The 121,896-nt window shown below is 37.0% G+C and overlaps 3 protein-coding genes and 1 pseudogene across 15 annotated transcripts in view; 2 read left to right on the forward strand and 2 right to left on the reverse strand.

The window, feature by feature from the left end:
* LOC138333469 (uncharacterized) overlaps window positions 1–31,957 on the reverse strand; it is a 57,486-nt gene extending 25,529 nt beyond the window's left edge. For 6 of the 13 annotated variants that reach the window (XM_069281860.1, XM_069281855.1, XM_069281856.1 and 3 more), the window contains exons 1-8: window positions 31,798–31,957; window positions 29,469–29,792; window positions 29,074–29,205; window positions 28,269–28,373; window positions 15,437–15,541; window positions 4,614–4,718; window positions 1,421–1,620; window positions 483–750 (exon numbers count right to left, since the gene is read on the reverse strand). In XM_069281860.1, coding sequence (XP_069137961.1) covers window positions 483–750; window positions 1,421–1,620; window positions 4,614–4,718; window positions 15,437–15,541; window positions 28,269–28,373; window positions 29,074–29,205; window positions 29,469–29,792; window positions 31,798–31,852 — 1,294 coding nt within the window. In that variant the 5' untranslated portion in view covers window positions 31,853–31,957. Of the gene's footprint in view, window positions 1–482; window positions 751–1,420; window positions 1,621–4,613; window positions 4,719–6,742; window positions 7,195–8,276; window positions 8,545–12,194; window positions 12,395–15,436; window positions 15,542–28,268; window positions 28,374–29,073; window positions 29,206–29,468; window positions 29,793–31,797 lie in introns of those variants that run through there. The other 7 variants (XM_069281861.1, XM_069281863.1, XM_069281862.1 and 4 more) reach the window with 5 other exon arrangements.
* On the forward strand, window positions 2,401–4,055 carry LOC138333999 (uncharacterized protein KIAA1958-like; annotated as a pseudogene).
* Window positions 13,163–15,176, forward strand: LOC138332773 (uncharacterized protein KIAA1958-like). Its single transcript, XM_069280738.1, has 2 exons — window positions 13,163–13,869; window positions 14,103–15,176. Exons 1-2 carry the CDS (start codon window positions 13,179–13,181, stop codon window positions 14,726–14,728), a joined length of 1,317 nt encoding a protein of 438 aa, XP_069136839.1. The 5' UTR covers window positions 13,163–13,178; the 3' UTR covers window positions 14,729–15,176.
* An 18,049-nt stretch (window positions 31,958–50,006) lies between the features above and the next one.
* LOC138333471 (zinc finger protein basonuclin-2-like) lies at window positions 50,007–121,562 on the reverse strand. The gene is made up of 5 exons (XM_069281870.1): window positions 121,417–121,562; window positions 118,889–119,112; window positions 105,502–105,604; window positions 69,284–69,522; window positions 50,007–57,657 (listed from the first exon to the last, which is right to left on the reverse strand). Exons 2-5 carry the CDS (start codon window positions 118,901–118,903, stop codon window positions 54,988–54,990), a joined length of 3,027 nt encoding a protein of 1,008 aa, XP_069137971.1. The 5' UTR covers window positions 118,904–119,112; window positions 121,417–121,562; the 3' UTR covers window positions 50,007–54,987.
* Window positions 121,563–121,896: the final 334 nt, after the last annotated feature.

Consider the following 121,896-nt stretch of genomic DNA (forward strand, 5'->3'; position numbering starts at 1 on the left):
GATTAAAAAGGATAGGTTATTGTATGTTCCACGTGATTAATGTGTAGTAGGCATTAGTCATATGATCGATAGGGTTAAATGTTAATAACTATACTTCATTGTTGATATATTCAATAAAAACAAGTTAGTAGTTCGATAAATGTTAGAACCAGATAATCAAAACTTATGTGGAAATCGCCGTCGCATTTATCGATTTTAAGTGTATTATGTGTAGCTATAAACATTTTATTTAATTATTAACGTATTTTCATTACAGTAGATAGTGATAATAGAGTACATGGTACTAACGAACAATAAATAGTTTATTATGTGTTTACAATATGTAACAATCAAGAATGAATAATACACAAATTATTATTATCAATCATTTTCAATATTACACCTATTGATTTTCAGAAAATGAAAACAGTATCAAAGAAGTTTATTCCATAATTCACTAGCATTTCCTGTTAACTGTAAACTATTATAAGATTAACGCTTACCGTCACGAGTGTAGTTCCAGAACCTGATCACTAAATCACAGGAAGTCGATGCCTGTTGATTTATACTTCCTCCCCAAGCACTGTCGATCAGGACGAGAAAGTTTTGGTGGAAACTACCCACGGCAGACAGATGAGGATGCCAGAATCTGACGCCATTGGTCGAGTACGAGTATACCACTCCCCCATAGGAATCATCAGGTTGTGCATTCTGGACCGCGCCTGTTCCTGGGAAGCTAAACCCGGAGTTGCTACCATCGTTGACTTTAACCTTCAGTAAAATGGAACAACGAGAAAAGTAGTTTGATTTTAATTTTTAGCTTTTTGCAATTTGTGTTTGAAACTTAAAGTGAACAGTCGGGCAAGGATGGCTAAAGTCGGTAAAAATGGTGTGAATGTATCCAGTATAATTTCTTATGGAATAGAAAAATAAAATTTCTCGTCAAAATCTGTCTGCGTACGTTGAAATTAATTTAAAGTATAGGGATCCTAAAACGTCCTCCCGACTGACTATGTCCGTGGTTAGATTTCCACACAGCCTCGCTTTCAATGCTTTCGACTTTTCTTTATTTCAATAGTCAGAACTGGGAAACGTAAGCAGAACTTGACCGTCGTATTAATATGTGAGAACTTTTGGAAGGTCAATGAACACATTTAGACTGGTTTTCTTTGCCCGACTATTCACTTTAAAAGCACTAAGTATGGTTTGGGCCCTTTTTGGCCCCCCCAAATCCGACAAATTTTCAAACTTGTTACTTAGTGATTAAATTGTTCATTATCAAATATCGATCTATGGTAGAATAGGTATGATACTTATTTATCATTGCGTCCTCGGTGACATTTTTATCATTTTTCTTGTAAATGAAACATTTCCAAATGCTTGCGAATGTTATTGTATATATCATTAGCTGGGTAGATGAGCGTTTAAATTGCTTTCTGACCTTGACATCTATCATCCCCGACGATATATCTAAGAAAGGTGTAGATATCTGATGGTCATCGACGCTTAGTCCACTATTGACAAATGTCGTTGAGTTAAACACCAGACTGCCTTCAAACGTCTTCCAGACCCTGACCTTGACCCAACCAGATATCCAGCTTTCTGCTAATCCCCAGCCATCTGCTGCACTAAAAATCGTACCTGAAATTGTTAATTACAACTCTTCATTTTTCCTCATTATATTCATGGCAATTTATTTTAGAAGGAATTAAAGGTCAATATCAACTATTTGTACAAAGAAATGACTCGTAATGATATGCACAGGAGTAATTGCACAAAAAAATTTAAGGTTGATAATAGACTAATATACATATTTATATGGCGGCTGATATCGTATATGTTGCACTGCCAAGCGAAGAGCAACAGTGCGACAATTTGCCAAGCGATGGAGGACAATGCGAAGCGAAGAGTGACAGTGCGCCATGCGAAAAAATGCATCCGCTATGCGATAATTTTACGCGAGAGTGCGACAGAAAATTCTGTCGCATTGACAGTGTAATTTTGTCGCATGGCGGGTTCATTTTGTTGCACTGTGGCGCTGTCGCATTGCACGGTGAAGGGCCCGATACTTTTTTTATCAACAAAATAAGAAATTGTTAGATTTGCTAAAAGCCTATTAGTGTCACTTTGAAAAATAAAATGAAATGCTTTTCTCGGAGAAAGCAACAGTGCGACAACACGACAAAATTATCCTGTCACTGCGACAGAAATTGTTGTTATACCCCTATAAGATAGTTCCTATATAAACTCTATTGCCAAAAATGCCAATAAATGAACTATTCCGTCGTGCGGTCCAAAGAACTGTTAGAATCGACTGTTAAAATGTGCTGTTGGACCAGAGTGACGTCACACCTACAATTCATGACGTCAATGGTATGTCAATGCGACGTCAATCCTCTTATCGTTTGGTAAACAAACATAATGGCAGAAGGCAGCACTCGATTTGCGGAAGCAACAGAGGATGAAATTCAGAAGATTCTGAACGACCGTGATAGCAAAAAACACTAAAAACGTTATCAGAACTGCTGAAAATCTTCTTCATGAATACTGTGAAGCGGTTGGATGTACAGTTGGATCGTCCCTTACCAATGTTACAGTGGACGAATTGTGTGAAATCCTACGGAAGTTCTACTGCGCCGCAAGGAAAAAAGACGGCAGTATGTATGCTAAAAAATCCATGATATCTATAAGATATGGGCTGCAAAAGTCCTTTGAGAAGTCCCATGGCATCGACATAATCAACGACGTCGGATTTAAGACCGCCAATGACGTATTTCATGCCAGTATGGTAAAAATCAAGAAAGAGGGAGCCGGCGAAGTGAAACACAAAGAAATCATAAATGAAGCAGATATGAAAGTTCTGTATGACAGCGGAGTGTTCAGCACGGAAACACCCAAAACTCTACAACAGAAAGTATTCTTCGAGTTGATGTTATACTTTTGTAACAGAGGTAGAGAAAATTTACGTAACATGACCAGAAATGATTACACAGTGCAGTCTGACGCTGACGGCAAACATTATGTTACCTGTAGTGTGTCGAGGCTGACAAAGAACCACAGGGGAGATACTGCTGATGATGATCAAGATGGGGGCAGAATGTATGAGCAACCAGGTATGTAATGTATTTCTTATTCCAATCAAGAATGTCCATAAGTGCCGAGATAAGCTCTACAACAGGCAATCTAAATTTCCTCGTGTCACCTTTTACTACTGTAATTTGTCTCAACCCAATCGCCCCACGATTATCCAAAAGATACATTTAAACAACAAGGTCTAGGTTAGATCCATATTTCGTATTTGAATCATTCGGTTAGTAACAGTTAATTTTTACATTATTTTTTTCAGGAAACCCAAATTGTCCTGTTGCAAGTTTTGAGAAGTATTCAGTAAAACTGAATCCACTATGCGATGCGCTTTGGCAGCGACCCCGTCAGTCAATTAAGGAAGAAAATCATGTTTGGTACGACAACATGGTACTTGGTAAAAATAAACTAGGGTACATGATGCAGTCCATAAGTAGTGAGGCTGGGCTCGGAACTACATATTCCAACCACTGTATTAGGGCAACATGTATATCTATGTTGGATGAATGTGGATATGAATCTCGACACATCATCGGCATATCAAAACACAAGTCAGAAACAAGTTTGAAGCATTATTCATCAAAATTAAGTAACACGAAGAAACGAGAAATGTCATATGCCTTAGCAAGGAAAGTTGTTCCACAACCTTCAAGCTCTGCGCAACCACCAATGAAGGAGATTGCTCCAGTAAATGTAGTTATACCCAACTCACATACACCTCACGAAACTACATGTTGTGATGTGCTGGATATAGATGACAAGGAACTAGCCGCTTTGCTTGAAAATCCGGATGTGCTTGGAAGTATAGAAAATATTCCACAGCAAAGTCATGCAAAATCAGTTTTTTCGTTCCACGGATGCAACATCAACATTTATAATAGTTGAATGTGATTTTTTTCACAATGTTGTGATGATACTGTCAGTGTTAATTAATAACTTTGAAATCTATACCGGTATCTTATAATGTTACATGTATGCTATACATGTATCAAGCTTCAGCTTGACAAAAACTATGGACTATAGCATTCCATGGACACGATGAACATTAACACTCACAATGATTTAATTTGAATAAATTCAGACTGGTTTATTCATTTTAAGAAGATGCATCTAATAGGAAAAAACAACACAAAATTCCTTGTTTCGTGATGTGGTATTATGTTGTTTTGTTATTTGATATATTTGTTAAAGTGGTTTAAAATAATTAATTAATTACTCTTTAGAAATATTTTGAGTCATTGGGGTATAACAAAACAGTTATCGACTGGGTTTTCGGGCAACAGATGATTTGTTGGACCCTCACACAAACTGTTGCCCTCGGCCTTCGGCCTCGGGCAACAGTTTGTCTTCGGGTCCAACAAATCATCTGTTGCCTTCAACCCCAGTCAACAACTGTATATTGTCTTACTGTCGTAATATATCGGATGGCGCACTGTCGCTTGGCGCTTTGTCGCACTGTCGCTCTTCGCTTGATGAGGTCGCCAATGCGACAGTGCGACAACCTCATCCAAAACGGACATTTGTCATCAGAAATAACAAAGTAACAATACCAGACAGATGGGGTGCCCAGGTTCGGATATGGGTGTCGTTCGATCCGAAAATCAGACCTCCCCAGATTCCACTCGAGGCCAAATTTGTCCTCCTGCTTGACGAGCCTACCAATCAAAGGAAAACATGATTATAAACAATAACATACAGACGGATGTGTCTGAAAGGCGAATCTTAATATTTTTCATCGCTTTTAGACAGACTAAGACATGAGCAGATTATATATACTATACTAATAATTTAAGTTTGAAAATTATTCTATATTCACATACCAAAATTAAATATCTGTTTCTGGATAAGTCGTTGTTACAATAAATTGACCGTGCATAGCGAATTTCCACTAACCTGCTCATTTGAACATTGAATATATTCCTTACTGTGATATTCACTAGATTAGCTATTTGTTGTACTTGAACCAAAGCAGTTGTTATAGATAACGGTAGGGATGGTGATAAACAGTTAGGATGGTGATAACGGTTGGGATGGTGATAACAGTTAGGATGGTGATAACGGTAGGGATGGTGATAACGGTTAGGATGGTGATAACGGTAGGGATGGTGATAACGGTAGGGATGGTGATAACGGTAGGGATGGTGATAACGGTAGGGATGGTGATAACGGTAGGGATGGTGATAACGGTAGGGATGGTGATAACGGTAGGGATGGTGATAACGGTAGGGATGGTGATAACGGTTAGGATGGTGATAACGGTTAGGATGGTGATAACGGTAGGGATGGTGATAACGGTAGGGATGGTGATAACGGTTAGGATGGTGATAACGGTAGGGATGGTGATAACGGTAGGGATGGTGATAACGGTTAGGATGGTGATAACGGTAGGGATGGTGATAACGGTAGGGATGGTGATAACGATAGGGATGGAGATAACGGTTAGGCTACTAAAGACCATCCCCATTTACCAGCGTTACTATAACAACATTTCCATTCTTTGTCGCAAGAATAACACTACACTGCAAATGTTGTATTTTGTTCTGGTATGCAAAATTTGACTTCAAGTCATGGTACCTTAATAAGGGCATAAGAAACAAACTAAATATCAAAAGCCACACGCAAGATGTTCACCGAAAGCTATATTGACGATATTGATGTCAAAATGAGCGTTACCAGGCACAAGAAGTCTAATTTAAGGATGTATTCTTCTTAGGTTTCAGTCCCGTTGAAGTCTCGTTTCAACATAGATCAAAGAAGTTTTGAGATTTTCGAATACAATTTATCAGTATCTGTAGCAAGTTGCCAGATGCAAATTTTGTCAAAAAATTACATTTCTATTTTTAGGAGAATTTTTTATACAGGGGTTTTATGAAATGGCTTATTTGGCGGCCATTTTGAAATTGTGTCTTTTCGCTTCAAGTAGAGCCACAGTTTTGTACTGAAATTGCTTTTACTTAAATCATCACTGCGCCAGCATTTTTAGCTGTATTGAGCTACTTTTTGCTGCAAATTGTTACTAGGTTCGTAGTAATTAAAATATTGAGCATTAATATGTGTATTGATACACTTTTGTGACTTTATTTTTACATTTAATGGTAATTTGGGCACTTTTATTTTTTACTCTAAAATACTGAAAAATAACAAAAATTCAAATGGAGCAAAAAAGTAGGCACACGGACCCCCAATTTTTCTTCCTGATTTAGAAAGAACAGCCGTTTTCCTATTGATATGCAAAATAATAAAAAAAGTTTAATACCAGAACTTTTTCTATAAAGGGTTAAATTTGGCAAAAATGGCTGAAAATGGTGCATTTTAAATTAAGGGGTAGGGGTAGCATATGTTGTTATTCTGAGAAAAAATATTAGTCTAATTGATAAAATCTGGTATATTTTTAAAAAAGACTACCAGAAAATGAATTCTACAAACATTCATACATATCAAACACCAAAACTTTCGAAAAATTAGTCATTAGAACTTTTTTCTATGAAGCGTTGAATCTGTCAAAAATTGTCCAAAAAAAACCCACAAAAAAACCAAGGTATTTTCATCTTCAAAATTTAGGGGCGTATGGGGTATTTATGAGAAAAATAATGGATTGACTGTGTGATATTAGTCTACTAATTTCTAAGTAACATTGACAACATTGGTTTTGGCAATTTTACGAATATTCATACTTAACTGCTTTGAAAAGGTGACCAGGGCTGTGCAGTCTTTGTCATGTATTCGACCAGATGAGGTTGCCTGATTGGTGTCTTTCGCGGTTACGTTTTAGTGATATATCACTTAACATGGATTACAAGATATCCCCCTGTAAGAGACATTGTAAGATAAGGATAAGCAATCCGTTTTAAAACGTTCAAACAAAAAGAATGTATGATGGTAAAATAACGCCTTATAATTAAAGTATTATATTTCAGATACAGGGTAGAAAAAGAAAGTTCTTAGTAATCAAAATAAGATTCCAACTGTTGTTCTTTCTTTGATTTGACGTGATTTAAATCATGTCTGTGTTTAGCCATTGTCTTTCATAAAATAATATTATAAGCTGCAGAAGAGAATGTGAATTTAGTGAAAAATCCAACAACCGTAACAAGATGTCAGGTTAACACACAAACACGGAGACAGATATCCCTGAAATAAAAAAAAACAATATATAAGGACACCGGCTATATCATATAATATATATATAAAGCTATTCATCGACTGTATAGTAAATTCTATTTTAATTTCATAGTTACATATTACAAATTACAATCAATTGACCATATACATTGATCTAAACTAACTGACCACGTGCGGTCCTTTGCAAAATATACACATTATAAAACTGAAAAGTTATTTTTAAAAGTGTTAATAAAAAAAAGTATATCAATTGTAAAATGAATAATAAGTTAAATACTTCATTTCTATAGTTACGTAAATCAGATAGGCTTCCAGCTATAGATGGTATATGTCCGGTGCCTATTTTCCGTGTAATATGCGGACACGCTTCCACCGGGGTGGGCGTGCACACGCAACGACAGGGTCATGCAAGGTCAACTTGACACACTCAACTGGTCTCTCATACGTCATCACAACAACTTACACATATATTTTCATGTACATGACATTACATGACACAGGAACATGTATTTTAAAACATCTAATTCATCACACATAATATATATACTGTGCATTTAAACACCACGACATTGAAACAAATCATAAAGAGTGGTCATAAGATATCATAGAGATTAAAAAGGATAGGTTATTGTATGTTCCACGTGATTAATGTGTAGTAGGCATTAGTCATATGATCGATAGGGTTAAATGTTAATAACTATACTTCATTGTTGATATATTCAATAAAAACAAGTTAGTAGTTCGATAAATGTTAGAACCCGATAATCAAAACTTATGTGGAAATCGCCGTCGCATTTATCGATTTTAAGTGTATTATGTGTAGCTATAAACATTTTATTTAATTATTAACGTATTTTCATTACAGTAGATAGTGATAATAGAGTACATGGTACTAACGAACAATAAATAGTTTATTATGTGTTTACAATATGTAACAATCAAGAATGAATAATACACAAATTATTATTATCAATCATTTTCAATATTACACCTATTGATTTTCAGAAAATGAAAACAGTATCAAAGAAGTTTATTCCATAATTCACTAGCATTTCCTGTTAAATGTAAACTATTATAAGATTAACGCTTACCGTCACGAGTGTAGTTCCAGAACCTGATCACTAAATCACCGGAAGTCGATGCCTGTTGATTTACACCTCCTCCCCAAGCACTGTCGATCAGGACGAGAAAGTTTTGGTGGAAACTACCCACGGCAGACAGATGAGGATGCCAGAATCTGACGCCATTGGTCGAGTACGAGTATACCACTCCCCCGTAGGAATCATCAAGTTGTGCATTCTGGACCGCGCCTGTTCCTGGGAAGCTAAACCCGGAGTTGCTACCATCGTTGACTTTAACCTTCAGTAAAATGGAACAACGAGAAAAGTAGTTTGATTTTAATTTTTAGCTTTTTGCAATTTGTGTTTGAAACTTAAAGTGAACAGTCGGGCAAGGATGGCTAAAGTCGGTAAAAATGGTGTGAATGTATCCAGTATAATTTCTTATGGAATAGAAAAATAAAATTTCTCGTCAAAATCTGTCTGCGTACGTTGAAATTAATTTAAAGTATAGGGATCCTAAAACGTCCTCCCGACTGACTATGTCCGTGGTTACATTTCCACGCAGCCTCGCTTTCAATGCTTTCGACTTTTCTTTATTTCAATAGTCAGAACCACAGGGGGCCAACTCAATGAAAATGGATGTTGTCATACATTTTTTGTATTTGGAGGATGGACTGATGAGTATATATGACAGTCATGTGTTTTTTTTTCAAAAAATACGAGATTTGGAAAATTATTAAAAAATCGGGATATTTAGGCCTGCTATAAAACGAATCCCAGTTAAAACGGCCCCACTGTTAAAACGGCCCCAGTCAGAACGGCCCCGTTACAAAAAATGTTTAAAAAAGGAACACATGTTTATTTCAGCTTATATTCAGCGTTGATTTTGTTTATTTTATTTATAAGAATTTATATATTGTCTTGTACATTATAATGATAGAAAAATACGAAACACGGCACCAAGGACGTATATGAGACATATAAATCCTTGACGGCACTAATTTGTAACTGATCATTTCATTATTCTACAATGCTTGTTACAGTGAAATTGTTTAATATCTTTGATAGGTTTTCTTGCTGTGTTTTGTTCTTTTCTTTTGTACAGCGTATTTTTTTCAAATTGGAAACTATTTATTCTAACAACACTACATTGTAAATTATACACCTCTGTAAAACATTTCTTTGGCAGAATAAATGTTAAATTATGGAATTTTTGTTTTTGATATTTTATTATTAGATCAACGAATGATCAAATTGGACGCAAATAGCCGTGAAATTGGTCACGGTTCTAGCGATGTACATTTAGTCTTTTAATATAGTCAATGAAATATACGTGTTTATCACGGAGACTAAGAACGGACTGTGGGTCATAGACACAATCATATTTTATTCGAAAGCTTTAATTTTATTTTTCCATAGCCTCGGTAAAAAAACAAAAAACATTAATACAGATGGCTTTTGCTGGAAATACTTTCGAATTAACTTCATACAAACATCTTATTATTGCATACATCTCGGTTATCTGCATAAGGTGTAAATATATATAGAAAGGAGAAGAGAAAGGAGAATATTGCATTTTGCAATAACGATAGTGAGGGTGAATTTTATTTCCTTAAAGTGCAAAGTGTATGAAGATTTCATATTAGAAAACCATTTTTTTTGTCCGATATTCCAACATGTTTAAGTTGGTTCAATTACTTAATGCTCAATTACTTAATGCACAAAATATAAAAGAATAAAATAATCTTTGTAACTATATTGCATTAGCTCTAGAAAAGAACATTACTGTAATTAAGATTAAGACCAAGTTTTGTGCTCTCTTTCTCTACTACAATACATTTCAATTTTATCAAGAATGTATGTTTTTATCAAAGTTGTGTGAGTGTGGCGTATATCGTCACTGTAAACCCAAAGCAAATAGAGAATCTGAACCCATAACAAGTTATGATTGACAGTTGTCACCACAAGATGAATTAGCCGTGGTCAGTGTATACCTAATTATATGGTAATTATATAGTGTATACGGTGTAATTGTAAAGGCGCTGATATCCCACAAAATTACGGTATGTCTATATATAAAGGATACAATTCAATTCTGCCTCATACATTCTGTTGGTCTCATGTAAAACTCAAGCCGTTCTCTTCGAAATTTCAGTGCATGTTATCATAATTCACATAATTAAAACTTATTTTAACGTCTTTCATAACTAAGAACAAACATTTGCTCAAATTCACTAAATTTTTGACACATGTACATTTGATTTCTAATAGTTTAACAAAATGTTTCACATACTATCATTTGGACGTTTTCTATTTAATTAATGAGAAAGATAATCTATTTCTTGTAATTTCTTAGATATGTGAGCTACATGTAATTCGTTTTGTAAGATAATGTTACAAGCAAAACTTACCACATATTTTACAGTGAACATTTAGAAGAAAAATGTATATAATCAACACACTGAACATATTGAAAAAATTTGCAATAATTAAAGATTTGAATATATTTATTACTTTAACTGCATTCTCAATATTTTCCGTTTGTCAAAATATCAAAAACTCCTACTAAACAAGTACAAGTAATTTCCCTGTTAAATGCTAGCACTTCCCTTTTTCAACAATATCTTCGTCTCAACCATACATGAATCGATGAGAAATCAATACTAAAAGTATTTTGAAGACATTTCAAATTGATTTCTTACTTGAATATTAGATCTATCAAACGCTGCTAGAGATCGTGAACGTAAAAAAATCATCATTTGAAACATCATTTACTTGTATATGTAGGTATACAGTATTAACCTAACCAACCATCTTTAATAAGATAGACAACAAACATGTTCGTTCATTTAAATTTACTTCAATTAATCTCAATGTGTTCCGTCATAAGCTTTGTCTTATATCTGCCTACATAAAAGTGAGGCCGTTTCGACTGGGGCCGTTTTAACTGGGGCCGTTATTGCAGTGGGGCCGTTTTAACCGTACTCCCTATAAAACAGAGAAAGGGACGACAGTCGCCATATTGGATTTTTTACCCCCACCTCGATTAAAGTTAATTTTTTTAATCAAGAGATATTCCGATACGTTTGTTTTCGCGGAAAATTTGAATATTAAAACGTATCGGAATGCCTCTGACTAAACCCATTGAATGACATTGCAAGGGAAGTTACTCTAATCGCTCTTCACTAGAACGTTGCTTTCGATGTCACAAGTCAGAAAGCGCCGGTAATTTTGGATTAAAATATTGCGTTTGACTGTATAGACATCGTTTATATGCTTTTGCATGGTTTGTGTGTGATCATGGATTATCGGAGGACTGATGCTTGACTATGACTCTGGGAAAAAAGGTATACTATTGTGAAAAAAAATAATTTTAATCGAGGTGGGGGTAAAAAAATCCAATATGGCGACTGTCGTCCCTTTCTCTGTTTTATAAATAGTAAATATCCCGATTTTTTAATAATTTTTCAAATCCCATATTTTCCGAAAAAAATTCCACATGACTGTCATATATACTCATCAGTCCATCCACCAAATACAAAAATGTATGACAATATCCATTTTCATTGAGTTGGCCCCCTGTGGTCAGAACTGGGAAACGTAAGCAGAACTTGACCGTCGTATTAATATGGGAGAACTTTTGGAAGGTCAATGAACGCATTTAGACTGGTTTTCTTTGCCCGACTATTCACTTTAAAAGCACTAAGTATGGTTTGGGCCCTTTTTGGCCCCCCCAAATCCGACAAATTTTCAAACTTGTTACTTAGTGATTAAATTGTTCATTATCAAATATCGATCTATGGTAGAATAGGTATGATACTTATTTATCATTGCGTCCTCGGTGACATTTTTATCATTTTTCTTGTAAATGAAACATTTCCAAATGCTTGCGAATGTTATTGTATATATCATTAGCTGGGTAGATGAGCATTTAAATTGCTTTCTGACCTTGACATCTATCATCCCCGACGATATATCTAAGAAAGGTGTAGATATCTGATGGTCATCGACGCTTAGTCCACTATTGACAAATGTCGTTGAGTTAAACACCAGACTGCCTTCAAACGTCTTCCAGACCCTGACCTTGACCCAACCAGATATCCAGCTTTCTGCTAATCCCCAGCCATCTGCTGCACTAAAAATCGTACCTGAAATTGTTAATTACAACTCTTCATTTTTCCTCATTATATTCATGGCAATTTATTTTAGAAGGAATTAAAGGTCAATATCAACTATTTGTACAAAGAAATGACTCGTAATGATATGCACAGGAGTAATTGCACAAAAAAATTTAAGGTTGATAATAGACTAATATACATATTTATATGGCGGCTGATATCGTATATGTTGCACTGCCAAGCGAAGAGCAACAGTGCGACAATTTGCCAAGCGATGGAGGACAATGCGAAGCGAAGAGTGACAGTGCGCCATGCGAAAAAATGCATCCGCTATGCGATAATTTTACGCGAGAGTGCGACAGAAAATTCTGTCGCATTGACAGTGTAATTTTGTCGCATGGCGGGTTCATTTTGTTGCACTGTGGCGCTGTCGCATTGCACGGTGAAGGGCCCGATACTTTTTTTATCAACAAAATAAGAAATTGTTAGATTTGCTAAAAGCCTATTAGTGTCACTTTGAAAAATAAAATGAAATGCTTTTCTCGGAAAAAGCAACAGTGCAACAACACGACAAAATTATCCTGTCACTGCGACAGAAATTGTTGTCTTACTGTCGTAATATAGATAGTTCCTATATAAACTCTATTGCCAAAAATGCCAATAAATGAACTATTCCGTCGTGCGGTCCAAAGAACTGTTAGAATCGACTGTTAAAATGTGCTGTTGGACCAGAGTGACGTCACACCTACAATTCATGACGTCAATGGTATGTCAATGCGACGTCAATCCTCTTATCGTTTGGTAAACAAACATAATGGCGGAAGGCAGCACTCGATTTGCGGAAGCAACAGAGGATGAAATTCAGAAGATTCTGAACGACCGTGATAGCAAAAACACTAAAAACGTTATCAGAACTGCTGAAAATCTTCTTCATGAATACTGTGAAGCGGTTGGATGTACAGTTGGATCGTCCCTTACCAATGTTACAGTGGACGAATTGTGTGAAATCCTACGGAAGTTCTACTGCGCCGCAAGGAAAAAAGACGGCAGTATGTATGCTAAAAAATCCATGATATCTATAAGATATGGGCTGCAAAAGTCCTTTGAGAAGTCCCATGGCATCGACATAATCAACGACGTCGGATTTAAGACCGCCAATGACGTATTTCATGCCAGTATGGTAAAAATCAAGAAAGAGGGAGCCGGCGAAGTGAAACACAAAGAAATCATAAATGAAGCAGATATGAAAGTTCTGTATAACAGCGGAGTGTTCAGCACGGAAACACCCAAAACTCTACAACAGAAAGTATTCTTCGAGTTGATGTTATACTTTTGTAACAGAGGTAGAGAAAATTTACGTAACATGACCAGAAATGATTACACAGTGCAGTCTGACGCTAACGGCAGACGTTATGTTACCTGTAGTGTGTCGAGGCTGACAAAGAACCACAGGGGAGATACTGCTGATGATGATCAAGATGGGGGCAGAATGTATGAGCAACCAGGTATGTAATGTATTTCTTATTCCAATCAAGAATGTCCATAAGTGCCGAGATAAGCTCTACAACAGGCAATCTAAATTTCCTCGTGTCACCTTTTACTACTGTAATTTGTCTCAACCCACTCGCCCCACGATTATCCAAAAGATACATTTAAACAACAAGGTCTAGGTTAGATCCATATTTCGTATTTGAATCATTCGGTTAGTAACAGTTAATTTTTACATTATTTTTTTCAGGAAACCCAAATTGTCCTGTTGCAAGTTTTGAGAAGTATTCAGTAAAACTGAATCCACTATGCGATGCGCTTTGGCAGCGACCCCGTCAGTCAATTAAGGAAGAAAATCATGTTTGGTACGACAACATGGTACTTGGTAAAAATAAACTAGGGTACATGATGCAGTCCATAAGCAGTGAGGCTGGGCTCGGAACTACATATTCCAACCACTGTATTAGGGCAACATGTATATCTATGTTGGATGAATGTGGATATGAATCTCGACACATCATCGGCATATCAAAACACAAGTCAGAAACAAGTTTGAAGCACTATTCATCAAAATTAAGTAACACGAAGAAACGAGAAGAAATGTCATATGCTTTAGCAAGGAAAGTTGTTCCACAACCTTCAAGCTCTGCGCAACCACCAATGAAGGAGATTGCTCCAGTAAATGTAGTTATACCCAATTCACATACACCTCACGAAACTACATGTTGTGATGTGCTGGATATAGATGACAAGGAACTAGCTGCTTTGCTTGAAAATCCGGATGTGCTTGGGAGTATAGAAAATATTCCACAGCAAAGTCATGCAAAATCAGTTTTTTCGTTCCATGGATGCAACATCAACATTTATAATAGTTGAATGTGATTTTTTTCACAATATTGTGATGATACTGTCAGTGTTAATTAATAACTTTGAAATATATACCGGTATCTTATAATGTTACATATATGCTATACATGTATTTTTCATTAATTGTTACAATAAAGCTTCAGCTTGACAAAGACTATGGACTATAGCATTCCATGGACACGATGAACATTAACCCTCACAATGATTTAATTTGAATAAATTCAGATTGGTTTATTCATTTTAAGAAGATGCATCTAATAGGAAAAAACAACACAAAATTCCTTGTTTCGTGATGTGGTATTATGTTGTTTTGTTATTTGATATATTTGTTAAAGTGGTTTAAAATAATAAATTAATTACTCTTTAAAAATGTTTTGAGTCATTGGGGTATAACAAAACAGTTATCGACTGGGTTTTCGGGCAACAGATGATTTGTTGGACCCTCACACAAACTGTTGCCCTCGGCCTTCGGCCTCGGGCAACAGTTTGTCTTCGGGTCCAACAAATTATCTGTTGCCCTTAACCCCAGTCAACAACTGTATATTGTCTTACTGTCGTAATATATCGGATGGCGCACTGTCGCTTGGCGCTTGGTCGCACTGTCGCTTGGCGCTTTGTCGCACTGTCGCTCTTCGCTTGATGAGGTCGCCAATGCGACAGTGCGACAACCTCATCCAAAACGGACATTTGTCATCAGAAATAACAAAGTAACAATACCAGACAGATGGGGTGCCCAGGTTCGGATATGGGTGTCGTTCGATCCGAAAATCAGACCTCCCCACATTCCACTCGAGGCCAAATTTGTCCTCCTGCTTGACGAGCCTACCAATCAAAAGAAAACATGATTATAAACAATAACATACAGACGGATGTGTCTGAAAGGCGAATCTTAATATTTTTCATCGCTTTTAGACAGACTAAGACATGAGCAGATTATATATACTAATAATTTAAGTTTGAAAATTATTCTATATTCACATACCAAAATTAAATATCTGTTTCTGGATAAGTCGTTGTTACAATAAATTGACCGTGCATAGCGAATTTCCACTAACCTGCTCATTTGAACATTGAATATATTCCTTACTGTGATATTCACTAGATTAGCTATTTGTTGTACTTGAACCAAAGCAGTTGTTATAGATAACGGTAGGGATGGTGATAACGGTAGGGATGGTGATAACGGTAGGGATGGTGATAACAGTTAGGATGGTGATAACGGTAGGGATGGTGATAACGGTTGGGATGGTGATAACGGTAGGGATGGTGATAACGGTTGGGATGGTGATAATGGTAGGGATGGAGATAACGGTTGGGATGGTGATAACGGTAGGGATGGTGATAACGGTTGGGATGGTGATAACGGTAGGGATGGTGATAACGGTAGGGATGGTGATAACGGTTAGGATGGTGATAACGGTAGGGATGGTGATAACGGTAGGGATGGTGATAACGGTAGGGATGGTGATAACGGTAGGGATGGTGATAACGGTAGGGATGGTGATAACGGTTAGGATGGTGATAACGGTAGGGATGGTGATAACGGTAGGGATGGTGATAACGGTAGGGATGGTGATAACGGTAGGGATGGTGATAACGGTAGGGATGGTGATAACGGTAGGGATGGTGATAACGGTAGGGATGGTGATAACGGTAGGGATGGTGATAACGGTAGGGATGGTGATAACGGTAGGGATGGTGATAACGGTTAGGATGGTGATAATGGTAGGGATGGTGATAACGGTAGGGATGGTGATAACGGTAGGGATGGTGATAACGGTTAGGATGGTGATAATGGTTAGGATGGTGAAAACGGTAGGGATGGCAATAACAGTAGGGATGGTGATAATGGTAGGGATGGAGATAACGGTTAGGATGGTGATAATGGAAGGGATGGTGATAACGGTAGGGATGGAGATAACGGTTGGGATGGTGATAATGGTAGGGATGGAGATAACGGTTGGGATGGTGATAACGGTTGGGATGGTGATAACGGTTGGGATGGTGATAACGGTAGGGATGGTGATAACAGTTATGGATGGAGATAACGGTTAGGATGGTGATAACGGTAGGGATGGTGATAACGGTAGGGATGGTGATAACGGTAGGGATGGTGATAACGGTAGGGATGGTGATAACGGTTAGGATGGTGATAACGGTTAGGATGGTGATAACGGTAGGGATGGTGATAACGGTAGGGATGGTGATAACGGTTAGGATGGTGATAACGGTAGGGATGGTGATAACGGTAGGGATGGTGATAACGGTAGGGATGGTGATAACGGTTAGGATGGTGATAACGGTAGGGATGGCAATAACGGTAGGGATGGTGATAATGGTAGGGATGGAGATAACGGTAGGGATGGTAATAACGGTAGGGATGGTGATAACGGTTAGGATGGTGATAACGGTAGGGATGGTGATAACGATAGGGATGGAGATAACGGTAGGGATGGTGATAACGGTTAGGATGGTGATAACGGTAGGGATGGTGATAACGGTAGGGATGGTGATAACGATAGGGATGGAGATAACGGTTAGGCTACTAAAGACCATCCCCATTTACCAGCGTTACTATAACAACATTTCTATTCTTTGTCGCAAGAATAACACTACACTGCAAATGTTGTATTTTGTTCTGGTATGCAAAATTTGACTTCAAGTCATGGTACCTTAATAAGGGCATAAGAAACAAACTAAATATCAAAAGCCACACGCAAGATGTTCACCGAAAGCTATATTGACGATATTGATGTCAAAATGAGCGTTACCAGGCACAAGAAGTCCAATTTAAGGATGTATTCTTCTTAGGTTTCAGTCCCGTTGAAGTCTCGTTTCAACATAGATCAAAGAAGTTTTGAGATTTTCGAATACAATTTATCAGTATCTGTAGCAAGTTGCCAGATGCAAATTTTGTCAAAAAATTACATTTCTATTTTTAGGAGAATTTTTTATACAGGGGTTTTATGAAATGGCTTATTTGGCGGCCATTTTGAAATTGTGTCTTTTCGCTTCAAGTAGAGCCACAGTTTTGTACTGAAATTGCTTTTACTTAAATCATCACTGCGCCAGCATTTTTAGCTGTATTGAGCTACTTTTTGCTGCAAATTGTTACTAGGTTCGTAGTAATTAAAATATTGAGCATTAATATGTGTATTGATACACTTTTGTGACTTTATTTTTACATTTAATGGTAATTTGGGCACTTTTATTTTTTACTCTAAAATACTGAAAAATAACAAAAATTCAAATGGAGCAAAAAAGTAAGCACACGGACCCCCAATTTTTCTTCCTGATTTAGAAAGAACAGCCGTTTTCCTATTGATATGCAAAATAATAAAAAAAGTTTAATACCAGAACTTTTTCTATAAAGGGTTAAATTTGGCAAAAATGGCTGAAAATGGTGCATTTTAAATTAAGGGGTAGGGGTAGCATATGTTGTTATTCTGAGAAAAAATATTAGTCTAATTGATAAAATCTGGTATATTTTTAAAAAAGACTACCAGAAAATGAATTCTACAAACATTCATACATATCAAACACCTCATAAGGAAATTATGGCTTTAATCTCTATCTTATATGGTCAAAACGGCAAAATTCCCATAAAATCCAATATTTTGTCAACTAGGTATCTTTGAGTGACAAAAGCTCAAAAACGAGCACACAGACATATGTTTTTTATTCCATTTTCTTTTATGGTATGAACTTCTTTTTCAAAAAATCTATATGAGAAAAAAGTTTAATACAAGAAAATTTTGACTTCTCAGAGGTGTACATCCTTAAGTGAAAAAAAAACATTTAAAAAATCAAAACTTAGCGCGTTTTAAAGGAAATTGGGGATAAATATCAAAATAATACTGTAACACTGTAATAAAACCACGCATCATCAAGAGGATCAAAAGACATTTTATTACATTTCATTATATTCGATCTTACTTTTCGCTATTTCTTTTATGCATTCTATAAACAAAAGAAAATATCCTTAAAGATCACTTTATATTTCCCATTTGGATTCAACACAACCAGAATGATGTCCTTGTTGATTTTTAACTCCAAAAATAGAGTGCAAGATAATGAAGAAGAGGAGACAAAACGTTAAGCACATAGTAAGAGACTCTTTAAATCAATGGTTAGCATAGCTAGTAGATATTAGTTTTATAATGCAAACTAAGACTTTTAGATCATTTATTTTTAATCAATTAGATAATTATGAAAACCATTATTTAATCAAAGTACTGAAAGTACTGAAACACAAAGGCTACCTGATCAAGTTGGTTCAAATAGCAATACCATTACCATTGTTATGAAAGGAGTAAATTGGCCGATTACAATTTTTTCATGAATGTATTCCGAGACTGGCACGAAATTATTGCATTCTAGATAGAGACAAATTTTATACATACCGTATGCTAATAGTTATTGAGAAAGAGAGAAAAAGCATTTAAGTAGGTACAGTGGAACCTCCCAAAACCGAACCTTCTCAAAACCGATCACCTCTAGAAACCGAACATGGATGTCATGTACGGAATAAATTCCTCTTTATTAATAGTATATAAAACTTCCCAAAACCGATCCCTCCCAATTCCGAATACCGGACCGATTTTAAGATCGGAATAGTCAAATGTAACTAAAATACACTTCTGAAAACCGGCCTTACCTGAGCGACACCGATAGATTGCATTGAGGTCTGATCAACCGACCGTGAAATACACACGTACCTGTACCATAGTTGTCGCATGCCATGTCCTGGGGCGTGTATACAGATGTGAAGGCTACAGGTACACGGTAATTATACCCGAGATGGTGGTGTAATTATTTAATCATGCCTATTGTTTAGATATCTAACGGAGGTCTACCATGTGCACGCGGTTTGTTTAATGTAGGAAAACAAGCAGAGCTAGTACAATAAAGAGAAAGTTTCGTATTCAAATTACACGTTTTTTTATTTACATATGTAGTTGTCGGATAACGTAAATTATCTGTATGAAGAAGCCGAAGTCATGTATTGTTTTAGAAAATGACTATGTCATATAATGACCGGCATCGACTGATCATCGTGTGTTTAGACCATATAATTTGATTCTTGACGTAACCGGAAGCGATCTGTCGTATGTAGGTTGCAGACGAGAATTACATCCCCAAGAACATTCACGCAACTAACTAAACTACGTTTATAAGCGGTAACAAAGTCAAGTTTGCTGTAATCCATTCCTTTTAAACGTATAACAAATTGAAAATAAGAAATAAATGGATAGTTTCTATAACAATTATTATTTCAAAGGGCAATAACTCCGTAAGTTACAGTCGAATCAAGCTGATTTTCGAACTCGTCCGAGATCTTTCTAATGTGAGTCTCCTTTAAAGTTTCATTAAAATCGGTGCATATATCAATTCAAAGTGTTCATTAATTTTTATTGCAAAGGGCAATAACTCTGTAAGTTAATGTCAAATCACGCTGATTTTCGAACTTGTCAAAGATCTCTCCAATGTTGGTCTATTACCCAAGTTATCATGTTCACAAGATCCAAAAAAAATTATTAGTGCAAAGGGCAATAACTCCGTAACTTACAGTAGAATCAAGTTGATTTTCACAATCCTGTGAGATCTTACCAATGTTAGTCTACACACAACGTTTCATTACACTTGGTATTTTACTTAAGTTATAGTGTTCACAATGTTCGCTGATTTTCATACTCGTCCAAGGATTTCTCCTGTGTTGTTTTACACACAAAGTTTCAATATACTCTGTGCATACTTACTCAAGTTATCATATAAACAAAATCCAGTAATAATTATTAGTGCAAAGGGCAATAATTCCGTAACTTACAGTCAAATCAATCTGATTTTCAAACTCGTTTATTCATTAAGTTGGTTCAAATTTACTCAAGTTAATGTGTTCACAAGAATGGACAAAAGAATATCACAGGTCATCATGTCCTATGGTCAGGTGACCTAAAAATTTAAAATGTATGCTTCACGCGCAATTACGGTAATTTAAGTGGATTTGAAGTGGGTCACCTATGGGGATTTTAAGCATTTAAAATATTTAAATTATTTACCAGTGTTTCTGCTAAGGGGATTTGCAGTGGGCCATTTAAGGGTTTATCCAGTGGTTTCGATAAGGGGATTTGAATTGACCCCACTAAGGGGGTTTGCAGTGGTCCAGCTAAGGGGATTTGAAGCGGTCACACAAAGGGCATTTTTAAAAACGTCTACAATATGTAAATGAGGACACCAGTGGATTTGAAGTGGTATCCTTAGGGGGATTTGATGGGGTCTCACTTAGGGGATTTAAAGTGTCTAAAAATCAAATGGTGCTTAACAAGAGTTATTCATTAAATTCATCTTTGGTAACTTCTTGCTTAAAAGAAATAATCTGCTGTAACAGCTGTTGTTTGAATATCTAAGCAAATCTGGAGTCTAGGGGTTTGTGAAAGATGTTTTACTGAAATAGCTCTTATTTCTGAAAAATAACAAAAGTGACAACTAAATAATATTTATTGTATTTCATATACATTCTTATTTCTTTCTTTTTTTAAATACATTCATAAATAAAATATTGAATGGTAGTACACATAAAAATTAGAAATAAATACCATAATTACAGGACAACCTGCATGTCAATCTACATATAATCCCCTAAATGCTCAATTTAAAATATATATTTTGTAATATAACAGCACAGTCATTACTTTATAGTATAGATATTGACTAATGATATTCTGTATTTGCATATTATAGAGTTATCTGCCCTAGTGGGTAGGTATTGATTGTGATGTCATGTGTTTGCAGGCATATACTATTATACTTTAAGAAAAATCTACTAGAATTTCTCACACAAAATAATGACATCATAATGGATACCTACCCGAAAGGGAGGTAATTCTGTAATATCCAAATATGGAATAGGTTTTATATGAGGAGACACAATAATATTTTTATAATTGATGAGTTTGGTCAAATCCATGAGTTTTCATTTTCTTCATTTGGTTTCTTTCTTCTTTGTTAACATTAACTTTAAAATAATTCACATGTTGTTTTTAGTGTCTTTTTGTGAACAGCATATGTCTTTCTGTCATCGCAGTCTACTTCAGTGTCTGAAATGCATGTAATAAAAAAGAAAACATTAATAGTTTTTGCATGTGTGATGAATTTCTATTGAATGATGTATTTTTGTATACCGGCACAAGATGTATTCATCACTATTTGGGTTTTTTTTAATTGAGATTTCTTATTAACAATCCTAATAATATTTTCATATTCAAAGGACTGTAAATTCATACAACTTTGATCTTAAAATGAATATCTCAAATATGGTCCTCGCCATTCCTCTGACAAAAGGGGTGTAGGGAGGCAGTAGGACTCAATTTATATAGCCATAAGGCCACTGCTTCCCAAGGAGGGGTTTTAATCAATTACAAAATGGAAGGCCTTATAGCTATAATATACTGTCACTGACCATTTTTTATTAATTAAAAACATCTTCATAACAGCTAAGTATATACCCAGTATAAATTAAGGAGTTGATTAGACTACACATTTGTACCCGCAGTCTCCATTATTCTAGGCCGGCGATACAGATTTCATTTCTTGTACATTTCTTCAAAAACAATAAAACATACATTTAGGAAGCTCTTCATTTCTTCGGGAATAAAACCTTTAGGAATATTATGATCATTGACTAGAAGATTACCTGGTACCAAAATAAATATTTAGATTCTAAATACAAGGCAAATTTAATTTTGAAATGTAAATCTCTGAAGTCAAAATTGAACAGAATAATTTCCAGATAAAAAATATCAAATGTCACTTCATAAAAAGTTAGTTTTTTTAAACAAAATTTAAATAACATTTTTTGTCATCATAAACATATATCATGACTTTTTGTAATTATCACATGGATCAATTGAGAATCACTACAATCATACCTGTTTGAATGACTTCATAATAGAGGACATGTAGCTCTGTAATATTCATGATTGATCAGCCAAATTTAGAATGAATGTATTCTGCATGATGACATAATTATGTAGTTTAATAATTAGGATATATACTACATAATCAAATTGGATATATCTCACTCAGATTGCATGGTAAATTAATCCAGAAACATACATGTATATACATATATGTATATATGTTTCTGATTAATCTAATTAATACATGTATACAAATATTTCAAAATCAAAAATAAAAATTAATTTGATATAGTCTACTTCAGTAGGCGGCCTTATTGTTTTTTATCTCTACATTTTCCCAGTTTTAATTTTACTTTGCTTGTTAAAAATTAAAAAATATGCCTAATGTCTTAAATACATTTAACTACCAGATACTAAACTTTAAATTATAGATTTTATCTAAAGTCACATAATTTCTTTTGGAAACAATCATAAACACAAATATCTAAGCTAAAATCAATAATTACAAATTAATCAGCCATGGCAAATAACTCCATCTCTCAAAATATTACTGTGAAGTTGTATATATGTATGTCATACCTACCGGTCGTAATCATCGATGTATTGAAAAACTATTCTGCTGTCCTCACGAAGTCTATGTTCTCCAGTGTATAAAATTATTTAGCATGGTCAACATCGGTTGAGCAGTCTGTGTCTGTATTTGTTTACATTCAGCAATCAGACATTACGTAAACAAACACACATGCCTGTGTTCCCCGCACTGAATAATCACGTGACTAACACATATGTGTCACAAAAGAATGCCGTAGACACACTCTCTAAACAGAGAACTGTCGCTTCCGACAAATTTTGTTGTTAATACTCTACTTAGTAAACAGTTAACAGGCATTATGTTGTTTCGGTCACACTTAATAACGACAAAAAACGACAACAAACGACAAGAAACGACAACAAACGACAACACGTTAAATACAAGGAAAAGTTAGTGACAACACAAGATATGTTATTCAGTACATTAAAATGAATATTTCTACCAAGTTTTATGAAGATTGGTGCAAAAATGAAGGAATTAGAGCGATTTTAATATTCTGAAATCGGCCGCTGGTCAACGATAGATCGAGTGACAAGAGGTTTGCCGTGACGGTATACCGACAACACGTTGTTACATCGAAAATGTTTTAAAAGCCTAACGACAACACAAGATACGTGATTTTTTCATACTATAATGCATCTATGTACAAAATTTCATTAAGATTGGAATAAAAATGAAGACTTTATACCTGTTTTAATGTTACGAGATCGGCGACTGGTCAGGTTTATATCGCGAGTGTGTATGTTCAGTATTACCGACAACACATCATAGCATTAAAAAATTACAAAAACCTAACGACAACATAAGATATGTTGTTTTTCATACCATAATGCATCTCTGTACAAAATTTCATTAAGATTGGAGAAAAAATACCGGAGTAATGACGATTTCAAATATGAAGAGACGCAGAGTGTATACATGTGTGTAAGCCAAGCTTACATGTACAGATCTAGATCCGACCGACAACACAAACTATTTTACGAAATTACGCAGTAACGTTACCGCAAATAATAATATATGTAACCTATATCTAAAGAAAGTAATTCATGTCAATTGTAATGACTATTGATGAAGATTTAAATGAGTAATGGTCATTGAAATTCTCAGTAGACCGACGGCTTGCATACAGTATTCATACGTGTATGCACACACGTGTGTATATTATCAGTGTGATTACAGTTCGCGATTGTATTTATTGTTATGTAAACATATGGTGTGTATATATACTTCCCATATGTTATCTTAAGGAATACATTATTATATGGGTTGTTTTTTTTATTATTATTGTACATTTTTGTATAAAATATTTGCGTATATTTTCGAGAGCATGAATGAACGACAAAGAAAAAGCGCCGATGATGTCGTCTATCTTTGGCGAGGATGGACTGATCAATTCGGATACTATCAAAGAATTTGATTCAGTATCAAGCAAAATCGACGATATGAATGGTGAACGTATGGGTACATATTGGTCTGAAAAAACTTTACCAACTATCCGGCGCAGGGTGGTTGAGGCCCGAGTACGATGCCCCCATATACCCAAAGGCTGGAAAAACAACAATATGCGAATCAATATATGACATCATAAAGCTTGTTGGTGACTGGAAAAATTCGATTTGATAAAACGATTAGAGCACATACAAAACACGCAGTACAACCACGTGCGCAGATCGCGTCACGGAATAGGAGAGTACGAATTAGCTCCGCATGCGCAACTTTTAAAAATAAGTTCAGTATTTTGGAGAGAACTGCCCGTTGTAGAAAGACAACGGAAAGTGCACAAGTTTTTGAAACTTGTGAAGCAGAAAAAGGAACGTATATCTTCCACTAATGGAATGCTAACTATTCCAAAAACTGCAGCCATCGCGAAAAAACCGGATACACGAAAACGTGTGCGTGGAAATGAACAGAATCGCACGGTCCGTCTAAACAGAAAAAAATGTCTTAGCGAAATCTTGTGTGCCCGCAGGACGGGGTTCAAGATATTTAAGGATTGTGTTTCTCTTAAACAGTTAGACTTTAAACGATACGTTTGCGAAATTATCAGTTGGACATTTTACGATATGTTTGCGAAATATCTTGTTTGCCCGCAGGACGGGATTCAAGATGTTTTAACAGTTAAAATTCGTTTACCTTCTAATACTTTTCAAATGAATTACACGTATGTATGTGTCAGTAAAAATCATTCAATAAATAAAATATGTAAGTTCAGTAATAAAAAGTGTTAAATAAACGTAATATTTGTAAGCTTCCCGAAATTAAAACTTACGATACGCAAGCGAAATCTTGTGTGCCCGCAAGACGGGATTCAAGATATTAAAACTTAATCTTTCAAATAAAACGTATTAAATAAAGTCAAAGTTACCGCGTAAATAAAAAAGTGAATTAATATAAAAATATTTACGCAGCTAAAAATACACACACACACAAAAACTAACGTGACGCTACCCAATTTGGAACGCTACCCAAAATGAAACACTTTTAAAATATGTGATACAGAATTTTCAGTTTGTAATCTAAACTAACAATAACAGTCCTGAACAAAAATTAAGGTGCTGACTAATAACTGTGATAATTTTAATATGTCATTTTCTTTCCAGTTGCTTATTATCTGTATTTAAAAATGAAAATAATGAAATTTTGAAAAACTCCGGGAAACGACGTCGTGCGACAACCCTAAAAACACCATATATTTTAAAATGAGAAAAATAAATGCTGAATGGAATATTTTTGAAAGACTTGTGCCCTGAATAAACTAAAATACGTTTGAACTTTATTGGGTACTCAAATCTGCTGAAACACAGGGCTGACAAGTAAACAAATCATGAAATTAATAATAAAAGCATCTATTTGTGGAATGTTAAGAAAAAAAATCTGGATTCAACCACATGTAAGAATTTTTTTACAATTATCTTCAAAAAGTGTTCCAATTTGGGTAGCGTCACGTAGGGTCTGAAAACATACTCGTGTATTGAGTATGGCCTAGAGTTCTACACCGACTATAATAATGTTTACACAATAATGGCTTAAACAAACAGTATCGAGACCCAATATGCACTCGTACACACGCGTGTACAGGCGTGTGTGAGTCGTCGATCTGTTGTCGGTAGTAAACCTGACCAGTCGCCGATCTCGTAACATTAAAACAGGTATAAAGTCTTCATTTTTATTCCAATCTTAATGAAATTTTGTACATAGTTGCATTATAGTATGACAAATCACATATCTTCTGTTGTCGTTAGGTTTTTAAAACATTTTCGATGTTACAACGTGTTGTCGGTATACCGTCACGGCAAACCTCTTGTCACTCGATTTATCGTTGACCAGCGGCCGATTTCAGAATATTCAAATCGCTCTAATTCCTTCATTTTTGCTCCAATCTTCATAAAACTTGGTAGAAATATTCATTTTAATGTACTGAATAACATATCTTGTGTTGTCACTAACTTTTCCTTGTATTTAACGTGTTGTCGTTTGTTGTCGTTATTAAGTGTGACCCTGTTGTTTTATTTGGATAATGCTTCACGTAATATAAATAATATTAGATCGACATCACATGTACGACAACTTTGTCTATTTGTATCAAGAACATTTTCCGGCATGTCGTGAAAACCGTAACGATCGAGATTCTAAAAGATTACAGAGAACTTCCACTTCATTTGGCATATGTCTGATGAGGATTGTCATTCATCGTCGGAGACCCACGGGTGATCGCACTACACTACGCTACACTTATCAACCCGTGGGCGTACTCGATCTCATAGCTTCGTTCAATAACGTCATTCTATAAATAGAAACCAATCAACATAACTTTTTCAAAATGAGAACTCTTCAGGCTTGGAGGGAAAATATTTATGGATATAAATGGCTGCGCCCATGAAGACATGCCGCTTCTGTGGCAACTTTGTGAAATGTCATTATCTTCCGACGAGTCCTTCCCAATGTAAGTGGTCCGAAAGCCTCGAGATTCTAAAAAGTCGCTCTGTTCTTTCATTATTGAAACAAGTGGTGAAATAACCAACACTGCACAATTTGAATCTCCGTCATTCTTTTCTGTCCATAATTGTTGAAAGGCCTGATAGCACAGACTCTTACCCCCACCTGTCTTCACCGACAGATAAACATCTTTTCCTTCCAATAAAGCCTCAAAACTTTTCTTTTGAAATTCTTTTAGTACCGGAATGGCAAATCGTTCCAATACACTCGAAAACTGAAAGGGCGACACCATCTTTATTTCTAGACTACCTATTCGGTTTTGTTAAGTCTAATGTGATTGGTCAAATTATGCGATGGGTGTGCGTGACGGAACCAATGAAAATGCCTCATTAATTATTCAGGAGTTCGAGATGAAGGTCGCGATTGCTCCCAGGGGATATTAACGTTGGTGTATATATCGCCTGGGTTACCGAGGATGATTGTCATTATATCATTGCATTTACACGTAATAATATCGGCAAAATCCTGTCTTTAGTCAATCGGAGCTACCGAGGGGAGATTAATCAATTATGTTTAATGCCCGATGTCGTTCACGTTGGTCTTTAGTGTGACCTTCTTTCAACCGGAAGTTGCGCAGATACGTACGCATATGCAAATGACGGGCGGAAATAAGGTCATCGGTCATCATAATTTATGCAAATTGTCTTGACCATTTTACGTAAATTGCGACTTTATCGTACTTTTTTATGAGTCCTTGGTATCTTATTCCCAAATTAAATTATCATTATAGATATTTGTTAATTCACAGAGTGTTATGGAAGGTGATATGAATTATCATATATAAGGTTAATTCACAGATGTGTTATGGAAGGTAGATATGAATAAGAGGAAGATAAAGAAAAAATCGCATTTAAATGAGAGGTCAACGTTCCGCATTTAAATGAGTACAAATGTAGGTCAGCCATACGTGCTTGTATAAACACAAGGCTTATACATGCCTTTGTGTTAAAAATCCGACAGTATATGTTTGTATATCATATAACAAGACGTAAAAAGGTAAACAAATTCCATTTTTGAATCTAGGATTGTCCTATCTACTCACCAATGCCGTCTGTGTACCAATCCTGGTTGAAGTGTTTGATTTGTACAGACACATATTCTGGTTCTTCTCCCAATCCATGTTTGATCTCCTTGTATGAGTGAGTAGCTGTTAACATCAAACATTTATTCTACAACTTAACCACATCTCTTTCAGATCGAGTTCTAAAATAAAATCACAATCTAAATAATTCGCCATGAAAGATATGCTAGAACACCAAATGCAAGTCAACATATGATAGTAAATGCTTATATTTACATTTAAACTGGTCATTATCACATTAAAGAATATTTGAACATTCTTTCAATGAATTCTCACACTGACTTAAACCCAGTGTTTTCGTGACCTCTTGAACTCTGTAGAAGGTATTAGTACGCAAGAGCTAATAATGGGAAACAACATACATTGGGCTTAACAGTTTTTTCCATACTGTCCACAGAACCGATTTTTAGTTTCACCATATTTTCCTGATTATGCATTAGCCGTTGATATGACAGGCCACTTGGTTATGTTTGTCTCCTCTACATACCCACACTGGTCAAACAATATCATGTATAATGTAACTGGTATGCAGATGGATAAAGTGAGTTTCGGATGGATAAAATGCATGGCGGCCTGCAACGCGATTGTTGTAATAACAGAGAACATAGTGTAAACTTAGGATTAGGATTAAGATGCAACTTCTTACGGATTATCTCTGTGTAAAACTAGATATAAAATGTAACCGTACTATCAAATAAAGGATAATGAACCAACGGCCAACGTGTAATTCTACAATAGACATTTTTTTCAATGCTATTGTTTTTACCATTTTTTGATACCATCAGAAACCAAACGGATTCGAAATCTGGAGCTGGAAATGTACAATTTGTCCACAGTTTCACGCGAATTTCAGCAGTCTGTTCTCTCTGTGATTTTGGACCAATCCAGGCATTCTCACCTTTGAAAACAAATATGACAAAATTACTAATTGTAAACAGATATTGATAAATTGTATTATAAAATATCAAAACTTCGTCGATCCAGGTCAAAACGAGACTGGAATATTAGAAGTGTGTATCTTTAATTGGTTTTCCTTATATTGAAATTTATAATTAAAATGTAAATACATCAAAACATATTAAATGAAATGGTCATATTACTCGCTTGTTGAATTTGTTTTCATGTCTGTATATGTGATTGTCTGAATAACTTTGAATATACCTGTGTATATGATTGTTCCAGAAGGGTTGTTATTACTTTTCTTTGGGACCGTAAGTACGATTTGTTGTGAGTTATATTTGTAGACCACTCCTGCATATGTCAGTGACAGGTCATCGTCAGCTTGAGCCGACCCTATCCCCGGGAACACATACTCAGTATCTGGTCTCCCCGGGGGTGGTCTGACTTGTACCTCCACCTTCACGGGTACCTCCCCGAGGTCATGGTGTATGGTAAGTGTGGATTCAGTGTCCGACTGGGCTGTCATTGTGGTGAAGTTACTTGTGAAGGCTGGAGGTTGTAGACAGGTACCACAAGTGTCAAAGGCTAAAAACACATCGGATAAAGGATATCTGATAAAGAAATCAAAGATATTTTTGAAATTACATCACTTCACCGTTTGAATGTACTAATAATTTAATTGCTCATTTTCTGTTTGCAAGGCTTTTTTCAACATTTCACTTAAACTTCAAACAGCAAACCTGTACTAGTACTCAATGATCAGAAGACCATCTACGCGCAATCATAATAATGTATATTCAAATGAACTTGAAACGCTCAATCAATAACGTCTTTTATTACCCAACCCTAGGGAAGTATTGCTGTTGGTCAAAACGACATCCCTTCATAGGACTGTTGCTCTTATAGGCTTTATATCGCTACTGAGTGGTGCCTTATTCTGCTATTGAACTCCCATAAATCACTAGCTAACTAGAGACAATATATTTTATTATCGATCTCATGTTTAACTGAACATTTATACAGCTGCATAGCAATAATGGTATTCATACTATGTGTGCTTATGTGTATTTTGCCGATATGATATATGTTGGCCCTTGAAGCCCTGCATAATTTTAAGGGAGATATACAGAACGCACCTGTGAAAGTAAACTCCACCATTCTTACAATTGGCAGATTTATTGAAGGATTAACTTCTTACTTTGCTTAGTTTATGAGATGATAAACCCAGTGGAGCAAGAGTCGAAAAGAAGCGTTTATAATATATTAAAACCTAATGCAAAATATAATGTTTAAAAGAATTCACTTAAAAGTAGTTAGCCAAGATGATATGCCTATAATCCGGAGCTCCATCTGCTGTCAGCAGAAAGAGTTTCCAATCTTTATAAATATGTTTCTGCAACGACACAATCTTTTTTCTACCATTAAGGCACCTTAACATTAGACCATATCGAAAAACTCCAATGGAGGTTGACACGCGGAAGTGATTTGCCAATAAAACCCACCTACTAACCGATATAATACAAAGCTCCATACACGTCAAAAACGTTTTGTCGGTGTGCATGCTTAATTAATATAAACTTTATTTTGTGTGTGTCTTTTTCTGTACAATAATTTACAAAAGTAGTGTCAAGTATTAAAGGCCCACTACCTTTCCGAAACGGCTTTAATTTTTTTAATGGGAATGTAAAACAAGATCGATAATTTTGTAGAGTCGCAAAAATTATTAACTTTCCGCTAATACTACATTTATTATCACCTTCTGAACGATTTGATTAAAATAAATAACATGTTTATTTTCATAACGCGGGTCGTATTATGTTTCCCGCCGTCGTCCTAAATACCGGGCGGTAGTTGACTATCACTGCGCCAGACGGCAATACAGCGAATTGACTCTCCACTGTTTTCATATATTACGCAGGAAATCTTGCATATGTTTGGTGTCGTAACCTTATTTTAGGTCATCGGTACGCATTTTCTGATGTTATAAATGTTTTTTTAACAAACCTTTATATTTTTGCTCCGGAAAGGTAATGGGCCTTTAACAAGAAAGAAATATAATTTGGAAACAAGTTAAAACATTATACAAATGTATTTATCCATATCCTATGCAGAAGATGCATCAGTAAATGAGGAATAACTAATGTAATATTTTATTATACTGTGTATATTATTATTATAAAAAATTCAACCAAATATGTATACAAAATCACAGGTTTTGTTCTCAAAATTAATACAGATGTTTGGTATTTCTTTTTAATATGTGCTTATGAAACCGGCATTTGTTTGAGGAACTTTTACCAGTGAGTTACTAGTAGGTAACTAACCCTTCAAAATTATCATGTTTCGACAGGAAATGTGGTTGTGGAATTAAGATCGATAAGAAATCTCAAAAGGAAGAAATTTACATACGTGTTGTTATATATGTAGTATTTATCTTGTATTATCACTGAAGATCAACTACCAATAAGTTCCATTCAACCAGACAAACTACACTTACCGTTGGTATACCGATTATAATATGTTGCCATTAAAATATGCTTTATAATGTGACGGGAGATAAGGATGGAAAACAAACGTATTTAGATCCTACCTTCTATTCCAGACCAGAGTAAAACCCACAGGATCAGATCATACCAAATCTCCATATCATCAGGGTGGTTGGTAACAGGACAAATGTTTCCGTTTGTCTCTGCACATTACAGTTACTGTGATAGAAATACATTATAAAGCTATTTACGCATGCGCCTGTTGATAGTGATTAACTCAACCCGGATGTCATTTTTGAAGCGCTAAATATACCGAACAGACATTTGTTATGACTCTTTAAATATTTATCATACTGAGGGCTTATTTTTTTTATCACGTAACTGACCTTTGCAGTCATGTTATGAATATCTTAAGACGCGTGTGTAAGAACTGTACCTGCTGCCCCTATAGCATGATCGTAAGAGGCGACTAAAAGTAAGGATATTTCTCTTTTTTTTAAGTCTTACTGATTTTCTTCTTCCTTTAAATGTCTCCCTTTGACACCGCCTCACTTTCGGCCTTCATTTAAGGGTTTTCCCTTTGAGGTAGGCTTTGGGTTCTGTCCCCTGGCCGAGACACGCCATAGTCTGTAAAATGTTAGTTTATGCTCCGGCTAAGTTCTCAACATACACGGCAGTGCAGGTAATAGGCCTAGGATGGCTGGCATGCCCACTGGGTGGGTGCGTTGGAATCTTCGGTGGCATGCTTCAGTGATCAAGCACTATAAACAGGGCAAGAGTTCCACTATTCATATTTACCTGATTTAACTGACCTCCTCAACTTAGACTTGAGTCACTTGGTATTTCCTTGGTTGCACATGCATCGTTGAGTCACACTCATAGATGTCCATATACTTCATAACAAGAGTTAGAAATTACTCCATACTCAACGCTCTTTGTTTTCTTCTGTCTATTCATAATATATATATATATATATACATTTCACATATTTGCGCGTGTGGTATGCATGCACTCTGGTCCATTATATCCAGATCTAGCCTTTTTCCTGTCGCAGCGATGACCTGATATAGTTATATCGGTAACAATCAAGATTAAATTTCAGAGGGTGATTTCTCCATTCCTTATTTAGTTTGGACTTAAACGCGTTGAGTGTTTCTGCGCAGACAACGTTTTCTCGAAGACTATTCCACACATTTACAATTCGAATTGCAAATAAGTTGATTCTACATCTCAGCCTAGTCGTGGCTTTTCTCAGCTATTAACCTTCTATTGACCTCATATTGAATGAATAGGCCTCCTGGTGTTACACTTGTTACGTCAATTTTATTGAGTATCCTATATTTAAATGATAAATCATTCCATAACTTATTTTTAGTCTTTCCGGATATGTTTTGTCATGGAGGCTTTGTTGCCCTTCTTTGTACATTTTCCAGTTCCAGAATATCCTTCCCTTCCCTAATATTGGACACCATGCTTTTACTCCATATTCAAGTTGCGGCCTTATTAGCGACTTGTACATTGGTATAAACATTTCCTTATCCAAATTGTGAATATGCGTCGTATCAATCCAATCAACCTATTTGCCTTTTTCATGAATGCTGAATTTCAACTCAGAGTCAAATTTTACACCTAAATCTTTCACAGAGGTGTCGTTTTTATGGTAATAACAGTTCCATCCTCGTTCAACATTGAATATTCCTGTGCTTGATTTCGTGTTCCGAAGTGCAGAGTTTTACACTTGGAAACATTAAAACGAAGCTGCCATTTTTCTGACCATATTCCAAGTTAATTTATATTCTCCATTTTTTATTATTTTCTATTTCATCTGGCATTGAGATGATAATCACCTTAGTAAATATACTGGATCGAGAAGAATTTATTAAACTCATCTGCCTTCCCTTTGTCGCTCTCTACAAAAGTTCCGCCATCTAATTCCAGATTTGGTATTCCACCATTTGATTTGGTTCTCGATTTCATAAAAAAAATGGGATCTTATTTGAATCCTTTAGAATTATTGGCCTCATATTGAATTGATCTTTTCCTTAAGAAGGATTTTGCCGAGTTTCTGGCTTGCCTATATTTTTCAAAATTTGCTGCTGTCGAATTATTTTTTGAGTACATGTATGCCATGCTTTTCCTTTTTCCTTCAGCGATTTAATTTGGTTCACATTTACTTTGCGACATCTGATTCGTGGACCAACTCTTGCCACTGGTATACATTTTTCCATACAATTATGCATTTAGTCGACAAAGTAGTTCCAAGAATTTAGAGTATAAACAATACTTATGTTTTGGTGTCTCTTATTTATCCAGCATTAGTTCTATCTAGAATGTTGAAGTTGCATGATCACTATGCCCAATTGGGTTTTTAATTTGTAGATCCTTTACATCATCCTCTTCCTTTGTGAACACCAAATCTAGAATAGATGAGTCATTTCTCTATCGATATCTTGTATAATCCTGTAATGCTGTAGTAGGTAATTCTCCTTAACACAATCAAGGAATTACGATGTCATAAATCCTTCTGCATCGGTGTTACTTTCTAGATCCCAGTTTATATTCTTGTAATTAAAGTCTTCGACAATGATTACGTATTCCCTTTTGTTAAACACATCCGATATTACATTGTTCAATTCTTTGTTGTTGTTCTCACTGCTAGATTGGCTTCTGTACATACAATCAAACGTTACTTTCTTTTTATTTCTCAGGGGAATTACACACCGCATCGTTTCCTTGAAATTAGGGGTCATGAATTCATCCTCAATATTCCCACGAAGTTCTGATTTTATATAAATTATAACTCCCCTTGTATTATCGAAAGAAATGGTGAACATGTAATCATTAATTTCAAATTCACATAATTTCAAATATCCTGGGTTATTTTGGGTAGTATCTGTTAGAGCAAATATTCCTGGGTTTGTAGATTCTATAATTGTTTTTAGCTCCTTTCTTTTGTTAAGAAGTGAGAGTCTACAATGTATATAATACTTGGATTTGACCTTATCTTCCTTCATCCGCATTTATTGAGATATGAGAATTGTTAAAAAGAAAAATTGTTTTCTACTCCGTATCAGGATTGTTTATATCTGTAACTTGAGAATAGATAATTGTGGGTTCGTCCTCATCCTCATGATAATTTACTCTGTCCAAGTCACTGCTATCAATATTGCATATATGTATCCTTCATCACATTAATTATCCACAATTGTTTGTGCCACGAATGGATCTGTGTCATTTGACTGATTCCATGGGTTTTCTGAGGTAGAACAGTACACACTCATCAGATCTAACCCAAGGATAAACTCTCCTCCATCAGCGTCCATTCTTTTAGTATAATATGAAGTTCCCTGCGAAACCACGAGTTTCATGTTTATGATGGTTTTCACCATGAAGGTAGCACGGTTGCCACTCAATAAGTCTGTTTTCATGGTGCTTGCTTGTTTGTCTTTTTTGAGTCTTTTCCAATACCTTGTTGGATGAACTTATTCCATACTTTTACTTTCTTTGTTTAGGTCCTACTTTTGGTGTTTGTTTCTGTCGGCCGCTCTGTCACTTAGTTCTTTGACTGATATTGTTTTGGTGTCAAGTCTCTTGCCACTATTATTTTCTGACAAACTGACCAACTGCTTTGTTTATGGTTGGAATTTGCGACATATTTCCAACAGTCTCTGTTTTCTGTTCTCGGTGAACACAACTTAACTGGTTTTGTTTTGTGTCCATTTTTGTTGTAAGTACCAATTCTTATGACATACTTAAACTATAAGTCTTCAATTCCGAGAGATATCGCTAGAAGTCTTGTAGTCTACTCTGATCTTCTTTCCTTTTATTAGGATCCTCACTTGTGCATTCTGGGAAACAAGAAGACACAACACGAATATATATATATACCCAATCTCTCAAAACACGCACCACACAAAAAAAATCAAAATTACAACAAAAGAGTTTTCATATATAGTTTATTTTTTTGAAAATGGCAGTATTAGCGATGAAGTCACGCAAGGCTAAATTCTTGGTCCACTTCTTTTTAAAAAGATATTCCGTGCGTTCCATTTGCGGCTTCGTACCATTTGTACCGGCACGGATCTGCTTTATCTGTAATGGAACGCGTTGTGCCGGTCAAAAAGAACTAGTACAGGTGTTTCATTTCTTAAAGCGTGCCATTTGGATGTAGGAAATGATGTATTTCATTTGTCAACGAAATAATCTTTTTCTTTGTTATTAGGTATTGCTTTTATATCCGTTATTGTTCTTAAGGTAGAAACTAATTAGTTTTTGAATTTGAAGCGTATCTTTCATATGGGTACCACCATATTGGGGAAATCCAAACGCGTTCATTTCAGTAGCAATTGGTATGAATCCGCAAAAGGAACGCACGAATTGTTATACAGCATATATATATGTCCCTGTACATGCAATGGAGATAAATTATATGTACAATTACAGTGTAACTAATTAGAAAAGACAAAGATATAGACAAAAACATGGCTTGTTTCTTTTACCACGATAAGTCTGATTTTTTTTTTGTCTTTGACTTGTGCTGATCCTTTCTTTTTGATGCAATGAGAAGTAATCACAGATATATCCCTTCTCTCCCCACTTTTGATACCCACGTGACTAAAATTGTCGCGGGAAACAACACAGTTTGTGGACATGCGTTTAACGACGGGATTGCGATTAATACAAGTCTATCAATCCTCATCGAAGTAATAGTATTGATATAAACAGGGCCCAATTTCATGAACATTCCTTAACTTTAAGGAATTCCTTAACTTAAATTTTCTCCATAGAAAGACATTAAAAGTTCATGAAAAAACTTAAGTTACGGATATATCCATAAAATCTGTAATGCCTTCCTATGGAAAATTTGAAGTTAAGGGAATGTTCATGAAAATAGGCCCATGCAGTTCCCAGTCGATATCTCCCCCACAAAAATCGCAATGTCAGTGAAAAATTTCAACTGAACATGCAACTACAATAATAAAGAAAATAACTATTGATCAAAATATAATTAAGGTTGGGGACCAATTAATTAATAAATAAAAAAACCAAAAAAAAAATCGATGATGAACTGCAGTAAATAATTGTAGAGTAACGTTTACTTGCTTCGAGTTACTCCCCAGTCAATTTTTTGTCAGAGTAACGTTTACTTGCTTCGGGGTTACTCCCTTCGATCACGAAATTGTTGGGCTCAATCACGTATACCTATCCCCATGGTCACCCTTTTTATAGCCATTCTTGGTTGACCCCACGTTTATATATCCCCGGGGTCATCCCATCATTCGGACCAAACTACGTATACCTATTCTCAGGGTCACCCTTTTTATATCTATCCTTGGGATCACCCCACGTGTATATCCATCCCCGGGGTCACCACCCTTTTTATATCTATTCTTGGTTGACCCCACGTATATTTATCCCTGGGTTCACCCTTTTTATATCTATCCTTTGGATCATCTCACGTATATCTATCCCCAGGGTCACCCTTTTTATATCTATCCTTTAGATCATCTCACGTATATCCATCCCCGGGGTCACCCTTTTTATATCTCCATCCCCGAGGTCACCCTTTTTATATCTATCCTTTGGATCATCTCACATATATCTATCCCCAGGGTCACCCTTTTTTATATCTATCCTTTAGATCATCTCACGTATATTCATCCCCGGGGTCACCCTTTTTATATCCATCCTTCGGATCACCCCACGTATATTAATCCCCGGGGTCACCCTTTTTATATCCATCCTTCGGATCACCCCACGTATATTAATCCCCGGGGTCACGCTTTTTATATCCATCTTGGGATCACCCCACGTATATCCATCCCCGGGGTCACGCTTTTTATATCCATCTTGGGATCACCCCACGTATATTAATCCCCGGGGTCACGCTTTTTATATCCATCTTGGGATCACCCCACGTATATCCATCCCCGGGGTCACCATTTTTTATATCCATCTTGGGATCACCCCACGTATATTAATCCCCGGGGTCACCCTTTTTATATCTGTCCTTGAGATCACCCCACGTATATCCATCCCAGGGGTCACCATTTTTAAATACTAATCATTTGGACCAAACTACGTAAACTTATTCTCCTCGAGGTCACCGTTTTCACATCAATTCTTAGTTTTACCCCACGTATATCTATTTTTTTTTGGTTTTAGCAAGCGCTCTCCAAAGACAGACGAAGCAGTACCAATTCCAGAAGGAAGGGTACAAATAAGGAACGCATATAGTTTGCTATAGACTCGGTACCAGTCTTGTTTTAAAACAGTTATCTCTCACAATTAAACCCGATGATTTTTGTTTCTACATGCAGCTCCTGCTCCTGTTCCAAACTATAGGGGGAGATAATCTAGTTAGATAATTTGAAGGACAAGTATAAGGTCCTGAAAGTGTCTACAATGGACAGAAGATACATTTGCAGTAAGTAAATAACATCTTATCTTTAGGTAAAGTGTGATTCTACGTCCATCTTACTTTAACTCTTATATCCAAGGACATGACGCCCCATCCGACCGTTTTTTTTTTTGTCATTATTTGAGTCCGTAGTCAAACAACAAATGGTGTTTACCTTTCGAGAACAATTGCATGTTCTTATTCTCTTTGTACTTTCATTTAATCATCCGTTTTATCGGTATTTTGCTGTTGTGTAATCGATTTGGAGTTAGAATTACATTGTTGTTATTTTATTGATGTGGTAAGGTACAATGTCATTGTAGATACTGTGCTAGGTCCGGTACACTGTCCCTCTTCTCAAACACATGTGAACCTGAGCATGTAAGTACATAATTTAAGGGACGTTTTCAGAAGTGTACGGGCTATGTGACAATTCGGTAACAATGAAAACACACATTTTTGTCTCTTTAACCTAGAGACTTTTCTCCACTGTTGGAACGATGTGTGTCTCGCGACTCATACATATACTCAGAAATATTGCGACCCTGTACCTCAAATGGCTCCACAACAGTACCCAGTCGTGCCCCTTCCATTGTCACAGAAAAGTACCCAGTCGTGCCCCTCCCATTGTCACAGAACAGTACCTAGTCGTGTCCCTCCCATTGTCTCATAACAGTACTTAGTCGTACCCCTCCCATTGTCACAGAACAGTACCCAGTCGTGCCCCTCCCATTGTCACAGACCAGTACCCAGTCGTGTCCCTCCCATTGTCATAGAATAGTACCCAGTCGTGCCCCTCCCATTGTCTGAGAATAGTACCCAGTCGTGTCCCTCCCATTGTCACAGACCAGTACCCAGTCGTGTCCCTCCCATTGTCGTGCCATCCCAGTACAGTCGTACCCCTCCCATTGTCACAGAACAGTACCCAGTCGTGTCCCTCCATTGTCACAGACCAGTACCCAGTCGTGTCCCTCCCATTGTCACAGAAAAGTACCCAGTCGTGCCCCTCCCATTGTCACAGAACAGTACTCAGTCGTGTCCCTCCCATTGTCTCATAACAGTACTTAGTCGTACCCCTCCCATTGTTACAGAACAGTACCCAGTCGTGCCCCTCCCATTGTCACAGACCAGTACCCAGTCGTGTCCCTCCCATTGTCACAGAATAGTACCCAGTCACCGGGGTCACGCTTTTTATATCCATCTTGGGATCACCCCACGTATATCCATCCCCGGGGCCACCCTTTTTATATCTATCCTTGGGATCACCCCAAGTATATATATCCCAGGTCACCCTTTTTATATCCATTCTTGGTTGTACCCCACGTATATATATCTCCGGGGTCATAACCATCATTCGGACCAAACTACGTATACCTATTCTCTTGGTTGACCCCACGTATATATATCCCCGGGGTCATACCCATCATTCGGACCAAACTATGTATACCTATTCTCTTGGTTGACCCCACGTATATATATCCCCGGGGTCATACCCATCATTCGGACCAAACTACGTATACCTATTCTCTTGGTTGACCCCACGTATATATATCCCCGGGGTCATACCCATCATTCGGACCAAACTACGTATACCTATTCTCTTGGTTGACCCCACGTATATATATTCCCCGGGGTCATACCCATCATTCGGACCAAAACTACGTATACCTATTCTCTTGGTTTGACCCCACGTATATATATATATCCCCGGGGTCATACCCATCATTCGGACCAAACTACGTATACCTATTCTCTTGGTTGACCCCCTCGTATATATATCCCCGGGGTCATAACCATCATTCGGACCAAACTACGTATACCTATTCTCGGGTCAAACCTTTTTATATCTATCCTTGGGATCACCCCATGTATATATATCCCCAAGGTCACCCCTTTTTATATCCATTCTTGGTTGACCCCTCTTCTCAAACACATGTGAACCTGAGCATGTAAGTACATAATTTAAGGGACGTTTTCAGAAGTGTACGGGCTATGTGACAATTCGTAACAATGAAAACACACATTTTTGTCTCTTTAACCTAGAGACTTTTCCCAGTCGACCCTGTACCTGTGTCCACAACAACCCAGTATGCCCTCCCATTGTCACGAGAAAAGTAGATCCGTGCCCCTTCCAATGTCACAGAGACAGTAGTACCCAGTCGTGCCCCTACCCATAGTCACAGAACAGTACCCAGGTCGTAGGCCCCTCCCATTGTCCATGTACAGAACGTACCCAGTCGTGCCCTCCCATTGTCACAGAACAGTACCCAGTCGTGCCCCCTCCCATTGTCACAGAACAGTACCCAGTCGTGTCCCTCCCATTGTCTCATTACAGTACTTAGTCGTACCCCTCCCATTGTCACAGAACAGTACCCAGTCGTGTCCCCTCCCATTGTCTACAGTACCAAGTCGTGTCCCTCCCATTGTCTTAGAACAAGTACCCAGTCGTGTCCCCCCCATTGTCACAGAGAACAGTACCCCAGTCGTGCCCCTCCCATTGTCACAGACCAGTACCCAGTCGTGTCCCTCCCATTTGTCATTAGAACAGTACTTAGTCGTACCCCTCCCATTGTCACAGAACAGTACCCAGTCGTGCCCCTCCCATTGTCACAGACCAGTACCAGTCGTAGTGTCCCTCCCATTGTCACATTACAGTACCAGTCGTACCCCCTCACCATTGTCACAGACCAGTAACCAGTCGTGTCGTGTCCTCCCATCTGTCACAGACCAGTACCCAGTCGTCCGATGTCCCTCCCATTGTCTGAGAATAGTACCAGTCGTGTGTCCCTCCCATTGGTCTGAGAATAGTACCCAGTCGTGTCCCTCCCCATTGTCACAGACTAGTACCCAGCTCGTGTCCCTCCATCCAATGTCAACAGAATCAGTGACCCCAGTCGTGTCCCTCCCATTGTCCCAGAATTCCAGTACTCCAGTCGTGTCCCCTCCCATTGTCTCAGAAACAGTACTTAGTCGTACCCCTTCCCATTGTCACAGAACAGTACCCAGTCCGTGCCCCTCCCATTGTCACAGAACAGTACCCAGTCGTGTCCCTCCCATTGTCTCATAACAGTACCCAGTCGTGTCCCTCCCATTGTCACAGGGACCAGTACCCAGTCGTGTCCCTCCCATTGTCTCATTACAGTACCTTAGTCGTGCCCCCTCCCATTGTCACAGACAGTACCCAGTCGTCCCCATTGCCCCAGTACCCAGTCGGTGTTCACCTCCCATGTCTCTATTACAGTACTTAAGTCGTGCCCCTCCCATTGTCACAGAACAGTACCCAGTCGTGCCCCTCCCATTGTCACAGAACAGTACCCAGTCGTGTCCCTCCCATTGTCACAGAACAGTACTCCAGAACAGTACCCAGTCGTGCCCCTTCCATTGTCACAGAACAGTACCCAGTCGTGCCCCTCCCATTGTCACAGAACAGTACCCAGTCGTGCCCCTCCCATTGTCACAGAACAGTACCCAGTCGTGCCCCTCCCATTGTCACAGAACAGTACCCAGTCGTGCCCCTCCCATTGTCACAGAACAGTACCCAGTCGTGCCCCTCCCATTGTCTCAGAACAGTACTTAGTCGTACCCCTCCCATTGTCTCATAACAGTACTTAGTCGTAACCCCTCCTCATTGTCACAGAACAGTACCCCAGTCATGCCCCTCCCATTGTCACAGACCAGTACCCAGTCGTGTCCCTCCCATTGTCACAGAACAGTACCCAGTCGTGCCCCTCCCATTGTCACAGAACAGTACCCAGTCGTGTCCCTCCCACTGTCACAGACCAGTACCCCAGTCGTGTCCCTCCCATTATCACAGACCAGTACCCAGTCGTGTTCCCTCCCATTGTTCATAGAATAGTACCCAGTCGTTTGTCCCTCCCATTGTCATAGGAATAGTACCCAGTCGTGCGGCTTCCTTCCATTGTCTGAGAACAGTACCCAGTCGTGCCCCTTTCATTGTCACAGAACAGTACCACCAGTCGTGCCCCTCCCTTTGTCTGAGAACAGTACCCAGTCGTGTACCCCCCTTTCATTGTCACAGAACAGTACCCAGTGGTGCCCCTCCCATTGTCACAGAACAGTACTCAGTCGTGCCCCTCCCATTGTCTGAGAACAGTACCCTGTCGTCCCCCTTTCATTGTCACAGAACCTTTCATTGTCACAGAACAGTACGCAGTTGTGCCCCTCCCATTGTCACTTAACGGTACTTTGTGTCTCTGCAAATCCTCGTGTCCTTCTCATTTCTCTAGAACAGTATTTTATGTTCCTACCATTGCCTCTAGTAGTATTATGTGTCCCTCCCATTGCCTCTAGTAGTATTATGTGTCCCTCCCCTTGCCTCTAGTAGTATTATGTGTCCCTCCCATTGCCTCTAGTAGTATTATGTGTCCCTCCCATTGCCTCTAGTAGTTATTATGTGTCCCTTCCCATTGCCTCTAGTAGTATTATGTGTCCATCCCGTTGCCTCTAGTAGTATTATGTGTCCCCTCCATTGCCTCTAGTAGTATTATGTGTCCCTCCCATTGCCTCTAGTAGTATTATGTGTCCCTCCCATTGCCCTCTAGTAGTATTATGTGTCCCTCCCATTGCCTCTAGTAGTATTATGTGTCCCTCCCGTTGCCTCTAGTAGTATTATGTGTCCCTCCCGTTGCCTCTAGTAGTATTATGTGTCCCTCCATTGCCTCTAGTAGCATTATGTTGTCCCTCCCATTGCCTCTAGTAGTATTATGTGTCCCTCCCATTGCCTCTAGTAGTATTATGTGTCCCTCCCGTTGCCTCTAGTAGTATTATGTGTCCCTCCCATATTGCCTCTAGTAGTATTATGTGTCCCTCCCATTGCCTCTAGTAGTATTATGTGTCCCTCCCATTGCCTCTAGTAGTATTATGTGTCCCTCCCTATTTGCCTCTAGTAGCATTATGTGTCCCTCCCATTGCCTCTAGTAGTATTATGTGTCCCTCCCATTGCCTCTAGTAGTATTATGTATCCCTCTCGTTGCCTCTAGTTGTATTATGTGTCCCTCTCGTTGCCTCTAGTAGTATTATGTATCCCTCTCGTTGCCTCTAGTAGTATTATGTATCCCTCTCGTTGCCTCTAGTAGTATTATGTATCCCTCTCGTTGCCTCTAGTAGTATTATGTGTCCCTCCCGTTGCCTCTAGTAGTATTTTGTGTCCCCTCCGTTGCCTCTAGTAGTATTATGTGTCCCATCCCGTTGCCTCTAGTAGTATTATGTGTCCCTCCCATTGCCTCTAGTAGTATTATGTGTCCATCCCATTGCCTCTAGTAGTATTATGTGTCCCTCTCCATTGCCTCTAGTAGTATTATGTGTCCCTCCCGTTGCCTCTAGTAGTATTATGTGTCCATCCCGTTGCCTCTAGTAGTATTATGTGTCCATCCCATTGCCTATAGTAGTATTATGTGTCCCCTCCCGTTGCCTCTAGTAGTATTATGTGTCCCTCCATTGCCTCTAGTAGTATTATGTAGTCCTTCCATTTGCCTCAAGAAGTATTGTGTGTCTATGTGAACAGAAGTATGTGTCCCTCCCGTTGCCTCTAGCAGTATTATGTTTCCGCCCCCTCGCCTCTAGTAGTATTATGCGTCCCTTCCTTCGCATCTAGAAGTATTCCTATGTAACTCTCGTCGGCCTTTAGTAATATTATGTGTCCCTCTTCCCGTTTGCCTACAGTAATTATGATGTGTCCCTCCCCTTAAATCTAGTAGTATTCTTTGTTCCTCACCTGAACTCTAGCATTAAAATGTGACCCTCCCGTTGCCTCTAGTTGTATTATGCGTCCCCCCTTGCCTCTAGTAGTATTCTATGTCCCTCTTCTCGCTTCTAGTAGTATTAAGGGTCCCTCCCGGTGCCCTACAAAAGTACCCCTTGTCCCGACTTGTGAGGGTGACCCATCACATGCACTAACATACTGCTACTTGACAGAGTGTCTTTTCACACCACGCGCCACCAAAGATGGAACTTTAATCAGCCAACATCGCATGCTGCAATTGTGGTAATGGGACTAAGGTGTGGGCCTGCATTGTCGATGTAAGCTGGCTGCTCTAAGCTTACCTCACCCTGTCTCGGCCTGTTTTATGGTCTTTGTGAAAAAAGCACGTGTACTTTGGTTGTTTTATACACAACATATATCGTCTTCTTATCTCTGGTGTTAATCTCGTCAAACATGTACGTGGTGAGCGGTCAATAATTCATTTGGAATTAATTGGTGTGGGTCGTTTATTACAGAGTGACAGCCAATCTCGATTAAGAAAAAGACCTCCTGTAAGCCAGCTTGGCCGCTATCAACGTGTGACGTCGTCTGTTTTTGGAAACAATGACATGTGCTGTGGCTTTTTCTTCTGTGCGTCGCAAAGGTAAATAAAAGCTCGCCTAATCAGCATGAATGTTTCAGGAGGTCCTGCCTTTGATGTCGATTATGTACTTCTGATAGAGAATGTTACTGCTGCACGCGCACAGCCAAGGAGATATTAGCCAATCCCAAGGGAGGAACATGTTTCTGTCCGTCACGCGCATTAATTCCTACTGTCATATATATTTAAAACTTTGTCAAGACGACCGGGCAGTGCCTGTAGATGCGTACCATGCTACGAGACTGTAAATCCATAGATGAAATGGCAAAAGTCCACGGCAAACGGAACCACCTCGTCGCAGACACGGAAACCTCTGCCAAAGAGGAAGTCACCCCAGGTAGACAATTGGATTGGGTGAGAAGACTCGACAGACATGCCTTATACTCGGATAATGAATAAGTTAGTTAAGTAATAATCGAATTGTAACACAGTTTATCACACAGAGAGAGACCGGCAATGTATCACAGATTATATAACGATTGTTATAGATATCCACACAACAAAGTTACGATCCATCCATAGTGTGCATTATAATTACCGGTAAATTGTAGGTGTACATTGAGTTGAAGGTTTTCCAAGAGCAAAAGGTCGATGGAGACGAAAATCGGTAACGATAATATTTATAATCAATCGAAAAATACGTAACGTTTTGTAACGTAATCTGTGATTGGCTAAGGCGAAACTTAGGATAGCTTTAGACTTAGCCCGCTTCATTAGAATCAAACAAATTTTAACTGCTGGGGAACATTTTTTAGATAAAACTTTCGGGTTGAAAACTGTTAAAAGACAACCGAGTTGTGTAAAATGATAAACTACGCCCCAAAGCGTAGAAACAAGACAGGACAATAGAGTGTACATAATTAAATTGAGCTTCAGTGTTCGTACCTCTGTATTCTACCAAAGTTGTCTTACGTTTCACCACTGTACAGATCTAAAAAGGCAATACAACATATTGCGAAAGGCAATATACAACATATTGCGAAAGTCATTGGCCCATATGTCCTGCATGCTGTATCGGTATAAGACATCTAACGGTTTAAAAGGTCCGATCTGTACGGTCAAAGCTCGTCTGTCTCAACATATTGCCAACAGTAAAGAAAATCCTCGTAGTTTTCGTTGTCTCAGTTCTGATATGATTCCCTTCGCCAATCTTTTGTTGAGGCTATCGCACAGAAGGAGGTTAGCGAGGTCGGCGTCACACAGCATAATTGTCACTTGCGAAAATATGCATGAAGTTAGCAACTAACTGTAGCTGGTCAACAGGGACCCGGCTATAGACTAATATATATGTCTCTATATTGCAAACTAATATATATCTATGTATATTAGTCTATTTTTGGGACTTTGTCTTTCCAGCTTACTTAAAGCATATGATCTAAGTATGTCTTGTAACGTCGTCCGTGTTTTTGTTTGTAAGAGAAGCTTTTCCGACATTTTCCCCATATAGGAGCAAATGTACAGTTCTATGTTCCTTCCTGCCGACATCCCTTAGTGTCCCAACTGCATTCCCTTATAACCAAAGTGTCACAATTCAGTATCCCTTCGAAGTGTCACAATATCAGCATCCCTAAGTCGTGTCACAATTCAGCATCCCTAAGATTGTCACAATTCAGCATCCCTTAGTGTCACAATTCAGCATCCCTAAGTGTCACACAATTAATCATCCCTATAGTGTCAAAATTCAGGCATTCCTAAGTGTCATAATTCAGCATTCCTAAGTGTCACAATTCAGCATCCCTAAGTGTCACAATTCAGCGATCCCTAAGTGTCACAATTCAGCATTCCTAAACTTCACAATTCAGCATCCCTAAATTTCACAATTCAGCATCCCTTAGTGTCACAATTCAGCATCCCTAAGTGTCACAATTCAGCATCCCTTAGTGTCACAATTATTATCATACCTAAGTGTCACAATTCAGCATCCCTAAGTGTCACAATTCAGCATCCCTAAGTGTCAATATATCATCCTAGTTCACAATTCAGTCCTAGTCAAATTCAGCACCCAGTGTCACAATTCAGCATCCCTTAAGTGTCACAATTCAGCATTATCATCCCTAAGTGTCACAATTCAGCATCCCTAAATTTCACAATTCAGCAACCCTAAGTTTCACAATTCAGCATCCCTAAGTGTCACAATTCAGCATCCCTTAGTGTCACAATTCAGCATTCCTAAACTTCACAATTCAGCATCCCTAAATTTCACAATTCAGCAACCCTAAGTGTCACAATTCAGCATCCCTAAGTGTCACAATTCAGCATCCCTTAGTGTCACAATTCAGCATCCCTAAGTGTCACAATTCAGCATCCCTAAGTGTCACAATTCAGCATCCCTTAGTGTCACAATTCAGCATCCCTAAGTGTCACAATTCAGCATCCCTTAGTGTCACAATTCAGCATCCCTAAGTGTCACAATTCAGCATCCCTAAATTTCACAATTCAGCATCCCTAAGTGTCACAATTCAGCATCCCTAAGTGTCACAATTCAGCATCCCTTAGTGTCACAATTCAGCATCCCTTAGTGTCACAATTCAGCATCCCTTAGTGTCACAATTCAGCATTCCTAAATTTCACAATTCAGCATCCCTAAGTGTCACAATTCAGCATCCCTAAGTGTCACAATTCAGCATCCCTAAGTGTCACAATTCAGCATCCCTTAGTGTCACAATTCAGCATCCCTAAGTGTCACAATTCAGCATCCCTAAGTGTCACAATTCAGCATCCCTAAGTGTCACAATTCAGCATCCCTAAGTGTCACAATTCAGCATCCCTTAGTGTCACAATTCAGCATCCCTTAGTGTCACAATTCAGCATCCCTAAGTGTCACAATTCAGCATCCCTTAGTGTCACAATTCAGCATCCCTTAGTGTCACAATTCAGCATCCCTAAGTGTCACAATTCAGCATCCCTAAGTGTCACAATTCAGCATCCCTAAGTGTCACAATTCAGCATCCCTTAGTGTCACAATTCAGCATCCCTAAGTGTCACAATTCAGCATCCCTTAGTGTCACAATTCAGCATCCCTAAGTGTCACAATTCAGCATCCTTAAGTGTCACAATTCAGCATCCCTAAGTGTCACAATTCAGCATCCCTAAGTGTCACAATTCAGCATCCCTTAGTGTCACAATTCAGCATCCCTTAGTGTCACAATTCAGCATCCCTTAGTGTCACAATTCAGCATCCCTAAGTGTCACAATTCAGCATCCCTAAGTGTCACAATTCAGCATCCCTTAGTGTCACAATTCAGCATCCCTTAGTGTCACAATTCAGCATCCCTAAGTGTCACAATTCAGCATCCCTAAGTGTCACAATTCAGCATCCCTAAGTGTCACAATTCAGCATCCCTAAGTGTCACAATTCAGCATCCCTTAAGTGTCACAATTCAGCATCCCTTAGTGTCACAATTCAGCATCCCTTAGTGTCACAATTCAGCATCCCTTAGTGTCACAATTCAGCATCCCTAAGTGTCACAATTCAGCATCCCTTAGTGTCACAATTCAGCATCCCTAAGTGTCACAATTCAGCATCCCTTAGTGTCACAATTCAGCATCCTTAGTGTCACAATTCAGCATCCCTTAGTGTCACAATTCAGCATCCCTTAGTGTCACAATTCAGCATCCCTTAGTGTCACAATTCAGCATCCCTTAGTGTCACAATTCAGCATCCCTTAGTGTCACAATTCAGCATCCCTAAGTGTCACAATTCAGCATCCCTAAGTGTCACAATTCAGCATCCCTAAGTGTCACAATTCAGCATCCCTAAGTGTCACAATTCAGCATCCCTTAGTGTCACAATTCAGCATCCCTAAGTGTCACAATTCAGCATCCCTTAGTGTCACAATTCAGCATCCCTAAGTGTCACAATTCAGCATCCCTAAGTGTCACAATTCAGCATCCCTAAGTGTCACAATTCAGCATCCCTAAGTGTCACAATTCAGCATCCCTAAAGTGTCACAATTCAGCATCCCTAAGTGTCACAATTCAGCATCCCTAAGTAGTCACAATTCAGCATCCCTAAGTGTCACAATTCAGCATCCCTAAGTGTCACAATTCAGCATCCCTTAGTGTCACAATTCAGCATCCCTTAAGTTCACATTTCAGCATCCCTAAGTGTCACAATTCAGCATCCCTAAGTGTCACAATTCAGCATCCCTAAGTGTCACAATTCAGCATCCCTTAGTGTCACAATTCAGCATCCCTTAGTGTCACAATTCAGCATCCCCCAATGTCCATTTCAGCATCCCTTAGTGTCACAATTCAGCATCCCTAAGTGTCACAATTCAGCATCCCTTAGTGTCACAATTCAGCATCCTTAGTGTCACAATTCAGCAATTCACCTTAGTGTCACAATTCAGCATAATCCTTAGTGTCACAATTCAGCATCCCAAGGTATCACAATTCAGCATCCCTAAGTATCTCAATTCAGCATCTCTTAGTATCACAATTCAGCATCCCTTAGTGTCACAATTCAGCATCCCTTAGTGTCACAATTCAGCATCCCTTAGTGTCACAATACACCATCCCTAAGTACCACAATTCAGCATCCCTAAATGTCCATTTCAGCATCCTTAAGTGTCACAATTCAGCATCCCTAAATTTCACAATTCAGCATCCCTAAGTATCACAATTCAGCATCCCTTAGTGTCACAATTCAGCATCCCTTAGTGTCACAATTCAGCATCCCTAAGTACCACAATTCAGCATCCCTAAGTGTCATAATTCATTATCCCTAAGTGTCACAATTCAGCATCCCTAAGTGTCACAATTAAGCATCCCTAAATGTCCATTTCAAGTATCCCTTAGTGTCACAATTCAGTGTCACAATTCAGCATCCCTTAGTGTCACAATTCAGCATCCCTAAGTGTCACAATTCAGCATCCCTAAATTTCACAATTCAGCATCCTTTAGTGTCACAGAGGCTGAAGTGGCCAAGCTACTGTGTAAAGTGTTCTGATATATTACCACAAGTCCTCCACCTCTTGAGTTTTAAATTAAAATCCCATAAGGGACAGTTGCCAGGTACAGACCATAAGTTAACGTTTTTTGTATGGTTCCTAAAGCTGGCACGATCTTAAATGACTGTCATTGTAGGTATGCTAAATAGTTTCCCTCTCACAATTTCCATCGCGGGTGAGACAAAAATCAGAGAAAGTTTTGTAATAGATGTTTCCAGACAAAAAAGATCGCCTCAGTGTTCAAACATACTGAGTTTAGTGTTTACTTTGGTAATTATTCCTCAAAATTCCTGACCCTCATGGTAATGTTGTTCAATAAACATGGGTTATCTGTATCATTTCATATGTCAGGTACAGTAGACCCGTGATAATCTGGACACGGATAGTCCGGAAAATTCACGATCTGGACAGAAATATTGTGAAACTTATTTCATAATTAATTAAGTAAATGGAATTTGGTAGTCTGGACAATTAGCCATCGAGGCAGTTTGGGTCAGGAAAGCAAGTGTTCAGATTATCAAGGGTCCAATGTACAATTACAATGAAAGGGCTACTTTATCTCTGAGGGCTTGTCTGAGGATAAATCACAAAGAAAACCATTGTTTGCTAGAAATGAACTTTATTCTAGTACTAAGACTGATACAAAACTGGTCGTAATTATAATAAATATTTATTTGAAAATATTCAACAACAGATATAACTGAACTGCACATTCTACCAATCTACCTGACTTTGTTCATGTGTACTTAAATGATTGTATTGAATACAGAAAAAGTATGGTAAAGGGTCAGTGTGAACATGTACAATTAATCATACAGTGTTTATACCATATACAGTGCATAGCAATGTATATTACAATGTACACAGTGTGAAAGTGGGAATATACAGTGAATTCTATACATTATTGTACAATGTAGAATGTAGAACATTGAATACCAATGCAAAATGTATCAAAATGTTTGAAATGTAGAACAAAGTATATACAAAGTTTAACGTTGTATACTAGGTTAATTTACAATGCACAGTGTACTATAAATGCCAGAGTTGAACATTGCACATTATAATAATTAATCAATTATTAAAAGGCTTCAATGATCTAGTTCAAATGATTTATTCTTTAATATTTTATTTTGCCTAAGACAAAAAAATTTAGAATTCACGTATTTTAATTGGTGTTTAAACTTTTCAAGACGTTGAAGTAAAGCACTGTAGAAGTGTGAAAGCTTTTATAATTTATATTATGATCTATTTTAATTGTCGTAATTCAATCTGATTTCAAATGGAATACTAAAAAGGATACATCTGACTGAGAATCAAAACGTAACCGTGAAAAGTTTGGCTGCCCAGAAAGGAACTAGCCAGTAACCATTTATACAAAATGGCCACCAATATCAAACATTTACAGTATACTCAGTTACATATGTGCTAATTAAGTAACAAAGTTTGATGGATCATATTGGAAGACAAATATTCTGAACTTTGACAAGTAAAATTCCCTATAAATTTAACCGTTACTGTTAGGTCCATACTACCTACATATTAACATTGATTTGACGACAATACACTCGCTTTCCTCATGTTTGGTGGGAAGTGACAAAAGATTAACCGCAGAAGTTATTTTTTTGACATTCAAATTTTCAGGTATTACAAATTTTAAAACCTGTTAGTAAACATCTGTATCTGACAGTTTACTAAATTTAGAAATGTATAAAATAATTTCCTTCCCTCCAAATATTGAAAGTTCACATCAATGAAGATACCATTTAACATTGGCGCTAGCGAGACATCTCAGTGTCATTGACAATAATACAGGAGATATTAAAACACTGTTACAAAATGGACGGATGTATGATCGACAAAAAAACTGACTAGTATTAAAGGAGACAGTGGTATATAATACAGCTTGCACCTAGCTCATATTGCTTTGCCCAGATCAATCTTACACACAAGAAAGAAAAAAAGTTTCCTTCATGTCAAATAAAATATCAATTAAAAACAAACATTTCAAAATGCTGACAATACATTTTGAAAAGTGCTACCTAAAACATCCCGAAAGACTTTTAAAAAATTACCTTTTGTAGATATTATTGATTTGTTTGTTAATTAGTTTCAGACTATCTGCTAACATGTACAGGTGTATACAAACATGAAATAAAAAAATCTTTGTGTTTTAAACAAAAACAAACTGACTAACCAGTTCCAAACCAACAATATCACAGTAATAGAACTGAAAGTTGACTATTCGTTTTGGCAGTTATAAAATGGCAGGATTTCGTACGAACACAAAAAAGTGCTTTAGAATGAGATTTCTTAACAACAATAGTGACATAGGTAATACCTACAAAGTCATACAAAAACTCAACACAAGTTCTCCAAGGAGTGCAGTACAAAAGATTTGCATAATTACATATTGATTCATGTTATATAACTCATTGCATACTATAATATTAAAATAAACCAGTGCATATAAAATACACTAACAACTACAAAACTGCATAGTAAAATATAACGGTGGTAAAAATGTGCATATTGCGATTGTGTACTGCTCGGGACTGCGGAGGCCCTACAGATCTGGCTCATCTTTAACTGCTCAGGACTGCAGAGGCCCTTCAGATCTGGCTCATTTTAAACTGCTCGGGACTGTGGAGGCCCTACAGATCTGGCTCATTTTAAACTGCTCAGGACTGCGGAGGCCCTACAGATCTGTCTCATCTTTAACTGCTCAGGACTGCGGAGGCCCTACAGATCTGTCTCATTTTAAACAGCATATCAACAAGACGAAATAAAAATCATCTAAAAAATTTATACAAGATTTATTGCATTTTGTGAGAATTGATTGCACATTAAGTTTGGCAAATAACTAGAAAATTGCTCAAAATTCTCTGAACATTAATCTTAAAATAATAAACAAGATGTATGTTGAGTAAATTTTCAAATGTAAATATGCATGTTTAGTATCAGTTTTACCAAATTTAGATTTCAGATAATTTCAGAAGAAATAAAAAATCATTTTTGGCATAACTCATTAATTAATTCTGTAACAAGTATTTATTTAAGTATTATGCGAATGACCATAGTTTATATGGAACAATTAAAAATATAGTACTAAATAAAAGCTCTGTTCAAGCATCAAAGAATTTTCAATAAACATCATTACTACTATTTTGGCAAATTATTCTTCTGTACAAAATGTTATTTGTTTTTCTCTTCTTTCGATTTTGTGACATTTAAAAACATCAGAGGTTAATTGGAAGCAACACTAATTTTTATGGTAAAGTTTGTGATATTTAACAAATTAACTATTTTACTATCATAGGATATTTCCAACAAAAGTTAAATATAATACACAAATGATACTCTCAATAAACATAATGTTTTATACCAGGTATTGACTGTAATTTTTCAATAATTTATATTTTTGCAATCTCAAGTTTGTAAGTACTTTTACAAACAGTGAATTAAGGAAATGCTGAATCATTTTGTGTCCTTCAGACGAGTTTTGGCATTGACTGACATTTTTGGGGGATTTGTAGAGATTGGCGGAAGTTGAGTAGATTGGTAAAGAGAGAGTTTGCTGGCCCCTAGACATCAGGTTAAATGTGCAGTACCGAAATCTGCTACTAGTAGCTCCATAACTGGAAATAAGTTAATCTAAAAATACAACATACAATATAAATACCAGTAAAACAATGACGACTAACCATGTTATCCTCAAACTGAGTTTAAATGATGTGTTATATATATGATCATATGAAGGAGGGATAAACAGTTGTGAGGTATTGCATAAAAAATGGTGACAACAACTACATCTTGAGATTCTCATGCCTCTCTGATAAAATAGACCCATAGTTATCTTCTTCTTGTTACCTAGTTACCTCCCCTTGTTTGTCATAAATAGGTACCATTTTAAATGTCTAACAGTAGATTTGAGAATTTCATTAATTGACGATTATTTAATTAAACTGCATGATAAATATTCAATGTGTTTGGAATTGTTTTATCAAAATTTGATACTTAAGATATTTTCATTATTTCATGTGAAATCAGATAAGAATTTATCTGCACAAAATAATATTGTAAGTAATTTTTTTTTTATTGTACTTTTACTTGGCAACACGGAGGAGAGAACACATTGAGTCTATCAGAACTTACAACTATATAACTAGCACTGCCTACACTCTGGCTAAAATAAATTAAGAATATGAAAATATTTGCATACCTGAGTTTTGCTGAAAACAAACTTGATCACAACACGAGACAATAAGTACTACGATGAGACCGTGAAGCTACTATGTATCTACATATATATATATATATCAACAGTATGTACAGTATCCAGGTAAAAGTGTATACCTGTCACTAAAATGTCTGTCCATCCATGAATTATACAGATCAACCATTGAAAAAAAAAATTACTTAAAACTATTTAACATGCTAAAAATAAGTTAAAATATTATAAACATATCACATTTGGCCATTTCTTTCTAAATATTTTCCATAGTTACCATGACTACAGATACAAACTGGGACTAGATTTTTTTTTTACCAGGTAGATATATATACCCAAACAACATGGGTAGTTTAACAGGTAACTGGATCAACGATGACGACAATTTGTGCCGCTACCAGTAAACAAGTTACGGGACTTTTTCGGGACTAGATTAACTCATTATCCTCAACACTCCCATCAGTTCTAGTATATTATACACCAATCAACAGATGGGAGTCTCTTAAAATGTGTATTAAATAAATACTAAACTACTCAATACTAAATATCAATTTCTCAACATTAAAGCAGTGAACTCAGTGTCTTTGCTCTTTCTCAAAAAGAAATGACTTTTACTTACATGATTTAACATGTCAAAATTAACAAGTTTCAAACTAATTAATATAGGTCGTTTGTGATTAATATTATCACTTTTTCACCTGTAAGTTAGCATTAGAGGTTACTTGTAGTGTCTTAATGTACAGATTCCTATCTGATAATCCCTCAGGTAAGATTAAACTAGGTTAAAACAAGTTGGTGTATCCTTAAAGCGATAACCTTTAATATATCGTTAATGAGCATAATCAACATGCCATTGTCAAATTGACTTGTAGAAGATAATGATACCTCCAAAAACAACACAGACAGACGTGATGAGATCTAGAGTTCGACAATAAATAATGCTATTATCAGTGGCAGTGGAAACATCAGGGATGAATCCACGTACAACAAACATGCATAGTTGTCCCCCTTGCACTGGGGGAAATTCTAAGATGTGTCTATATCAACAATGATTGAATCAGCACTTTGGCAGAACAAAAATGTCTCGATGAATTGTAACGCTGCTTAAACCTGCATAAGTTCTGTCTACACATTCGTCAACAATTATTCCAATGGTGGGGGATCCACTTATTGCTTGTCCTATGTAAGTAAAAACAAAAATGCTCACCATCTCTCAAAAACAAAAGATGCATGACAAAAAACGTCTCTTTGCATAAGTAATCTCGTTGCAGTGATCATATATCATGTATGATTAATATACATTTCCTCGACTCAGAGCCCAACATTCAGCTCCGAATCACAATATCAAGTCATCAGGATATTCCGTTTCTCTTCACCGACCCATGCTGCCTGTGCAGATTGTCATTTTGGCTGTGCCTGTTTCTGCTTTTACGTGTTGAGAATATTTTTTCACATCCTTTTACCGTGCAGTAAAACATTTCCTTCGGATGATTGATCTCAAAGTGCTCCTTCAAGGCCAGATTGTCTCTGAATTTGGACTGACATACATGACAGTTGACTGCCACACCATTCTCTCCCACATAAATCTCTTCCATTTCTATCCCATTTTCCATCCCATTAGAATATGCCTTTCCGTTTTCATTGATGTCACCTTCCTCCATATCGGTATCGTTGTCTTCATCGTCGTCAGAGCCATGAACGCCATTGACCCGTTTGATTTCCCTGTCTTTATCTTGTCCATTTTTACCATCTTCATCTTCCTCAGTTGCTTCCTCTTCCTCCCTTTCCTTTATCTCATCCTCTTCATCATCTTCCAATCCATCCTCATCTTCCATATCACCTTCATCAATGTAAACTTGGTTGCTGTCGTCAGTGTCTGAGGTGGACAGTAGTTTGTTGTGGAGCTTTAGATTTGAGGCATGGCGATTTCTGCTTCGTTTTGATGGAAACGCAGCACTACACCCTTCCACTGTGCATTTATGCATCAGCTTAAGATGGACGTTCTGAAAATGTGACTTTAAACCAAAATGGTTCTGGAAGATTTTGCTACAAATAGTGCACTTCCTTGGATTGTCTTTGTCTAGTGGTATGTCAAGATTTTCTGTACCATTGCTTAGGAAGCTCTGCGATTCGTTGGATGACACAGACTGGTTCGAGTCCATGTCCGATAAGTGACTGATAACTGAACAAATAGATCCATTGTCATCAAAGTCATCCTGACGTCGTGTTGAGTAGTCAACAGCTTGGCTGTTTCCAGACAATAGCGAAGCAATTTTGGGAAAATCTTTTCTTGGGTGACAGGAATCGTTGTCCCTGCCACAGCTATTCGATAAAAAAGAACCCTCTTGTTGTTCACCGTTTCCCTCACGACAATCTTCTCCAGAACTATCTGAGCATTGCTGCATACCATTGTATTGTGATTTTTCTGACCCCTCACATCCAGAGTTATCTGCCCCTCTAGTGTAGCTTGGCTTTGTGTGCCGATCCTTTAACCCGTCTTTACAATTGTCAGGGTCACGATCATCAGAATTATCATCACTCATCACAAAATGTTCTTCTTCCTGAGCACATCTGGTAGGTACCATTGTCTTACGACGACTAGACGTCTTCTGCTGTGGGGAATCCGCCACAGTGGAATCCTCATCCACCATGTCTTCAAGTTCCGAGTCCGATTCCATCTTGATATCTCTTCTATCGCTCATACTTAGATCGTGTGGACTGTCGAGGTCATCATCAAGCTTGTGTTTCTTTTCTGGTGTTGGGAACATGGCTAAGTGAGCATTCAACTCAGCGTAAAAAGCATGGTTACTGCGGGCTAGATCAGATGATTCTAAGTCCATTGGAGATAGCTGGGACTTTGATCCAAGAGAGGGGTGCATTACCATCGTAGGGGGACTACCCACCATCGGACTGCCAATCATACGGTTGGATTTGTTACTACCATCATCAATGATGCTGGCCCCATCGGGTAGCTTGATACGTTTCTGTGGCATGTGTAGTTTGGGGTTAGGGTTGGCGCTGTGCCGGTTCCTGCTGCGACGGGAGCTGAACATCATGTTACAGCCATCCACTGTACATTTATGCATCTCCTTCAAATGCACAGCACTGTAGTGGATCTTAAGAGCACCTTTATCACAAAATGTCTTGTTACAAGCCGTACACAGAACACGCTTCTTCCCGTTTGGCCCAATAAATGTACATCCAAAGCCAGATGATGGTGTCCAGCTACGCTTGACTGGATGGCTCGACTTTCGTAAGTGCTTCATTTTTCGTTCATTGTAGAGGACTGAGGCCTGCAGCTCTTGTTGCTCTTTGCTGCTGCTGCTTGTGGAATAATCGATGGCATTGTTACCATTGTCATCTTGTGGAGGTAAAACAGGAAGTGTCATAGGGGTAGCCAGTGGTGTTGCTATGGTGATGGGTGTGTGTTCCCGGCTTTCAGGTGGAGCTTTTATTGGAGTAAAAGGTGGAGTAGATGAACTGTGTGATGTTGGTGTGATGCTGAGGTTTTTTGGACTTTCACTCGGGGAAGATCCAGGCAAATGTTTCTCAGGGATGCTAGGACTTATAGTTGGACTGCCTTGCTCCCTTCTGTAGTCAAATGGCTGCATTGTCTGAAGTCTACCCAGTGGAGAAGTAGTCACTGGACTAGAGGAAGCTGTCACAGCCGGAGGTCGAAGGTCACGAGATGAGGGAGGTGAGAAATTAGGCAGAACTGGTGGAGTCATCAGTCGACTGCCAACGGGCACAAATGGAAGTCTATTGGCAAAGAGGTGCCTGGATTCGAGACTACGCATATAACTATGCATGGAGTGATTGCTCCTTTCGATGAATTTCTTTATTTCCGAGTCTGCTCTTGATGACTGCTTGATGAAGAGATCTTGTTGATCTTTGGTGTCTTGTAAGATGATTTCCTGGGCAATGGACTTCGTTTCTCCAAACCGCAGGAACTGTTGAAGAATGATATGTTCCTCCTCTCGTGTAGCCACTGTCCATTTGTCAAGTACATGTCCCGAGGAATCCTGCAAATATACAAAGGGATGAAACCATTAATCATTTATCTCTTATTTAATACTGTCATCAGTAGCTTAGAATATACCATTTATCTATTACACAAGGGAAGTAACTCATCAAGGACACGTTAGAGAGTAAATGACTTATCTAGTACAAAAGATAACTCCAAATTTACACAAGGAAAACTTGATATTGCTTCAAGGAGATTTTTCAACTTAGTGATAGGGTTATAACTGATTTCCATGGAAACCTTAAACTTTGAATAAATGGGTGATTCTAAAGTGGACTCTATGGGTATTGTTTTATAAAATAATTTCAAAATAATTGAAATGAATGAATATTTCAACATCTATCCAAATCTATCCATATCACTTATTGTTTTTAATATTTTACATGACATTTGTTAAAAGTGTCAATAATATTCCATATTGGAACTGTCCCCACTCTGTGGTAAAATTCTTGCTATAAGAATTGGAACATTCTGGTCGAGGAGTCCTGGTTACCTTGTAAGTGATACATGTAATAGCTAGGACACTGATGATACACTGCATACAACATCATTCACTCATACAGCAATGATTTTACATAATTTCAATGCCATTTCCCAGTAACCAGCGACTAGGTAACTCTAAATGACATCAATGACACCACGAAATGACACCAAACAACAGCCATGGTCCTTATAACATCTGACATTCATTACACATGGAGACATCGCTTTGATAAAGTCCGACACTAATTTGTCAACGAGACAAACCCAACAATTTCCTTGTTGTTTTAAACATTCTGTTTCTTCCACATCGGGATAGACGCTAATGTTTAGACGTGTGAGGACATGTCATGACTACGTATTTTATTAGACTTGACTCACGGTCCCACTTGTGGCGTTGGGCTACGTTTGGCCCTCGTGTTCGACACCATGACCAGGCCGTAAAGTTTCATTTTCACGGTTAACAGTATGACAGGGTAACGGACACATCACTTTAACATTAAACTTTCATAGAAGAGGGCTACGTGTCAATGACATGTAGTGTTTTTTGGATCAACTTCCAGATTGACATGATGGAAGTGTCTTGCACAGCCAAATGCTTAATCTGGAAAAAGTATATATCTAAACTTTCCTCTTTTTTATTTTGAATTTCTCTGTGCTATATTAAAAGCTTGTTATAAGCATGTTAAAATGCCTTAAAAAATGTAATCAAAAAGTTAAAGTATGAAGATAATTATCTGTAAAATTTTCATTGATATTGGCATTACTACTTTAAAATTTGCTCTACTTCCGAATGATTTACAATTTATAAACTCTTTCCTCATTGGAATCAATATCCTGCACTTTCAGGACTTTGAAACTCTTGGTCTCCCCCACACCCCTCCATCCATTTTTCATATCATAATTATTGTTATGGGAAGGACATAAAATGATAAAAGTTATGTACATCATTTCACAAAAAATGATTTTAATATCATATTCTACATTAACATATCAAGTTGTAGGAAGTTTCCATACATGAAATCAATTATGTGGTGTGTAAGTTTATATAGCTATATAGGCTGTGATTTAGTTGCCATATACATGTTTGTAATTCATGTATACAAGCTTGGCATCCCATCACGAACTTGTAGACATCAAGTGACTTTGAGAAACTCACTTTTTATTTCTAAATTATGATATAACGAAATGATTACATGAACATAAAGATCATTTCCTGTCTGAAGATAACTGAAAAATACCTTGGTAGTCAAACTACGTCATTTGTAACATTGAACTTGTGTTTGGAGTGATTTTTGTCTTTTTGAAAGATAAGTATGATATTTGTACATTTTTACAACCAATGACAGGTGCTTGCCAGATTGGACACCGCATTCTGTCTTTTAGGAGCGGAAATCAAGTCAAGAGCCTCAAGAATCCTACTGATAAAAGCAGAACAGGTGTCCCTCAGCTAATGGGCAACACATCTAGAGTAAGGTTTTTCTACAAGACATGTGCGCGTGTGCTGTTACAGAGGGCACACAGCCATGCAACAGCAGCCACATGACGCATCCTGTGTCCCGAAATAGTTGGGAAAGAACAACAGTATATCTCGTCGCAGTCATCTCTAACGAAAGCGTCTAAAGCCGTGAGGCTGCCATTTTCTATCTCGCACAACTCTATACAGAATCTATCACAAGCTCCGTCTAGCTTTCATGTCATTTTATTTTCCAATAAATTTCTTCGCTGTTCGGTTGAAAGCCCGTCATAATTGACAAAGCTGACATGTGTTGGTCATACAAGTTCTGTTTGGAATCCCTCGGGAGTTATGTAACAGGCGCGAGGTCTCTTTTGATTATGCTATGACATGGAATTCTTCCATATAACCAGTCAGATCGGGCAAGCCAAGACAGGGAGGCAATTATACGCAAACACCTAGATAATTGTCTGCTTAAATTTTAATATTTCCCATGCTTCATCGTCTGTAATAAATATTTCTGGTGTGGTGATAAGTGTTGACGAAATACATCAAATGTCACATGATCAGCGCACATAGTTAATGAATATTCATTTCATCAAGTATAATATCTTAGTACCCAAAAATGTGTTTTACGAGACTGACTTGTTGTTACTATAGCAACGGGATGCCAATTTGATGGGAGAATTCATTATTCCACATAACCCTGGAGAGTCCTACTTAGACAAATTACATGTTATATGGAAGATCAATTTCACAAGTACTGTCTGATATTGGGGCGTTATTGGCATAACACTTTATATTTGGAGACTAATAATTGTCATCCGCTTCCTCGCACAAAAGATATTTTGGCTATTAAGTGTCGTCACTATTACTCTGCTATTTTGATCCGTTTTAATTGTTCACAGAAAAGCATCAACCTTGATGTAGGCGATTAGTTATTGGCCAGGAATGTTCTGTTGTGTGAAGTATCGCCCAGTAATCTTGATCTACTACTTCAACAGTTTACAATCATTAAATACGTAATGGTTATTATTAATAATTAAGTGCATAACAGTAACTGTTCATTCAAAACTTCTAGTATTTAACTTGTGTATTCTTTTTCTTTTAAATAACTTATTAAATCAAAATTGAGAGTATTAGTTTTTCTCTCATATCAGGCTATGTTATATAGAGTTTGCCCATGTAAGATAGCTATGTAAGATAAATCTATCTTACATGGCATTTCACGCGCGCGGATTAATTTGTGTTACATGGAGACAACTGTTGAAATATGCCATCTAGGCCTACCTGTTGCACAGGGGCACGTAAATGCTGTTAATATATATAATATTTTGATCATTTGTGCATCGTATCCTATTAGAATATGACGTACATGTATATATGTTGCGTGCCCCTGTGTCACGTCATCCGGTTAGGCCTAAGTCCAAAAATGACCGACTATCATGTCCCGTACTGTAGCATGCATGTTTCTGTTAACTTACTGACAACACACACAATCGCTAAACGATTATAGAACTCTGAATGATAGACACAAATTGATGATTTCAAACATGCTGTCGGACATGAAAACCACATATTATAGTTAACGTACGATAGCCTACCATCTGAGCGAGAACAGTCCTCCGCTTCGCTTCTAAGCAAGAATCACGTTTAAATACGTACAATCCTGTATCACAACAAAGGTCGGACACTCGTATCGAAATCATGTTCGCTGGATCCCATATGAACAACTGTGAAAAATGTTGATACAACAAAACAAGCTCCAAAATCAAAACATCGTCTGATCATGGTGATCGAGAGCGACTCGGAGTAGCCTTGACCGCCAATATCAGAATGGAATTCCGACGAAAGTCGTGACGTCACGTATGACGCAGTGCTTTGACTGAAGTGACAAAACAGTGAAAATTACCGCTACGTTTCTTCAAAATGACAACAAATTTGTAGTTAGAACTGAAATACATGTGCCACACAAAATCAATCTTTTCTCTTTGATTGTTTTTTGTTTTGTACATTGGCGCTATATATTTCGCGGATGTACGCAAACGTGTACCATGTGATCGGGTACAGGAAAAAAGTCGGTCAGGCCGCGAAATATTTTTAAGAGAATTATACATTCACCCAGATAAGATACAACAAAAGGATCTTATTTTGTCCGCAAACTTTCAGTTTGCCAAAAACGGGTATGCTTTTCAAGGATATCTTATTGTTTTAGCATAAAATTATGTAATAAAAAATCGGAAAAAATGAAGTAAAATGAGGGACCTGCAGCTATTTTAACGGAAATTTGGTAATGATATGAGAGAAAAAGACTCTTTCATATGTACACATGGAGGATAGGGGATATTCCACCCTCGGGGTCAGAAAATGTGGTAAAACCCTCGGCAAGCCTCGGGTTTTACCACATTTGCTGACCCCTCGGGTGGAATACCCCTATCCTCCATGTGTACATATGAAAGAGTCTTATAGTCTTCTGATATAACGTATATTCAGTTATTTTTGCTGGTAAATATTTTGCGATTTTCGAATTAAAACATGACATTTAACTTATTGGGTCCAAAACAATATTAGTTCTGCAGAAATTGGAAATTTGAAAAAATGGAAATTTTATTGATAACATTTTGTTTTTATATAATTTATCTGCCTTATATTATTTCTTGAATGAAATTTTCGTGAACATACCAATGTCCCGCAAAATCTGGAAAGTATCGTCCCCACCAAAATTATCGACTATAAGGTTTTAATAATGATAAGTATCTGTCATAAATCAAATCATTAACAAATGATGACTTTTCATTTAACAATACTCCAATCAACAACACTACCCTTGATGAATGGTATAAGGATTTAAAATAAACTTCTGTTACCCAAGATATTTCTGTGCGCCTCTTTTTTACCCAAGAAAACACAAAGTTAGACCCCTTTCACCGATGTTTTCTCCGATTCGTTATCTTTATGACTCCTTAGAGCTGAAGTCCCACACCAGCCCTACCTCCATGCATGTTCATTGATTACATGTCTGAAAGCTTATCAACTTTAGGACACGATGTCCCATAAAACGCCATCGCCAGGGAACAAAGCAATAATCGCCTATCGACAAAGTTATATCACAGACTTCTACGCCAAACATCCTGCCTGCATGTCCATCACCGAACCAGGGTATATGCATAACGGTACATGCCATTGTGCATGTTACTCTGTCATTCGGTACAGTCAAAGCCATTTGTAACTTCTTCCTCCTCGCTAACTTCATAGAATCTAGAAATCATGTTAAATTTGTCATAAAACTTGCCAAATTGTTACAAATGAAATTATCATCGACATGAATGATATTTATTCATTTGAAAATTTTCTACTGGAAAATTAAAAACGCATAAAAGCGCGAGTGTTTGCCAATCTATGTTGTCCCCAGAATCAGATATCAACCCAGCTATAGCAGGAACAGTTTTATATGCCTTTACTATACACGTAATCACAAAACCATTTGTCATTTGGGCTCAGCAGAAATATTTTATTTCTGATGACTTAAATATGAATTACATTCTCAATTTACAATTCAGAAACATAGATGATATTTGAAATATATATTGTCGCATAGATTTAGACACAATCTATATGTATTTCAAATCCAGTTCATCAATGAGCTATCTAGACAAACATTTAACTGATAGAGTTTGTTGACCGAGCAAGACCAATTAACATGTACATGTATGATGTAAGGCTAAACTATTCAAGTTATGGAGATTTTCAGTTTTTTGACAACAAAAACCATTAAATGATGTGAATGATATGGTAGACAGTGAAAAATATTTATAGTTTAGTTCTTCAAACCATTAAACTTAAACAAATGATGTAAATTTAAATGAATGGAAACAATACAGATGTCCTGTGTGATTTTTGTGAGATATTAGTATGTCTGAATAATTTGGCCAATCACCCATTTTCACTCCAATCCTTTCCTCATTTTCCCCTGGTAGTCTTAGAACCTGATAAAAACATCCATCCCCAAGTATTTTAACAATGAACTTTCTCAAAATGATGGCCATGTATATCTTTATGAGAATCCAATTATCAGTTACTTCCCTTGAACTGATTTGGCTTGTCTCACACACAGCATGGAAATATTTTATTTTGCATTAATTCACTCTACATTATACAAGTTAATGGTACAGAACTTTTGATCTCTCAGTTGATATCATATCTGGAACATTTCCTCTAAAATATTTCCTTTCTTCCTAGATTCACAGAAGTCTAGAAGCAAAATAACTAGAAAACTTCTTACATACATTCATTAAATCATTGATAAAGACTAAATCTGAGTACATTATACCACACAATGTAAATTTTCCTTGTTACTTCACCTTGCAAGCACATCTTTACATCATCTACCGGAGAAACATCAAATTTGATCCTCATGTTTTCTTGAACAAATTAAAGAAAATATCATCACGCATAATCCAAGACAAAGAATATGAAAGCCGGACACAATTCCCCATCAGCCCTTTTATCTTCCATTTCCTTGTCGACATACCTAGGTCAGCCAGTCTGCAGGCCATTATATAATCATCGTCTACCTTTACTAAAATTACTTCACCGTGCAACAAACGCTTCCTTGAGATCCTTCCGACACTACCATCTTTGTGATTTTGACGGATTTATTACATGGGATACCCCACAACAAAAGTTTTGACAATTTTCCAGATGATTATCTCCTTAATGATGCCATAATAACAAATCTGTATAATTGAAAATATTTTTTTAAAGCGTCATTCAATATTGGTGGGTTAGCTCATTTCTGTAAGGTTTGGTGAGACGTCGGCCATAATGGTATGTCTTCTTTTGTGTTTGTGGAAATATGTAAGTCTTGTTGTGAATTAAGAAAGATAAAAGTGAAGTAAAGGCACATCTTTGTAGCCCGGAAGTCTAATGGAAGATTAAAAAGTCAGGGCTATAGAACCGAATCTGGAATTTATTTTGCTGTGAGGAGATAATATGTTTGAGGTTTTAGAACACGGAAGCTAGTTTCTGTTGCCTCTCTTCATCAAGGTTTGTATCAATGGACACAAAGTTACAGCAAATACACTAACAGGACAATCCTACAGTACATTTCTATATAAATGGATTGTATAAATCTGAAATACAGTATCAAATTATCATTATCTGCAGGGCTTTATTCAATTGCTTTTCTGGATTTAAACAAGGGACCATGTCCCCAATGAAATATTTTTCACAAAAATTTCCAGTTTACTGACAATTTTCTTCTTCTTCAAAATTCTTTCTTTCTCTCTAAAATGAGACAGGGTTAATGCTTCCTTAAAACTTTGAGGGTTGACTTAAAATTATCCAACTTTAAAGAGATAAGTTCCAAAAGTTTGTTGGTAGATAAATACCTTAGTAAATTGTATAACATCTACCCCCATCATGTACGGACAATTTCATGTTACAGGACACTATAGTGCCTATAGATAGTACATGGTACTGAAAACTGGACACATCCCAAAACGACTTGGCAGACTATCAACTGAGGGTGTGGTCATCAGTCCAGTCGCCTGTGGCCCATCAGACCCAAGATATATCAGTCATTATGATGCTCTTTTTCTGGACATTGTAAAACAATTAGACAGAGAAACATGACAGGGGACAGGCCAAGCTTCACACTGAAGCAGATAGCCCTAACAAGGATGTATGGCACCCAAGGGATTCTGTGTTTCTGACAAGCTTCCCTAATACCCTGATCAGTCCCCAGGGTACTGTCAGAGGCCGTTACTATATCAATCCTACATAGTTACCATGGTTACAGGGTGTTCTACACCTGTTAATGGATGATGTCTACCTTCCCATTATGTAATATGTGATGGGACCATTGGACATAACTCATATTTTCTTTTTCTGTGATATCAAGTAAAATTCACGAAGATTTATCTCCACGAATTAGTATCAAGTTCACTTAATTTTTTAAGTTTTTGGATATGCAAAAGTAAATCTCTGAACTTGTTGTAAATGTAAATCACCAAATTCAGAATCTGTGAAAGGAAGTCACCACTTCATAATGAACTGTCCTGGAGCCTTGGATTAGTAAAGTTCATATTTATGAACTGTGAAAAACAAGTTAACAGTCGCTATCAAATAAAAATATTTTTAATATCTGAGTAATTTCTGAACAGCGGGTCTGAATTCCACTCTAAGTCTTGGACCAAGATGGTATCTGTATGAAAACGTTAGTGACAAACTATTCTACCATAAATTGAAGGAAGGGCGGATGGTTGGAAAGGGGAGGTCATGGGTGGATGACAATGTTCCTAAATCACATTCCGTATCCCTAGGAACAAATTCCTTTGTCACATCACTCCAGGTATCAAAATTCTTACTTTTATACTTCTGTATTTAAAATGCATGTGGAGACTTATTTTCTACAACATAAAACCTTGAAGTTGGAAGTGATCATTAATCCTTAAAATCATTTTGAAAATAAACTCTACATTAGTAAGAAGAAAAGAGCTGATGAGATATTTATCATTACTGTATTTAATGACAAATTCTCTTCCATTCTGACATATCATACAAGTGTATGAGGACAGCTTGCGGATAATCAGATTCCTCCCAAATCGACTCCACATTTGATAGAACAGTGCTCTGATGACTACTGAAGGATTGTAAATGATAAAACATTAGGATATTGATAAAAAACGACCATAATTACACATGCACCACAGGACATCTAACACCTCCATCACGAGCTATCCACGGAATTCGCGCCCAGATCTCAAACTCCACAAACAGATGCCCCAGTCAACTTACAAAGGTGGAATTATTTTAACGACTTTAGGTGTCCAGGTAACGGGGCGAAGGTATTCTCGTTTACTTCAATATCTCTTGCAGTTCGAATATACATTTATAATTAAAATTCTCCTAGTTGTAAATTATTTTTACTTTCCATAATAATAAGCCTGGTGATCCCATCTCAGATAGAGATTCTAACAACAATGGGTAGAGGAAGCGGAGTGGTGTAATTAAAGGGACTTTTGGGAGCTACAAATGTAAATCTCTTTAATTAGGCCTCAAACCAATTCGCCTTTGGTGCCATAATCTTAATGACTTGTGAAAGCGTCTACAGCACGGCTTGCCCACTGTGAAACAATGTCTACACTAAAGAGATAACTAACACTACAGTTCCAAATTTTCAATTTATTTCCTATCCAATTATACAATTTGGAATTCTGCAGATTCTACCTACAATTTGCATATGGTTATAATTGCGAAGGGAAGCTACTTCGCTATTAAATAACCTACGTCGCTCCAACAAGCCTTGTGCCACGTGCCTAGCATGTGCACTTTCATCTACCAATACCATTCATTTTAATGTGAAAATCATGTTACGACATTAAACCCTAACGCAAACCTCCCCTCAGATAAGTGGAAAGCAAAAACACATTTGACAATTTCAGGCGAACACATTTCATTTTATCATTTCCAAAAAGCCTTGATTATCTGCCAAGAAGTTTCATCTCCAAGGCAGCTAAAGGGAGCCCCCCTCTAAAACATGTCCTCTCAACGATCAAATGTCTTATTTGTTTTGGGGATGTGATATTTACCGATAAAAACTTTTAAACAAATAATCTGAACACGATTCCGATTCTTGATATTGTTTAAACTACTCAAACTCATTAGAAGAGAAATTTACCAATATAACGCCTCAGGAAACCAAAGTTTAATGACACCCATTTTCACTGCATAACAGTTTTGTTCAGTAGTTGAATTAGATTAAATATTTGTTAGATAGTTTACAAGACATGTAAATTCACTTGGCAGGTTTAGCAATCTTTTTTATGTGTGTTTGTTGTAACGATAAATCTTTTTTTTATCATCCTGTCACTGCCTTAATAAAAGTGGAGTAATATTTCCTTACCCATAAACAATTTTCTCCACTTGTACCTGACAAATTTTTCATGTGGCTTTTAATGCTTAAAGTAAATAACTTGAGGAAAATGAATTCATATGATTACAAAATCCTGACATAATGATGTCTTTTTGACATTGAAATGTTCCAGCAATGACAATATTCTCCCCCAGAACTGAAAAACTTTACCTCCTTTTTGACCCTCGCATTCCTTTCTCTCTCCCCCAAAATATCCCCCATTTATTTAAATTAGCACCATACACTAGTAACATGCTTCCCTGCTCAACTGAGATGGCATCTGTGTGTTGTGTGGACTTTAAAAGCCCATAGTTTTGTCACTCCCTATCAGCAGGGACCCCCGTTAGAGGTGGAGGATCGAAAGGAGTCGTGTGCCAGAAGTTTTCTGGGGTAGCGTTTTGATTATCTGACAGGTAAACAGTTGCCGAGCTCAACATGAATCGGCCATGTTGTTTCCGTATCTGTCATCAGACGTGGCCTGCAATACCTTGGCTGCACCTTGTGTTTAACACTTAATAGGTAGTTAAAACACGAGGTGAAATTGGTGAAAAGTCATTAACATATTTTGTTTAAGTTAAAACATAAAAAAGAATTATGTATCATTACTGAAATTCTTCAAGGTTATGTGCATTGAAGAACCAAAAATCGATTGTTTAAACTACTTATGGTAAAAAAGCTCAGTCTTTCAGAATTAATAAAATAATTAAATCTTAAATTATTAACAATATTAAAAAAAAACTTCCAAAATTTATTTATTTCTTCTTCATTTTTGTTGTTGTTAGTTTGTTCTTAAGTAGAAACTTAAAGGATCCTATGAGTCACATATACAACACTGATACACATATTTTGTAGATGTCTTTTGGATTCTACAAATTCCTTACTTTATTTTGACTATTTGATGACTCTGATTCTTTGAACATATATGATTGTTTCAGTGTTTATCTAATGGTACCTAATTTCCCACGCCATGTGATGGGGCATCCAATTTCTTTGATATAAAGTCTATGGACTGTTCTTTGTTTCCATTTTATCCATTTTGAAAATCATTCTGACGTCAGAGAAATAGTTTTGTGTTACAGGAGCGATGAGATCGGTTGCCAGAAGGATCGGCTTTAAATGTAGGACAGACACTACAGCTACGGAGGCTGTTTATTACACCTGTACTACAGAGTAATCTCCCCTGATTTATCTAACAGACCAATTTCTCTGGTAATCAGACAAAGCTGGTATAATGTCCCATAAGGTCTGAACTATGTAAAGATTCGTCATTATCTGGTAGTTTGGTGCAGATGTAAAACATGACTTTTATTTGGCAATGACATTCCACATCATTCACCTGTGCCCACTATTCCTCTCAAATCCAATACATTCACACTTTATAACATAGCTTTATACATCTAACAACCTCCCTTTACCCAATTTTTAGCTATTGTTCATTTTCTTCTCATTATATCCTATGATCAAGGTCAAGGTCAGCTAAAACAATAAAGGTCATCTATAACACTAAAGGTCATTATACCTATCACTAAAGGTCGTAACAATGAAGGTCATTCAGAATCAACACCAAAGGTCATTATACCTAACACTCAAGGTCATAACAATAAAGGTGATTCAGAATCAACCCTTAAAGTCATTATACCTATTACTCAAGGCCATAACAGTGAACGTCATTCAGAACCAACACTTAATTATACTTATTACCCAAGGTCATCTACTACATTGAAGGTCATCTACTGCACTGAAGGTCATGTATGTAACTAATGATCAACCCACCTGAAGTATGTATCCGCGGGCGTAGTCCTCATAGTTCCAGCCAAAGCCCTGTAGAACCTGCAGCACCTCGTCATGTTGTAGAACGCTGAAGAGGCGATCAAGGAGGATCTTGAGGCGTATTGGTGTTGCTTGGGCCCCATACAACATGAGAGAGGCAATGTCAAAGACAATGTTAGGCTGGACCACTTCCACCTGCATGCCGAGATTGAAGATGTGTCTGTAGCCCAGTTTATCTAATGCTGAAAAATACAAAAGAAAATGACAAATTCAATACATGTATAATATCAGTCTTAAAGAGTCAGTATGTTGTAAATGCTGAAATGTTGAAGAAAATCACAAATTGATTCCAGGTAAAATATTGATAGTAAATGTCCTACGAAAAAAATATATGGTATCCATCAACTTCTTTACCTGGAAAATTACAGGTGTCAGTGTCCCTAAGTTTTCTAGAGACAGATGTATTGAGGAGAAAGCTTAAGTCCTTAGAGAGTGGCCATTAATTAGGTTTATCTCTTCAATTAGGGTCTCCACACACAGGTAGGTTGATAAAACACAAGGAAAAGCCTTTTGGTGTCATGCTATCTGTGTATAATTGATCTTTGTATGAGGTCAGATCATGCAATCATAGACATTGGCCCGGGACAACTGCCAGTCTTCGCCTTGGTCACTGTCGCTCAAGCATGCCAGAAAGCAGTTTAAATCCGACTCGCTATTACTAATACATGAGTGTAGACATTGGGCTGAGGCACAAGACAACCCCAGGTGAACCAGTGCCCCATGAATATTGCATTACTTTATCAATTATTTTTTATTGCTCTGATGAAGGACATCAATTTAGCCAGGCTCCCTTCCCTTTGTTGTAGAATTCTCCAAGGCTGAACATGTCAATGGAAGATACATAAGCAGAATAGTTGATTTAAGGAATTTTTTTGAGAATGATTTCTATTCACAGAACAGACTGTCTCTATAACATCTACATACATATACTTCAAATTCTCTCTAATGAATGACTTCATTAAGGATAAATGATTTTGTCAAAAGTTAAAGATGAAGCTATCTTAGTTCAAAATATTGAAAAATATCTATGACAAAGACACCATAAAACGTCTTTGAGATATTGAAATACTATTTTTCTACCTCTGAATCTCAAACTGTAATATTTGTTCTCATTTCTACATTGATACTAAGTATGTTTGCTTGTCCTCAACCCAACACAGTAGTACCATACTGTAGTATAGTGCCTCACCCTCAGTCCTGTATTAGGCCAAAAAAGAAAAAAAATATGTTTGTTTAGGGTTATTACATTGGCAAAAAAAATAGGGTCGGTCAGTCGCGAGGATTTTTTTCCTTTCTTTTTTTTAAGAGTGTTTTTCACTCTAAAATGATGGCCTGAACTTGAGTCGGAGATCAAAATCAAGACTTTTTATTATTTTTTCGTAGAAAAGAGGAAAAAAAATTAGGGTCGGTCTGGTAACCCTGAACAGACATATTATTTTTTTTGGCATTACTTCGTCTCGCCCTCAACTTACACTCTGTATCATTTTGTCTTGTCCTCAGTATACATACCACACTAGCATTTCGTGTCATTTTCAGTGTATACACTGCAGTATTTTGTCTTGTCCTCAGTCCCACACTGTTGTATTTTGTCTTGCCCTCAGTCCCACACTGTTGTATTTTGTCTTGCCCTCAGTCCCACACTGTTGTATTTTGTCTTGCCCTCAGTCCCACACTGTTGTATTTTGTCTTGTCCTCAGTCCCACACTGTTGTATTTTGTCTTGCCCTCAGTCCCACACTGTTGTATTTTGTCTTGCCCTCAGTCCCACACTGTTGTATTTTGTCTTGCCCTCAGCCCAACACTGTTGTATTTTGTCTTGCCCTCAGCCCCACACTGTTGTATTTTGTCTTGCCCTCAGTCCCACACTGTTGTATTTTATCTTGCCCTCAGTCCCACACTGTTTTATTTTGTCTTGCCCTCAGTCCCACACTGTTGTATTTTGTCTTGCCCTCAGCCCCACACTGTTGTATTTTGTCTTGCCCTCAGTCCCACACTGTTGTATTTTGTCTTGCCCTCAGCCCCACACTGTTGTATTTTGTCTTGTCCTCAGTCCCACACTGTTGTATTTTGTCTTGTCCTCAGTCCCACACTGTTGTATTTTGTCTTGCCCTCAGTCCCACACTGTTGTATTTTGTCTTGCCCTCAGTCCCACACTGTTGTATTTTGCCTTGTCCTCAGTCCCACACTGTTGTATTTTGCCTTGTCCTCAGTCCCACACTGTTGTATTTTGTCTTGCCCTCAGTCCCACACTGTTGTATTTTGTCTTGCCCTCAGTCCCACACTGTTGTATTTTGTCTTGTCCTCAGTCCCACACTGTTGTATTTTGTCTTGTCCTCAGTCCCACACTGTTGTATTTTGTCTTGTCCTCAGTCCCACACTGTTGTATTTTGTCTCCCCTTCAATCTCAAACTTGCTCACAGACCTTACATGTCCAAGTCCTACATGTACACTTACCCAGTCCTTCAGTGACAGACCTTACATGTCCCAGTCCTACATGTACACTTAACCAGTCCTTCAGTGACAGACCTTACATGTCCCAGTGTCACTACACCTAATGACTCAAACTTGCCTAGATGTGTGATTTATATAGCAGTAGGATACAGCAGCTGAGGAGAGTTTGGGGAGGGGGTCTATCTCTGGCTAGGAGTCAAACATCAAGTAAAGACTGGTTAGCTTTTTAAGTTACTTACTAAGAAAAATTATCAACAGAAAATCCTACAAATCCCTAGACATTTTACTTGTTAGCTTTCTACAATATCCACCTGAGAAAATCACCAGAGAAGATATGATAATACACTATGGTGATTTGTAGTTTTTGACTAATGGTCAAGTTAGATGTCAGAGTGTGAACCAGATTAACCCCCACAGATACACAAACACACTCTGACCCCGGGAACTTTCCCTACTCCCAGGATCCTGTAGACAGATAACCCCAACACCCCACTATTCATGGTACAACAAACATTCACCACTATTGTATTTATTTTTCTTGTACATTCTTATAACTATCAACTAATTTAGGGTTAATTTCCTTTGTTGATTGTCAATATGAAAAGATCCAATATCTGAGATGTATTATCTTACGTCTGGTTATAAGAGGAACGACAACAAATCTAGAAATACAACGATTGTCATGCCAAGTTTTACTTCAGGTATCAAAAGTGCAGACACAAATCTAGCAGAAAGTGTTCCCAGGCAACGACAAGGGAACAAGTTTTCGTTGTCGCATCAAAGCTGGATAATTTCAATTGAAAATCAAACTGGTTGAGTTGGAATCAATAGTTTGTTTGCCTGCCAAACTTTGTGGAAGTGTGACATTGGTACGTGCAAGCTCTGCAATGATATATTGATGAGAAGGAGTACCCAATCAATATCTCTATGATGAATGTATCACATGACAATTCTTATTTCACCCCATGCATGCCAGTAACTGGGAACACTGTCACATACACATAGGGCAAAAAAATCTAAGATGTTGGAATCCTGATGGAATTGTAACTATATCGATTGGAAAACCTGAAATGGTACCATACTAAAGCTGTAGTATCAGTTCACTGGTACTGCTTTAATTTCATTCATGAATGACAAAAAAGACATTCAATTGGAAAAAAATGTGCAAAAATATGGAGATCTCTAGACTTCCAAATATTTCATAATGCAAGAGTTTGTTTCCGAATTTTATAGCAAAAATTGATTTTTCCACCTTCCCCTGCACTTTAAGATTTTCACACCAAAAAAAGTAAGCTCTCAAACGACCTTGATCGAATATCAAATTGCCTTCACAAACAAAATTCAATCAGAGACATTGTCACCATGGTTTTCTGGGTTACCGTAGCAACGGCTTTGGCTCCCCAGTAACAGCTGTTAAAGATTTTTTAAAAATCATTGAATGCAAAAAATGCCATCACGCAGAAGACAGAGACAAGAAATCATCAGTATGTGAGAGCTTGTGTATGCTACAGATAATAATCCTATCTGTTTAATCACTTTAACAATTGCTAATTGATTTATTCTTCTGGCTTTTTGCTTAAAATAAATAAGTGTACAAGAATGACTCAAAAAGAGCTCAAAAATAGCATTTAAGTAAAAAAATTTACACATGTTATCAGTTTCATAATTGTGAAAAACTGTATTACTTATAGATAATTAATGAAATAGTGAAAATGTGTCAGGGATAAATTTGTGTGTAGACTGATGGCTTAGGGGGCACTGGTGTGACAGAGGGATACAAATAATGAGACAACCGAGAAACCCCCCAGGAATGATGAGGACGGGGACTCAAGGTTAAAAGGACACTGGGGATTCTGGTACATATACGACAGTAACAAGACATCGGATACTCCTGCTATCACAACAATACTGATGGTCCTAATAACATGGCTAGGTCATGTGTAATGGTCATGTGTCTCTAACTTTAGCATCGTTTTCACCACATCAGCCATTGCTCCACAACTTTTCATCAATCAACTTCCCTGAGAGAAGACACTCTCTGTAGGCCTTTTCTCCTAATCTCAAGTCAGGATGGAGTTTCTTTTTAACATTAAATCTGATACCTATATTCTTGTCAGTGTATAATTTTCCTATAGTAATACCACAGTTGATCTAATATCATGTACATGTATATGTCTTGGAGGCTGTCCTGGAGACGTGGATCTGATAGAACATTATGGGAAACAGACGTCCAGGACCATTTGTGAAAATGATGATTTTCTGTGTGACAGTTGCTCATTGCCTACAAATCTGATACAGGTTGAGGAGTATTATTTTGGCTGTGACAGTCATCAGCCACAGACATGGGATCTCCCAGTAGGTATATCATGTGACCTCTGATCACAACGGCTGTCATTTTGATGTTTGCCAGACTCTGGTCTCCATGGTGACACATCACCTCCACCATCTTGTACAAACAAAGCAATCCTACTAAGAGTTTGGGACAGAACTCATCAAAAGCAGCATCAGACCTTGTTGTTGACTGACAAACAACAAGTGAATTCCACACACTCCCTGCCAGTTACACAGTAGGACTTCTTAAGATACTGTTCAAGCGTTTTGGACACCTTACTTTTACATTAAGATGGATATATCAAATATATTCAAAATCAAAAACTTTTACAAGATATCCGAGTTGTAACCTTGACCAGTGAAATACTGACCTTGGATAAAAAATCCTTGACCTTCAGCCTTACAGTATGACTGCAGACAATAAAATAGAACATAAGCTCCAACCCATGTTAAACTATGAATTTCTTTTAATCCCAGTTTGATAACCGAAATTAAATTTGTACATGATTTAAATCATTGATTAATTGTTTTTTTGTTGTATCAACCTATAAAATCATTGTGAGTAAAATGTTTTTGTTTATAATTAATTTATATCCAATATAAGTAACAGAATGTTTAATGACATCTTACAAAGCCTGTAGAGTTCCTAGAGTACACTGCAGAAAGACAGGTCTGCCATGTTTCATGTTGTCAGTATTGTTGTGTAAAGCTAAATAAATCATTGGTGAGGTGACAAAACGTTAGTCTTAACACAAGTACCATAGTCTCCAACACAAAGGCAGTAGAGCATTCAGCCTCCAGTACAGCTCCAGTAGTGGACAGTGTACTCTATCAGATAGCGTGTCGCCAAAGTTGATGAGAATTCGTTGGGACATTCTACCATTTATTAGCACGGTACAAATTAAAAAGAAAGCCCTGGCGAACGTCATTAGAGGTGCCTAAAGTGTACTACACGTGCGGTGATAGTTGTCAACAATAATTTGGTGATGTGTTCTTGTGCATCCAAGCTATTGGTCGGTAATTTGGTGATGTGTTTCGTTGTAGGGACACAGCACTATATACTTCTGTGACCCGCGCCGCACAGTGCGTGATAGGACACAAATGTGTCACCACGGCGATGAAGACTTATTTGTGTCTTATGTGGTTATTCAGTTACATTGTCCCCCAGATTGTCATCAATATTGTTCTATTGGATTGGCTCTTTCCTGTGATGGGCTTGCATGACAATAACACGTAACAGATGTGTATTCCATCCGAGTCTTATCGTATTGCTAAGACGCATCATCTCCACCGCTGCCACCATTGGGGTCAATGGTTTCCCCAGACACGAGCTCTTTGTCAAACTTACAAAGCCTTTATCTACATCTTGGAGACACATGATCTTTGAAATAGGGGCAGAAATTGCAGGAAGCGCTTGCCAAGGCCCTGAGATTGTCCTGGGGGTAGGGGAGATGTCTTTCCTACCCATCAATGGTGGCAGGGTATCAGCTGTTATCTCCGATGTTAGAATCTAAAGACAGACTCCGGAGACTCCATGTATACAAAATATATACCATCAACGTTTTTAGGCTGACATGTAAGAAATAGTATTTGGCACCATACTGTGGTGGCACTGTGGCGCTTTACTGTTGATTGCTGGGTAAAATGGTCCCGATTTACAGAGAGGCTTTCATCATCACTGTCTCCTATACTTGTTGAACGAGACAAATTTCCAAATTGCTCTAGAGAGAATTGTGCCATCTCCGTTACCATGAAGGAGGGGAAATAATGTAAATAGTACACTCCCAATCCATCAAAGCTGTATGTAGCATACCTATCCATTCTCTGTATATGTCGTAGACAGGGAAAAATGCTGCGATTTTAGTATTAAAAGAAATGAATCGTACGAATGTGAACCCTAAAACATTGACAACTGGGACTTCATTTCACAAAAAATGAGATTTTTTTGGTTGTTTTTCAAAAAGTGAAAAAGTAATCTCGCAATAATCAATAAAAGATTTGTTTCCTTATCAAAAGTTATTAGTTAAAACACTCTAAAGATCTATATGTCCAAGGTTTTATCTAAAGCTATAATTTATAGACCTTTTCCTGAAATTAAAAAAGTTTATCCTTTGTCAAAGCCAAAACTGACATAACGTTTAAACATTCTTTTGTCAGAAACAAGATTTATATCACTTTAAAAAAACTTTTTGTTCAATCTGCTATTAATACAGTGACAAAAAGAAAAAAATAAAGAAAAAAGAAATGTCTTAGCTTTAACTGATGAGAAAATAATAGATTTTTTTTAATGATGATAGCATAAACATGTCCTTTTAGACATATGGAAAGAATTGTTTTTATACAAAACAGCTGTTAGATATAGAGAGAGGTAAAGTGGTACAAATAAGACCTAACGAAGACAATCAGTTGGGGATATAAAGAATTAAGCAGAAATTACATCAGAATCTCAAGTGGTGGAAAAAACTTGTATTTTATATGATAAGATAATATTGGCGACATGGGGAGTTTCTCAAATTTAACGAGGAACATCTTTCATAAGTTAGATGATCAACTTTTGTTGTGAAGAGTAAAATAAAGTTCCTCAAGACAAGCCTGTTACAAATGTGGCAATGATGTCGAGACATTGAGGATTCTTTGATGGTTAAATACATAACAAATGACAAGTTTGTTTCCCATCCCTTCAGACTGTCTGCTGGGATGTGTGTCGTGTGAAGCACTTAGGACGGTAAATCGTGTTTCCTGTTACCATTAGGGAAAAGTGGGGAAATAAAGGACAGAATCCGTGAATGAAAAGTGTGAGAAACGTGGAGGGCTGTTACAGATTGTTTATGAATGAATTTCTCCCCAATGCTAATTGCTTGTCATCTGATTGTGTCTAATTTAGCATCGTTGATATCAGAATTGGGCAATGCATGTTCTAAGGAACACAGGACCAGCTTCTGTGAGAAAAGTCCTGTTCTCATCATGGTGGCTGCCGGGCAGAAACAGTAAAGTAGTAATAGAAAGAGACGTAATTATGTAGTTTGTCGACCCTCGAAACATGTCTGTACCACAGAAAAAAAATATTTGGCATAATTAGGTGATTTGTTGACTCTCTGTAAATTTCTGTACCGAAGGAAAGACTTTGACATAATCAGATGAAAAACGCCGGTTTCTAGACCTTTCAAAACTCTGTTTTTATGCTACAAGCCTGTTAGGATGCAAAGTGTTTTTCCTAATGATACTCCGGCATTTGGCCAGTGACATTTACAGCATCAACTTCTGGCTGGACTCAAACATGTAATTATCTCTACATCTCGCCTTTGAGTACAGAAGAGGGAGGGGGTATCCCCTGGAGGTTCTGAGCACCCTATGGGTGAGGGGTGTCCTAGTGGAACACACTGATAATCCTCTACATACACACCAGGAAAGTACAATCACATACACATTATCTGATGACAGACCAAGGAACTCCAGGGGGAGTACAGGGCACCTGCATCACCATATATGGTCAGTGAGGCTGACAGACCAGGGTAGTGGACCATGTTGCCATGACAGTGCCCATACTGGCAGTGTAAATGGCCAAACCAGCTGGATTGTGATAAGACAGATAATATGTCTAACTGTTCCCAGCTGTCTCATTTTGTCTCCAAACCTCCCTAGTCAAAGGCCAGTGTGGAGGACTTGAAGGGGGCTGAGGTGATGGGCCTTCAGATGAACTATGCGATTCTCCTTAGACTAATGGTCCTATTTACTTTCCTCTGTCCCATCTACAAACATATAAACAACTTTCGGGGTCCTGTGTAGTGTCAGAGGTCCACTGGCTGATCAAGGGTCACTCACAGACATAACAACAGTAATTCTAACATCATCCTATATCAAGGGTCACTCACAGTCATAGTTTTAGCCACAGTATTTCTAATGTCATAGAAATTCCCAAAAGATTACTTTAGGCTTACAAGAATCAAAATTTAGATATTGTGAATCATAACACTTAATTGCTCTATTCAACAATTTAGTTTTTGAAACAGTAGTGCTAAGAATACTTTCAGAAAATGTACTATATCTTTACACAACATTTTCTTTATTTCATCTAGATGTAAATACATACTGCTCTACTTTTATTCTATAAACTCTGTCATAACTAATCAGTGCCAATTTAATATTTGACCTACCAAGTGACAGTTACAGTCAAAACTTGGCTTCAAGTTGAGAGAATCTTGCCTGTTGTGGCCTGTAGTTAAATATAGGCTAGATGGGCTATAGAGATTCTCACTTGACTTTGATATGGGGGATGTGAACAAGTAAAATCTGCTCTCTCTACTTTGATAAGTTATGATACAGCCTAGCATTAGGTCCCTGGTCCCCCACCTGAACCTCCTGATGCTGAGATAGCCAGCTGTACTGGGACTACTGACATCCTGTTTTGGCTTCTGTCAAAGGGCCTAGGCCTGAAGCTGGTGTAACCTGGAATCTGGCGGATCAGAAGACACATGAGAAGGACAAGCCCTACTGAGAGTAACTGGTGATGCACCAGGGGGAACAGATAGATTATCTCCACCGACATTCCCCACTTATCTGATTATCCCCAGCTCTGTATTTACCCTGTCGCTTCCCCCACTGATCTACAAGTCTTCAATAACACATAAATATTTTTGTGAGGGGTCTCTGACCAACATGGACCCTCCCCTCTCTTTGTCTTGGCTTTAGAACAGATGTCGCCCCAGGGTACCGGTCCATCACTCTGAATGTCAACAATTTCAGGCCCACATGTCAAACACTGGCCCTGAACACAAAACATCCTGTACTAATATCATGGTCAAGGTGAACACCTCTAACTATATACCTACATCATTAACTTCTAATTCTTACTCCTACAAAAATAACATGTTTCAAATATTTTAATTTCAGCAAGACAAACTCCTTTATATATTTCAACTCATTCATCCCTGAAGACACATTTAGACTATTCTTAATCAAAGACTAGACAAGTCCAACATGAAATTTCAGGGGCAAATTCATAAGAATTATTGCTACAAATTAAGATTAAAATAAGTCATTATAACATTTAACACCTCCTACCACTGACTTCAATATTGTGATTATCATTTTTGCATGTTTCAATATTCTTATTTTTGTTAGTGGCAATCAATTAAATGATTAATCAACTTTAGAATCATAAATCATTGGCATATAGAAAAAATATTTGGATATTGAAGCTCTTAATTTTTTTCTCTATAAAAGTCAGAATGAATATGTATTGTCTTGGTTGCACACTTTGAAATCACAATAGTTGGCATTCAAACAGACAAATATCAATTAGAACCTGATACCAAATCTGTATATTTAGGCAGCCATTAAAATGTTAATAAAATCAACAGTGAATCAAAGAGGACAAGCCGGCAAACGACACTCAACACAGACATTCAGAAATATGTTCTCTTCTCCAAATAGTTTACGTTTTATAGGTTTTTAATTTGATGAATTTCAAAAAGTGAAGTTAATCAAATGGAATATGCTCCTTCAAACTCAATTACCCCATTATAAGCTTATCGACTAGCTGCTACTGCAGTGAGTGCTTGCCTTGGGAGTACATCGCTTGTTTCCATTTTATTACTTTTCAATTCTCATGGCTGAAGCTGAGTTATCAACTGCAGTAAAAGAGGAGGGGGGAGTGGGGAGGGACCGCTGTCACAGTATGGAGAGAAGGTACACCTGTTGTGACTGTGTAAGGTAGCCCTGACAGACTAGGAGAACTTAGCCATCTATCATTCTCTCATTAACTGCCAATCTGCCTATCTTCTTTCCAAGTAATTACACACTTAACAGTGTCTGATAAAACTTTATGGGGACGTGATGGATACAATGATTGCTCCTCTCCACTGATGAATGCAATGATCCCTCCCTCCCATCAAATATCAAACAAATCCCTTTTTTCCTCCACTTTTCCTTTTCCGATTACAAACTTCCTTCGTGCACTGAGTAAACTGTCATCAGGCCTTCACTATTATAACATTTGGTATTACCATTGTTTATTTGCTTGTCAGAGAAAATTGAAAGTGCTCTTCATCCTAAAGTGTCGCAGTGCATTTATACTTTACAGACCATTAATAGAGAGTCGTTCTGGAAAGCAAGTGATCGCTTAATCATGTTTGGAACATGACAATTGGTCGTTGATGACCTGGTAACTCTGTTGATTCTGTGTCTTAACATGTTCAATAAGAGTTATCAATGTTTGTCCTGGTGGCGGCTGATGCCGCAGGACAATGTTAGAGGATACAAACCCGGACTGGTGTCGTCGGTCGTCCCACGGATTGGGTAGGACGAACCACGCGCCTATTGAAATCGATGCGGACAAATCAATGTAAGATTCTAGTCGGAATGGACTTTGACAGAGCGCGACTATTTAGGGAACTCTATACACTCTCAATTATAGACTAAGGGCTGGGAGACGGAGGACAAAGCAAGGATAAAGTGTTACAACATGTTATTTTGTGACATTAGACCAATGACAAATATTGATTAAGACCCTATGATATGTCATTCCGGCATAATAATTATATCTTCACTGTACAAACACAGAGTTCCACACTAATATTTACAGCTCTTTGCTTGATGGGGCAGCCACGGTTCTGGGGAGTGTAGATTTCTGCCGCTTCCCCAGTCACCATGACAAAGATGGAGAAGCCATATAAACAGTTATCTATCTCTATGTGAGCTCTGGAGCTTCCTGTAGACACTTGGTCGTGTGCCAAGCCCATAATTACAGTTCAGATACACAAGTCAGAGGGGCAGACTTTGACTCCCTCACTGTGGAGGGGTCCTGTGTGTGTGTGTGTGTGCTGGTCTGACAACACATCCTGTCTATGGACACATCAATCTGCCCAGCAGACCAGGGGTACAGCATGCACAATAAGTATTCTCAAAACTTGTTATGACTTTGGAAAATCTGTCAAAAAATACTCTCTTTGTTCCTCAACATGAATAACAATTGAATTCTAAAAATATCCCCACCACTTAAGTTTTTTCAGTGAAAACTTACAAAAAAAGGACAAAAAAAGACAAAGGCACCAATTAAAATCACAATGAATTTTTGGTAAATATGGAGTTAGAGTTTAATCCAAATCTAACAATCGTGAAAGTTCAAGATATGAACTGGAAAAAACATTCTTCGATGCCATGGTTTTGTTTAATTTCATATCCCTTAAATTTGGCTGTTTCTGATATCTCATGCCAACAATTCAAAAAACTTGTATTATCTGTTGAGAATTTCCGGTTTAACACATTGGACACACAAGTACGATTTTCCCACAGTGTCAAAAGACAAAGATGTTAACATTTTTTTTATCTTTCTTGGCCATATTAGCTACTATGCTTCTTCACAGTACATTACAGACTTCTGTCAAATCTCTTTCTAGGCACAGAGAGTTCACAAAACTTCAAGAAAAGGAGCATCGCGCTATCAAACAGCATACCTGCTGTCGAGGTAAGACTTCCTCGACATCTGCATAGGCTGCATCTGTTTTTCTGTAGAAGGGAATTTCATTTTTTTTTTAAAGTTCCAACTTCCTCTGAAAATGTTTGAAGACAAATGTTTACACTTACATTGACAATGTGGCCAGGGAATTTTGACTAAGCACCAAACTACTGTTTTGTTAACCTTCCACACAAGTGGTTTCTTCTGCCAAATGTTGGCACACAAACTTCTTAAACAAACTTAGCTTTTAAGTGCAATGATCAACATTTCAAATTTCGTTATTAAGAGAAAAAGAATATAAAAAAAACAACAACAAAAATAAAACCAAAAAATGAAATAATTAGTAAAGAGTTTAAAATGATATTAATTTCATTATTTCAGCCTTTAACACAAATTTCTTGCATCCTTGAAAATATTGTCTTCTTAATTAATTTTTTTAGAATATGATATGCAAATTTGATATAATCCACGTATCCATAGAAACGTTGGCCTGCTTGTCCAGGTAAGAAGAGGTTTTGTAATGGCTAGTTTGGTCCGATAATAAGCCACACTAATATCCTGATCTTTCCTTTACAGAACTAATGATGCTGAACCCTACTGACACAATATTACAACCTAATGCCTTTTACATGCATCGCCACTCGACACAAGCCATTATTTATATTAACACAACGGAGAGTAGGGACAAGCTTCACTTTTACCCCAGCTAAACCCAATGATCCGTACTCCCAACAAATCTAAATGTTGTTAAAAGGCGACTAACTTCAATTAATTTACTGAGTTAATATGATGAATTGTGCCTTTCATTTTTCATCGAGGATATTAAATATGATGAGGTCATGACTTCAGCAGTAGGGCCATGAACTCATGATATAGGTCATTAAATGTATTTGTTAATAATGCTGTCTAATAGTTATTCATTAAATATTACATGTGATTATTTTGATAGGTTAAATGACTTTCAAATGACCTTCAAAGATATATCAAGTGGGTTTTTGACAATTAACCTTGCTATTAACCTTTGAAGAAGAAAGCATGTCACATAAGTAATGAATTACATACAAAAGTATACTGACCTTGAGATAAAGAAAGGTCAAACCAAATATCAGCTGTTTATCTCCAAACTCTCCTGAACTGTTACTGGAATCACTTACATCCCTAAGAGGTCATTTACTTTCCAAGGTCAAAACTGGACTGTCCACTCTAGAGATACCTTTATCAATGACTAATGAATGCTATCCTAAATTACAGATGACCACTGAAGATCATCAAGTGTGTCCATCAGGACTTAAGGGTCAGTGGGAGATTGCTGACCAGTAAGGGGTCAACTGACCACCAAGTGGGGTAGGGGCTGGGGGAGGATTTGACTGAAAGGTCAGTATTTCCAACAGGGAGATAATCTAATGGGTACTGATTATTGTTCCTCAGATAAAAACTAGGAGAGTGTACTTACACCATAACCAAGCATGTCAAGTTTATAGTGATTACTTCATCCAATAAAGAAATTTAAATTAATTTGAAATCAGCACCGTACTTATTCCTTTCAGGATACGAGAATTGATCTGAGATAGCACTTTGTTTGTTTTGACATATGATGATGAATCCAGATTGTGACAATAAGCTTCAGCCTATAATGTCAAGAGGATTGGTGAAATCATTGATCATCTAAATGCCCATCACAATACCATAGACTTTAGAAAAAAAAAACACAGAATGATGTGGAACCCAATGTTTTTGAGGAACAATGAAAAAATACCTAGATTAACCACAGTCCACTACAGATGGACAGGGTCAAAAACACATTGGTGGTGATAGGTCAGTACAACTTGACCCCTGAGAGGCGGAATGATAGCTATGTTCTGACCCCTACTGTGTCCCTAATACAAAACACAGGTACAGTAAGTGGCTTGTCAGGATAAGGCATTCGCTCCACTCTTCCTGTGAAAATCTGATATTTATCAGTCTTTTTTATTTGACCAATTGACAAGGCAGTCTGTGATCTTGACTTTTTTCAGGGCTAGTCCTTTGCACTTGTAAACTACTGTATATTTAAACACTAGTTCAAAATAAAGATACATCTGTTTTGCTTCAGCTCTTCCGTCATCATTAGTTTATGATTTTTTTCCCAAAGTACATTATGAATGCACTCAAAATGTGTTAGCAACTGCATATATAGTATTTTAAAATGATTTTAATTGGGCAGGAAGCCACTAGTCCAATCGGACTATTTCATTAAAATAAGCACTAGTCCGTACATAAAATTACTAGTCGTAGGCATCGGAGTAGTGCTTAAAGTCGCAGACTGACAAGGTTAATGAAAGGTAGGTCAGTTTGTGTCAAAAATTGTAACAAAATCGTAAATTTTACCATTAGATTTCAGGACAGGTCAAATGAAAGAATAACTTTCAAAGTAAAACAAATTACTCTCAGGGAATTCTGCAACTTTAAGGTTAGGTCCACTTAGCATAAGACAGGATCTCTAAATTCTATAATTCTTTGCGAATTTTAGAGACCATTCTGAAGTAGTTTTTTTTTTTACTTGTTGATGTTTAATTACTTTTTTTTTTTTAATTTTTTTTTTTTTTTAGTTTTCTATTGATGAAAAGTTTGTTTTTTATAAGTATTTGCAGGATATATATCAGGCATTAACAGGATAACCTAAGAGCTATACAAGACCAAGGATTAGGACAGCTAGTGCCCCTCTTCACATCTCCTGTACCTAAAGTTAGGGTCCCTGCATCGGACACACATGTCCATATGGCACCCTACACTCATTTTCACTTCCTCCATATGATGTGTATTTTGCGTGGCAAGCTCATTATAGAAGACACATGTGTTGGCTGTAACGAGACAGACAGGATGACCAGATCCAGATGTGGCCTAACACAATCAAGTGGTGATGGGGCCCTACAAGGACCCAGGGACCAAACACATCCCTCTCTAATCACCGTCAACCCTCACCACACACCCTCCAAATCACTGCCAGCCTTCAAAGGACCCAGCCAATCAAAGGTCATCTCTCACAGACACCCACCAATCAGCACCTCCCTCTTATTGAGATTTGGTCAAACCAATTGAAGATAATATATTACCTGATTGGTCTAATCTACTTGACTCTGCCTCTAATCTGGTCAAACTTGATTCCATCTGGCCAACATTTGTCAATTACAATATTGTTGTAGCCTGTGTGTATCTCTAATGAAGTCCAATTTGATTTGTAACTAAACAGCATCATATGGCCAGAATATTACTGCTATTTGTCTCCATCTCATCCCATCCCAGGTCAATACAGAGCAGTCATTGACAGCTATCAAAATCTTTTAACATCACATAAAAGGAATCAGTGACCCCGATTTCTCAAACAAAAAGTACTATTTAAGTCAAAAGTTTCTACCTTAAGTGATGCTCATGCGAATTTTTAGGAGTGAAGTCTGTTTTTGACTTAAATTTTATTCTAGAATTTGTTTTTTTTTATTAGGAAAAAAACCCAAAAGGAACAGGAACCTTGTTTTAAAAGGTTCAGTCCTCCATGTTTAATTTTCTAATACATTATTTTGTATAACAGTGACGGCTCTTGATTACGGCTCTTCATTACGAAAGGAAATTATTAAACAAAGTGATTGGCAATCCAAGAAACCATAATTTTCATATAGGTATTAAATAATTATCTAATCTAATAAACATTTTGAATATTTTAAATAGTTTTAACTAATTATAAAGCCTTTGAACTGGTATTGAAGTTGTTTTAATGCATGGATGAAAATGGTAAAACATTCCAGAAGCAATAAACTGTATCAGTGGAGGTCTTGAAGGCTTCCTTGTGACAGGAAATGTTCCTGAATTTATTTATAGACTTAAGAAATCTGGTAAATCTATTCACAGTTCTAATGACCCCCACAGCATGACAGAAGTCAATGGAAGGGGGAGACCAAACATCAAACAGACTGCCAGTTGATACCCCTAGCTCCTGAAATTTGACCCCACAAGTCTCATGCCCAGATAGGAAGATGGCTTCTTCCTGGGGTAGCGATACCATTTTTATCTTCACGCCTCAATACATCTTAGCTCAGTCCTGGAGTTAGAACTTTTTCAAGAAAATATTTGAAATTTCCTTAAACTTCCTTTTAATCAGAAAGCTAAAATTTTAAAGTATAGGTTTCATTGCTTGGTTTCCTCAGGCTAATTGTGATAAACATCAATCAAGTATCCTTGATTTTGTGAAAGGTTGAATTCGTGGGAGGGTAGATGTTTTTGTCCAGCATCCTGAGTACGGTATGTGTGTAAAGGGTGTATATATGTGTGATAAGTGCATACATGCATAGACATACAAAAATATACAAACACTTCCCTGCCATGTGGCTTGCCATGAATGAAATACCCTACACTACCAAATCACTATCTCAGAGGCTTATCACCACTGGAACGAAAATTAATCAGAAAAAAATCCCCGAAACTTGCAAAAAAAAGTATCAGTGAATGAGTTCTTTAAGGAAGACTTCAATATATCTGGTGTAAACTTTAAATTGGACTTGTGCTGCTCTGTTACCAAGTAAGAAACTTTGAATAATTGAATCTATAAAGCTGATACAGTTATTGGCTATATCTAGTGACGCCCCCTGCCTGACAACTGCATGCTCAAACTTCAGCTGGTGTGTATAGCTGGTTCAGGTTCTCTACATTTTTAACTGTGTTAATGATAAAGCAAATGTTTTTCTTCACATTTTTGCTTTAACTCAATGATAAAGCAAATGTTTTTCCTGCATTTTTGTTTTAACATGGTTGTCTTTTTCTTTTCTTTCGAGTTATGCATAATGACAAAAAAGTGTAAAATGAGCATCAAATGTACCAAGTCACGACATTTTTATTATCTCTGAAACGGCTTGTAAGTAAATCACAATTTATTTGTCTGTTAGAGAGAAATCAGTTAACAGCAGCGCTGTATCCGCTTACATGCTTTTAAGGTTGTCGTAGGATGGTGGAACGTAGCATTAATCACAGCTCTGCCAGAATGTATAGTAGCTAGCGACGATGATCCGTTATTGAGTACCTGCCCTGCACCTATTAACGGGTCAACGAAAATAACGGCAAGCGGGATGATCACTTGTCCTGTACAGTTGCTTCTGTCTAGCCCATGATTACTTAACTCAATAACACAATTCAGACCCAAATAATGGAAGACGACTTTCAAATCAAATCATTTTCCACTGGTGGTGTGATGGCAGCCTTTAGCTCTAACAACTTAGGGTAGAGAAGTTGAACCTTGTGACAGCCTCCCAAATCAAGCGCAGGGCCTGTAATCCCACCGAAGCACACCGTTCTGTGTCAGTGGCGCTCTTGACAGATTTAGATAAAGCTTCTACTGTACAGCATTAATGATTCTTTGTGACTTAAAAAAGTATTTGTTTCTGCCGACATCTCCAGCCATGAATGGAACTCATTCAGGAGTCGATAACCCTTGCTGTAACTCTGACCTTTGGAACTAGTCGACATTGTGCAAGGATTACAATGGGAGGAAGGGGGCCACAGTTAAACAGACAACAGACACGGCATTGATGCGGACATGCTACTATGATAAAGATGACACTGCACTGATCCGTATTTCCTGCCTATCTCTGTTTATCTCCCCAGTGCACAAGGCCAGGCTGGGAAATGTCACATGGTTAGCCCCAGCCAAACAACAAGACATCTATGTAAGAAACATGGCCGCCCTAACATTCTCTCACACCATTAATTAAAATAAAAAATTGCTATGGCAATAAGTCATATTTTTGTTAATATACAGGATATACTGCGTATATGCCAGACAAAATAGTTATGATTTGTGACCGTCCAGATAAACCCAATGTCAGGTTTTTTTTAAACAGAAAGACACGTTCAGACTTACAGGACATCTTACATCTGAGTAAGGCAACAGTAGAGCAGAGATATTTATCTGATAGACAGGAGTAAGGGAAACAGTTTTAATGTCTGTTGGTAGCTATAACACTGAGGTACACTCTAACCTCCGACTACAGTACAAACAGAAAGATTCTTATAGACCATAGGACTCGAACCTCGGACTACAGTACAAACAGAGAGATTCTTATAGACCATAGGACTCGAACCTCAGACTACAGTACAAACAGAAAGATTCTTATAGACCATAGGACTTGAACCTCAGACTACAGTACAAACAGAAAGATTCTTATAGACCATAGGACTTGAACCTCAGGCTTTGGTACAAATAGAAAACTCTAACACTGTCAGACTTCTTCCTACAGGACTTGAACATCAGATTATATTGTAAAGGCAATTGAAATGTTTGTATGAAGCTCAGATGCTTTACTTCCATGATTCCTTATGCAGACTCATACCTAACCAATACCAAAGATGAAACAGAAGCAGATGAAGTGTTAGCTAGAGAAGCTCAGAATGTCATAGTTCCATGATTTCTTCTAAAGGACTCGAACATAACTTACTAACTATAATCACAAGAAACCCTATCAAGTGAAGAACAAGGCATTAGACGTTTCCTCACTTAGGTCCATGTATCCTCATGTCTACCAGAGACACATCCTTCAATTCACTAGAATTTCCAGGCTTGATAGGGAAAAGTTGCCATAGAGATGTAACGGTAGACAATGTAATCAAGGCTCTTAAGTGACTTTCAATGTTTCTCAAGGTTAATTCGGCTAATTAAGTGTTTTTGGTAGGAGTTGAACCTGACCACAAATTATTCCACTCAGTGCTCTGCCAAGTACACAAGTAAATGGGAAGTGAATAGTTATAACATCCCTGCGACTTTCTCTCTATCCATGGAAATGGTTGGAATTGTTTAAATGTGACCTTCATTTCATCTGAACTTAATTATTAAAACAACCACATTGCTTTCCAAATTCATATTTACCTTTTATTTCAGTAATGAAATTTTCTGCTTAAAATGGTTCGTAAAAATCTTAACAAATTTCTTGCTTTTTTCTGTGATATGCACTGCATTGACTAAAAATACCCCAGATATGTATAAAGTAATATATTAATTTCTATAAAATACTTAATGGCCCATCATTATATTGATATAATGGCTGCCTTTGATGGTTTGATAATCCAGTTAACTTAGCATGATTGACAGGTGCTCTGGCCGATTGTGGTTTGACCCTTGACCCTGTTTTGGGGGAGTGTAGATGACTGAAGGGAGAAAGTTCAGAAGCTCAAACAACATAAATCTTGCCTTAATGATGGTATTGGACAGCAGTCTCATTATCATCCTAATCTGGTCTAGATAAAATTCATATGTCAGGTGACTTCACTTTACACAAACTCTCCTGAAATAAATCTACTGTAAAGTTACCCCTCATAATTTGGTGGCTGCCAGTGACTGATTAACTGATGTCAAGGAAGATAACTCCGGCTTTGAAGTTTTGTAAACAAAAACTTGAGCAGCCATCATAATTGGAAGCAAGGATGTGAAGCAGGCTGGAGTGTATGGAGGTGAAGCCACAATACCCCGGAAACCAGATGGTTATGAGACAAGGTCCATATGTATCACCCCCACATCACCTGCCTTCTCTGTCAATCCTAATTTGGGTCCTGCTTCAACATGAACCACTTCTAAACAGCCCTGGCTAAACCCATGTGGCATCATGGTGTAAAATGTTTTCATTATAAAAAAAATTGAGTCCCGCTTGAGGATGTTAAAACACTTCCAAGCAGAGCAGGCTAAGCCCATGTGGCATGGTGGTGTAAAACGTTTTCGTAATGATTATCATTTTGTCGTATCCTGACCAGAGATCTTTACCTCGCTGAGAGACAGGTGTACTCCACTACCAGCTCTAGTACCTACAAAGTTTTACCGAGCTGATGAATTCTAGTGTGATGTGGTGAGAAACAGATTATATTGCCCCAGAACAAAACAGCATGGTAGCTGTGCCAAGTTTTATAAGACAGAAACAGTTTCCATGAGTGATGGGATATAAAGATCAACTCTGTGCTAAAAGACAACCAGAACTTTTAATTGTCAAGTAAATAGGGTGGGGAAGAATTTTCTTTTATGGACAAATTCTGGAAGTCAAAGCCCAAAGTCCTATTTATTCATTCTTAGTATGAATACAATTAGTATTTTTTTAACAATAAATTAACTAACACACTCTTTATTAGAATTTCTTTGAAATGCTTGAACATTTAGATTTTGTTTGCATAGAATATCTGTCTGCAGTACAATTCAAACTGTGCAAAAATTGAAATGTGTAAGTTCATATTTCAGAAGAGTTTTTTTGTCACCATGTTGAAGACATGATTTCACCAACAACTCAAAATGATACATCAGCTGGATAATCATGTTGCGGTGAGACTTGTTTAGGGATGACTTCCTGTTACGACAGAGCATCGTGTCACTTGGCGGTTAATTACCCAAGCATTCTACGCTTCCGTTGCCGCAGCCTATTTAGTCTTATGACAAAATACTACAACAGGGCTTTGAGGTTCATGTCAAGAGTTTTCGTGACCTGGGTACTTGTATAAACAAGTCATCATGTCATGATAAAAAACATGTGTCGTAATTTTGGAAGGTTTGATGACACTCGGAAGCCTGTTCAGGTCCTTGACATTGTACCTGACAGTCAAGGGTCTCCTCTTTTATTGTCAGTGCCGTGGGGTAACGTCAATGTGACGATGGGGTAGTTCCACTTATTGTCTTGGCTCAACTCGACAAGCTGTAGGGGTTCCACTGAACAAGTCATTAATTATAAGGCATTGTGGGAAGTGCCACACCGTCAAAACTTCCATACATTCTAGCATCATCATTGCAGCCATGTGATGAGAAGCCTCATCATATAATTAGGTAATAATTACAGCAGTGACAGAGAGAACCTGAGGTAGAAAAGGTTTTTGGTTGGTTGATCAGCCAAATGTCTTTTGAGCTCCATCAAGACAGGAAAGTGCATGAAGCCAAAAAAAACCCCAACAATAAAAACAGAAAACAAAACATTAACGAAGAGACAATTTACGTGTGATGTTAGCGAGATATGTTGCCCAGCAGGTACGGAGGCTGAGGGAGCCGGACAAAGTTAGAGTTTGTATGTACCTACTACTACAGTAAAGGCTGGGACAAATTTACTGACAATCACCAGAGGATGAGAATATGATGGAAGGAAAAATGATGTATAGTGTATTGGTTAGGAGGCAGGCGGTGTGAACAAAAACAAGTCTTAACGCGCCAGGAATGTCCCCAGCAAATTGGGAGTAACAGTCCCGCAAATGTGATACATTCCCCAAATGTTGGGTGAATTCCTCCTAATACTTTCACAGTAAGACAGTCCAACCAATTACTGTCATTTCAAATCAGCCAGCACTCTCATTAGTCGAGATCCTCTGCCTGCTGACATCCCCTAAAACCTATACTTGCATCCTTTGTGAAAAATGAGTGACTGTAAAACACATAAGGATAACCAGAAAGTAGGAGGATGGTGAAGATTGGTCGGCAGTGAACCTTGGTGCTGGCTTTGTAGTGTAGCTGGCCTGTTATGATGAGGTCTGCCAAAGTGATTTACCTTCCCGACACACGTACACCTCCAACACTATCTCCCAAGTATCATCTATGTTACCAAAAAAAAAAAAAAAACATTATTCCCTTCTATTTTTCATAGTTATTGTTGAGTAATCAGGAAAAATATTCTTATTATCAATAAACTAATTCAAATTTCTACTTGTTAGAATGAAATAAAATCAAGAATTCGGATCAATCCTTTGCACATGTTTTAGTGTAGTAACTAGATGTGATGGAATAATCCCTATAATTCTGTGGGATTAATACATATGCAGTCAATATATCCAAATCCACATCCAAATCCACACTCCCTTTCCTAGCTTATGTTTCTAGTATCGATCAAAATATGCAGATTTGCATGTGTTGCAGTCATAGGAAAACTGTGTGAAAGATTGTTTTCTTCAAAGTATTTTTTTCATTTTTGTCAACTCCATCTTCAAATGGCTAAGATAACAGGATACAAAATTTAAATTTCTGTTGATTTCTACTTGGAACAAGTCTCTTTTTACAAAAGTCTGCCTCAAACATTGAGCTATTTAGCTCTTCACAACTCAAGAACAGAAAGTTGCACCAAATGACAACTTTATACCTTCACCCTTACATAAATAAAATTAAGTACAAGTGTAATTCAAATGATAGACCTTCACGTTTTATAAATCGAATATTTATTCCAGTAAGAAATGGTCATCCTTTTAAAAGAGAGAAATTCTCTATACCCCTATTAAGATAGAAGACTGTCCCACCATTCCCCGACAACTGAACAGCCACGACAGTCTGCCGTCGACACCTACATGATGGCTGTCTTGGGGATTTGTGATTGTTCTTGGGTAATTTTCCAATATGTAGCTGACACAGGTCAATGTAATTAAGGTGACAATCTCTGCTCAGTTACATAATTGATGAGCCCACAGCATAGGGTACCAAATTATTTCCCAATTAAGGTGTGCTATTGTCGCTGGGCGGGCCCGTGGGAGTTGTCGTCCACTTAAGGTACGCACGCTCAACACCACGTACGGGTGTTTGCACCAGCATACTAGTTATTTGTGGTCCTAAAGGTAACACTGTAGGTAGCAGACTCATATAAAGTGTGACTAACGAATAAAACACCTCCGTCCCCTACCTGTGTAATGAGAACAAAGCCTCTCTTTGGAATCCAATCTGAAATGAAGCCCTAGTTCCTTACAAATATAAGACAAAGCCTCTCTGTGAGGGTTATTACCAAACAAATATGTTTTTTTCCCCTCAGAAATGTCTATGCATTAACAACTAAATGAACTTTTGACTTCCCTCATTTGAATAAAATTTTACGAAAAAATTTCAAAATATTCTGGTTTCACTAAATGACAACCAAATTCACACATCAATCACTTATTGTATTTTTAGGTGAATTATTCATAAACAGTGCGAACAATTATAACTTTTTTTATAAATTTTTCCTTGGCTAATATTTTCATAATACTTTTTCACTTTAAGTTGCATTATCTCTACTGACTTATTAGATAGTATACAAAACTTATTTTTCCATAATTACTTTAGAAATATATAAAATTGTCGATATCATTGTCCAATAAATCTGTGGTATAAATAATTATCTTTTAAAGCATTTGTAGAGAACAAAAAGTAAAATTTTCAGGACTTAATGAACAAAAGTAAAACACTCAGTTTAAGTGCTCAGAAGCATTGGAAACATTCCTTTACCAATTTCATTACTTTAAAATCTAGATAATAATTAATCTTTATGAAGAATATGTTATACTTGATAAGGAATACATCTGTTTTAAAGATCCCTTTATCTGTATTTTTCCAGTAACAATTTCTCTCCTGAGTAGATATGACAAGTGATGGGAATATGGACTGTCAGTCGTGATCATCTCCCATGTTTGTGATAGGTTGTGTGATTTTGAATAAAATATAAAGATATTGTATAATCACAGGCAAGAGAAACTAATTATAAAACATATTGCAGGTCTAAATAAGCCTTCATAGAAAAAAATGTAACATTTTACGTCAAAAAGCAAGCTTTAACATGAGCTCTTGATTATGAAATGTAATTAAGGCCAAGGCGGTGGAAACAAGAACAAGATGACGAATGGCAGAATTTTCAACACTTAACGCTAAAATTATTGCATCAGAAGAGTGTGGCAAAGAAAACCAAATCTGTGGTATTCTAAGAACATAGATCACATCGTAAGACTTGAGAGATCACCAGTCGGAACTGTTACCATAATTAATTGTATACTTCTCCATACCTGGATACTACACAGCTACTTCAAACATGACATAATTATTTAGGTTGCCTAGGTAACTAGACCTTGACTAAGAGATCAGTTTATTTATTTCCTTTGAAAATTCAGTTTTCGACAAAACATGGAATTTTATAATACTCAAAAATATTTTGGTATGTTGTCTTTTAGTTGTAAATATCTACCAAGGTAATGCTATTATTATAGCTATGCATAAATTATATTTAGATACATTTCTTCTCTATAATTCTCTTTATTTTATTTAATTTACATTGGTTCTTAAACAAGTTATATAACTTCTCAAAAATAACTTTCAATGACCAAGATGGGAGGGATCTTAAGACTGGAGGAAACTGGCTGTAACTGGAGTGATTGGACCTTTTCTTTTTGGAGTTCTACAAAGCTATCTATAAAGATATTATATAATTCCGTAATTATGTGTGAATAAGTAATTTCCAATGATAAAATACATATATTGGGCATATGGTGGGATTATATTTCTGACATTTGATATATCTTTTCTTTTTTATAGATTTCAAAACCAAACAAACTAAAAGCCTAATATGAAGAACTTAGAGAAGATAACAGCTTTCAATAGCCTTTTATACTCAAATCGTAGACACATATGAAGACAAAGATGGGAATAGAAAGAAAAAAACACATGGTAAGCAATATGGTGCTATATATGAAAATGTATGTGACTTAGATATGGCCTTTATCTAGAAACCTTCAATGGTTGAACAGTAGAGATACACCAATCATAGCAGCTATTTCAATATCAATGTCCGATATCCCCATTTCCGTTTCACTAATATGATGTGTAAGAATTTTTTTTGACATTTGAACTCTCTTGTATGCTAAATTAAAGGAAGTTCTAAAAGCCAATATATTTTCCTGTCTTGTGCTTGCATTGACATAGCATTGCGCATACTCAAAATAATAAAAAAAAATTGAAGTCTGTTTGAAATATTTCTTAGCCTATACGTGATGTTCGGTACAGCTTTAATCTTTACCAGGTGACTTTCAATCCAGATCAAAAGTTGTTTGGCACGAGTGTAATTAGTGGCGAGTGTTAATAATGAATGAGACATTCCTTGTGATATTGTCCACAAAGTCCCCTACCTGGTTAACTGTACGGACATACACAAACCCAGTGTCCATACAAAAACTACAATACAATTAATTGTCTCTTTATTCCAGGCTGTTGAACTGGAATGATACAAGTTTAAGTAGCTGTTTCGGACATCATCAGTACAAGGTGGAAAAACAGACATATTCAGGTTAAAAGTTGTCAGAATTTCTCAATCAGTTGTGTTTTTAGTGTTATAAGCCATTACCGATGATTTGGACAATATCGCATGATGAAGTATAATTTGTCTGACTACAGGAACACAGAGGTAATTAATCCAAAACACCAATCATATCAACCGCTACCCAATTTACGCCGCGTGATTGAAGACAAGAAAATACGTTAGGCAAAACTGAAGCGGCCTGACACATTCTGGGTTTGTCCATGGTTGGGGTTGACCCCCAATTTGATGAATGGCACATCATTAGGGCGTATTGACAGTCAGAAATCACAGTTCAAATCCGGCTTGTGTGATGGGCAAACAGCGTCGTGACATTACCGAGACAAATGCTCTGGAAAAGCAAGCGATGAATTAAGTCAAGTAGATATTTTATTGAAATCAATCAAATTTTGCCGTGGGGATGATATTTCCCATCTCCATCTCATCAATAAGATCGTTACAAATAACACACACAGAAAGTGTCTCTGTCGCTATTTTGCATAAATTGATGGCTTAATCATTTCAATGTGCAGAAGACGCAGAGGGACTGTCTTCTTCTCGGCAGCGTTCCGCTTTCTTACTCTCGTAAAGTCTGGTTACAGCCGCGTCAACAACTCAGGACAGAGACTTTTTTTTAAGTCATTACAGGAGTTGATTGATGTTGATTGCCATTGTTGGTTTTATGAATTCATTATCGTAACCGGTGTTAATCTCTATCTAATGCTATCTGACGTGTGGCGTCAACATAGCTACAGTCCTGTTACACAGCAGTTACTTCACCGCCAGGCAATTGTTGAAAAGTCCCCAAATATGACAGAAAATTACCATGTAAAGCATCACATAAACATTAAATGCTAAATTGCCATCAAACAATGTGAATAGTTTAAATAAGATTCATCCCTAATTACGCAAATCTGAACACTTTAGGTCTTCCAATACTTTCAGACCAATATTTCTGAGTTTTAAATAGTCAGCGAACATTATACTCTTTATGATACTAATTATGTTATCAATATAATAAATCTTTACAATTAGGTTTAATGAGGTGAACAGAAACCTATACAAGAATATATACGGCCTTTGTAAAACTAGCAGGGCAAGATGATATTCCATGCGTCCTGGTTTCAAATTAAATCTCAAACTAATTTATTTGTCACGTAAGTTGTTGCTGTGGGCGGATGTCTCACGATAGAAATAGATCCAACCACAGGACATCTGACAAGGTCACAGACACTTTTGACAACGGCAGCAAAAATCAGTCAAACAAAGAAAACGGTAAATTTCCTTTAGGGATATCATAGAACAGTAGACATATTTGGGCAATTATTTTATTGCCTATATTTAAATATTCAGTTCTTGAAACATTGATTGTATCGTACCATTTAAAATAAGTGTTAAGTTTAATCTTTACATACTCTCCGAATTCCAACGAAAGGCTCTTCGTCTAATCTCAATTTGAACACCAAAACTATCATATAAGCATTTTGAAACGTCAGAAAAATTTTTAATCTTTCATCGGCAAAATGGAAAAAAATGTTATCACTGTTGTGTTAAAATAAAACACTTGCTGAAATTAAGAAGTAGATCAGAAAGAAATGTACTTAAAGAGAAACTAGACATTTTTGTGTCACCATTTGTGAAACAAATATCTTAATTTGCCCACATTTTTTTTTTTTTACATTTTGAAAAATGCTCAAAATAGTTTTACAAAAGCGAGGACTAGTTTCACGCTGTGGCTCAACAAGTTTGAGTTAAATGCTAGTAGACGCTAATGTCATCCCATAGTGTAAGATTAGGAGATCAAAAACGCTCAGTGTCAAAGGACACTGCTTGTTCCCAGTTTATCAGGAGATTTGAAAAGTAAAATTAGCTGTGATTAACACAAGTAACAAGGGGAGTAAAAACTCTCTTAAAAACACTAGACGACCAATCAGGCAGGGCCATCTGGCCTCAGACTTCATGGGAAAGTGCCAGAGGATTGAATGTCACTGTTTAAGGTTTCAGCCTCTCTGTGACAACAGGGGCCATGTGACAATCATTCTGGTCTTGAGGACAAGTGATGCATGCAGTCCTTATCAAAGCCATGTGCTGGCCCCACGATTTTCTGGTGAGAAAAGTTTTTATCAGGACTGAGATGCTGACATCCCCTAGTGTGATGAAGTGCAGTGACTGGCCCCCTGGTCACCAGAGTGACCCGTAAAACTTGTGTCTAGTTACCATGGTCATCACAGTAAAGATGGCTGCCAGGATAAGAGTTTGGTGGCCAGTAAGGTGCTACATGGTCTGCAGTTCTTTGTGTGACCTTCGCTGCTGGGATTTGACCTTCCTTGCTGGCCAGTCGGAGGAGAGATTGATGGCTTTAATGTCTTGTTTGAGGGGTGATTCAGTTGGACCTAACTTATGCTTAGTGTCGTCTGAACACCAAATCAAACCGATCTGGGGCCAAAATACTTGCTTGTAGTGCCATGTAACAACACAAAATTTGACATTGTTTATAGCAGGGCTTCAGAAAATCTCAAAACATAATTTGACATATTTTTTTCAAAGTCTTGTGTGACATCCTTTGTAATGAAGGGGTAGGAAACAGGTAAGCGCCACTTTTCGCAGTCCTACAGGTTAAAGACGGCACTCTGCATCAACAGCCGTCTTACATGACGGGTCCCGTTTGGTTGTACAAATTGTTAAAATTACATGTTTTAACTTAAAAGACACTGCAAAGAAAAATACCCAGAAAAGGGAAATCTTAAAAAAAAGTGATTTTTTTCTTCATATTGACTTAGGTTCAAGGAAGACAGACAGATATCACTTCAGGGGAGATAAGTTAAAGATATTTCCAAAGGGTTTATAGAAATGTGTCACAGTCCAGGTAACCTCTGACCTTTAAACTGCAGATGACCCTACTCCAACTGAGTGTGCATTCTCTTTGATTTAGTACTTCCTGTTCTCACAGCATGTCACCTGACCTATTTCTAAGGGGTCACTGCTGTCCCCTGTTGCTATGGGTGACACCAGAGTCCCCTGTAGACTGGGTATAGATTTACAAACATGTGTCACAGATTTATGTGAGAGTTACAGATTGGACCCCCAGATTATGTTCTGTTAATGGTGTGTATATAGGTCTACTGTTGGGGTTCCCACCCATATACCCTTTATCCCTCTGTTAGTGGTTAAGCTTGTCATTTATAATTAACACACGAAGCAGTAGGGGTTCCAGTCCTTGACAGTTTCTGAATCCTGACAGAAAGAGACAACTGTGTCACAGACTTAGAGAGGGAAGGTAAATTACAGGGGAGATAATCGTAAATATTAACTTATTTGAAGATACATTTGCAGTCTTTTAACTCTGTCAAAGCTACTACAGTATTTCAGGAGAATGAATTAAGGTAACCCACAGGTAAACTAAGAATTAAACTCAAGGTTAATAAAATGTTGAAGCTGCAAATTATAATATTGTTGACAGAAAATCTTTATAAAGATTAAAAGCTTTAGTCAGCAACAATTCCTTTCCATCACAAGGTCACAAAATTCATAAATTTTCAAATTACAAAGTCGTCGACAGGAAATCCTTTAAGCTTTTAATATTTCTCCAATTTTTCACTGGAAAAGAACAGAAGACACTGTTATTGATTTATTTGCGGTTAAATATAAATTTTCCCTTTTGTTTGGACAATTATCTGTAAATGGTCACAACATCATAATAAATTTCCATATATTAAATAAATGTAATCCATATGCCAGAAATGATTTCCTTTATTCTGTACATATTCTACATAAAACACGCTTCCTAACACTAATATCAAACAAACAGTGTATTTTTTAAGATTAACTGTTTTATATGTATTTTATTCTTATTTTTATTTGCTTGAAATCTAATTCATCTACATATTAACATCTCATAAACAGTTTATTTTCCATTTATTACTGTGTTTTTTGCTAATTTATTTTCATTTATTCTCTTCCAATTGCATTTAACCTTAAGTCTATTAATACATCTGTTTGTCTGTCAGAACAATAGCTCTATATCATGTGACCTTCTATGCTAGAAAACAAAGATGAGGTCGAATGACATTTTATCTTCAAGGTGGTGAAAAAGACCAAAACATGTACATGTAATATACCCAACACAGATTAAACATCAAACAGACAAATTAGGAACATAGAAAATCTATACAAAGTCCAGTCTGGTTGATGAAGAGAAGACGACAAAAATCAACTCAATACAATGTCTTCATACAAAACGTTGATTTTTTAAAACATTCTGCAAATTTGATGCCAATGCTATTTATCAGACAAGCCTTACATCATTTTATATTCTTAGTATTTATTTGTCATTGCGTAGTGTAAAGCAACTAAACTCAATAAACAGCAGAATATTTCAGTATTGTTCATCGGAATCGTTTACAGTGAAATAAAGAACGCGAGCCAGATAAAAACAGACATAAATCACAATTTTGTGTGGTTCCTTTGAATCTAGGATGAGTTTTTATTGCTAGCTCAAACAGATAAAAAGCCATAAGGCTGCACGATCAATGGGGTTAGGACGATTTGGAGGAAAAAACCTGTCACATATGTTGGACAGTTGTATTTATTGATTACAGGACAAAATTACTTGTGACAATTATTGAATAATTTATTCAATCCTGTGTGTGTCACCATCTGACCTCATTTACTTCAGAGATCTATTGTTCTTCTGCCGTCTGCTTCCTTTTTGACGTCTGCTCATTCCATATTTAGATTTTAGACAAAAATGCCTGGTTAAAGACAATTATTGATCAGATGCTATTAGCATTGATTTTTTTTCTCTCTTTATTACAGAACATTATTTATTTTGAATATGTTCATCAATCATCTATTATCTTTGCTATGATCAATTTTTGTTTTGTCACCTGATGGACATTGGAAGGAACTCTGGACTGGTCAAACTTTGTCATAGAAGCTAATTATAATGAACCCAACATAGTGCCATTACTGAATAATTTATCTTTTTCTTTTTTACAATTCTGATAATTTTATAGAGTCTAATATCTATTATTCACTTTAGATAGCAAGCTATCTAATGATGTTTCTTGGACGATTATCAAGAAATTTGTACGCAGTAGCCTATGGCAAGCAATAATTTTGGGAATTATAATATTCTTATAACATCACTGAAAATTAAACAGATTATGAAAATTGGATATTATTTTTAGGAAATTTTATTTGAATATTTTTTTCTACTGCATCTAATGAAATTTTTCAAACCTAACTAAGTGCCTAATTTAGTTTCTATTAAAATATAACATTTTAAAAATCTTTTGAATCTTTTGAAAATAATCTTCTCAATACTTAGTTATGCCAGAGAAGGAAAAAAAATGATGCCTTATAAATTTGAAAATCTGTTTTCTCTACATGGTTAGGATTACTTCTGTAATAAAATCAAAGGGAAACACATTTATTTCTTAAAATGTTATTGATTTTTTATTTCCATGTCAGCCTTAACAATGGTTAAGTATTCACATTTATTTATTAAAATGTCATCCATTGATTTTTCATTTTCGTGTCAGCTCTAAGGATGGTTACGTATTGTTATAAAAAAGGTTGAAAATAATATTAAGTCTGTCAGAAGACAGTCGAGGTTGACAATCACTTACGGTAACAATGACAGAGTGGTCACCTGTCACATTCAATAACCTGGACACCACCTATAATTAGATTAGGGCAGTAACTCCTACCTGGTTAGTAAGATGACCCCTCGCCTAATGAATGGCTACCTACGGCCAGGCCTCCACAATGTTGAATAATACATGGCCAATGTAATGAACAGGAGACATTTGTTTGTCTGTCAACCATTTGATTGAGTTTGTCACCAGGATGGTGATGGAGGTGGTCTAAGCCGCGCGGTCTAATGGGGATGAAGAGATCTAGGTATGGAGACCAAGTCTTTAACGTGTTTACACAAATTGACATGTTACAGACTCACCATATATAAATTGATTGTTCTCTAATCAATACTTCTTCACTGTCCCAAGACAATGAGCCGAACACGTGACAAATTTTGCTCCATTTTTCACCATCAGTAAATTGTGATAAACGGTTTTTTTCCCTAAATACAAACTGCCCAGACTTTCTGACCAAGGAAGTTACCAATCACCTGTCTTGTATTCATCTTAAGTTAATTCTTATTTCTACCAGTTATTTCCTTATTTCCCCTAGCAAATGTATTCACTGCTCAAAGATTTTTTTAAAATCAATTTTTAAATTAAGAATGTGAATTTAACCCACTTACAATAAATCATTATAATGCATCTAATGGATCATTTCTATGGTTGAAAATTCTTAGAAAATTTCAAAGTGTTCTTATATCAAAATAATCAACACAAGTCGATTGTAAAAGGTTTACATAGAAAACCATCGACAATATGTATAAGAAACTTTTCTTCTTAAGGATAAAGTTTTAATTAATTAACAAGTTAATTAATTATCTTTTTAATTTTCGACTAAAATTAACATTTATATATATACATATATATATATTGCCATTTAATCACTTTCTTTTAATAACAATATGTTTACTTTCTGGTTTCGAATCGACTCGATTGGAAGGAAATATTAGTTATATCAAACCTACATACATGTACAATATGTATCAAACATGCTGAGAAAATCTCATTCCTGTACATGCAGGCTCCAACTTATGACATATGACAAATTGCCGAGCGACAATTTCTCGTAAAGATCATCGTTATGATGATTGGAACCAATATTTTTCTACGCCATTCCGTCACAGACAAATGAGCAATGATAATGGTGTCACACGATTTTCATAATTCAACGAGATGCCCGTTATAACATGATATGATCGTACCGCAATCCTTTGATTAGTTTGCGTATCGATTGGAATTGAAGATTTTGTCATTTCTTGTCACGGTTATCCGTATAAGAATGTAGGATTTCTCATCTCGAGTCCTGACCTGGCAAGCGACTCATGACAAATGACGCCCTCTACTGTGAAGACATTTAGCTACATATCGGGATGATAGAAAATAAGTTGTGGAATATCCGATAGCCAAGTTGTGTGTCTAGAGAAACAACTTCCTATCCTATCAATACTTTAACAATGAAGCCTAATAATAGGCAAAGTCAGGTAGATGGTAAACCTGCCCGATCTGCCCTATAGGCAATAGTTACCATGGGAACTTTTTGCGATGGAATTAAATTCAAATATAAATTGTCACTCTTCACTAAAGTTCTAGGTCATATTTTGCCTTAAGTTTCCATAAATTGTTGCCACATATTTTATTTGTTTGGTATTTTCAATTTCCTTGATTTCAAAAATTGCACATAAGATTAAAAGAAAATTTAATTTTATTATCGTTCCAAAACCTTTATCAGTTAAAATAGGCACAAATTCACAAGCACAATTAGAGACATGGTAAAACTATTATTGTACAAATGGCTTTCATTAACGGCTAACTTCTATTTAGGTTATGTCATTTTAAAACCTGACAAATATTACGCTTTTGGCTAATGGTCCAGTGATAAAAATATTAAATTCTGTCAACTTGCACAAAAGCAGCAATCAGGAAGCCGAGAATGTGAAAACCCACCCATTAAGACTGTGTAAAACAATAGCGAACACACCAGCCCGTTTCTGCATGTGTTTTAAATCATGGCTACTTAATGATATCAGTCCATCAGCAATTTTTATAATCTTGGGAAAACTTCTAGCTTTTGAATTTTTTTTCTTTTTCTGATGGACATCTATAAGAAGAACTTGAACCAGATTGTGTATATTTTACTGTTAGGGTAAACAGGTTAAGATTGCTCTCTCTCACAAAAGACCTCAAACACAGCGGTAATTGCAGATTGTAACGATGTGTAAAAGCTGCTGGGCTTCATCAATTGGTGAACTTCCCCTAACACAGGTATCAACAATAGAAACTTCGGCTCCATTCAACGGAAGGAATTGGTTATACTTTCATTGTAGACAAATAACCAATTTACATTGCCGCTAATCAAAAGGATACAAAGAGGAAGTAATGAAAAGAAACGTAACAAGTGAAGTACGATTTATTAGATATACCGAGTACAGACCATGTCATCAAAATGCGGAATGTTCCAAAAGATTTAAAATTCAGGGCAGGTAAAGCCAGATCTCCAGTCCTTTTAAGAAAACAAATTTTTGCCGTCAGTTATGGCGGGGAGTGGGAAAGGGAGGGACCTGACAGCTAATTGACATCAATGTGAAGATTGCAGTGTGCCCATTAGTCAATTATAAGTGTGTGCCTGAGGTACAGGTGCTGGTCTGGGGTACCCAAACAATATAATGGTGGTGCCATAGGGATTTGGCACACGGAAGACTCACGGCACCACCCAACTTGCCAACTCCCCACAAGTTTTGGAATTCAACTTTCCTTTAAATTTACAGGTTTATAAACTGGTATTGACTTTTATTGTGCTAATTTACAATTTCTGTAATATTTTATTTCGCAGGTTTTAATTTGTCGGACTTTTTGATGAGATGTGTCGGGAAGGAGTCCGACATCTGCATTGTGATCTATACAGAGGTTGATAGGTACGTGTATATTACAATAATTGTTTGTTACCGTGTGAAGATAGCAGGATCCTTGGCAGATACAACACTTTCACATGGAATACAAAGAACATTGTTTTAAACTTGCATATTTTCTTAATTTTTATTTTTTTTATTTTTCTTCTCTTTTTTAAAATTACAGACACATTTTGATACTGAAACAATGCACAATGTAACAAAATGCATAACCACCCCCATTTTTTTCTCTTTTCATAAAAGCAATCATCTCATTGGTAATGATAATTAAAATTACAAAACTTTATTAATTCTCTAAACATGAAAAAGTTTTTTTGTTGTGGGTTTTTTTTTTTTTTTTAGAAATTACAAATAGATATCTTGAAGGTACTATGACATTAATCACCAGCTCCACTTCAAACAAAGGCTTTTATTTTTTTTTAAATGAAAGTGATAAAAGAAAAAATATTGTAGAATGTTTGTTATCTTTCTTCTTTTAAAGCCTCAATTAAGTATTTCATAATCTTATTCTGTATCAAAGTAGTAAAGCAGCTGCATTAATAAAAAAAAAACTCAATTAAAGATGCAAAACCACTCAAGTGGAACAAATCTTTTAATAATACAGATTAAGTGTAATCTTTTTACCATATAAATTGTGAAATCAATCAATTAGTTTTAATATTGAAAATATTGATGTAATTTTTTTTAGGTTCCATTCAATTATTATCCAAAATTATTGAAAATGTTAAATAAAAAATTTGCAACTATAAATGTTATAAATGAAAACTTTATTTTTTCATACTTAAAGATATTAATATATGTTTATATATAAAATAAATTGATATTTTAGAATTTCTATAACAAAGACACTGAACACACTTCTAGGTGTAAGAAATTAACCCTACCAATTCTCAGCCTTATAATTTATTCACCAAGCTCGCCTGGGAATATTAGAGATAATTGTACTATCAAATAACCATCTGTGTATCAATGGAGAAGCTCTGTCAGCTTACAACGTCTTTTATTACACAGAAACAGTTAATTCATGGTACAAAACATTGTCTCCTAGTAAAAGGATTTTAAAGAACTAAAACAATTTGTAAATTAAATGAAAACAATTCATGGAAATTTCTTTAAAATGGAAATTGAAAGGAACCAATATCATTGTGTTTATACTGTAGAGGATCCTTGGGTGAAGAGATCCATAATGAAATTTATGAATTAGCTCATCAGTGGTATCAGTCTTTATCATCAACAGGGAAATTCCAACAGAAGCAACTGGAGATCAGGTTACATAGAAACAGTCTCCCACTCCAAGGTTTATTTCTTGGGAGCAAGTCATATACATGTGTCAAAACATTACATTAGGGATATCCAGCTTCCTGGTGTCTCAGAGAGAGAGAGCTTGAAATTGTCCCCAAGATTGTGGGAGGGAGCCCCATGGGGCCAGTAAAGGACACTTAACATCCTCTGGGTGAGATTATGTCCCTGACTGTCAGCTGGTTTGGTGAGAGGCAGGGGGTCGGCTCCAAAGGGAGGGGTCTATGATTGACAGGAAGTGGAGTCCTAGTGGGGGTGGGGGTCTGGAGGGGGGTATCTAAATTGACAGGAGCCAGTCCCTAATGGGGGGCACTCAATGTTTATACACAGAATTATTTAGTTTAAATTAAGTGACCATCTCAAATGCTGTCTTGACCAATCACCAAGATTACACAGCCATAAGGATTTATTTCTATATCAATAAACATCTCTTGATAGAGTGCCACTGAGGCATGCAGTAGTGTAAGTTACAGCTCCATCATTTATGTTATTGTAACAAAGACAATAATGCTGTTTTAATACAAGTATATCTGCTACTGGACAGATTGTTGTTAGATGGCATTATACGTTAGTGAATTAAAATATTGATAATATCTTATTATTTTAATAACAAAATTGTATGTGTATTGTTTAATACTGATTAATAGAAACCTTATTCAAAAGATTGTAATATAGTCCATTCAATCCTTTTTTTTTTGGAAAATTATTGGTTTAAAAAAAAAGAAGCTTAGAGTAGTTTTGAATAGTTTCTTCTTTACCAAAAAGTAAACAGTCACAATTGACATGAATGGGGATAAATATTTCAAAATTTTAAAAAGAATTTTTAATTGAATAAAAAGACTTCTCTCTTTAATACAAAATAGATGTCTGTTTTATGTATATATATCTCTTACAGTTGGTACAGGTTTATTTTTGCCAGAGGTATTAAGAGGTAGGAGTATAAAAGACAACCTAAATCATATACATCCTAGCTATACATAAACTAATGAGAAATTAAAGAAATAAAAAAAAATGTTGGCACTTACCATGAGCGACCCAGCCATGCTTGCAGGAATCACATGCTCGTATGTGTACCTTGCCAGGTGAGAAACACTCACAAGTGCAGTTAGGCAGGGTACAGCGGATAGCCTGAAAACACAAACGAGGAATTCCGGAGTTAGCTGCTATAAAGTGAAGAACACGATGATATTGGTCAGTTTTAGATAGATTTAGTATGGGAGGCTGGACATTGGTCAAAGGTTTTTTGTCCGTCATACTCAACAGGTGAATAACACGTTCCACACCACTGATTTATGATGCGCCCCACTGATTACGATCCGTTATAATGAATAGCACTCAATCATATCAGATAACAGCCTTAATGGGTCCAGTTGTGGTAACAAACAATCACTGGAATCCCTTGGGGATGCTAAGAGAGTCTTGTCATTGTCACAACAGAATAATGTGTCACAATGTGGTCTGATCGTCAGCTGACATTTAAAACTTGAAGTCTTTGATATCTTTAAATCAGAGTCAATCTGCTTGTGTTAATAGGCCTGTAATTTCCTGAAGTTCCTTTCCACACACTTCTGAGAGGGGAAAAAAAGGTTAAAAACAAATTGGTGTGTTTCTTCAATATAAAATCAATGCCACATTTTAAAAGTGTGTATCACTGTTATAAGTTGGTGAATCCCGGAGGGGTGCTACAGTAATACACAGGAGTAGCATAGCATTAATCCATGATCAAGTCCAATTCTAATCCATGTGTCAAGTGGTTGGTGTAAAAACTTGGAGAGAGTCTGTCGCACAAGGAATCAAGTTTTGTTGTGAGAGTTCAGCCTCCGGACCCAGCTGAGGCAAGGTAACAGTGGCCCGTGTTTGTTGATAGTCTTTACCAGGAAGTGCACACACACACACAAGTTCAGAAAAAAAAATGGCTTTCATTCATAAGAAGATTATAGGTGCCATACGACTGTAACTTGACTGTAACGGGAGGCTGTGTTAATCCCGTCCAGAGAAAGGAGGAGTGACAGATGGACTGATGGAGACGCTGCCAATCAACAGGCGGCGGGGCTGGAGAGGGACAGTGATTTACCCAACAACACAATGGACCATCCCCACAACTTGATCGTCTTACACTGTTACTCACAGGCATTGTCAGCAATAGGATACCTCTTAGTTTTTACAGTTATTATAAGGAATGTCTATATAGGGGATATCTCTTAGTTCTCAGATCATATGTATGTGTCTATATAAAGTTATTGCATAATGAATATCTTCATAGGGGATACCTTTAGTTTTCTTCAAATCACATGCATTTATACAGATCGGTTATTATCAGGAATGTCTATAAACAGAAATATCCCTACTAATTTTGTCATAACCAACTGTATTTGAGGTCGTACTTTTAACAGTTTAATTAGAGATGTTTCTATATCAAAGGATCAATCTCAGGGATTCCACCAAAGGGATAATTGACTCCTATACGGAATGTCAGCAGGGTGACCAATCGTCACTAGAGCCATCGTTTTTGATATGCCCATTAAATGATAAATGCCATTTTATCCTTAATATCTTAATGTCTAACTATAACCAGGACACAATTCAAACAGATTCACATTTTTAAAAAGAGAATCAGCCGTACAAAAATTCTTTACAAATCTTTTCTGGGTTTATAGTTTTTAAAGTGAATGCTCCAGGCTAGTGACATGCAAGTTTTGATCCTCCACTAAGCCCACTAAAACTTGTCATGTGTGTGAATTAACCACAGCATCTGCATCAAAATGTTATATAGTTTTTATGTCAGTTTTGACACATACTTCATTTTAAAACCTCAACCTGGCCTGTTAGGGATGGATACTGATGATAACACAGGAGGTTCAGAAAATCCCTTTGTGTGTTGGGAGAAAAAAACCTCCCATAGCACACAAGTTAACATCTGTCTGATAAAGTATCCCAGGCTGAATCTATATCGTATTTTCAACGCTTTCATTCAGATAAGTTTAAGAATGAAAGCAATTTTTACACATATTTTCTTACAGCTGCATTGGTGATCCAATAAAACATAGCATCATAGGTGAAATGCATTTTTTAAAACTCATAGATAAACTGTTATCATTACTATAGCAATTACAATTTGCTGAATTTTTATTATCTTTTCATTTTCAGTACATTTGCCAATTTTTAAGTATGAATATGTTCACAAATACCAAGCTTCTGAATAAAATCTACGAGACATGTTTTTCTTCGAGGTACTAAAGTTACTTAATAAGTATCGTACATCCATACATAATCAATTGAGACAATGCCTTGCCCCCTTTAGATCATTGACAAAGGATTTAAACTTTACATACCTGCTACTTATTGTATCTCCCGTGTGTCTACCCATCCACATGTACAGCCATAGTTAAACTAATGCAAAAACCCAATCATAACTGATCTATGAACATAAAGCTGTAACATGTTATTATTTCATCTTACTTCCGATTTACAGGTCATGTGATCAAGAAAACCTTCGACGACTTTGCCATATTTGAGGGCCCTAAAATGTATTGTAGGAAACGTCTGCTATAACTGGAAGCTGTGTAAATTTCATCTGTAAAAGTTAAAATCAATTGATTGTGTAAAGGTTGTGGCTGATCACTATAGAGTAGAGCTATGGGTGATGGGGTAGCCTTAACATTGGTGTAATGTATAAGGGTTCTTAATTATCATTTTAACAGTGATGGATCCTCAATTTAACATCAGCAGTTTAAATGGAGCAGTACACTTATCTGTCTTCATTATCAACTTATATTCCTCCCTAATTATCCCCATCCCCACCACCTTACTATCCCAGCCCCCATCCCTAAACTATCCCCACCCCCAATACTTATTTGCCTGGACATTTAAGGTCTTAAGGGGCAACACAAACGAAATTGACTTCAAAATTTAATGCATTTTTGAATCATTTCAAAAATATTTATCACTTCCAACAATTCAAAATTTCAAGCAGATTTTAGTTTTATAAAAAGGAAAAAACATGTAGAGTATCATGTAAGTTTTTGGAGAAATATATTGTAGAATTTGCAACAATTAAACTCTTAAAATGTAATATGTAATTTTGAATGACAAGTTATTCATTGGAGGTGATTTTGACAGTCATTGATGACAACCTTTTTAGCCATGCAATGATGACGCATTAATTAGTAAGAAAAAGTTGTAAGCATGAACACCATTTTTGAAACACATTAGATTAATATTGGCTGAACACTTTTCTGAGGAATCGCAAAGCAACTACGTTATCATAAGAATCAAATCAATGGAGAAATGATGCCTTTATTATAATTTCTCTGAGTACCAGGACAAGGACCCATCACTGTCCATGAGGCGAGTTCCAGACTCGACTTTTTAAGTACCTCGTGACTTTACAGGTTGTCAACACCTGTGGCACGGATTCTCAGTCTCTTTTCTTCAATTTTATCGACAGTGGCCAAACTCTACATGAATATTCATTGCAATTACACAGAAATGATCCAACTTATTGTCATCGTGGGAGCCCTGTTAGAACGGTTGTCTGTCCTACACGAGTGTGAAGTATGCCCACGACCCTAATAGGAGCCTACTCTAAACATTACAAACTTTTCATTATGACTCACGAAAATTTACGGTTTCTTCTAAAAACTGACGTCTTTCTGACAAATTGACATTTTTTTTTTGGCTTTTCATTTTAAGTAGAAAAACAGAACCATCAACAAGTAATTTTTTACAAAAATAAATAAGAATTTTTAGGAACTTAATGACAGAACATTGTCATTTTAATTTCAGCAAAGAATATGTAACATGACTGGATATCATTGTGCCTAAATGTGAGCTCAATATTTGCCAGGGACTATGACAACAGTCAAGCATTCCAAGACAATGTATTTATTCTCATCTGTAACATTTGAAGCCTTTCTCTGTATTCTAATAACCAAATAGTGTACTCTCTCTAAATAATACATACCTAACCACACAAACAAGGCTCTCTTTCAATTGCATTTGAACGACTTTAAAGAGAGAGAAAATTGTTGTCTCTCTATAGACAGCATATTGTTACATTCCATGAAACTATTAGGACCATTTTATCATAATTTACCCCGAATCTGTTTCCATGGTAACAGAGGAAGTGATTGGCAGTAGGAATTACAGTAAGAGAGTGGCTGTGATGGATGGTGACTTGTCGTCATCAGAAACCTCCCTATCACACCACTTTTATCACCTGAACTGACCAGCTTTATCACCTGGGCTAATCACAACTGCCTTCAGATCCACACTGGCCACCATCTTTATCTCGTAAATACCTCCTCCTGGTCGGTTTGGTATCAGTTTGTGAGCAAACACAAGGTACCGTTGGCCCCAGTTCTGACCCTGGCTGTCTATTTTAGACATGGAAGCATGTTCTATCCAATTCAGCAAAGTCCTTTTCAAATATTTAAAGTCCATTTGGTCAACCTGGACATGTACAGAGACAAATTTTCTGTTTTTGTCCCAACCAATCCAAAGCCAAGGACGTTTCAAATTCACCTTTCTTAGCAACGGGTGACATGTGACCATCCTTAGAGGATTCACTGAGTTAAAATCCTGTTTATGTCTAAAACAAAAACCAAGGATATTTAAAATTCACCTGCTACGTGAGATTCTCCAAGGGCTGCAGAACAGTATTGTATCAAAGTTTTTATAATGTATCAAATCAAGTCTAGAACTCTCCAGGGAGAGTGCCACCTTTTGTGATTTAAAGTTTTTGAGGTTTCTTTCCAGTGATTTTGTTCAGTGATGTAACATCTGTGGTGACTTACTATCTGAAATCATACGCCTTCAGCAATTTCTAAAATTAGACTAGTCACAAATTTACTGTTAGCAAAGCAAAGAAAACTCTAATATCTATTATTCATATAAGCTTCCACAGAACTAGAGCTTCTCTTTATTGGGTGACAGCCCTATTTTAATTATTGTCACTTAACCGTGAGTTTAATTACCATCACCAAGGTGTCGATGATAGTCAATCCTGATTCTGAACCAGTGGAGAACTACAGAGTAAAATGAATGTGTACTTAGAATGCCTGAAAGGGGATACTGAAATCTATGGCCTGATTGTTTGGCTTGTGATAAGCTGGCCAGATTGCTATCACAATCATAAATAGTTTAAGTAAAATCCAACATTCATGACCCTGCAGACAGACAGGCAACCTGGAGGAGAAAAAGGACAATAAACAACATGGTGCTGGTATCAACCAGAAATGGACAGACAGATACTGGGATGGAACTATTCTAGGCTGTTCTGATGGCTTTAATGAGGAAACCCCTGACAAACCCTGTCACTTGTTGCATTTAGCAAGGGCAGTTTATCATGTGCATGGTAAAAAAAATTGTCCAGATTTTAGGCTCCAGGCCAAAAGTGAAGTTTAGAACCTTAGCAGCCCCCAGCACCAAGCCGGCTGTCTGTCATTTCCTGCTCACAAGCCACAGGACCACTGCAAGTAAATCCTCTTCACAAAATGCTGATCCTCCCCAGGGGCCTCAAACAGGGAGACTTGTGTGTCAACATCCTTTCTAAATCTGTATCCCATGAAGGTGCATGGTTTTAATACGATATAAACATGTTTCTCCAATATCAAAGTCCTTGAAATTTGTTTTAAAAAATTGTTAAGTTATCATATAAACACATTATCTTTTTTCAATCCAATTTTCTGCAATGTCTTGTGAAGTTGTAAGATTGTTTTAAATAGTAGCTTCATAAGATAACTTAATCATAGTCATACTTACTAAATCTATACTAGGTTGACTATTCAAAATCAGTTTGGGATAATAATTGACAATCAAGTTGAGCCACAACTGTTAGTGCTTGTCGGTGAATTCAATCTTAATCAAACTTATACTGTATTTTTTTTCCTCTTTGTTAATTAACAACATAAGATTTGTCTTAGGACAATCCATTTGTAGCCATTACTTATTGTCAGCTTCAGTTTCTGTGTTATATTAATAAGGTAGGGTCACTGATGAGAGAAATTAAGGGGCACCTGCAGGTAGAACTTGGGATAGGAGAATATCCTAACGGAAAAAGTCCCCCATAAAAACCTGACCTCTGCCACCTCTCACCGCTATACTCCTCCACCTCCCCAATATTACTACAGAGACCTCGGGACTAGCCACCCCATTAACTACTCAACCCCATCTACAGTACAACACACCTCACTGTTACCAACTCACTTCAGTAAGGTGCATTAAAACTTCACAACAGATTCTGTAGGTTGTTACAATGTTGTAAAAGGGAGGTAAGCCTTACTTATTGAATTGATTTTAATCTCCTTAGCCGGCTATCTATGAAGTCTATATCTGCTATTAACTGTGTAAATCATGTACAATTATGCAACCGGCCTTGCTACCGTTGATGTAAAAAGTATGAGAGTGGAGTGGAGATGTAACAGGTCTTCCAAGCCCACGTCTCATCACATCCCAGTGCCTTTTTAATATCTGTCTCTTTTATTGAGAGAATCGTCCTGGACAAGGACAAAAGTGGTCGACTGGGAGCTGATGAAATCAACTTTCCCCCAGAGACCACTGACGCTGGATGAAACTTTTGAGTAAGAGGAAAAAACTATGGGATTGTCCCCAGCGACTGTCATTGATATAAATGACTCTCCACTCGGGAGACTATCCTCCTTTTGGTTTGCTAACGATGTGTGAAACATCATAACCGCAGCACAAATACAAGGCAGAGGACAACTTAGCATCAGAAAGGAATGCTATACAATGACATCGCCATTCTAAATGTCACTTTTGGTCACAAATGCTCTAATGAGTCTGCACCGAATCGATGACGATCAATGGCCTAATCCAGCTGTATAGCTGTGACACATAATACCGCTCAATGACAAATCCATACTAAACACTTAGTGACACTAGTACAGTCCCGCAGTGATTAACTGGTATAAGGAGATTCCAACATACACATTCCTACTCTGTCCTTCGACCTCTAGCAAGACAATATGACCTCCAAACTTTACCTATGTATCTTAACTATTGTGCCCTACTACTAACAGAATTTCTTGGTCCTTCGACCTCTGACATGACGATACGACAACCTTCAAATCCTACCTCTATGTTTTAACCATTTTGCCCTATTCCTAATAGAATTTTTTGTCCTTCAAACTCTAACATGGCAATACGACAACCTTCAAATCCTAACTCTCTTGTCTTAAACATTTTGCCCTATTCCTAGTAGAATTTAGAGAATTAATTGGTTCTTTGACCTCTAACAATACTATTTAACCTCCAAACCGTACTTCTGTGCTGAAGCCATTCTTCCCTGTTCTTAGTTTTTGTGGTCCTTCGACGTCAAATATACCTCAGTGCCTTCACCATTTCTTTTACTGAGCCCGATCTCTAATAGAACAGTTGTAACCCATAGCTTTGGTTGATGTCTTGGCATATGAATTTTTAAATTATTCATCTATAAAGAAACTAGGAGAATGCAGCATAAGCAGAACAACGAGCTTGCTTGGGAATAACAATTAAATTAATTTTTGTTTTTAAAGGAGAAAACATTCCCCGTGTCGTCAATGTCCCAAACTGGAGCCACAAAGACTGTCAATTTTTTACGGATTTTAAAATCTTTTGACTTTTAACTATGTTAAGTGTTTTTTGCTTGAATGTTCATTCCCCAGGACCACTGTACATGTCAACTAGGAAATAGAATTAAGCCCTTACATTTAGAGATACTCTGACAATTACACTTAGAATCAATACAGTGCTGAGGACAAAAATTTAAACTTTCAATTTAAGTCAAATCCTAGTTTTCAATTTCTCTCGATTACTACGACAGGATAACAAAACAATGCCAAATTACAGGAAAGAAAAATATAGCAAATGAACAAAATCATGTCAGATACAGGATTTTAATTCTAGATCAGTAATCCACAGAAATCTCCGGAGGATTTTACTCCAGGTTCCAGCAGAAGCAATTACAACCTCAGGTGTATATATTTTTAATTGAAATTGGCAGAGATATTTCTAAAATTATGTTCAATATAATAAGAACTTGGACAGTTCCTCTTCTGTTAGTAATCAATTACTGTTCATTTTTTATTATAACACAGGAAAGATATAATGTTAAAAAAAATAAAGGAAATTATGAAAATGTTTTCTTGTGTATAAAAATTCACACCCATATTATTGGTACTTTGACTTTTTGTAAAACTTTCAAACACATGATTGTGAACATTGCATTTCTGAGGTTGAATTAGATGTTGAAGGAATCTATTTTCAAACCTTATCTAATACTGAGAATTTTGGAAGTTATATCTCAAAAGATTTTGTAAATACAGCACAAATACCCCTTTTATAACCCCAAAAAATTCAAATAAATGTTCAGGTCTTCATAAATTCTCAATGTTAAATGTAAGTTATATATATACAGTGAACTGGGCTTCATTCCCCTTGTTTACATGTTTTTGTTTACATGTTTTTGTTTACTATTCTGGGTCTGATGACGTTTGTAGCGATGTCATACTTCACAAAGCAAATAGCTGCCAATATAGATACCATTTACCAGCAACGGTACAGAGAAGGCATCCTTTACAGGCCATTTAGAGTTTAACATAAAAGTAAGGGATTGTGACTATTTTGTGATATTTTTTCCCGACACTATCAAATCATATCAATTAAGTTTTGGATATAACTGACTTTTGGTTGAAATATAAACTACATTGTATATTATGACAGCCTATTTGTGATTCAACAAAAATTGAAAATTAAAGATTCTTGAATAATGTAGCATTGTGGTCAATAATTCTATAATGTTTCTACCAAAAAATAATTTTGAGTTTCAAGGTACAGGCATGACTTTTGGAAACAATAGAAGGAATCTTTTAAGTTATTATTATTAAGCACAGGACTCTGACCATGGGACTATACACAAGACAAAATAAACAGTATCATTATAAGTTTTTTGATTTTCTCTAAGTTCTTGATTTTTTGTTATGGACAGAACCAACAGTTAAAATTGTTTCTCTGTGAATTCAACAGACTGTATAGGTTCCAGGATACTCTGGTGAGTATTGGTCATCATCTAGGTTGATAGATTTTGAAGTCCTGTGAGCTGTGGACAGAGCCTACAGGTGCCATTTTGGTCCAGAAGGTAGCCAGGAAATGTAAGTTCCAATGTAAGTGGCCATACATCACTGACAGGCCTGTCCCAGACAGCCAGAGATTACCAGTTGTCAAGATACAAGCTACATCCCAGTCCTGCCACACCAACCAACAGGCAAAGAGGCCCACCACAGGGATCAGGGCAAACTGAGGGGCACCGTACAGGGATTATCATACATATGTACAGATAGTCATAACTTAAAGAAATTAAAATCCTTTACTAGATCATACCAAACATTATATAATGTAAACATACACAGAATCCATTTTTCACTGAAATCCAGTGTTAATGAGTGGATATTAATTTGCAAAAGTAAAATCATAAAGCTGTCCCCCAGCATGAAGTTCATCTATGGAGGTGACTTAATTTCTCAAGACATGTTCTTCTGAGTTTGAATGGTACAAAAAGTTCCACTGTGTGAGGTGGAAATGATCTCTATAGAGAGGTTTGATGATTGGGGATGGTCTCTAAGACAGGTTTGAAATGGTTCTAAGACAGGTTTAAAATGGTTTCTAAAACAGGTTTGAAATGGTCTCTAAGAAAGGTTTGAAATGATTTCTAAGACGGGTTTTAAATGGTCTCAAGGGCTGGTTTGAAATGGTTTCTCAGACAGGTTTGAAATGGTTTCTGAGACAGGTTCGAAATGATCTCTAGGGCTGGTTTGAAATGGTTTATAAGACAGGTTTGAAACGGTTTCTATGACAGGTATGAAATCGTTTCTTAGACAGGTTTGAAATGGTTTCTTAAGACAGGTTTGAAGCGGTCTCTAGGGCAGGTTTGAATTGGTTTCTTAATGGTTAAAAAGTGTCACTATGGAGTAAGAATATTGGTCTGTAAGCCAGGTTCTATGATTAAGGAATGGTCCATATAGAGTGGGAATGGTCTCTCAAGGCAGGTTCTATAATAATGAATGGTGTCAAAGTTATACAGTTGAGGACAGTGTACAAATTCACCTCTCAAGATTCAAACTTTCACATGACTGTAACTTCAAATCACTCATATTTCATCTTCATGTTATCACATCTATATAATTATGCTTTCTGCTATTAAAATGAAACTATTTTTCCAGGTAAAATAAAAAATTATACATATACAATGTCTACATGGAGTAAGTAATATCATCTTGACCTTAATAACAATTGTCTACTGAAAAATTCAGAAAATGTTTGAAACTAGACCATACAAAGATGTAAAAGGGGTGGATTATTACAAAGACAAACAGATTATATGCCATCAAGTCCAAGGGAGCAATGCTTCTCAGACTTGATATTTATATAAAGATTATCTCAGTAGTCCAAAGATGCCTGTGCCCTAGATTCCAAGATGTAATCAAATATTCAAAAGAAACTTAGAGGCATATACAAACTGTACATTAGATTGCAAGTGTAGAACCTGATTATCCATGTTATCACAGAGGGGACCAGAGGATGGGGAGGGAGAGAGGCGACCTCATGGGAGGGGGAGGGGGAGGAGGCACAGGGTACAGCTACTGTATACACTAGTGACACACACCAGATAAGGGTCATAAAGGACAGAGGATGTAGAGTTAGGGCTGCTGGCTCATAGGGGCCACAGACGGGGTAACATCTGGCATCACGAGGACAATTCAGTAGAGCTAAAATGGGGCAATTCAATATATATTGTAGACATGCATACCAGGTATTGGACTTATGATTTAGTAGAAGCATATTATTACATGCCTAATAGAAAAATGTTTATTTCAAGTGTGGACAAACTTGGACCATACTGACAATTTGAATTTGGCAACATTTGGGAAAATCATATTTTTGGATAACTTGGTACAGAGTATCTGGACAAGGTCAACAAAAAATTACTTCCATACTTATTTTTGTCATTCAGTTGACGACAAGTGACAATAGCTTATAATAGGTAACAGAACAACGCTTTTATAGAATCAAAAAATAAATAATCCTTTGTTTGCTTTTTGAAAAGCGTTCAATAGAAAAATTTGGCAGTTCTGTAAGTTCTGCTCAACATTTTCGATATTCAATAAAATAATCTCAATGAAAATCCAAACTATTTTTCATGATATTTTTATGTCATATGAATATCAAAGTATTGTTGAGTCCAGATTGTTGACAACAGATACATCCCATATCATAATGGATACCAGAATATTGGTACTAGAATACAAAACATCTCACAATAAGAAAGGAGAGAAAAACCCAAGCCATTTATCAAGAAATCAAACACCCAGTGTTGGCTGTAGGACAGTAAGTTACTCACTGATGACTTGGTGGAGGGAAGATGGAGGGCATGATGTAGGGGGAGGAAGAGGATATAGGTGAGCCAGTGAGATGATAAATCCTGGCAGAGCTGAACCATAGCTGTGATGATGAGGGACACAGCATGGTTCACACTATCCCATCATCACAGTCCTCCGATAAGGTCCAGCACTGCTACAGCTCTGGTTTCACCCCAGGGACAACAGGGTACAGACCTAGCGCCATCATTGAATTATTTTTGTTTTCTTCTACACCCCCCCCCCCCCCCAAAAAAAAAAATATCTTAGATTCAATTCGAACTTTTGATACAATTTAAACTTTTAAATAAAATAGGGAGGTACATATTTTATAGAGAATTCATTGAATCCCAAAAATATCAATATTAGATTTAAGGCATTGTCCTTGGTCAATATTTGATTCCTAATACTAAATTAACCTCATTGAAATATTCACTCCTTCCAGTTCCTGAATGTTAATGCTCTAAGTGTTGGCCTAGGTCACATAATGCTTGACTTTTTAGATTGGAAGTAAAACAAAGAATGCCTTGGTGTTAAACACACCCCATAAATCAGACATATACACAAAACCTACAAGATACTGGCAGGCTTTCAAATTTATAGGCTTGGTGACTGAAGAGTGATTAAAACCAAGATGGAGGATAAAATGTCACCAATAGCAACCCATGAAAAATTGAAATATTTCTTATGGGATTCTGGGTACTGAATTCCTATCATAAAACACATATATCAAAATAATAAACAACTAATTTCAAAATATTAGATATAAAACTGTACATAAAGAAATATAAGAAAAGCGTAAAAATAAAATTAAAGAATTTCCCCTTGGGATGGCCTCGTGAGGATGCGCATGCTACTGTTGGTACTTAGTGAATGAAGAAGCTCACATGTTGCTATAAATAGACATTCCAATAGAGAGAGGTTGATAGCTATGTGTGTCTACAGTGTCACTCCTCAGAAACAACCCAGCATTCAAAGTCAATTTCTAAACCTTTAAAAAAGTCCCCTCTTGAAAATCATAATACGGGATATAAATTTTCTTCTACTAGCTACCGTCTAAGATGACAAATATCAACTCGAAATCAATGCATGTGCGCTGTAAACCAGGGGGACACCGGGATGTCTCTACAGCCCACAAATAAAATTCACACGGCAAATAAAGTAGGATTTCAGTGAAGTTTTTAATGAAGAAAATCATCTTAATTATCTGAAGGATGTCAGATAGAGAGACAGAGGGCCCGGCGGTGGGATGCGGTCAGGGACAATCAAGGTCAATATAGTCAATATGTCAACATCGTTTTTTTCCTCACTATAATTAACAACATCAATATAACTTCCTGTTGCTAACAGTGGGAAAAACATCACAATTTATGTGGGAAACAAATCCAATTGTTTAATATGTCAATTTTGAAATCCTCATGCTTGGTGACATGGCTCTAATCTGGTAACAATGATGTCACAAGACCATTAAAATGTCTCCTTATGTAAGATTCAGAAATAAGTACAGTACGTATAAAGTAATATTTGATATGCTATTTTGCTTACTTGGGAAATGAAAATAAGAAATACATAACTTAAATAGAAAGTTGACTGTCACCAATATTTGTCATCTTCTTTTGATAAGAAAAACAACAACAAAAATGTACCCAACATTCTATGCTTTAGGTATAAAACAAAAACAATGAAGAAATGTTAAAATAATACTTAAAATTTTACTAAGAACATTTGAAAGGCAACATAAACACTTGATGACCTTTTGATTGTCCCCTTACACTGAACTTAAAAAGAAAGAAAATTCTAAAATGAGAGATTACTTGTAAAGTGAATGTAAACTTTTAAAAGTTTTAATCAAAATTAATTAATGTTGGTATTCAAAGTTGGGTAGATAGAAGAAATAAAGAATAATGATGACAGTCATCAACTTTCAATACTTCAGAAATAAAAGTTTAGTAACTTCTCGTCTTCATAAAACAACAACAAAACGTAAATAAAAGTTGTTTACCTCCAGTGGTTTCATGCCTTGAGTGGAGTCACCATTCCAAGTGACGGTCCCCAGGGTGAAGAGGTCAGAGGTCAACTTCCTGGGGGGACAACTGCCTTAGTTCGGGTGGCAGCGGTGGGGGTGGTGAGGGTCGCTGGGGTCCCGAGGGTCGGTGGTGGTGGAGGACGGAACTGTGATGGCGGTGATGTTCCTTGAGTGGCTGTGTGGTTCTGAAGGACTGACTCCTGTGTAGGGAGAAAAGAGGAACACTTGTGTGATGCCAAATTTAGACTGAGGAGGTACAAGTGAAGTCGACAAAACACAGCACCGCTTGCTCACAGGGCACAGTGCTTGGGGGATATGGAGGGGAGAACTGGACTCCAACACAGTGCACACATCACAGACACCTCCTATCTTCTACACAACCCCCTCACTGACAGCAAACATACGAGGGGACTTTTGGTTGGGGGAGGGGAGTGGGGGACGCCTGCTTCTCGGTATATACCTATCTCAGTTGTGACGGTACCACAGGATTATGTGGATGTGTTTCCTGTTTATCTCTCCATGGTATCTGTGCCTGACGTACATCTAGCTATCCCCAGTTGCCAGAGCTTGTGCCATGCCTGACGACTTTAGATCTGTGATCGTACCTTCCAAACCTATATATCTCAAGTGATCACTGCCCTCAGTCCTGCTGTGTGTACTGATAGGACTTTTGGCTGAGTGTCCCGCTTCACCAACTCCTGGTTACTGTCCTCTAAACGTCCCAACCATTTGCTGGTATGATAGAGTGTCCCTTTACCCTGTGATACAGCTTTTATTGTCCCTGATCTGACAATTCTCGGGATATTGTATATATAACAGACCTAGTAGTCAGACTTGGCATTATGGCTCCATTGGGAACATCTACATCCTAGTGACCATACCCCGACTTACTGTGGCCAAAACTATCCCAAAAACGACAATGAAACTACAGTCCTATTCTTCAGTGCTTTATCTGTACCGTCCCATGTCTAATCAATTATTTACTTGGTCTTTAGCCAAGAGCCAAAAGACAACTACACGCAAATAATCCAATTAACATCAATTATTAATTAGTAAAGGTATTAGTTAAGAAAGTGATGTCTTTGTCATGCCCCTGTGTACCATGTACTTGAGTCTTTCCATTGTTATTTGTCCCCGAGGACCTGTCCCAGCGTACCAATGACTCTCTATAGTTATCGGTACACTGAACATTCTGGACTTACAGTCTCAATCAATTGATATCCACGACTGATAAGACAAAGAAGTCAACCCCAGAAAAACTGCCTGTCTCAGAGTCTCCATGGAAATGACACAAAGTACCAAACCATTACTTTATTACTGCTTTCCAGTAACACAGAGGGGGCTGGTCCGGAGGCTGTCAAAACTCAACGTCAGCTTCTTAATGTCACAACGATAAGCATGGAATAAATACATATATCAGGACATAGGAGAATACAGCATTAATAGCTACTGTATACATTATATATATATACGTTTTTATAACAACAGATGTAGAAAGAAAACAACTAATCAAGTCAAAATTAAATCATACTTTTGTAAGTTTAAACAATATTAATTTACCATAAAGTAATGAATGAACTGAAAAATTTTCATTGAAGAAGTTATTTCATTCACGATGGATCTATTGAATTAAATATCAAAGAAAGGAACATACTTGACATTGGCCAATGGAAACAATGACTTTGTTTTACATAAAGCCATTGTCTAATTATAGAACAGATTGAGGTAGAATGGTAAGGTCTTATCATGTCAGGTAATGCCACATCAGAAACGACACAGGTAAAACTCGTTAATGAAACAATCACCTGTATGAAAACATATTTATACATAAAAGAGAAAAAAATATGTAAAAATAGGATCTTTTTTTTCTGAGTTAAGTCTCTTAACTGACAAAAATGGCAGACTATATGATAGAAAACCCAATCAATATGTCTGGTCTGTTCTATGGCAGAGTGACAAAAAAAGTCTTTTTGATGACAATACCTGTTTACATGTACAGATCGAAATGAATCCTGTTTTCATATACGGTGACTTGAGATACCTTGACATGCAAGAAATATTTAGATAGATCGTGAAAATGACAAATATAAATGACATTCTCTTGCATGTTATTGGATCTTTTTGATAATAAAAATCATATTGGAATAATAAAATAAGCAAAATGCATACAAATTAATGAACAGTTCAAAATTCATTCAACAATATGGTGTCCAAATTATGTCATTATAAAAATCACCTCAAGTAGTAGGTATAATTATTTATTGATGAAGTACAAAAATTAAAGAAATTAACTTAAAAAAAAGAGAATACAACTAAAAGTAAAATGGGTTTCTCTTGAAAACCCGATCAAATTCTAGCTGGTATATCATTTAATTACTTTCATGAATGGCAATCCATTAATTATTTTGTTTCTCCAAATTTTGATGACAAATTTAAAACTACAATATAAAATGACATATTTAGTATCTAAAAAGGTATTAGAAGAACAGTTTTGATGACATTACCTGTCTGTTGAGAAGAAGTAAATCCCTTTGTTTAGAAGTATGGAGGAGAGCTGTATATATGATCTGTATATATCGTCACATCTATAACATATGTGATGAGGAGGACCAGGAGCACATGACTGGCCAGCCCACTAACATATAGGCCCTGTGGAGAGGCTGTTTATCTTGATGGTCCCAAAAGCTGAGAGGGGGAAGTTCCTAATTATCATGTGGCCAGGAGGGGGGACACCCACAGAGTAATGCTATTTACTGCTCCCCTAACTCCACAAAACTGTCCCTCCCTGCCTTGACAAATCCTATTACCATGGGGACTTGGTCCTTTCTTTCATTTTCTACCCCCTCCCCCTACCACATACTAATATATCTACAATGTCCCTCCCAGCTTTGACAATCACATCACCATGGTGATTTGGCCCTACTGAGAGACATATTATAGCTTGCTCTTTTCCCCAGGGTATAAGATGTCTACAGAATTGTCCC

Source organism: Argopecten irradians, chromosome 10 (genome assembly GCF_041381155.1).
Source record: "Argopecten irradians isolate NY chromosome 10, Ai_NY, whole genome shotgun sequence".
In the NCBI taxonomy this organism is placed as follows: domain Eukaryota; kingdom Metazoa; phylum Mollusca; class Bivalvia; order Pectinida; family Pectinidae; genus Argopecten; species Argopecten irradians.

Coding starts and splice junctions, on each gene's coding strand:
- LOC138332773 (XM_069280738.1), top strand. CDS start 13,179: ATGGCGGAAGGCAGCACTCGATTTGCGGAAGCAACAGAGGATGAAATT. Junction 13,870..14,102: donor CAGAATGTATGAGCAACCAG/GTATGTAATGTA, acceptor TATTTTTTTCAG/GAAACCCAAATTGTCCTGTT.
- LOC138333471 (XM_069281870.1), bottom strand. Junction 69,523..105,501: donor GCATGGCTGGGTCGCTCATG/GTAAGTGCCAAC, acceptor TGTATTTTTCAG/CATTAGATAAACTGGGCTAC. Junction 57,658..69,283: donor CCCGCGGATACATACTTCAG/GTGGGTTGATCA, acceptor GTATATTTGCAG/GATTCCTCGGGACATGTACT.